Here is a 142,328-nt window from a genome sequence, read left to right as displayed (position 1 = left end):
CCTCTGGGAAAACAGTGCTCAGAGGCCACCTTTTAAGGTCAGGAGATGGATAAAGGCGAGTTTCCAACACCCCCAACTACAGGCAGGCCTAGCGGGATGGCGGCTACGTGCCGGATGCGGCAGCCCAGAGAGCAGGGCCGAGCCAAAACGCCACAACACAGGCCGCGCTAAGCAGAGGGAAACCGGCGGGGGAAGAGCCGCCGAGGTCGGAGCAGAAAGTCCACAAAGGCAGAGGAGGTCGTTACAGCCTCTTACCGGGCACGGGATCGCTACAAGGGACACGGGCATTTCACGAACCCCCTGAGTCAGGGCCTTCTCCGTGACCGCTGCTGCTCGGACCTGCTCTACCGCCCGACCTCGACGGGGTCGGAAAAGGCGAAGAACGCGCTTCTGCCGCCGGACCAGGCCTCCCTGCCTCAAAGAGCGCGCGGCGCCGGCCGGCAGCTCCCCGGGGCGGGGCGGGGCTGGGCTGGGCGGTGCGCTGTGCCGCGCCGCTGTAGTAGCCGCGGCAGGCTGCCGGCCACTCCCGCATTGTGCCCCGCTGCTGTTCGCAGCGGCCGGTGACGCCATTCTCCCCGTCAGGGCCGCGGCCGCCTTTGTTCCCTCTCTGCGGGCGAAAGAAAGAGCCCCGGCTTCCCGGGACAGCCGGGCCGTTGGTAAGGGTCTGTCTCTTTCTCTCGGCAGACTTTGCCGCTTCCGGAGAGGCGGGCGCGGGGCCGGCGATGGACGGCGAGGGGCCGGACGCCGCCCGCCGGGAGGCAGTGCTGGAGCGCCGGCGTTACTCGGACCGCCGGGCCGTGGCCCAGGAGCAGCTGGCGCAGTGAGTCCGCCCGGCGGCTGCCGGGCCTTCGGGGTGGGATTTGGGTTAAAAATCTTACCGCGGCCAGCTCCATGCTGCTAGCACCCGCCTGCGCCGCGGGGGCGGGAGGCAGGACAATACGGGGGGTTCTTCGGGGCTACCCCAGCTGAGGAGAGCCCGCTCTGGTGGAGCAGGCCTCCGCGGGCCCCGCCCGCCCGGCAGCCGTGCCTGGCGCTGTATGACTCGCTTCTCTTAAACCGTTGTTTCTGATCCTCCTCACTCAGTGGTCAGGCTGAAAACCTGTCACTTCTCCTCACACTCTGGTTCCTCCATAACTCTATTCTCCAGCTTCAGGAATGTCTTTTGCTGCCAGTGGCTATGTCTGTCCTAATAAATGAAACAAAAGTCTGTATTCTGGCACTGAGAGGAAGTGGCCCGTTTCCTTAAGGCAAAACTCTTTATTATTGCCTCTTCCCCCAGCCCAGAATCGTTCACACATCCAGCTAGCATGGGCTTATATTAAAGGAAAAAAAAATGATAGCTGATCTGACAAGAGAAAAAGATGCAGAGACTAATAGGTGGGTCTAGGGCTATGGTTTTCAGCGTTAAAGAGTCAAACTTAGAATTTAATTGTGACAAATGTTACTCTGAATTTTTATGTCAGCAAAATCAGAATTTTGTGATGCAAGCAATTTTTCTGTAATTAAAGAGGGGGGGAAGTAGAAAGTTTAAAAGAAATGTCTACCAGTTCCAGTAGTAATTGGTGCTGTTGGGGGTGGAAGTGGGACCGCTGGCTTTGGTAGGAGCAGTGCCCCAGATAATCTGAGCAGATATCCTGGTATGTTATGGTAGCTGATGTTCTCCCGCAGGCTAATGCAGGAGCATAAGGACAAAGCTTTTGAACAACTAACTGCACACATGAATGAGGCTTTTAGGATTGAAGATGATCGTCTTGCTAGAGGAGCTGCAGAGGTAGAAGATGAATACCAAATGAAAAACAGAGAGGGAAGCAAAAAAAAAAAAGGCTGCCATTGAATCTATTGCTGAACATAGAGCCGCTGTGGTAAGAAACCTAGCCTGTTCTTATTCCTCTTTCTGTCATATACTTGTACTTCTGAATTACCTTTTAGAAACACCATAGATTCTAGTATAGTCACCTTGAGTGAGACACATGCAGGTTTTCACTTAGCAGCTGTCTCTCATATTTACCATCTATAGTTTCAAAACTAACTCCTTAAGAAAGGTGCAAGCGGTACATGTGATGATCCTCTCAAATATTAGAGTTGGAAGGCTCAAGTTTGTAATTTGTGCAAACATTTTCCAGACTCTGCACCGCTTATTCCAACCAAGGGGCCTGGCCCAGATCACAGCTGGTGGCTCTGGCCGCCGTGCATCAGCATGCTTCATCAGGTCTGCTGCCATCCTTCCCGGGATCCTCTCTCCCTTTCCCGCTTCTGTTGGGCATGCATCTGCCAGGGCTGCTGAAAACCCCAGGCTTGGACACTGGCTTGCCACAATGACCATGCTTATCAGAGTGCTGACACAAGGCTGCTTCTGACGAAAGCTATGACTTCCAGCTTAGCAGGCTGTCCCCTTGGTTAACTTTTTTTGTGTATTTTGTAAAATACAGATGAAGATGAAGGTGGAAAAGGAGAGAGAGGAAAAAGCAGAGGATGAGAAGGATCGTAATCAGTGGATGATGGCAGATCATATCTGCTTGGAAATGGAAAAAGCCAAGAAACAAAGACAACGTGATGCAAACATGGAAGTACAAAGTACCAGCAAATGGTAAATAGAAGAAGTACCCTGTCAGCCCCTTCAGAAAGCAGCATGCATCTAAACACATAGTAATAGATCTGGGTGGGAGAGAGGAAGTTTGCTGTGGGTGTGATGTGTGTGTTTTGTTTGGTTTTTACCTGTATGCAGTGCAGGTGCTGCTGATGTTGGTGACCAGCCTCTTCTCAGAGCAGTGGAACAGAAGCCTCTTCCACGCTGACTTGGCTCATGCTGGTTGGAGAGGATTACCTGGGAGGGCTGGTAATGAGAAAGAGATCAACAATGACAGATCACATCCGGTACTGTGCCATTATGCCCCTTTGTTTTGTGTGGTTTTTTTTTTTTTTTCCCAACCATGCTGCTACTGCCCTCTTGTATCTTCTGGGCAGGTCACTAAAGAGCAGCAGCTAATGCTGAGGCTCGCTATTCAATGTACCTTTTTTGTTGGGGGTACAGCAGCAGAGAGAAGTCGGGAGGGATGATATTTGACAAGTATCAACATCACCTTAGATCTCCTGTAAGCTCATCCTCCCTAAGTTTTAAGGGTTATTTATGTTGTAAAAGAAATACTAAGCTTTGTTACTCCCTTTTCTCCATCAGGCTGAAAAGCAGGCAAAAAACCAGCAGGAAAAGCAAGCAGACTTTGACTACGATGCTCAGAGAGAAGCTGCTTTTCGTAAGGATCGAGCACTTCAGAGACAAAGGCAGTGACTAACTGAATCAGTGCCATTACTGGGTGTAATTTTTATTCTCCTCTCCAAGCATCCAAGGAGGGAGCAAGATGTGGGCTTCCTAACTAGAACAACTGCAGGACTGGTGGAGTGTATACCTATGCAGTATTTAAAAAAAAAAAATTGGGGGTGTGGAAGGGTGATTGATGTAACACCATCCATGTTCCTCCTGTCAAATGTACATGAGCCCCCAGCTTGCTCAGGGACTGAGCAAGTACTTGGTGTTGTGCAGGAGCATTACCTCAAAGCCCTGTCTGAGGGTAAGACCAAGAACGCTCCTCAGAGCCAGCACAGACCCAGGTGTTGTCTTGGTTGGTCAGTCCTGCTGTGGTGCGGGCTGCTGCACTGTACAGCTTTTTGTACAGCAGTACGTGGCTGGGTGGAGCCGACTGACTCTCTGTACCTGTGTCAGTGTGGTCCATTAGGGGTTGTTTGTGGAGTGAGGAAGTTGCTGCTGAGAACTTGACAGCCATGATGCATGTGTTTCTGAGGTTTTGCCTAGAGTAGCTCTAGCCTGGTATCAGGGCTGAATGCCTATTGCTGGTTGGAGCACATCTTCCTGTTTAAGTTTCATCCAAAAAAGTCTGGTTTGTGATTGCTCTGTAATGTGAACCAAAGCACAGTAAGTAGGAACAATCAAGAGACTTGTTTCAAAACCTCTATTCTGACCTAAACTAAAATGCTGATGTTGCTGCACTATCAACTAAAAGTCACACAGAATTCTCTCCAATTACCTTGGAGCAACTGATTTTGGAAATTACATTTTTTAAAAAAAGAATGAGACATGGCAATTAACTTGTGAAATTGTCTCTAAATACTTTTTCACTAATGAAGAATTTATTTCCCTTCTCTCTGAGCCAGTGCTCCTTTTACTACTTCAAGCTTTTTTCATCAAGCAGAAAGAATGGAAAATTTTAATAAAGCTTTTTGATCACAGAAGCTGGAGCCTTGAGAAGCAGCACTGACTACAGCAGAAGTGGTGCTGAAATCTGCAGAGCTTGATAATGCTCTAAATGCATCCCTAAGTGCATATTTGCACATACTTACTACTGTGGAATGGGTGAGTTGAATGGGTTTTAGTCTATCTCCACAGCAGCAAGAAGCAAGGTGGACTGCAGCCTCACTTCCTACTCAGCCTCAAGAAAGCCCCGTTCTGCAGATTATGTATGTTGTATTTGAAGTCTACAGCCTGCTTCTATGGGGCTTACACCCGTTTTACTTTGAACATCTACAGAAATACCAAACTCGTGTACCAGAAAACAACTCTTCCTTTCAGTATGCCTAGAGTGAAGTAGGAATCCTGTGTAATTTCAAAGCACATGGGCTAAATATGGATTTAGTTATTCAGCACGGAAAAATCCAGCATGAATCATGATGTCACTTTATTACATTGACTTCAAGATGCACATGCTTTGTGTGCTTGCTTTAAATGACTAACCCTAGTTAGTAATTCTCTATAAAACTAGGCAAAAAAACCTCAAGTGTTTTAAGAACATGAAGAAATACTTGAGGTTCTAAAATTTTCAGTGACACAAAGTATTTTGGTAACATTTTGTGGTCTTTTACAGTTGTGCTACATGGAAGGCTGCTTTGCAGGAAATAATACCGAATACTAAAAACACTTTTTGTTGGAGAAAACGGGAAGAAAAAACAGGGAATAGGGTAAGAGACAGCTCCTTGTGCCAATAGCAGCAGATGTAAGCTATTGAACAGACTGAGATGAGAAATAAACAGAGAAAGCTGGGCTTGTTTAGTCTGGCAATGAGGAGACTAACAAGTGATCTAACAGCCTACAGTTGCTTGAATGGTAGTTAGAAATACAGCACAAACTCTTCTCAGCAGAATCAGGTTTGTATCAGATATAACAAATTGTGACATGGGACATCAGGCTGAGTAGTCAGGAGAACCTGCTTCACCAGGAGCACTGTGTGATAACACTGAATCAGAATGGCCAGAGGTGGTGGAATTGCCACCTGTGAAGGTTTTAAAGATGTCCCATGTAAGGCAGGAGCTTGGTCTAGCTGACCACCTGAGGTCCTTTTCAGCTTCCCTTTAAAGATGGCAACAAAATACAGGGATGTCAGCTGTAGCTGATAAGGGAAATTGCTGGCCTGGAAGAATCTGCTAAGTGAGAGGTACCTCTATCATGGTTTAGCCCTAGCCAGCAACTAAGCACCAGGCAGCTGCTCACTCACTCCCCCTCCCACAGTGGGGCAGGGGAGAGAATTAGGAAAAAAAAACCTCGTGGGTTGAGATAAACACAATTTAATAGGACAGAAAGAAGGAAACAACAATGATAATACCAACAAAGGAATGTACAAGAACAAGTGATGCCCAATACAGCGATTGCTCACCACCCAGTGATCAACAGCCCGTCCCCGAGCAGTGATTTCCACCCCCCGGCCAACTCCAGTTTATGTACTGGGCATGACATTACATGGTAGGGAATATCTCTTTGGCCAGCCTGGGTCAGCTGTCCTGGCTATGTCCCCTCCCAGCTTCCCGTGCATCCCCACCTGCTCGCTGGCAGGCCAGCACAAGAAGCTGGACTGTCCTTGACTGCTCAGCAACAACCCAAAACATCAGCACATTATCAACAGTTTCTCATCCCAAATCCAAAACACAGTCTCACACTAGCTTCTATGAAGAAAACCAGCTCTATCCTGGCTGAAACCGGGACAGATAAAAACAGTTTAATAGGACAACGAAGAGGAAACAATGCTAACAATAATACTACTATTGATAAAGGAATATAAAAAAAACAAGTGCTGCACAGTGCAACAATTGTTCACCACACGGTGATCAATAGCCTGTCCCTAAGCAGCAATTCCCATCCCCTGACTAACTCCAGGTTCTATACTGAGCTCTATATTGAGCTGTTATATGGTAGGGAATGTCTCTTTGGCCTGTCTGGGTCAGCTGTCCTGGCTGTGCCCCCTCCCAGCTTCTTGTGCACCTCCCTGCTGGCAGAGTGGGGGAAGCTGAAAGTCTATAAGCACTACAACTACTTAACAAGAACCAAAACCATCAGCGTGTTATCAACATTATTCTTGTACCAAATCCAAAACAACACTGTATCAGCCATCAGGAAGAAAAACCAACTCCATCCCAGCTGAAACCAGGACAGTCTCTAATCTAATGCCTAGTGTCACTTCTTGTATTAGTTATTACCTGAAATTTTAATTAATAGCTAGCAAATCAGAATATACTTTGAGAAATAATTTGACTAGTAAACTTTAATTACTGACTTTACTCAAGAGAGCACCCTCTCAGCTGGCGTGCTGCTTCAGGAGGTTGTAGCAGATGAGAAACATAATAGGTATCAGCCTTATTAGAAGGCCAAGACCTTAGAAATGCAAGGCAACCCTCAGAGGGACTGAAACAGAGACCTTAAATCAAACTGCAATTTTTCCAAACCTTTCACCCAATTCTGGAAGTAGAGCAGCAACTGATGTTTGAACATGTGGGCCTCCAGGTTCTAACGTGCTACTCTCCCAAGAGTAACACAGCTGATACCTGTGTGCCTATGGTACCCACATAAGACGGTACTGTCGTCATGGATCTAATACAACTTCTACCTAGGAAATGGAAGAGAGCAGCTTTCTAAAATGCCTCATAGCCTAAGGGAATATGAGTTAATTCACTGTGCAGCCCTTCACTGTTAGGTAGTCTTCTGGGTTGGAGTGATTAGTTCTGTTCTTTTAACATTACAGTCCATGCTACTTTTGAGGAAGTTTGAAGAGGACACCTACCTAGAAACAAACTACCCCTGAACAGAAGAGCTGGCACCAAGGGGCTATTAAGAATGCACATTTTTCAAGTCCCAGTACAGACTGGCTGTATGCTCCTGGAAAAGAAGAGAAAAAAACTTTTTTAAGGCTCATGGAGTCATGTTAGGTCAAATAATTTGTTCTGTTTCAATAGCTAAATTCTTTCAGATGCATGTTACTAACTTAGGTCTTTCTGGTATCTTTTCAATGGAAGAGTGCTATAACTAGTCTGTAATCTTCCTCGTTCTGGCAGTTCATCCTTGTCTCTGATGCTGAATCTTCCTTCTTGCTCTGGCAGTGCATCTTTGAGAGAAGGAAAACTCACGAATTATAAATAGCTCCCCAAAAAAACCCCCAACAAACCAATAAACCCTCATCTCTGAAGGCTAAGACTTCAGAGGGAGTTGAGGTAAAGGCCAGAGGTGTGACAAGACCATATGAGCTATCTTCTTTGGAATTATCTTAAATTAATTCCTTTCTATTATAAATGAATGAAGTTGTGCCGTAGGCTTTGGTGAACTTTTAATGTGTGTAGTCATTCCCTTTACACTCCTGCATTGCTACCACTACAATTTAAGCTTCTTTTTGTTTTGGTGTATCATGGCTTTTGACATTAAGAACTAGACACAAAAGTGGATACATAAATGATTCAAACTTGCCCTCTAATCTGTTAAACCAATCTCTAGAAAGCAGTCTTAAAGCTTATACTTGTTCATAGCTGGTTGATACTGTCTTGCATAAACCAGTATGGCACTTTGTTTTTCTGTGGGTTTCCTCATCTCTGATACATTATCCAGAAAAATGCACAATTCTGTTGGGTGCTGAAGGGCTTGAACATCAGAACTGCAAGTCCAATATAATTCAACGTTGCATCCCTGTTAACATAATAGTAATTGCCCCCCTCAAATGAGTAACACTGTGTCTGACTCCTTTTCTATGGAAAGGAAGAACAGGCCAAAGTTAGAAAGCAGCAATGTGTACTGGAAGAAGCAAGCAACAGTTACCAAGCAGACCCGAGACTACCGAGGTAGTCAAAGGTACGAGACTACCGAGATCTGGGAAATACAAATCCAGTAACTGGTGCAGTGGCATAGTGGACAAGGGAGAAATGTCTGCTATCTTTGGTAAAGCTTAGAATTGCATTGCTGCTGTAGGACAAGTGTTTCTGCATTAGTTTCAATTACAACCTATCAATGCATATACAATTAATTGTACAGTAGTTACTAATTATACAGTAAGACTTAAACTCTGTTTCTTTCTTTTTCAGAAATACATCTGACAACTATATTAGGAAAAAGAAGCTAGCCAATGTCTCCCTACAAGTTTTATGTGCCTGTAAAACCTACTGGTGCCCAACAGCTGAAGCGAACTCTGGAGCAAGTTACAAGGCACGTGATTTGCCAGAACCTGCCTATACTCAACTTAAGATCAAGAAGCAAGTACCACAGCTACAGCCATAGCTTGCAACTGTATCTGTAACTACTCTAGTTTTATTATGGAACAAAGCAGTAGATTCACTTTCTAGGAAGTCAAGAGATAACAAGTAAACTATCCATTCATCTACTGTATGCCTCAAGTATTGCTGGGCCTCCAGGCTTAATTCAAACCTTATTGTTTTGGCCTAAAAAAATTCTTACTGAGCAAATAATAAAATCGTTTCAAAACATCTGCCTGTAACAGTAAGATCAACGTTAAGTGTACCTGTTATTTGTGGCCGTTTTCTACTTACTTTTATTTTGGATAATGCAGTGGAAGATAGGAATACTGTCTTGAGAAAGTTATGGCACTGTCCGAGTCTTTATGGGAAAGAGGTGTCTGCAGCAAGACTGTATGTATCTAGCACTCAGGTTTCTAAACTGTCTGGGGGGAGCAGGAAAAGCACTTTCCTGCTTTCTCCTAAGCACTGTGCTGCCAGCGCTGCTAGGCTGGGATACTGGTGTAGGTGACTTTTTGATCAAAACTTGTTCATTCACTCAGTTCTAAAGTGACTGTAAGCTGTGCTACCACTACATTTAAATTCACATCATCAAACAGGTAGTTCTTCTGTAACTGGTGAAAACTATTTTGCTTCTCAGACACACACACACAAAACAGACTGTTGTATTTGTGTAAGTACAAGATCAAAGTTTGCAACTAGCAAAAAAATCAGTGATAGGACACTAGATCAGCTTCATTACATGGCTGCATGTTTATGTATGTTACAATATATAGATAGTGAATAGACTGTCATTTGTCATTCTGTAGTAGAAACTAATTCCATCTATATCTCAACACTATCATCCAGTTTAGCATGGAATAAAAATCTGACTATTCACATCTTCAGTAAAAATGTATAGATGTTGGTTTAACTGAAGAAGTAGTGTCCTGACATCAAATCACCATACCTTGTAAATCTGTACAAACAGTACTACCACTTTAAAAGGCTGGAGATTTTGACACTTACAAGCTGGAGATTTTGAGACTTACAAGCACATCTACATACACAGGTTGCACCATATGACTTAGAGTAATATCCACTTCTAAATACAGAAGACGCTAAGTAATACTGCAAGCAGCACACATGGCAGACATATGGAATACACTAACAAATATGCAAAAAAGCATTTATTTCTGAGAAGTACTTTAATATACAAGTTGTACATTTCATATCAAGAACTCGTTCTCCCAGCTGACAACTGGATCATCTTCCCTGTTGGCAACTATGAACTACAAAATGTCCAAAAGATGTGGGGTTTCCAAATACTCTGCTAAATACTACATGCACAACACTGCCTGTAAAATTAACCACAATTCTTTTAGATGGTGAAAGGAACCAGTTACCATCTAGTCATAATTAATAGGCCTATCTTCCTTCCAATCCTTCCAACCATTCTTTTCATAAGCAGTTCTGGCTAAAGCCACACACTGACTACTTTTCATATACAGTTACAGGGGTATGTACAAATGTCTAACTTCCTGCCAAAACCAGCAAGTTTCCTCAAGTGCTTTGCATGTTGCAAAATTTCAATTCAAAGTCAGGGTGCTGCATTAGTTGAGTTTATTTAGTCCTTTTAATGTTGGTGTTAGAACTTTTTATGAATACAAATATAAGTTTAAAACCAATCATACCCCTATTTACCATTTTAAAATCTGAACTTACCCATGTTAACTGCCCTGCTGGTTTCATTTGAACAATGACTTTATGATTAAGGAAGCACACTAATTTAATTCTTTAATGAAAAGTATCTTTACCTTTATGCAGTTTTACTATTTAAACTCACTACTTTTATTATATTTTAGTACTGCTATGCCTTTTGTGAAATTTCATACTAAACTTATTTTGGTATGGGAATTTATTTGGTTTTTTGAAAGCAGATGAATATTACGTTTTGCTTTTATGCAACAAGTTTTCTTAGAACAGTGTTCCTAGCAACCTGAATTGTTCAAGGGTAAGAAATAAGAATTATACTAAAAGCACACATGCAACAAAATGGAAAGCTAAAGTTTTATGCTAGGCAACTGCAGAATTGTACCAAATTTAAATTTTGCAAAATGCAGAGTTCACAGACTTTTTGATACACGTTTTCTTGAATAATTTAATTAAATACTGCATTAGGAAAATTTCTACTTTCAGCAAAAGAAGGAGGTACATTTCTATCACACTGACTCTAGAAATGTGAAGATTAATTTTGTCACTGGTATCCTCTAGGTTAAGGTGATAAAGATTAACTCATGGCTGCTGCTAAGATTCTGCCTTTCCTCACAAAGTTGTTCTTGAGACAGGGAGAGAGAAAATATATAGGTGATTTAAAAAGGATGTCTTTGATAAAGCATAGTATGTATAGCTCTAGATTTTCTATTATAAGGAAAGTCCTAAAAGCAGGGATGTACGTTTTTGTCGATCAGACAAGCAATGAGTCTACTATGCCCCTAGAAAGTGTGTCGAAAAATACTTTATTTGCTTCAGTAAATCACAATAAATCAACAGTTCCAGGAAAGGCAGCTAAAGGACTGCTTCTTTTATGCTTACATTAATCTAAAATGCACTTGCCAGACTGACACTGTTACAAATTAGACATTGTTATAGGGGATCACTGCAAATTCTTCAGGGCATCTGACAAAGACCACTGCAAGAAAAGTCCGTAGTTTGCAATTTCAAGTAGGAAGTGAGAAGTTTGAGGTTGAAATTTCGACAACTGGATAGAACAAAGGGTTAAAATGTAACCATAGCTCGCGCTTTTTTTTTCCCTTCTTAAAAAAAAAAAGACAAACTCAAAGCAACAACTGAAACACTACGGCTGTGTCAAAGAACTAGCAGACAGCTACACATCTTTTACAGGCAATAGTGTCTACACAACCTTACATTATATTTGCCCACCCTCAGTAAGAATTTGTGCTTCTGAGTTGATGGCAGTACCCAGAAAACCCATCATCAAATAACAGTCTCCTCCCGATAATGTTTGGAAAGCTACTACCAATACTAAATTCAGCTTTCCATGGTGATACCATAGGCTGTATGGTATTAGTAAAATGTCAGTATCTATTGTCAATACAACAGAGAATGCATGTCTAACCTTTGGAAATTATTTCAAGCCCATATGTACACTTACATGTATGCTTACAAAGTTAGTCCAGTACTCCCTGCCCTCATTTTACCTTGAGTCTTGAGGTTCACAAATTCTCTGGAGTAAGGTCAGTTCTGGGGTACTGATAGAAAAAGCTGTCCTCTAACTCTACTACTTTTTTCCCCCCATTCACAAGGAAGGGCCACGAGCATTGTTTTGATTACTTCTGGTACACATAAGTATTGCTTTCAAATATGCTTCCAGTTCAGTTCTCTAAGCCAAAAGCCAATTCCTGTGACACAGCTGCCAAAGATGGCACTGAGCTACACCGTGACCACAGCACAAGGTGGTTACTGTGAGGCTGGGAACAGGAAAGCTCTGCCATCAAAGGAAGAAAGGGTTCCAGGACAGCAAGAGCAGTAGTTGGTGCCTCAAAAGGCAGCAACAGCTCACTGATGCTTGGGGACATTGTGCTGTCCATGGGACTGTACTTCAGTCCCACTGAATTTTTATCATCGCTCTCAATTTCCAGTTTGATAAAGAGAAGCACAAATCTGGCAAATCCTCCCTCTTAAAAGACTGTAATTGTGTTTCAGTTTAAACAAAGTGATTCACACTAAAACAATTTACCATCAAATACAGGCAAGGCATGCACTCATCAAAAGATCAAGTGTATCTCACCATTTGCAATTAAACGTAACCAACTTCTTACAAAGTACACTAAAAACAAGAAAACGAGCTTTGTGCCACCAACTTCGATGAATTTTAACGTGCTATGAAAGAATTAGAGCTTGTTTAATTTGTACAAATAATTTACTGAACTGTAACAAAGAAAAAAATCCATACGAAAGGGTATACAAGTTCATCTTTTGAAATAACTAGTTACACACAACTTCAAACGGCAATTGGATGTAATCTTCATTTTGCTATTTTAAATTAAAGACTTTGTCACATTTTTTAACAATTCCTATGGATTGCTTTATTGCTGACTGCTTGCATTTTTTCCCCCTCTTCTACAGCAGAGTCAATATAGTCAAGGGTTTTTTTGTTTGGTTGCATGCTTATGTGAGCTTCAGTGGTATTGGCAAGAATATTCTCAGTAGTGCAAACATACTTCTTCAGCAATAGTATGGTCATGTGTCAGCTCCATAAAAAAATAATAAATGAACATTGAGAACAGACATTTTTTGAGTAAGACTCTGAAGCACATGGCATGCATAGCACAGTATAAATGCACCAAGGAAGCCTTTGTCCAAACTGTCATACAATTCTCTTAAGCCTAACTTCCTAGCTTTTTCTTAACCACCGTCCCCCAAAATAGGACTACAACTTCTCCAGAGTCATACAGACTTCAGAATGGCTTCACACAAAACAGGTCCACTATGCAGACCTTCAGTTCACTCCTATACGCTCTCTTAAGTAACAGCTGTATCATCCACCCACATGTGGGCTTGGGAAACATTTTTGCATAAAATGACCACTACAATGCAAAATCATACTAAAACATGGGAGATAAAAGTTGATAGCCAAAGGAGTTCCACTAAGTGTTCTGCTAAAAAATAACAATACACACTTCTAGTTTTCTTCCCTTAACAAGGTTGCTTATGTTGTTCACAATCCTGTATTTTCCTTTCCTTTCAAGACGTAACTGTTTTCCTTTAGAATAACAACTGTGTGGATCGCAATGTCAAGCCAAGTTTCAACAATTCTACTAATCTGCTGTAGACACATACAGATCACAAAGTGGGTTGTGTAGCAAAAATGTTGACAAACTCATAACAAAGACAGTAAGAACATGTTATGTCATACACTCAAACTGCCAAAAAAAAAATCAACTACTAAAACATTGTTTTGCTTTGACACAGCTTTACATTAATGCTTGTCACTTCTCTTCAGGAATTTCAAGATTTGACAGCCTTTGGTGTGAATGGTTCAAAGGACCAAAATACATGTTGGGGTTTGAACCAAATCGATCGTCCTCTCAGCCCACTATGTTAAGTTACCACATACCAGCTGCTGTTTGGTGATCGCAGGTATGTGGGCGTTCCTGCAGCAACGCAGATGAAGGTGTGGTGGTGAGAAAGAAACAGGGTTGGGACCTAGAGGCTGGAGAGGAAAGCAGAAAAGGGAGGGTATTGGTTTGAGTATAACACACATGTAGAGGATGAGGAGGAATTTGCAGTGCAGTCTTTAGAATGAGGGGATGCAGGGAGGAAAGCAAATTTTTGCTTTAAAAAAAATTAAGAGCCTGTCAAAACATTATGTGGAATTCTGCTTCAACTAGTATTGGAGAACTGCAATAGTTTTCTCACAGAGTGCTAAGAAGTAGCAAGAGTAAAAAGGATTTCCTGGTTCCTTACTCTGACACCCACTGTGAATTCTGGTAATTGGTTTCATCTCTGTGCATCCATTAATTAGCAACTGAGGCAGGGCAGTCTGAAGCATCCAAGCTGAATTTTCTGCAGTAAGACAAACATGAAAGCATGGAACAGAAAAAGGAGGTTACAGGGGGAAAAAAAAAATTACACTGATGAGCACTTAATTTTTTAGGACAAAGAAATAACTCCCCAACACAGATAACTGCCTTACAGCATGAATGAATTCTACTGTTAGCAGTGACAGAAATACAAACAGTGAAGATCTATTTAAATTAATTCACTTTGTGAACTTAATTGAAAAAGCCAATGTAGTTTTCCTCTATAAATTAATTTCCTTAGGATTTATACCTACTGAAATACAGATGTAGCAACAGTGAAGCGATGGATACCTTGCAACATTCTCCTAGCTTTCAGATGACATCTAATACACTTGCAGCTTTCTTCTTCACACAAACAAGTTTCTTCACAGGCAGCCATTGTTCACACTAAACAAAGTTCACCAGGTAAAAAACAAATGCGGCATAGAAGTTACCTTTCTAGCTGCCAACAGACAAGAAGGATACATAAACCAATGAAATATTTCAAACACAGCACACTGTATTACACATATGATTTGTTTTTCATTTCAAGTTTATTAAAACTTTAGCAGTACAAATGATCCAGGTTTTAGATTATCAAAAGACCAAACTGAAGTCCACATCTTAAAAAAGGCGTTCCCCAAAATGTCTCTAAAACTCTGAGACAATGGAAACATTAAGTCCACAAACTCATCCATGCCTGTCGTCATCTGTTCCAGGACTTGTTTCATGATCAGACTTTTTATCCTTACTAGGGGCATGATCTCTTTCCTGACTCTTTGATTTTTGGTTTATTTCTTTTTCTGCTGAGGATCTGGTCTTTTCCTTTTCTTTACTGCTGCGTGAATAGGATTTTTTTGATTCTCTCTCTTTGCTACTTGGTCTCTTTTTTGAGTCTGGACTTCTATCCTGATCTCTACTAGACTTCTTATCTTTACTGGATTCAGGACTGCTACTTTCACGGCTTTTTGAACGCCTCTTCCTTTGGCTTTCAGTATCGTTCCTCTTATATGAACTTCTACTTTCTCTATTTGAATATCTCTCTCTGTTTCTGCTTTGACTTTCCTCCCTCTCTGAGCTCCTTGATTCTCTCCTCCTCCTATTTTCTCTTCCTCTGTATTTATCTGGTGTACCTCTCCTTTCTCTGCTTCTTGATCTTCCTCTTCTTCTTGTTTCTCTATCTCTATTCCTTGAATAGTCTTTACTCCTACTGCGATCTCTGTCTCTGCTTCTTGATCTTCCTCTCCTACCCCTATCACGGCTTTTGCTTCGATCCCTTGTTCTACTGCTGGAACTATGTTTTCCTCTAGCATGCTCACGCTCTTTGCTTCTTGACTTACGTTTCTCCCTGTCTTTACTCTTCCTATGATCTTGTTCATTACTTCTTGAGCCTGCCCTTTTACTTCTCTCCTTGCTCCTACTTCTGTCTTTATCTCTCCCTCTAGAATCATAGCGTTTTTCTTTTTCTCTACCTTTCTCATGGTCTCTCTCTTTGCTTCTTGACCTTATTCTCTTTTCATCATGCCTACTGTGCTTAGAGTCTCTTTCTTTACTTTTTGATTTCTCTCTGCTTTTACTATGGCTTCTAGATTTAGCTCTTTTCTTGGCCTTGCTTTTGTTATGCTTGTCATCTTTTTCAGAATTCCTTCTTGACTCCCTGTCTTTACTGCTGGATTTGTGATCTTTTTTCTTCTCTTTTTCCCCTCTTCGGCTTGGACTTTCAGAAACTTGTCTGTGGTCTGATATTTTTCTCTCTTTTCCTCTTCCTGGGCTTTTTTGATTATCTTTCTTGTTTTCATTTATTTCACTCCTTGGAGAGAGAAAGATACAATTTAAAAAGTATTTTTAACCCCCTCCACTCTGAAAAATTAAGTCAGAAGTGAGACAGCTTCACAACAGAAACTTAAATAACATTAGGTCATCTACCTTAACCACTATATATATTCACAGCAGCATGATTAAAATCAGACACAGTTAAATAATGGGATAACCAAATCAGTGCCCTGGTTTTTTGGAAGTAACTGTAATTGAAAATCTAAGATGACAGATATTATTTAATATATAAAAAAGTTTCAGTGCATGTACTCTGGAAAGAAATAATCTTACTTGTCCCCTTTTATCCATCTTTCTCCACTAGACACTCTCATTCTTTGAGCTCTTTGCATTTCTTGCCTCCAATGTGGAGGAGTTTCACTGCGTCGGAATCGATCTCTTGACCGGGATCTGGAAGGTGTCCGATAACGCTTGAAGTGAAAAAGAGAAAATTGGGTGTAAGTTTGAATTTCACATGCTGTGATAGCTAAGCAAGATGTTTACCCCTAGTGGTTGATTCTACACAGCACCTAACATGACAATTCACAAATACCAAGTTTACATTGACAAGTTATTAACTTGCTGAAAAATGTATTGGACATTCAGCTAAAGCAGGAATACAAATGTCTAATCAAATAATTATTTTTAAGGTAACTTCTATTTCAGGATTTTTGTACTCTGCTGAGAGGTGTTCTCCTGTTGCTTTTAATTAGCACAAATGCAACTCACTTTTCTAGCAATGAAAATTTTTCTTAGCTTTGACAAGCAACACAAAAACAGTATGTCACACTTTTTAAGGTTTTTATTAACAATTTGGGGGATAGAGACTTCAGTTGCTAAAAACATTTGCTACAAGTACTGCATAGCATATGGCTTCACAAAATTGGAAGAACTAACATGACAGCTCCCCCCTGCCGAAAAGGGGAGAAAGTCTTCCCCACATTCCTGGTACTCATGTTATACTGGTTCTGGTATTCGCTAGAATCCTTTCTGAGCTAATTCCATTCACTAATTCCATTCACTAATTCACAGAGTATTGCAGTAACACAAACACAGCATTTTCTGTTGTTCTTCCTCCCCTCCTTCAAACAAACTCAATATGCAAACAGGAAATTAACTTAATTTGCCTTGTTGTCTTCCTTCAAGCCCCAGTCCCCAAATCAAGTATGACGCACATAAATTCTGTTTTTTTTTTTAAAATCAACCATCCTAATGAAAATGGTTTGTAACACCAGCAGTAGGACTGTGCTACCACCTTATTTATTTTGGAGAACAGATTGTAAACATTTACCCTTGGTCCTCTTCCTTTTATTTTCCTTCCAGATCTGGTCACTAACAGCCTCCTCTGGTACGTTGACTGTGAATTCGACAGATTACTAAAAATAATTTTAAAACAGTGATATTGTTTATAACATCAAAGAAAGAAGGAAAGAGAAAATAAAATCAATTTTAAAACCTCTTCAGAAATTGAACTAGATGAAAAGGCACATTTTATTTTGTTATTATCAGTGCAGACAGTAACAACCACACAGTAAAAACTTCAGATTTTGTGACTACAAAAGATTTTACAAGATTTCCAGGTTTTTCCATTTTTGAAAGAAGAAGAAATTATAGATTCAGATTGGACAGTTCAAATAAATTCCAAATTAAACTGCAATGCATTTTACTTTCTTTTTCTTCAATCAGTGTTTTTAAATTTTTCATTCACTGAAACCATTTTCAAAGACGAAGCCTTTCTTCTGGGACAAAGACAACAGTTGCCATTTTTCATCCAGCAATGCTCACAATGTGCAACTGTTTAATAAGGAAAGGACTCACTTAACATTAGAGTCCTAAAACATTAACATGACCATACCACTGTCAGCGTGTAGTCAGACTCAAAACAGATTATTACCTTTCTCTTTCTTTCTCTCTGCTTTTCCTCTCTTTCTCTTTCTCATCTGCTTTAGGAGGACTTTTCCTCATCAGGAACCGGTTTTCAGGTATAGGAGGAATTTCTTCAGGACGGACAGTAGATAATGGCTGTGCTTCAGGGTTTTCATCTTCACTTTCACTGGATGAGCTTTATTTTTATATAAAAAAAATATTTACACTTCAAGTGAGATATTTGCATGAGGGAAGACCTTTCAATCTATTTAAATAATTCAGAAATTCTCTTAATTCAATACACAATGATACCACAGGAAACAGAGCTATTTCAGAAGCAGGTATTTTTTTCCCCTATATCTTTGCTCCAAAATGTGCAACTGCAGTAGATTTCTGACCAAGATTTCTTAATCTACAAATTCCAATGGTGCAACACTGAACATACATTTTCTCTCTATTTAGATACAGCTTTTTTTAAAGATTTATTTCCTTTTAAAATCACTATCAAGAGAGTAAAACTCAGATTTTACATTAGCGGATGTAACTGGCTACAAACTATTGTAATTCCAAGCAGCTGGTATAAACAAACTTGTGCAAAATGGGCTTACTTGCATAGAAACAATGTTTAGGCAGCATTGCCCTAAGTGAACATTTCTTGCTTAGAAAAACATGACTTGCACTCACACGACTTGTATTTCATGCTGAACTATAAGCAAAACTATTAGATTAGAAATAACATTTTCAGAAGCAAGAGTGCCTTTTGAGTTTTATTATTTTCCCAGGAAACAGCAAGACTGTTTACTTAACTTACAATGTTAAGTATGTTCATTTATTAATTTTGTTTAGTTTTGCTTTTATTCCTGCATACTACATTCTCTTAAGTGCCACCGCATATAATTTAAATGGAATTGTTCCGAAGAGAATTTAGGGAAACAAGCTATCACCACCCATTTCAAATGAAGCACTCCTGAAACTTTCAAGCCAAATATATATATGTCTTAGTCCATTCCTTCACTCCTTTACAAGCTGCAGCACGTATGCACATGGACACTGTCCTTTGCCATCATCAGAAAAATTTAAGCTTGTATATATGGAAACCGATTGTCTCCCAAACTTCAAAATACCTACTTTACTATTTACAGAATATTATTCTGTAGTTATAGGACAAGAAAATGGTGCTATATCAAGTACATGTAGCAAAACCAAAAAATCTCAAAACGGACCTTTTCTTGCTTTTCTTTCTCTTTTTCTTTTCTTTCTTATGTTTCTTGGAATTTTTCTTATGTTTCTTTTTTCGTTTTTTAGATTTCTCTTCTGAAGCACTCTCAGAATCCGATGATGAATCAGAAGATGATTCTGAATCACTTGAACTTTCCGAGTCACTGGATGAGGAAGATGACTTGTGTCTCTTCTTTTCTTCTTTCTTGGCTTTAAGTCAGAATAGCAAAGACACATTTTAACATGAAACACTTCTAAATAAAACTTAGAAAAATCAACATATTAAGTATCTGCCTGAGCTTCTTATAGTTGTGTCATGAGACTACTTAATCAAAATACTTAAGAACAAATTGAAATTTTGGAGAAAACACTGTTTCTCTTAAGTGCAGTAAAGGACATGTCTAGAAATACCTAAAAAATTCCCAGCATTTTATATTTACAAAGCTCTAAACTATCAAATTTACACTATCAAGAACTTGTAGAACTATGTAAGTTTTCAGATGATGTTTTATACAACATAAGCTACGTATGAATAATTATTTACAATTTCTTTAGTAAGTGTTTATGAAATAAAATTTCTTTGGCTTCAGGTTTAACCTGATGTCACATAAAATCTATTCAAATCGGAAACAAGAGAACTTTTGAAAATGAAAATAAGTGGTGTAGACTAAACTGATTACTCACTGAATTTAGCTCAGAGGGAAGATTCAAATAACCAACCTTCTCGCTAAGTGAAACCATGCTCAGGGAACAGTCCTAATCCACCAGCTCATCATGTGTTGTTTGTTGTTTGGGTTAGCTTTTTTTGGCTGGGTTTTTTTCGTTTTTAACAGAAAGATACAAATAACTTAATCTGGTATGAAAAGGAACCCTGCTAAAAAGCAGGCTAGTCCTTAATTACGTACTTCCTCATTCCTCATGTGGCTGCTGGAGCAGCCAGCCACATCAGCAACTTATTGGCAACTTGATATTAGTCTGACAAGAAATAATCCAAGAACAACCACACCTTTTTATGCCCTTTAACTTATCTGAGACCTACTTAAACTATTAGAAGTGATTTTGGAGTCACACTAATTTGAAAAAAAAAAAAAAATACATATATACACACACACTAAAAAAAAAAAAAACAACCTACGAAAACTTCACTAAAGGAAGTCTAGGCTTCCGAGTTATGACACTTAAGGTAAATCAGTTAAATGGTATGAATACTCTTCAAGTATGTTAGAAAATTTGTATCAGGCTTTCTAACAGAAAATCCAGAAAAGCGCAGTGGTTGTCTTCAGACTGCTGTAGTTGACTTCTCTAGTTAGCATCAAATATTATTTTATTTTTCCATTGCAAACTGCAAAGATAGCCCATCATTCACTACACAACATACTACAGCCACAGACAGAAGAAACAGAACCTTCACCATTAAGCTGAAGAAAAATATACCGAAAAACCCCCAAACTAATGTCCAAACAGCCTGTTTCCTCGTCACAGCAAACAATCCATATTTTAGGACAACACCTGTTAGGACCTTAGAATAGGCTTCAGATCAGAGACAGAAATAGATTTTAAAACTGTGTATGAATCCTAGCTGAAAGTATTAGCCTATTTAGCACAGCTTTTAATAGCTTGCTCTATCCAAAGAATTCATGGTTCACAGAGATATTATTTGACCTACATCAACATACAAGCAGTTTAAATGCAACCCCCTAACCCCTGCTCTTCTCCTCCACAAAATAGTTAAGTAAAAAGGGAAAACGTTAGGCTCCCAAGACAAGATTATGACTATGTACCCTGTCTGCATCTGAAAACTATTCAGACACAGAGAACACAATGTTTTCACATAGCAGAAAACATAAAGATGTCTCGTCAATAACCTAAGCTTTTTGTTTTCTATTAAAGAGAAATTCAGCTGTCTAGCCAAGCATTTCTTCTATTGGCTTCCACTTGTGCCCAATAAGATGATGCAATTTTTACTTAGCTGTTTTGTATCATTGTTATAAAATAATTAACACAAGTAATTAGAGAAACTCTTGTTTAAAAAAAAAAAGTAAAAATATGTTATAACAACTTTCCTATTAGATGATTTTTGTCCATGCTCTACAGAAAGTCCTCTTGGGTATTGCAATAACTCAAGTGCCAGACAATAAAAGATTTCAAGAACTTCAAAGAATTAGATTATTAACCAGCTTTTTACTTATGAACAGCCTTTATTTTGTATATACAGATGGGAAGAAAAATTCCATTTCAGAGTTCCCTGCTGGCAATCTGTCATCATACACCACACTTACAGGTGTCCAGAAAAAAAGCTCAAGTGGCAGCAGTACCAAATACTAAGAAGTATCTATTAACAGCTATTCAACTTCTAGCATGCAGTCATTTCAAAAATCAATTCTTTTAATTTTATATAAACAGATTAGCAATCTGAAGACAAAAAAAAAGGCGATACTCATGTAGAGAACTTGAGGCTGAGGAAACACTTATATGAAGAGCAGATCTGGTAACTGCCCTTCTGAAAATACAGGTGGCTATTTAATGGAGCAGTATATAAATTTTTAGAATTACCAATATTAGATTCTCCAACTGTTTAACAGGTACTACCGACTTGACTGACTCTTGAGAGTTAGCAGTAGGCATCTGTACACCAGTACAGATAGTAGATATCTTGAACCAGTACAGGTTAGGGGTTGACCTGCTGGAAAGCAGCTCCATGGAGAAAGACCCTGGAGTCCTGGTAGACAGTAAGTTCTCCATGGGACAGCAATGTGCCGTGGTGGCCAAGAGGGCCAATGGTATCCTGGGGTGCATTAAGAAGAGTGTGACCAGCAGGTTAAGAGAGGTTATCCTCCCCCTCTACTCTGCACTGGTGAGGCCTCATCTGGAGTATTGTGTCCAGTTCTGGGCTCCCCAGTTCAAGAGAGACAGGGAACTTTTGGAGAGAGTCCAACAGACGGCTACAAAGATGATTACGGGACTGGAACACCACTCGTATGAGGAAAGGCTGAGAGACCTGAGGCCGTTTAGTCTGGAGAAGAGAAGGCTGAGAGGGGACCTTATCAATGTCTATAAATATCTGAAGGGTGGCTGTCAGGAGGATGAAGCCAGTCTCTTTTCAGTAGTGCCCAGTGATAGGACGAGGGGCAATGGGTATTAAACTGCAGCACAGGAAGTTCCACCTCAACATGAGGAAAAACTTCTTTACTGTGAGGGTGACGGAGCACTGGAACAGGCCGCCCAGAGATGTTGTGGAGTCTCCTTCTTTGGAGACGTTCAAAACCGAACTGGATGCGTTGCTGTGCAACCTGCCCTAGGTGATCCTGCCTTGGCAGGGGGGTTGGACCAGATGATCTTCAGACGTCCCTTCCAACCCCTACCACTCTGTGGTTCTGTAACTGCAATCACATAAGCTCAGTGTGGAAATTCTCAAATTCAACACTAACTTGATCTCATTTTTGCAAAACTCCATGATGGGACGCAGAAGTTTTTCAAGGATGATCAAAATCACTAAAACTTACATAAAATTCCTTGCTAAACTGGTCAGAGAAGAGAATAAAAGTGAGTCCTGGGGATGAGTCTTAGCATAATACTTAGTGATGCATTATTTGTAATAATAAGCTAGTACTTCTCACTGACTTAATGAGGAAAAAAAAATTCTCATGTGGGCTAAAATGGTAAAAATCAGTCAGGACAGATCCACAGTTGCCCAAAACACACTTCCAGTTGCACTTCAGGCAACTTCTTTATGATAGATGATGTGCTGTGAGAACTTCATATTGCCTCTTGGAAATCAGACGTAACTGTGTATGCTTTAGAGTAGTAAAGTTAAGTGCAGATATATTATACCAACTGCAGAGAGAGACAGTTATGGGTTCCTAATGGAGAAGAGAGTCAGCATTTCTCAGAGAAGCAATAGTTAAACTCTCATTCATAGCATCAGCTCTTAATATGAACTTTTGTTTTGTATATAGTTATTGAACATAAAACAGTGAAATCTCAAATACATGAAGTTGTCATATTTTACTCCTGTCAACCCGTCTTTTCATCTACCATGTCTTGCCCAGAACACCTTCTGGCTGTAGACTGTGATGCATGGATGTTCTAGATCTATCAGCAGTCTTCAGTATTGTTTCAGTGTTTTCACAACAATATCCATAATGAAAACTAAAGGCAGTATTGTTCTTTATCTTCAGTGAAGTATTAGCTGGTAGCATTAGATCATCTATGTAAGCCAACATGTCTTTTGTAGCAATCCAGTATCCCACTGTCACATCTCCTATTCAGAATGCAGTGATAATATACAGTGGTGAAAGGTTTCTTCTTCACAGTGATGCAGAACACTTGCTTCCAAAAGAATTGGCTGAGATAAAAGATCTGGATGACAGCAAGCTAGCTGAGGCTTAATGCAGGCAACAGTGGATCAGATAAATGGTGCATAAAAATCTCAGCAGAAACAACTAAGCATGGCCTCCCTTTCTGTGGTCTTACTCTTTATGGATAATTTTTTCTCCTTCTAACATTGCTGAATCACCACAATGGTAGAGTGGATGAAATTTAATCCCATTGCACTAAATTGCATAAATTTTTCAGACTAGCATCACAGACAAGTCATACCTGTATGACTTCTACAGTGACTGTTTTCCTAGTGTTTTCTAGGTGTTTACTCACAAGCCTACACACAGGCTAAGAAAAGCCTGACAACCAACTGCAACACAACCTCTGTACTTCACAGATCATATTAGCCTTCTCATCATTTCTGGGTATAGTATAAACTAGCAAGTTGTCTCACCCCTTTAGGACAGCCTGCTGACTGGTATCAGCTGGTTCTGATCAAATGCTTTTAGAGCTTCTTGCACAATGCTTCCAGAAGACAGGTCTCATTATATTTTTTATTTCCCTTGTTGGTCCAGACCGAGATACCTTTTCTCAAACTTTTGCTCAAAATCCTTATTAAAGCACTATATTTAATGAAAAGTCTCTGTAATATTTTTACATCAGTTTTAGATTGTTTAAATATGTATAAATCTGCACAGTATAACAAGTACATATTTACAAAAGAAAACTGAACAGTTTCCAAATTAATTTCAATCAAAGGAGCCTGGTTTCATATAGGCCTGGTGACACCAAAACAAAAAGGGGAATCTCACCTGAACTCTAAATACCACAAACAGAAAAAGTATTAAAAAAGTTAATTTCCAAGTCCCAAGACACTTTCAAATGCTTCTTATCTATTCAACACTTTTGGTTTTGGCCCATTCAAAACAACAACTATACTGCACTATACTACTTTCTACCAGGCAAATCAAGATGTCTCCAAGCTCAATTTCAGAAATGTACGAATAAGGCATCAATAAACAGTTATTTCATGTATTTTGTCCCTCCTGCATCTGTTTAAAGTGTGTCAAAAACGACTGTGACAGTTTTAACTGCATTCTTGCAACAAGTTTATATATGCTATAGTTACTACTTTAAAATGAGTAAGTAATAGATAGAAATGGGGGTGAGTTAGTGAGCAACTGCCTCAAAAAACATAATGTGATTCTTAACATAGAGCAAATAACATCAATGGCAGGTGTATTTGGGAAATCATGTGGCAGGTAGGGAGTGAAATGACAGAAAGAAAAAAAAAAAAGGCAAAAACACACCAAAGAACACACCAAAAAGCCCAGAACTGTTTACACAGCAAAGACAGAATATTGGGCAGGAGGTTTTGGATATACTTTCTGGTGACACGTATCTCTGTCCAGCAGCAAATGCCATTTTGAATATTAAACCAACCTGGTGCTGGCCAATTACAGATCACAACAACAAATGAAACCAATCCCACAGCATGAAGGTCAGCGACAAAGCAACAGACTTCTATTTACAGTCCAACTGTTCCAGCTCAACTTCAGGATCAGGTTTCAACTTACGACCACATCTGAAACAGATAAATCACTTCCTACTCCATTCACTGTGACCTATAGTATTTGCCAAACTTCATGAATTATGTGACCACGCTGCATGGCACAGCCAAGCACTCGCTGCATCTCAGCTTGTTATGGACTGTAGGAAGTCTTACATTAGCCCCACGATATCAGACTCCTGGACTTGAAATAAAGAAATGACCTGGCCAGAAAGCAATCAGGCTCAGGAACAGAAGTCAGAACAGATGATCTCATCTTGTAATTCACAGCAGTGACACTCAAATAGTTACCTTATATCAAGTCCAATAACCTGTGTTGGACTACAGCAATCTCCAAAAAGAAGGTACCTCTAGTTAGGACATTTAGACAGGTATTTTCCCGCATCATTTTCTCCAATGTTTAATCACCCTGCTGTTCAGTGTGTCAGATTTTTTTTTTATTTTGCATGTGTCTTACTTCAATTATTTGCCATGGGTTCCTATTAGGTCTTTTACTGCTTGATTACAGACCCACTGTTTCTTACAGCGAAAATTATACACAGTAACTAAGTCCTCAGAGATACGCATTAGGGAACACAACCATACTTGATTCTTGTTGATCAGATGACATTGTTACTGCTAGGAGTCCTGTATCACAAATGCCTCTGGCCATAGATGTTTTTGTAGACAACCACACAACTCCAAGAGCAGAGGAAGGGGGAAAGAAAAAAAAAAAGCCATCTCCAGCTTTACTTTGAACTGTTCCAGCTAATGCCAAAACAGTTTATACCTAGTGGCCAGTTCACTAGGAAGAAAAAAAGTAATCTGGAACAGAAAAGTCTGAAACAACTGTTCATAGCAACCAGTTTGTGAAAAGGGGGCTAACAATGATGTGTAACAAACTTGCAGAAGAAATAAGCACTCTAAGCATTGAATGCGTAGGAAAAGAGGCAAGGGAGGAGACACAAATCAAAAGTCCAGGTAAGATGTGACTTACCAGAATCACCACTTTCTAAGACTGCTCTTATTCCATAGATATTTCATGATTCCTAAACATGTAACTTTTTACTCTGTATCAGTGCTTGATAATTTGTACTGATACTTTTTTTTTTTAAGAAATTGTACTCATAGAATGACCTAATTACAATATTGTTCTTTGATGAATTATGAAGGCAGACATAGTTTGCTTTAATTACAGAAAGCACACTTTTAGGAGCAGTGATTTTACAGGGACATCTAACATCAATGGAGATCATGAATCAAGCCTAGTACTGCTCTGTGCAAAATCCCCTAGAAATACACTTTTCATGAGAAATCTTCATTAGAGGCTCTTGTTAAAAACTCACCAATGCACAAAGCCATTTAATGTTTTCGTTTGGTTTTGAATCAGAATGTCAGCGTCTTACATTCTTGAAAACATCCCAGATATACCTTTGATTAACCAAAGTCATGATCTCAAACAATGCAGCCAGACTTGTTTGACTAGACCCTCTTCTGCAAAATTTTGTCAACTGGTGTCAAATACCCATTTGTCGTAAGAAAAACTGTGGAACAAGTAACATAATATTAATTTTCTTAAAGAATTATATTAGTTTAGCTAGTCCATAATGACCTTTCTAAATACTGGCTTAATACTCAGCTGTCTTCTCCACCCCCCCAGGATTTTCCCTGGAACTTTTAAGATTTTCTAAAAATAATACCATTTGGTCAGAGAGATTCTTCTTTTATAATTTAGCTTCACTCATTCATTTTCACTAACTCCTCCAGCTTTAAGGAATATAAAAAAAGAAAAAAAAACACAAAGGAAAAGATGACAAACACTCCACTTTTCTAGGTGATCATCCTCTCCAATCCCAGGTGAAAGCTTCTGCAATATTACAATTGTGATTGCTGTATCATTCAATTCACATAGTAAGTTAGCTCAGTCAAGTCATCATCCACTTATCCTTAAATAAACCCAATTCTTCTCTACAAAAGAGATAGATTTGCTTCCTTCATAAAGCACTTAATCTGGATATTTATCATGATACCCCAAAATCTGATGGCCTTTCCTCAGCTTTAACCTAAGAGAAAAACATTCATATTAAGCGCCTAACTTCTACTGTGATTCCTTCTGCAAGTGCCATCTTGGCCTCCCTGCTAAACCCAAGAAGTATCAGTTCTATTTTCATTCCATAAAGACTTGTTGAATTCCTTCCTTTACTTTGCCTACCAAACAAACTTATACAGTATTTTAGTTTAAGCCTCCCTTGCTATGATAATGTACTCTCCCACAGAAATTTGCCATTATACCTCCCTCACGGGCAACCTCCTTATTCCTTTGTCTTAACAACAAATTCTTACAAGCAGTCTCCTCCAGTAACTGCCTCATATTTCACAGTATCAGTTCCCTTTTGCCTCCCACAGTAATGTGCTACGAACAGTTGCACTGTTAGCTTACTCTCTGTTGATGATCTTCCATGACATTGCTCACTTCCCAGAAACTTCTCCTCCTATCTTGGACTCCCTGGCCTTCTCCGTATATTGACAGGTCCAAGGGCCTCTCCTGCTCCACTTGTCAGCTTTGGACTGCAGCTTGGCAAATTTCCTTCTGCTGATGTGATGGCAAACTGTTCCTCCTATCTCCACTGCCTCAGGTCAGCACAGCTCATCAGTGGTTCCACATTGTGCATTTAGCAAACAGTTCCAGCCATGTTATCATCTCCCACGGTAGCTGTGGATTTTCCTTTGCAGGTCCTACAGATATTTTCCAGTTCAATAGCAGGATTCTCCACTCACCAGGTTCTCCATCATGGTCTGTCAAGCAGCACCTTCATCAAGGTGGCTCTGCATTAGGGCCCACATCTCCCTGCACTCAGCTCTGCCTTCCACCTGTCCAATTCTGATGCCTAAAGCCTCTTGTTCTCCAAAAACTCCTACTCACCATTACCTAGTACTGTGCCTTATAGTCAGTTAAGTGGGCTATCCTATTGCCCTGACACCAATTTCCCTCTGTGGCACACCAGACCAGCTACAGGAAACAGAGTCTCCAGGATCCTAGCAGTACTAAGGCAAAGAGTTACAAGGACACAGACAAATGGGTAGGACCAGACAGTCAGATCTTTCCAAAAGCCTGTTCTCTTTTAGGACAAGTTAAAGGAAAAAAACATTTTGTATTTCTTTTATTCGCTCTTTTGATGACAGGTACTTTAAAGCCCTGCCCAATGGCTTTTATCAGACTTCAGTCCTTCAATTTCAAGTGTTCTGGAGTGCACTAAAAAGGGAGTGTGGCAAACCATGGGAGACATATATACACAGTGGGTGTCTCACCCACTAGCTTCACCCATTCTGTAGCTGTATTATTTTATTTTCTAATCTATGTCACCCATGTATTTTCTAACAGATGATACCATGCTCCTGAGTACTGTCCAGAAAAATAAAATTATGCCCTAACACACAGGGTGACTTATGAGTTAATCTAAGAAGTTCCAGAACCTTTGAGAAGTCAGGAGCCATAATGTAAGATTGCTTGGAATTCTGAGGTATTGAAGAGAGCACTTCAGACTCCAAAGTCATTCTGCTAGACATCACAACAGGTGAATACAGAACTGCATCAAAAGGGAGAGGAAAAACTAAGAAGCTCAGGTTTGAATGCCTGTATTTTCCATAGGCCAAAGAAGCAATTGTTCTTGTCTTGTGTTTCAACATCCTTGGTACAACCCTTCACAGTAGGTGTCAGCAAAAGGTGCCATGAATGAAAAAGCATGATGATCTCTGTCACAGTTCCTACCAAACATGTGTCCTGGATTTCCTCTAATAACATTATCCACAGTGACAGCAACATCTTAGATTGAGTCTTATTTTGTAAGGGAAGCAGAATCCAATCTCCAATACCATAATCAGCTCTGGAATGGCAGAGCAGGGAATCCCTTCCAGAAAGAAAGGCAGGTTCTGTCATGCTCCTGTTTAAGAATATAGTAACTAACTAAGTATATCTTCTAAAAGGCAATTCCAGGCTTTTCTACTCTAAGTGCCTGTTCTGAGGATTTACCTGAAAGAAACTTGAAATAAGTTCAATACCTGCAAAAAAAGCAGTAGTTATCAAATAAAGTCAGAGTGACATAAATCTTCTTAACATAGCACTGTACTTTCTATGGGACAAGTACTTGCCAGCTTTGGACTAAAATTTACCTAGTATAAGGAAATCCAAGACAGGAGAAGCTTTGAAGAAAGCATATATCACGTTTCTTTGACGTCTTCTGCATCAACACCTTTTAAATTTTTTAGAAGACAAACTGTCCTGCAGTGTTATTCACCTTTTCACCAATTGCCCCTCCATCCATCACAAATAAGTTTCTAAATATTTTTATAAGCAACCAATGGGGAAGAAAATGAGCAAAATTACCTCATAGTTTGCGTCTATGTAAATGTACAGTTCAACTTTACCTTTGGATTTTGGAATTAACTCTCCACAACTCAGTATGCGTACTTCAGCATATGGTTTACTAGATGCATCTGTTTTCTGGTTTTCTATTTCTCTCACAACTTCCTGACCTGAGATGACTTGTCCAAAAACAACATGATGTCTGAAGAATTTAAACAAAAGTAAGAATTCTTAGTACTTTATTTTCCCAAGTTCGTTCCCAAACAAACATAAGAAGATAAAAGATATTTACCCATCTAAGTGAGGCGTAGGTTTAGTAGTTCTGTTGTTTCCAGATTTCAATTTAAAGAAAAAAACAAAGTCAATATTAGTGGAAAGAAGTCAGCATTTGAAGCATGTCTTATACACATAAGGTAAAAGTTATTTTGAGTGAACTAATAAAAGTGAACAAAACCAATATATATTATTATAAGTTTGTGTGCAGTTAAAAGTATTTAATGTTTTATACTTTGAACTACCTATTCAATTCATTACCTTGACTATCACATTTTATTGAACAAACAAAAGTGCACATAAATTTTTAGACAGCATCCTCATATAGGATATAATAAGTATTGTATTTATTAAATTATACAAATACTACCAGGAACAGATATAAAAATTAAGACAAATGTCTCAGAGCAGGAAAACTGCAAATAACCTCTATACATTAGAAAATAATCAGAAATCAGGCAGTACAGTACTTACATAAAGAACTGTGAACCATTTGTATCTTTCCCTCGGTTGGCCATTGAAAGTAGAAATTCTTTGTTGTGCTTTACAGCAAAGCTTTCATCTAAAGAAAGTGTCTTCAGTTACTTTAAATATACCATATATGCTTAGATAAATGGTATAATCTAAGCACGCTCATCCTTACTACATAAATCTGCTAGTCACTTCAGCAAAAAGTTGTATTAAAAACAGATGCAAAATAATAGCAATTTTTGAAATATATTATTCCTTCCATTCTAAATAATGCCATTTAATAAGGAGAAATATGAATTAATGGTTTATAGCCTGAGAAAAAACTCAAAAATTGAGTATTTTTGTTCAAGATATTTGTTTCCTACCAACATTAGCAGAGACGCTCATCATTTCAAGTTGTTGCTCTTTCTATTCTGCACATACTGATTACTGTCTCTTTGGAGCAGAGTAAGTTTTTAGCTGTGCATTAACTATTAATAAACTCAATTTCAGGCAGTTTTGTTGTTTTATTATTTAATACATGTGGATATCCAGTTTGATAGCAATCCCAAACAGTTTCTGTTTGTCTGTCAGACGCACAGGCAAACTTAGCAAGCTGGTCATTAAGAAAGTAAGTTTAACTTCAATGAATCCTACTTCTGATAAGCAAATCATCACAGCCGTTCAAATCCCAATGAAACTGTGAAATGTAATCACTATTCTTCATTTAAGATATCTGTAAGAGATTATCCTATCTCCTTCCTTTCCCAAAACATCATAAAGGCTGTTGGGGCATCCAAACTCTTCAGACAGAAGAAGTTTGCTCAATATTGTTTAGATACAGCTTGCAGGAGCAAGCATTAACAAAGAAGAAAAGTACGCTATCTGTAAGGCTATGGTTTCACATCACACACTGCCACTGGCAGGGAAAGTGAAATGCCCACTCACTCTCCAGTCACCTGTTCAATTGCTTCCTGGCATAGCATCAAGTGTTAATCTAATCCTATGGTGAGTGAGCTGGTTAAGGGATCCACAAAAGCAAGAACTCCCACGAATTCAGTTTCATACTGTGGCTGAGTTGAACAGCCAGCTTGCAACTGCCAGAAGGCAGGTAGAGGTTTTGCTCCTTCTTCAATCTCCCCAACCATACATTTCCTTAAACCCAGCCATTTGTGTTGGTTGTGATGCTTGCGAAATTATTGAATTGGGTCCACTCATTAATACAGAAATAAATACATTTTTTTGCTGCAATAGTCTTTGGGCATTTTAGCAAGCTGAATCAGCTGAAAGTTTGATCTGAATGAGAGTCAGGGCAAGGTAAGACCTCCTCTCTCTTTTGGCAGTTGCAAACTGTTGATTCAGCTCAAGGTCTGACGTAAAATTTCAGCCTGGCCCTAATAAAATAGTGAATGATTCTTTTGAATACTAGCTGCAAGCTCAGACAAAAAACAATGTTAAAGTGGCAGGGAGAAGGGAGGAGAACAATCACTCCTGCCGGTAGCAGCTAGTCATCACATGGGTTTAGGTGTAATACAAAAACTGCTCCAAGAAACACAGATGCTCCACTACGTTCTGGACAAACGTAGGCTGAGAAACACACTGGAGTGCAGAAAAGGTGGTACTTCTGCAACACTGACTGAAAAAGAACCAAGACTGTGACAAAACTGATGGCCTCTTCATCATTCAGTCTTCTTCGGTTCAGGAAAACGGGGACTTATGCGTTCTTTTAAATAAAGATTTGCAAAGAAACCTGACTCCATTACGCCTTTCTCCTTTTCACTGTAAGAAAAGACAATCCCCAACTTTCAGCTAGCTGCTCAAGCCAAAACTGTATGCTTAAAAACAGTTATAAAAATGTAAGTCTGGTAAAATGGACAAATACAAAGGAGTTAATTTTCCATTTTTCATTAATTAAAAAGGTTCACATTTTAAAAGTAAAATAAAATAACCTAAACTGGACAGTCAAAGGCCTCTCAGACCAGACAAAAATCTTAACAAAAACAATTGAGTTCAGGTTTACAGAACAGAGACTACAGAATGTAAAGGTGATTGCTTATAGTAACACCAAAATAGAGTAGACTGATAAAACTCTTACCTTCAAAAAAGCCACCATAAATGGATTCTCCCCCCCTGCCATTTCCTTGGAAGAGGAAAAGTGACAGTTACAACTTAAATTAGTGATTAAGAGAATCACATTGTGTGTAAGGTCCTTCACAATATAAAATACTGATCCAACTGCATCCAAGTTACTGACATTATTCTTCAAAATAGGCAAAGAAGATCAAGATGCATCTTCATAGTCCCAGAGCAAACTCGGAAAACAAGTAAGTATTTTCCCATGTATTCTGCTATAGTCTCCCTTTTTTCTTTATTTCCCAGCAGCAGATATAATATTTTACTCTTACATTTAAACATTTCAATAGAAAGCACTTAGTACTCCGAGTACTGAGGTAATGGAGCAAAAGTGTGTGTGTGTGCATGCATGTGTATAAGTTCAGGTAAGTTTGTAAGTTTTAACGTGAAGGTTCTTACACAGAAAAAAAACAAAAAAGCAGCTGAATCACAGAATAATTAATATAAGTAAATGATGCAACACAGAACTCCTGCAATGTTCTATTACACAAGCATTAAAGTTTTCTTCAAAGATTCACATCATACCTTCACTGAAGTCACCTCCTTGGATCATAAAATCTTTCACAACCCTGTGAAACAGACAACTTTTGTAATGCAAAGGTTTTTGGGTGGATTTTCCTGTACCCTTTTCACCTAAAGGAGAAGAGGAGGAACAAACACGAAAATTACTCTCTGTACCTGTAGAATCTCCACTACAAAAAAGTGCTGTGCAAGCGCTTAATCATAATCATCTACTAAAGTCTGAAAAATTAGCTTGTGAATGTCCTGGTTTGGAGCTGGGATAGTTATTTTTCTTCCTGATAGCTGGTACAGTGCTGTGGTTTGGATTTGGGATGAAAATGATGTCGATAACATACTGATGTGTTTAGTTGTTGCTAAGCAGTCCCAAACCGCTCAGCTTCTCATGCTGGCCTGCCAGCTAGAAGGCAGGGGGTGCACGAAAAGCTGGGAGGGGACACAGCCAGGACAACTGACCTCAATGGGCCAAAGGGATATTCTGTACCAGACGACATCATGCTCAGTATACATATTGGGGGAGCTGGCTTGGGGATGCGCCACGGCTCAGGAACTAACTGGGCATCAGTCAGCAGTTGATGAACAACTGTGTCGTGCATCACTTGTTCTGTACACTCTTTTATTGTTACTACCTTTTTTCCCTGACCCATTAAACTGTCTTTATCTCAAGCCATGAGTCCTGCCTTTTTTCCGATTCTCTCCCACATCCTGCTGGGGCAGGGGAGGTGTGAGCGAATGGCTGTGTGGTTGTTTTAGCTACCTGCCAGGTTAAACCACGACAGTCAGGCAGACACATACCTGTAATACCAACAAGAAACTAGCATTTAAGAAAGCAGAGCAGAAACTACCTTCGGTCTCTACAGGTATACTGGAAGAACTCCTTACTGACATTAGTATACAACTCTGGTCTCTTCCATGTAGATTGACTGAAACTAAACAGCCAGCTCAGGTTTAAGGTAACTGGCATTGCTCAGAAGCATGCAAGAAACACTCAGATCTTCAGTTACAACATGGCAAGGTTAAGGTACCATAAAAGCTCATAATAAAAACAAAGAGGCAGGGGGAAGGAGAGGGAATCTCAATCCCTCCCCTGCTCATCATTACAACTGCCATTTTCCTCCCTTACGTCATCTCTGGTGCTCGAGACCTGTAAGCAGACTCTCTGCTTCAGCTACAACACTATCAACTCTCCCTGCTACCCTCAAACAGATAAGGTCTCTGCTGAGTTAGCAAGATGAATGGCTCATGGTGGGTCCTGTGAATAGCACAGCCAACCTCAAGGTAACAGTAAGATAATCAGTGGGAGCATGCTGGAAGGAAAAGGATCTCTTCCTCTCAGTGCTGGCAAATCATTAGACTGTGTCTTCCTATAATCTTACTCTGAGCTATTAAATCATCAGCTTTTGTCAAGGGCAGTTGCCTTTCAACTTATCTGTAACAGACTGGTGCCTCCATACGGATCTGACTAGCTAGAAAAATGCTTTTGATAGAAACTTGCATAAATGTGAAGCTGTATCTCTTCCACTAACTCGGGATGTGCCTAACATGGGTATGCCAGGGAAAAACAGAGCTGTTGATCCCTGTTTTAAGAAGATAGCATATACTTTTCAAAATTGCCTGAAAAAATGAGTAAGGTAAACAAATAAAAATTTTAATGAATTCACCGATGACCAGTATCATAAACACTCTGCCCATGTATTTTTCTCACTATTCTTAAATACATTAAAGCGGAAAAGTAGTTCAGCATCTGAATTTGATTTTGAATGTCATCAACTTAGTATGAACTTAGTAGTACTTGTTCCTGACCTGAAATGCTGTTGAAAGACTTCAAGTCAAAAATTTAAAGCAGTAGCAGAAAATAACACCTTTATGCAATAAATCTGACTTTTGGGCAATTGACAAGAGATCAAGAATGTCAGGGTCACATGATAACATACTAACAGCCATTAAAAAGAATCACTTTAAGGTTCAAATGTGTTAACAAATTTTGAGAATCTGATTTTGTGTCAGTAAACCTAATGCCAGATCAGATACCTGCATTCCTGCAGACATCATGAATGGTGCATTAAGTGTCCTAGCTAACTTGATCTGAATGTAATTATGCACCCACACCTGATTCAAATCATATTAGTATTGCTGAATGATTCAGTATCACAGCTACAGGGCCTTGACCTGAAAAACAACAGAGCTGGAAGGAAAGGAAGCAGAAAATCCTGAAGACAGAAAGCATGTATGCAATTTATGTAGTCACAAAATTATTCTTGTGATAATAAATTTAAGTTTTGCTAAACTGTCAGCATTTTCAACAAAATCATGCAGTCCACAGAACAATGATTCCATTTAGAAATGTCTCCAGGAGAGAATGTTCTCAGTATTTTGTTCAAGAAATAATGTGAATTTCAATCAGAGTGGAAGTCACCAGTCTCCATCAACAAAGAAAAATTTAAAAAAAAAAAACAACAAAAAAAAACCACCAAAAAAAAAAAAGAATACCAGCAATACCTTCCAAATACCTCAAAGTATCATAAGACTGAAGAGCAAGTCTGCACGACTGACCTCTTATTGGCTACCTTTCAAGACTGGATGATGTTATATAATGTGAACAGTAATATCTATGCTAGTAACAGAAAATCAGCTTACTGTGTCTGTTCTTAAAGTTGATTAGTATATACTCCCTGCAACACACTAAGCCAAAGCTACAACTGCTTTGATTCTACATCTGATATATATGAGAAATCAGCTAAATCTCTAGAGATACCAAGAACCAACATTTCACGTACTTATTTTTACGTGTAAGAAAGTCTCAGGAAAAATAACAGACATCAAACTAGCTAATGTGTTATTACATTAAAAATTATAAAGAAAATTAAAAATCTACAAACCTGTGCAAAGGCAGCGAAAATTCTCACATGTCTTTGGACACACATCTGAAAACAGTTCAAAGACAACTCTTCCAGCTAGAAAAAAAAAAGCCATCTTTATTATGAATATTATGAAGTTAACTAGCATTTGTATTATTTTGATGTATCTTAATGAATATCATGTTACTGAATGGATATTTTGATTTTCTTACCAGGTACATTGTTGATGGCTATGTCAAAAAAGCAACGAGGTCTCTGGACCTTTACTCCCATGGCTTCAAAAGTTTAAATACTGCAAGTAATAAAAATAAAATGTTTTTTCCTTTTGCGTAGCAAAACTACGTGTAAGTCAACATAGAAGATTTTATAAAGACAACAAAAACTGCAGAAAAGCAAACCTTTAAAAAACCCGAGCGCAAACATAAGTGTTTTTAAAGGTTCAGAAAACGCCAAGTATTTAGGTCATTTTCATGTTTTGTGGACCCAAATGAGTGATTTTATTAATGTTTGCTGCAACAGTATTAAATTTAAACTTGAGCACCGTACTTCAGATGAGGAAATACAACAAGAAAAGATACTGTAAGGTATGAGGATAATAAAGCTTGAAGTCATCTTGCTATTGAGATGATATAGGTAATCACCTAAGTTGTCTGCTCCTAGAATTTTACATCCTAGGTAAAAAAGTATCAGAGAGGAAAAAAAAGTAAAAAAATCAGCTTTGAGACCAAATTTGTCCAAGTGCCCTCAAACAACTTTTCGCAACTGCTTTTCAACTGTTTAAAAAGACTAATTTGCAATCACTGTTAGTCTCAGTGTCAGTGGCTGAGGAGGCTGCCATCTCCACATACCAACCCACCCCTCTGGTCAGGGTTACCAGCTTCAGATCAGGCCTGCTCTCCTCAGGAATACATCAGCTGCTGCAGTCCACAATGCAGTGCAGTTCATCTCAGTTACTATTAATTACCTGGGCCATGAACTACAGCTGCTCAAGAGAGAACATACTGCTTATCTACGAGCACAGAAAGGTGAGCAGCCCAGGACAGTGAACTTCTTCAACTGGTGTAGGTAAGTAACAATTGCGCAAGTCCAAGTACGCATACTTATGATGGTTACAACTCGAATAATGACCAACATACTGCCATGATAAGACTTAAGCATTCAATTTCTTAGGAATATATTTCCTGGATTCCTGTCACTGCAGTTATCAGGAACTGCTCCAGTTAGGATCCAAACCATCCTACGTGAAACAAAAATCAAAGATGTAGCTCTTCCACAATTACTAAGTGAAATGATTTGGGCTTTTTATTATTTCTCTTCCTTTTATGTTCTTATTTATGTTCCTCTCTTTTGAGTCACAATCCATGGAGGTATTTAAGACACGTAGACGCGGCGCTCAGGGATACAATTTAGTGGTGGACTTGGTAGTGTTGGGTTTGCACCCGGACTCGATGAACTCTTCAAGGATCAAGGACTCAAGGGTCTTTTCCAATCTAAATGATTCTATGATTCTTTATCGAGAATTTTAATGCAACTTTTCCCTTACCTTTGAGTATATATTGTATATACTCATGTATAGATATATGATGTATTGTGTATTTATTTTTGTGCAACAAGCAATATCTTAATCCTATTTGCAACTCCAGCCTTCCAACATTATGTATAATCATGATATTCTTTTCCTTTTCTGAAGCCCCATCCTCTTCGAATTACTTCAGAGAGGGTGAGAAAAATGACGGCAAAAGGATCTGAAAGACTGGAGTACCTTTTCCAGAATTTGGAATATAATCCATAAATTTTCAGTTTTAATTATTTTTTATTGACAGAAAGTACTATTCAAATCAAGCCAACATACTGCATGCATTTCTCCTGGAATTTCACTCATAGCTGTGCCACAGAACAGCCTCGAAAAATTCAATTGTCGCCATCTGTCACTCTCAGCTTAAGAACAAGAGGCTATAAGAAATCAAAAGACAGCAGTGTAATCACGTTAGTGTATATTCTACTTGTGCTCAGTTTCAGTCCTAACATTTTGCCAAGATTACACCGGAAAAATCACAGTAACAATGCAGGACTGATTTAAATTAAACATCACTCAGTAGTTTGTCATTCATGGGATTTTTAGCATGACAAGACTTTGCAAACATACAGAATCTCACTAGATACCCTCTTAGCTGTGTAACAAATACCTTAATTCACATAAGCCAGAGACTCATCAAAAGCAGCAGGCTTGCCTCAGTCTGCTTGCCCCTCTCCCTGAATTACCATTTCTCTTCTATTAGTACAGTAAGTTTTGTAGCCAGGCAGAGAAACAAATGGAGAAAACATCCGTACCTGAGAATTTTTATGTTGTCGGTCTAGCAGAAGACTGACCAGCTCACCATGCTGCTGCACAAACTCTGGGGCAGTGCAAGGAAGGTGGCAGCACGGGCAAGGGAAGGGAAATGAGGCAAGTGGGAGGGGACAGACTGCATTCAGAACTGAGGCCAGCCCGAAGGACAGCCATCAACTCATACTATCAGCAGCAGCATAGTCTGTACAGCTGCAGGGGGATATTATTTTTCTAGAAAACTTCTCACCACAAATGCTACAATAAATAGTTTGGTGGCAGAACTGACCATTTCAACTGAACTGAGACATCTAAGGACCAGCAGTACAACTGATCAATGGATTGTACCCAAACGTTGACATTTAGCTGTAGTGCTCGAGTGAGGAGGGATTTAACTCCTGCTTTACAAGGCAATTTACTTGAGAAATATAGAAGTATGCCTTAGCTATATAGAGTATTTTAGATAAAATAAACTTCTAAATATCAAACTATCTTAATATGTAACACAATTTATTTCAAACATTAATAATGACTAAAGCTAAATTGTAAAATACATGTCAATATACCTGTGTCAGTTAGTTTTTAACTCGGTTTTGTAGAGAACAGGGTGGGAGAGAGAAGAAAGAAATGAAGAATTCTATCTGAATTCCTATTCTCACCAACTTTTGCTCAATTTTTTTCTATCTCTGCATTGCCTTATGAACAGTGGAACAAATGACGTTTAGTCCATGTTCTAAATACTATCTCCAACGTCGCCTGCACTTTCCCTAAATTGTCCCATAATATCCCCTAAATACTGGCTGCACCTGGTTCTAAATGACAGTTTTGTCAACTGGTCACTATGAACACCCTGACTGGACAAACACCAGGCCAAGTAAATATACCTAATTCTCAAGCTGATGTTGCCTAGTAAACTCGGCTAAAATATCAGTGACATTTTTCCTACCTACCTACAAGTCATGTGAGCATTTCCTCTCCAATATACTTAAGTATCCTTTGCACAGTTATTACTTCAGACAGACCCTCTCCTGAAGTGTGACAGAGAAAACTACTGAGTTACAAATGATCCATAAACTATTAATTTCTATTCATGTAGTATTTAATACCAAACACAATCTTGTACATACCAATCATCTAAAACTTGCCTGTATTAAAAGAAAGTACATGGGGTATGAATGTTAAATACAGAACCAAAGAAAAACAATTTGAGCATACCAAGAATCAAGACAGAAAATTACAAGTAACGCTCAACAGTACTACATGTCTGGTAACAATAGGGCTTACATGGCTTGAATATTTTTCTCTTCAAATTTATTTTCAATTAGAATGTGGATACTTTTAACCCACAGTACTTTATATTTTTTAATTGTGAACTTGATGGAATTTTACTAGTGATGGGAATAGGACTGTAAAGTCAACCCAAGGATGCTTACTATACATACACATAAAAATGTGCTATGCAGAAGGGAAATCTTGAGAAGTCAGCTCACTTCTTCCTTCCAAAACTCTGTAAGAAAGGACAATGTAAGAACCGAAGTACTATCCTGAAATGTTCAGGCCATTCATCATTCTCAACTACCTCCTGTCTGAGAAGCCTCTTACTAAGCCTAAGAAGAAACTATGCCAAAAAACCCACCAAATAACCAAAACCACCACTTCAGTATACCTAACAAAAGAGGCCTGTTTGTCAATAAACACAAATATGCTCCAAGCTGAACTGTAATTCCCTTTTTGTATATAAAACAAATACAGCAGAAATACTTAGTCTTGTCAGAACAGCTGCATCCATAACCAATGCATCACCAGCTGTGTCCCTCAAGGTTCACATCCCTTCACACATCCATCAGCCTTATTATTTTGTTCAACTATTTGCAGAATTAAAGCTGGCCAATTCATGGACGGGCTGCAGACAGCTTTCTCCTTCAAAATGATCTGTGTCAATGGAAAAAGATAACCATCCCAAACTGTTCACAAGCACCTCTCAGCCAGATATTATCACTCAGATGTGTTGACATACTTAAAAATACATCTTGAAGAATTTTTTTTTCCCCAAAAAAATCACCTGTGCTAGCAAGGATCTGGCAATAATATTCTTTATATAAACTAGTTTCTTTTGACTGAAACAGGCTAGAAAGCACTCACAGATGCACTCCAACTGAACTACCAATGTGTCATGCATCTCACAAGAGCTGACAGCATGCAGCAATACAGTAGTATTTCTGACTTTTGGGGTAGAGGCACCTTTATTTGTAACTATGCTGAACAGATCACTGGACCACCTATTTATTTCTGCCCCTACACAGGGCAGAATAGATTTGGAGCACAGATGCATTTAGTAGGAAAAATAAATGTTGTGTCCTATTCCTTCACTTCTTTCTTTGTCATCATCAGCTCTCCCCTCTTTTTAATCTCTCCTTGACCTTGCCTTTGTATGTTTCCTTGCATCATTTACAATTATCTTCTGCATTGGTCTTCATTCAATGTCCAAATGAAGTGAACAATGAAGTGCATAAATTCCCATTCCTTGCATTTTGTTTCAGGCCATCTACAAATGCAGGAATATGAAACTACATTGATTTATACTGCAGATAGACATCTGGGATCTTCAGAAATATATTTTTAAGCAAAACCTTGAGTCCAGAAAATGCAAATACACAAAGTGAATACTGAACATAGATCACATTCACTAAGGCTGTGGTTCCAGTCACTTGAAGACAGTATAAATGTCAGCTGATACCAAAGCAGAGGGCTCATACATCCATATGTCTAGCTTTCATACAGGCGGCCACCCAGCTGCATAAAAACTACCCTCTCCTCCCCACTCCAAGAAAAGATTTGGCAGCAGCACCTATCAGCTTGAAGTGCTGGCGGAGCCATAGACTAAGAATGTTATAAGTTCGTTCCAGTATGGATTAAATTGAAAATGAAATCATGATTGTGAGATGGGAGACATGAAATTTTGTTCCTAATTCCATTCCTGTTCCAGAGTTTCCAGCTGTGTTACGATGACACTGAAGATATGAACAAAAAAAATCCAACCAGCCCAACCCTCCAATGTCCATCATTTCCTCACCATTTTCCCCAAACAGCAGCATCTTTTCCTCTGCGTTTCACCATCAAAAAACTCTGAATAGCAGCATTTCATTTAGGGTTAGGATACTGTCTTTGCAATCACGTGGACTTAAGACATGATTAACACAAGATAAAAACACATTTGCATTCTACACAGAACATCTATGAAATTTATGTAGGGAGACTTTCTACTCATCATCAGAAATCACATATTACAGGTTTTCAACCTGAATGTCCCTTCTAATGGTATTTAGAGAGAAAAAGCCAACCACAAAGACTTTGAATATTTCTGCAGGAAAAAAAGTGATTGACACCACTTTCCATCAGGCCTCCTTCTCTAGAATAATGTTACAAGTCTTTTTTTGACTATTGACATAGTATTTTTCCCCCCCTAAAAAAGAAATCAAATTAAGAGACACCTGGCAATATCAACCATAGTCTTCCATGGACATGAGGCAAAAGCCTGCCATCCTCTTTGGGAGATTCAAGAAAAATATCATCTTCACATAGGCCCTGACTAAATATGCAGTACATACTCCTAACACTACTGCACTGTATAGTTCATTTATATCACTTTCAGCATTATTTTTTTGCAATCATTAACATGAATTTAGTCGTCTTGAACTAAAGTATATAAGGAATACACATCCAGTTGTAACATTTCAGCTGGGAGAACATAACACTCAGCTGAGAAGGTAGGAATGTTCTCTTAAACTAATTAAACAGAAATACAGGTTCCTACTAGATTATGCCCTTTGTTTTATTTTCCTAGGACAGAGACACCTACAATGAAAGAGATGTTAAAATATCTAACCACACTCCTGTCAATAGCAAGTAAAAAGCTTTGCTGCCAAGCATTAGTCAAGATCTTCTATTATCTAATTTATGCAGAAAGTACTCCCCCCTCACGCTCAGCCCTCATTAAGATTTGGGAAAAAATACAGGCGTCTTCTCCTAGGTCTGTGCCCACATAAGTACCTTTGTTGGTGTTCACTGCTCTCTCAGAAGCAGCAGAGAAATGTGTCCATTTCAAGTCTACTATTTGTAAACAGAAACTGGATTAGCATAGGTCTGAAACTATTGATTTAGATTTTAAAACCTATAAAATGCTAAGAAAAAGCAAGTTTTAGCATTGTATGAAAGGGAAAAAGAAGCTTTTAAAGGGTCTGGCGTAATCTCCAAGTCATTTACGCATGAGGATCCCCAAACTAAATTTCAGAAGCAGAATTCGTCCTCTCCCATTATTGAAGATGAGAGTAAGGCAAGACCATGCAACAGTAGGAAACAGTTCTTAATACTGAGCCATATTTGCCAACCATAACCAAAAAAGGCTTGTTCTATTATCTTTTACTCTCATGTTCTCTTCCTGTCTCTACTACTTTAGCTCTAGATCCCTCCCCTGCCTCATCCCAGCCTCGCATCTAAACCTCAATCCATTAGAAGATGGCTAGATTTGCTCCCTGGCACTCACTGACTCTGCTTCCCAATGGAAGATGGCTCCTAAACACACATGGCATGGAGGAGTGAACTGGTAGTGGAGACACCATGCAGCAGCGAAATAAAATCCTCCATTGTAGTACGTATTCTTCACTCCAAATTCCCTCATAATCCACAGATTCTCTGAGATACTAAGGGGAAGAGAAAAAAAAAATCTTTTGATGACTGCTTAGCTAACTTTAAAAAAAAAAAGTTCCTGTTTCACAGAAGAGGACTGGAAAAATGGGAAGTCGTAATAAGAAATATATTCCCAAAGGGTGCTCTCAGATGATTATTGATGTCAGTATCCTTTATATGTTCCCCTTCAGATTCACTTCATATACAGGAAATTATACTTTTTCAAGCATCTTTATAAATAATTTTTAAAAACTGATAAATCAAGCTCTGTGAGTTTAGATAAACTGATGCTTCATAAATCATGTGGAATTTCCATATTTTTATCATGGTGGCATCTAAAAATCTGAGTCATGCTGGACCCCAATGCATTAATGAATGGGATAGCGAAACAAAATGGGGGAAAAAAGATAAAGAAAAAAAAACCTCAAAAAACCAACCAAAACTAAAAACATCAATCCCTGACCAAAGAACAGCCTCTTCTACAGGCAATAGAGAACAAAAACATGAAAAACAAAATATTGTCTCAGAAGAAAAGATACATCTTAGAAAACACTTGATGCAAAAGAAACGGTATCACGTTCCTCTTAAAACAGGTCTCAGATAATTACTAAAATACAATTAACTTAACTAGTCAAATATTAGGCAACTACTAGCAAAAATTACTTCTTATCATCATTATGGAAGATACTTTTCTAATTGTGAGTGAATTGTAAGGCAATGCTTAGATTACAATAGATATTTTGTCCACAGTTTCAATAGTTTTTCTCCTAAGCCTCTCTCCTTCAAAGCTTCCTCAATGACTCAAAGTACAATCATATATACACAGTACTTATAGCTTGTTCGTGGCTGCAAACAAATTGATCCTGAAACTCATTACTTATAAAAATCCCTGAAGTGCCTTAGGAAATCCTTGAAAGAGAGGCAGAGGATCCTCCTGCCAGCCGTGGTAGCTCCTGTAGGCTCCACTTCCCTTAGGAGAGGCCTGCAGAGGGGGAGGAGAACATGTGGCAGGCAGACAGCCCGGTTACTTCGCCTTCGAGGGGAGGAGGAAGGACTCATTCAAACTCCCGAGCAGGCACCGAGCAGCACTCGAGGCCGACTAGGCAGACCCGCAGCGGACAAGGCTGACCCGCGGCGTGCCCGGCCCGCTGTCTCGTTAGGCTGCGGAGAGGCAATACCCGGCCTCGCGGACCCTACCACCTGGCGCAATGTTCGCCAGGCCCCGTCCGCCACCTCACCTACGCCTCCTGCTCCCACCTGCCTCCGGGTCCCGCTCACAGCTTCTCACACCCCCCTTTTCCTCTCAGGGGCCACCCTCACCCGCGGTGCCTCGGCCGCCCCCCGAGAGAAGCGCTGGACGCCCCGGCCGGCACGCCCGCCCCTCGCACACGGGCCGCCAGGCCTTGCGAGGGGGCGTGTGTACGCGGGGAGCCGGCGCGGCCGACCGCGACTGCCCCATACCCGGCCCGAAGCGGCTGCCAAGCCGGGCCGGCGGAGGCCCGTCGGCAGGCCGGGGAAGGCCCGGGGCTCCCACCCCAGTCCGTGACCGAGGCTCAGGCCCCGCGGCGCTGCGACCTCCACCCCCGCGAACCCCCAGCGTCCAGGCCGCGGCCCTCGCTCGGCCGCATGGCAACCGGCGGCGCCCGGCTGCGGCGCCGGCACTCACCCCGCTCGCGGTCCGCGTCGCCCCGCGCTCCTCAGCGCCTCGCCGCCATGTTAGAGCTGGTGCGGCACAGACTGCGTCAGTGGAAGGAAAGGGCGGGAGGGGGCGACCCCGGGGGCGGCGCGGCGGAGGGCAGGTGGTGGGGCGCGGAGGTGGGAGAAGCTGCACCCCGGCCCGGGAAGAGGGAGGGAGGTCGTAGGCCGCGGTACAGCCCGGCCCGGCGGCGGAGAGGCGGCGGGGGCCGCTCGCAAGGAGCTGAAGCAGTTGGGGGAGGGGGGCGCCCGCCTCCTCGAGCTCGTCAGAGGCGCTCCGCCCCCTCCCGCCGCCCGCCCCGCCGCTCGCCCCGGCTCAGCCGCCTGAAGCGAGGTTGGGCGCTGCGCGGGAAGGCGCCGGTGTGGTTGGAGCGGCAGGAGGCCTCTGCCTTGCGTCTGCAGGTACACGAGTGCTTTCCAGCCAAACGTGTTGGTTGTTCCGGGGCTAGCGGTGGCATTCCCTGCTGGCGGGACACTGATGGGTGGCCCAGCAAAGAGCCCGGAAAATGGCCAAGGTATTGGTAAATGAAACGTCCAAAACAGTACTAGAAGGGCTTAGGGTTAGTCCAGCAGTACCTGACACATGTCATTAGGGGCTGTAAAAAACTAAAATGGGAACTTAGACCAACTGTATGCAGAATAGTTCCTGATAATCTGATCCCATATGTATTGCCATTCAAAGTTCATTTCAGTTTATCTTAAAAATAGGGACACAAAAGTTTATGACGATGCATAAAGCTGTGAGCACCTTCAAAATTAACTAAGGCTTACACAGAAGTATGTACCTCCAAAGGGTTTTAGTTCAGACCAGCAGGTATGGAGGTCAGTCAGCATACATAACAGGAGGTAATGGAAGTCCTGTGACTGGCTGTTGAGAAGCCTGTTGAAAGCAGGAAAACAAATTTTCTGAATTTCTGGGAAAAAAAATAAAAATTGAGAGATTGACCCCTCTCAAGTTCTGAAATCCTGAAGAAGCTGGTGACTGGACTTCAGTAAATAAACACTGGCTTCAGCACAGCATGCTTTGATAGTCTTGTTTGTTTCCCCTATGTGTCCAACTTAAAATTTAATGTAATTTTATCTAGCATTTTTAATTTGTTTTAGGCATTATTAACTGATTTCATCCAAATGTTCTTGACAAGTCAAAAGTAAAAAATTCAGCATCTTGTAAACGAAAAATCCATACGATTTGCAGAAGTCTCCTTCGTATGAACATGGAATAGTTTTCCACTGAAGTGGGAGATCAGTTGTCTTGGGAGTTATGTGAGTTTGCACAAGGCCTGATATTCTTGAAAGAGGTAAGTGCCACACTTTGAGATCACTTGACAGGGTTTGGGTCTCACTCTGTTACTTGCATGCCTGTGTAGACTGAAACTAAGGCTATCTGGATTTGCTAGCAGAAAGATACAGGAGCTGTTCCAGTTACAAATTTTACAGTTAGAAAAATTGTTACAAATCCAGTGTAAAAAATTTTATGTGCTGTTTTTCTAAAACACTACAGACCTATAACAAATAAAATAGGGGCTATTTTATTCGTTTGAGTTCCATATTTGTAAGCATCCCATATATGGTGTACACATATGATCAAAAAGTAAAAAACCTCCAACTGATATCTGCAAAACAGCTAGTCAAAATTGGTCACGGTAGCAGTCCTGGTTGTGATTTCAGACAGAATTTTAGAACAATCTGAGATTGTTGTCATTCTATCTAAATGTCTTTTTTATTATCAACAGTGGTGAGAAAGGGTCCAGAAAGATGACCTGGAGCTATATGTATACCACATAAACAATATACATGTTGCTTGATATTAGATTTGTGTTCCAGAACTCACACATTTTAAGTTTTTTTTTTTAAAGCATAAAAAATTATAATGTAAAATAAAGTAATGTTAATTCCAGTACAGTGAAGCCAAACTCTTGAACTTCACCTTTCCTGAACTTCAGTCACTTTGTGATTTTTCTAGGCAGGGAAGACTTGCTTTTCCCTCAGAATGTGTTATATAAAGTTGGTTTTATTAATATGACCTTTTAATTTCCTTTGGAAGGTCTAACTGGCTGGACTTTCCCCTTTCTCCCTACATTTCCTGACATCTCGGCTCATGGGAAAAGCTCTGACTTGGGGCATACGCACAGTGAGTGACAGTGCGGGGGCACATGGAGTGCTGAGGATAAACCACACGCTTGTTTTGAGCAAGCAGCGTCCATCTGCGGCTTGAACGCAGGAAAGGTCTTGTGAGAAAGTAGGCTGAGGGCTTCTCGGATTGTGTTCTGCAGGTGCACGGAGGTCTCAAACGTTGTGCAGGCGGCACGGATTCCTTTGTTTTCTGATTTCACCTTGCTGGCTGCTGGGCTTTGCCGTTTCAGGAGCCCTCGCCTAAGCCAGCGCTAGCAGAGGCCTCGCATCCCGCGCCCCGCCGGCGCACACGCGGGGCCGCAGGCCGGGGCCGCGACTTTGGCCTGCCGGCGGCTGGACACTGCCGCTCCGCAGGCAGCCCCGCGGGCCGCCCCGCGGAGGCCGCCGCCACCTCCCCGCCCGGCGTGAGGAGAGGGCGGGCTGCGGCACGGCGCCACCAGCGCCGCCCTCCCGCTGTACTGCGGCGGCGGCGGCTGCCGGTACGTGCGGGCGGGCTGAGGCAGCGGCCTAGGACCCGTCCCGCCACGGAGCGAAGCGGTTCCGGGGGGCCGGGCCCGGAGTTTCCTCCCGCCGAGCATGTCAGTGCCCTCTTCCAGCACGTATGCAGCCACCGTTAGGCTGAACGCGGCCGAGGGAGCGCAGAGCGGCCGCGGGGAACGAGGCTAACGCTGCGGTTTGTCCCTTGCGTGCGGGTGGGCGGCAGCGCGGCCCTGGCCTCCCCCTCTCCGCCCGCCGCTGCCTCGAGGCCTGTGTGGCGGCTCAGCCCCTTCCCCCGCTCCTTCTGAAGCGCTTCTGGGTCAAAATCTCGCCGCAGGAAAGGAGGGGGCCATCCGCAGGTCGCACCCGCTTTCCGCGGGTGACCCGGCAGCAGCGCGGCACGGAGGCGGCCCCGGCGGTACGGGGCCAAGGCAGGACGTGAGGTAGGCCGCTGCTGGTACCGCCTGAGAGAGATGTTGTACTGCCTATGGCATGGCTCACGAAAACTGACGTGTCTGGTAGGCAGGTGAAGAGCTCCCTACACAGCACAAGCAGCTCTCTTAACACTTGGTTACTTAAATCTTTAATAATTTTTATACTTGGGGGAGTGGCGAGGCGTCCACATTTTCTAGTTTGTGGAAGACTTCCTCGCTTACTGTAGTTTCTAATACAACCTTGAAAATGCTTGTTGTGTTTCAACTGATAGGAAATAATTTTAAAGAATTTCTTGTCCTTTTAGTGTATTTTTTTTTTTATGGTAAGTAGAATGCTTTAGAAATGGTTCTTTAAGTAGATACAAATCTCCTATTTTTAATCTATGTATTTGTAAGTTTTGAAACATCCAACGTTTCCTATTGATTTCCTTTTTATAGGATTTTAGAATTAATTGCAGTTTAAAATTGCATACACGTTTGTGGTAAATCACATGCATCTGCTAAATACCGTCCAGAAAGAAATATTTGGAAGCTTCCTGTGGGCTGTTTTCGATAGAGATTCTGGTTCCCAGTCATTAGGACAGGTGATGCAAGGTCCACTGCAGCATGAGAAGGGCAAAGGATTTGTTACCAGGGCTTACAGGGAAATTATTTCAGCCTGAAGTTTTTATATTCTCTTCAGGTATCTACTTCATCCTATCTTCTGGCAGCTTAGCTTGCCAGTACTGTGGGGAGTAAGCATGAATTGATATTGTAACTATTTTTTCTATTGGATGGACATACAAAAATATAGAACAGTAAGCAAGGCAAAAATTCACTAATAAAAAACCTTTGCATAATGTTCTATAAAACAGTACATGAAATCCTAAAAACAAGTTTAAATATATGAGTATTCTCTTAAAGGTATTTGTGTGATGCTGTCTTAGTTCTCTAAAACAGGATTAAGAAAAAAAACCCTGTTCGTTTGTAGCTAGGACTCTGGACACGGCCATAAAAAAAGGTGAAAAATTTGTGCTGGTTTTCAAGCTGTACTTTACCATCACATCATTAGAGGGGAAATGTGTTTTTTCTCTCTTTAAACTAGGTAGTTTGTATAGCTCAATAATTCCAATAACTCTGTATTGCGCATTATGCTTAGAAGGTGGTGGTGGAACAGTCAATCACTTCTGCTTTTGTTTGTTGCCACTGTATCTGATTTGCTCCATCTACATGCCAAAAGGGAACAGAAAAAGTATTTTTAATTAACTGGAAATCTTTGGGGTAAAAAATTGTCAAATGATCTGGTAAGTGTGGTTAATTTAGTACTTAAGACTTTGTGGAAGATTACTAGATTGTGATTTAACAGTGGCTCGACCAACCTTTGTTCTGTATTTAGCTTATTTAATACACATTGTAAAATCTCATAAGCAGTCCCAGCTACTTCTAAAAGGTCAGGGCTGTGTACTAAGAGGGAAGAGCTAAAAGTACGTCGTATGGAGATTACATGGAATAAATAATGACACACAACTTTTCTCAATGATAAAGTGGAATAAATTCTCTGTAAAGACAACTATTGTATGCAACAAATAGAAGCAATAGAAACAATCTCTGAAAAGGGACTATAAAGCAAATCATTATTATGAAAGGTACTTAGTACATAATATCTGGAAAATTTTTACCTTTTATTTTTGCATGCTTTCATTTTGCATAGGGAAGAAAACATTTCATATTATAACACATCATAAATTAAAATTACTTCATTTTAGCTTTCCTTGTATCTGCCCCAGTGTCAGCAACAGCAGGGTAGTACAGTATGTCATATGACTTTTTATTCACTGAAGTTGGGTGTGCAGACATCAAAAGAAATCCAGCTATATCCAATTTTGTGGAATGATTTTGGTATCTTACATAGACTGCTCAAATAAGTTGTTTTCTTTCCCAGTAGACCTAGTGCATGCTGCTGCCATCACCTTGATAATGTTGCACTGATGGAATCATGCCTACAGTTGAAAAGCATTCAAGTTTGCTGAAGGTATGTTGGTAATTTTTGTTGTTAATGATTATATCTCCTAAAGCAAGACTTCTAGACTTTTTCATGATCTCCGAGTTAAGGGAATTTGATGTGTCTTTTCTGGTGGTTTTTACCATGACGTTTACCACCATTGGTTAATATTCTGCAGCTTGGAACCAATTTCGTAGGTTGTAGAATACATAATTGTTAGCACTGCATACAAATCAGGGCATATATTAAGAAAATAAATCAATACTTACTGAATTTCAATAGATAAGGCTGTAGCTTCCACTGTAATTTGGGGAGTTAGGATGCTTTTCTTCTACGCAGTGGGTGATTTCAGCTGATGCGTTGTGACTGATCAGTATCCATTATTGCAACCTTCCTGACTAGAAGCCATATATGAAAATCTTCACATGTTTACAAGACATAGACCACATACTAAAGAGAGCAGAGCGGAAAGGAAACTGGGAGAGGCTCATAGACAGGGTACAGTAAATACCACTGTGGGATGGATGCACATATAGAGCCAGAGGAATCCGGTGATGCCAGCTCAGGAGCTCTTGCCCTGTTACTTCCTTTTACCACCGATAGTTGTATTTTCTGGCAGTTCCCAGACCCCAGTTTGGGATTATGGAGTGGCCTAGTAAGAGCAAGCCTCACTTGACTTAGTTGTGCAGCACTTACGTGTTAAAAAGCTCAGCTTTGCCTTCTCAGTAGTAGCACATGTGACTTTTAAAGGCAGGTTTCTAAATTTGAAAACTCACCAAGTGGACTAACTTTTCATAGTGCTTGTAAGCATGTCAGTGTTCATTGTTGGGAACTTCTCTGAGAAGAATCCAGGCGGTAGGTTCTTCTCAAGCTTACCTTACTCAGAACATTAAAAGGTAGAGACATTGATTTTTAGCTAGTAGTTATGACTGTACTTAATTGCTTTAATTCTATCTCATTACAGATACCTCAGAATTGAATTCTTAATACAGTGACCATACACGATGAAAGAAAAATGATCTTCTGTTTTTCAAATACTTGAGTTTGTTCTTTGTAACAACATAGTTTACTGTGAAAAGTGAAAGAAGAATCTTTTTGGACACTTTAAAGATAGCTGGTAGGCATAGCAAAATGCTTTGTTTGAGGCAGGTTTGCTTTTTTAGGCTGAGATGTTACCAAGCTCGGACTTTGAGCAGTGATCTGCTTTTGAGCCAGATAAATAGATGCACGCATGAAGATGAAGTGTTCAGCCTTGTTGGAAGGAACAAGGCCAGGCTTTCTGAAAAACATGTGGGAATTGCATTGAATATGCTGTGGCAATTGCAGAAGAAGAGGCCGCTTCTTTTAAGGACTAGTGACTATATCAGAAATCACTCCCAGTTTCTTACCCTTTGCATTTTAGCAGAAAACAAGGTGGAACACATGGAAGATGAGGCCATAGTGGACACCCTATATAGTATTCTGAGGTAAGCAGCATTATGTTGAATTCTGCGTCTATACATTTTGTAGTTGGTAATAAAAAGAGATGGAATTTTGACTACAAAGCCATCCTCTAAGGAGATTTGGAGAGTGGCCTGTTCCAGCTTCTGTACTCCTGACTGTGTGACACAGACAACTTAATGTCCTGTGCCGCAGTTTTGAGGTGCAGGCAGAACTGATCAGTTTTGCAGTCCCAGTAAATGGAGTTATGATTATTAATTTACAAATGTTTATAATCTGCTTGAATGGAGGGAGCAATAGAAGAGTAAAGCATTATGATAGTGAAAAGACATATGTCTTCCTTCTTTATAACTTTCAAAGCAAACTTGAAACTATTATGTCTTTCTTCTGAAGGCTTAATGTTGAAGACCACGATTCTTTAGCAGAAGTGCTTGTTACAGAAGCATGGAAAAGGTTAGACAGGCAAGTACTGTACCACTATGCTTTGTGAAAGATATAAGTTGAAAGTGTGATTTGCTTCACGTGAGGCTACAGAGTTCTCAAAGAGTATTTACAAGATGTTTTAAACATTATGTGAGTATTTTCAATGTCAGTTGTATTTTTGAAGTTGTATTTTTATACATATGGAGGCTTTGAGTTTTGATGGACTTTGGTACACTAATGCTTGAGAGTTTCAGATACGACAACAGCAGGGAGCGGCATAAAGATTTTGAAATATATTGTCTCTATTGTGTAGATTTATGTGTTTGAAGTAAATTGCAGGTTTTAATATTTACAGTTTTATCCTAGTGCTGCTGTCCAACTTGTAAATAGTTGTTAGAACCCTGCTCATCTCAGTTGTAGTGAAAACTTTTTGAATTAAGATATCAACATTTTCCCTTTGTGTGTTTCATTGTTGTTCGGTTTTGTTGGGTTGTTCTGATTATTTTTTGGGTATTGTAATTTTCATTCTTTAATCTCAGGTTAATGGCAGAAGCTAGTGTCAGTCTTGGCACCAGCGTTACAGAATTGTCTCGCCCAGCTTAACACCTGGGCCATCTTGACAAGTAAATAAGTTCAGTGTAGATTGAACATCAAATGACGTTCAGGTAATAAATTGCTCACATTCATTTTAGCTATTTCACACCATTGCTTGAGAATGTAATCTTTATGGATTTCATATTCTGGTTTGGTTAAATGAAGAACTTCTGTGTATTTTTTTTAGAGCTCCATATGCACAATATGCTTTAATATGAAATATCTAGGTTATTTGGCTAAATCCAAGGTATAACTATAGGTGACCAAATAGAAAATGCTTAGATATTTTGTTTCCTTTTGTAATTTGAATATAACCTTGTCTTTTATATACTTGTTGGAAGTTATTCACTAGAAATAAAACGTAAATATTCTGTCTGTCTTTCTTTGATGTCTTGACAGGCTTAGTTTGCCAGCTCTGTCTAAATTTGCACTGTGTTTATACAAGCAACGCAGACATTTCAGTCCCGTAATTGGCAAAGTAGCTCATATTGTGGACATGAAACTGGATTCTATACAGGATATAAGGTAACCGTCAGAGTGAAAATGAGGAGAAGCAATATATTTCAATTACTGGGCTGCCTTTGCTGAACACTTTCTGTTTTTCTCAGCTGGAGGTTGCTTTTCTTCAGTTTGGGGTTTGTGCTGAAGAGGTGATTTGTATTTGTGCATTGATTTTCGTAGACAGGTCTGCTTAGGTGAATGCATTTTCTCAATTATTTTGCAAAGAATTTTCTTATGACTAATTTAAACACTTAATTAAAACTAATGTTCTACTTGCAGTGGAAAAACAGCAGCTATTGCTTTATCCTGATTCTAAATTTTACATGGACTTTTTTGAGAATTTAGAGGCTATTGACTCTCCAGAAGATGTTTTTCTTCCTTGACATCGATAGTTTCTGTACTCTAACATGGATTTAGTTTACTATTGAGAATAGCAACAAGGAGTCATAAAGCAATGCTATTTTTATTTATCTTCATAGCATTTTGGGGTTTTTTTGTCAATTTGAATTAATCAATTCTCTTGCTGGTATGTCTAAGTGTATTACCCTCATACTAATATTCATTAAACGCTGGCCCTAGTCAAAGAAGTCCAAGATTCTTTTTCTTGCCTCTGTTCCCCCTGGGCCATTATAGAAAAGGCTGCTTTTCCTTTTTTCTACTTTACACAGCACCAGTAGTCCCAACTCTTACTTTTGCAGATGCAAGAAGCCTGCTTATGAAACGTATTGAATGGGACTGCATTTCTTATGGGGGGCCTTTAAGAAAGATGGGGACAGACTTTTTAGCAGGGCCTGTAGCAGTAGGACAGGGGGTAACTAAAAGAGGGGAGATTTAGACTAGATGTAGGGAAGCAATTTTTCACAAGGAGGGTGGTGAAACACTGGCACAGGTTGCCCAGAGAAGTGGCAGATGCCCCATCCCTGGAAACATTCACAGTCATGTTAGAGGAGGCTCTGAGCAACCTCCTCTAGTGGATGATGTCCCTGCTTATTGCAGGGGGGTTGGACTAGATGACCTTTAAAGGTCCCTTCCAACCCAAAGATTCTGTGATTCTTTACAGAAATTACTCTCCCTAGGGTGATAAGTTTTATTTCTTTAGGAAGGGATTATTTCTTTAGGAGTGACAATGACTCTTCTCCCCATTCTGTCACTTGAGAATTGTTTGGATTTCTTCAGTTTCCATTGAACATTAAAGATGTTTTTGCAAATTTGAATCAGCCAAGTCAGGGTGATTAGGCAAAGGCTTTTATCGCATACAACTTTGTAAGGGATGGTTGAAAAATCCCAATAATTTTAGAAGTTCACCGAGAGCAGAATTTTGACTTCAGTAGGAGAAATGGGTTTTGCTCAGCTGTTTTTTCTGCATTAGATTTAAAATTCCATATTACACAGGAGCCAGCAACACCCTGACTAACGTTCCTTTCTTTGCATAGTTTATTTAAGAAATCTAAAATTTGTTACTTACCATATTCAATGTGTAAGTGTAAAATCTTTTTAATTTTTTAGGATCTTGTCAATTTTGATGATCAGTATATCTGATGTTATCTCACAGAGTTTTCGAGATCGATTACTACACAAGGCTGAACAGCTCTTGGAAGAAAATGATGAAGTCCACTTCAACTATGCCAAAAGAATACTACAGTTTCTTCAAAATGTTAAACTGACATATCATCCATTGCTAGAAAAATGCAACAAGATTTTCCTTAAAAGTGCCTCCTGTCTTGATATACACAGTATTAGTCTTGTTTTTGGATTGTATGAGCAGCTGGGTTTTGACAATGCTGAATTCCGCTTAGTTGCTAAACAGCTGCTCTCTGAAACTATAGATGATTATTATGATCCTGAAACCTTTGCAAAATTATTTTGTACTCTTGGGCCTATGGCAGGATTCAAGGTAAGAGAAAGGTAAGTTTATTAACAATTATGTATTATTTATGATATATACATAGTCTTGCACAGAAATTAAGAATGTACCAGTGTTTGGAAGAATTTCTGAGCCTATCCATGAGCTGAGCATTAGGTTTCCTAGTTGTAACTTTGTAGCAATGTGTTATTTCATTATGGAAACACTGTCATAGCAGTTTCATAGAATCATAGAATGGTTTAGGTTAGAAGTGACCTTAAAGATCATCTAGTTCCAGCCCCCCTGCAGGGAAGGGCAGGGACATCTTCCACTAGACCGGGTTGCTCAGAGCCCCATCCACCCTAACCTTGAATGCTTCCAGGGAAGGGGCATCCACAACTTCCTGGGAAACCTCCTCCAGCGCCTCACCACCCACATGGTGAAGAATTTCTTCCCTTAATCTAAATCTACCCTCTTTCACTTTAAAGCCGTTACCCCTTGTCCTATTACTACATGCCCTTGTAAAAAGTCCCTCTCCAGCTTTCTTGTAGGTCCCCTTCAGGTATTGGAAGGCTGCTATAAGGTCTTCCTGGAGCTTTCTCGTGGCTGAATAACCCCAACTCTCTCACCCTGTTTTAATAGGAGAGGTGTTCCATCCCTGTGATCATCTTTGTGGCCCTCTTCTGGACTCGCTCCAACAGGTCCATGTCCTCCTTATGTTGGGGGGGCCCCAGAGCTGGACACAGTGCTGCAGGTGGGATCTCACCAGAGCAGAGTAGAGGGGCAGAATCACCTCCCTTGACCTGCTTGTTACGCTTCTTTTGACGCAGCCCAGGATATGGTTGGCTTTCTGGGCTGCAAGCATACATTGCCAGGTCATGTTGAGCTTCTCATCAAGCAACACCCGCAAGTCCTTCTCCCCAGGGCTGCTCTCAATCCATTCTTTGGCCGGCCTGTATTTGTGCTTGGGATTGCCCTGACCCATGTGCAGGACCTTGCATTTGGCCTTGCTGAACTTTATGAGGTTTGCACAGGCGCACCTCTGAAGCCTGTCCGGATCCCTCTGGATGGCATCACTTCCCTCCAGCATGTCGACCACATCACACAGCTTGGTGTCATCGTCAAACATACTGAGGGTGCACTCAGTCCCACTGTCCATGTCGCCAACAAAGGTGTTAAACACTGCTGGTCCCAATACCAACCCCTGAGGAATGCTACTTGCCACTGGTCTCCACTCGGACATCGAGCCGTTGATGGCAACTCTTTGAGAGTGACCATCCAGCCAATTCCTTATCCACCGTGTGGTCTGTCCGTCAAATCCATGTCTCCGATTTAGAGAAGAGGATGTTGTGCGGGACAGTGTCAAATGCTTTGCACATGTCCAGGTAGATGATGCCAGTTGCTCTTCCCTTATCCACCAATGCTCTAATCCTGTCGTAGAAAGCCACCAGATTTGTCAGGTATGATTTGCCCTTAGTGAAGCCATGTTTGTTTTAAAACAGTTGCATAGAAGGCTGGATCCAGTAATGAAGGGGTATGTGAATGCTGTTATGCAAGGCCATCTCGTAGCTCTGTCTCAGCCTTCCTTGCATAGTGGATGGTTAAAAAACTTTCTTTCTCCTCAGGAATATATGCAGTTGTATGTGTTACTTTTTCCTTTTTAAGACTGGCAGTAGCTGAAACAGCCTGAGTCTTGTTCTATCCCGGTTTGCTGTACATCCTCTTCAATATGAAAGGTTGTCAGCAGGGAACGCTTCAGCATTTATTTAGCAATTGGAGCATAGTATTGTGTGGCAGATTTTTCTCTGCCTGTTTTTCTTGTGCTACAAAGTCCTATTTGGGGGTAGTATTAGTCATGGGTCTCTCAAAGTCTGCAGTTTTAGGCAGAATTTGCTGCATTAATTACAATTAGTCATATTTTCAGACTTTTCTTAATGAACAATTGCCTCTATTCAGAGATCTGGTTATACTGCAAGCCTGTGTGGTTTTGCAATAGCTGACTTAGTACCAAAAGCTTTTCCTAGATTTCTTTAAAAATTTTATTTTGTGGTAAAAATCAGTGTGAGGCAGAAAAAGTCACTAGCTTTGTTTGCTCCAGAACCAGTTCAACACGTTTGATTCTGTTATCTGTAGCTTGCTGATTGATGGTGAATTGTTTAGTGTCTTAGAGTACCTTCCCTACTTCTTGTCTAAATTCAAAATTGATGGACTCGCTGGTTTCTAGTGTCAGAGTGATACGTGCTGATCTAACACACTCACATCTCTTTGTGCCATACAGATAACTGTTTAGAAGAATGGTCCACAGAACAAAGGTCTGTAGTTTGAGGGAATTTGTCTTCCTGTATTTCCCAAAGTACTCTATTAGTTCTTTCCTTCCTAGACAAAGAAAATGGCTGCAGTCTTTGCTGGAGATTTTAAACTGTGTTTCTTTGAAAAATCTATCTTTTCTTTTCCTCTTTAGGTTACTAGTAACTGCAGTGCACATGGTAGAAGAATTTAGCAGTCATCAAGTATTGCTAATACTGAAGACAATGCAGCAAATGAAATGCAGAAATTCTCATCTACTCAAAAAGTAATTTTTTTGATACTACTAAGAAGTTGTATTCTCTAGGTAAAACACTTCCATTTAGTATGGAAAACTATATAATATCCAGTAAGTTGGGAGTGGAAAGTGTGTCACTTGCACACAAATGCATGTACACTATACGTAATTAGTTATTACAGATTTTATCATGTCACAGCTTGACCCAGAAGTAATTGAGGCAATTTAGGAATTTCATAGAAGAGCATTTCAACCCTACCAAGTTAGTGTAATATAATTCTTGGCTTGTTTACAAATATGTGATCCTATTTGAGTAAACGTAGCCTCTAACAATTCCTGTAAACTGGTGAGACAAATGAGAATATACTAAGTTGCAGAGAATGTGTCCTATCTAGGAGATCCTTTTACTGATGTGAACTTCTTCAAAAGTTATTGTGCCCCACTTTGAACTATTAAGTCTTGTGTGTTTAAGAAGCTGGGCCAGATTTTCTGTGGCTGTAAACTGAACATCGTTTATAGGGAGAGGTAGTATCTTTCATACAGTGAAGGGAAAAGCAGTTGAGGTTTTGGGCACAGAAGACAGAGTGTCAGATATGTCACAGATGCACCAGAGTTAAATGCAGGTTGTGGGCAATGACTGTGGATTGAATGTAGTTGTATGAACCAAAAAAATCCTTGGAAGAAAAAGGACAAGTAGTACTGTGGAGCAGAGTGGCATTAAAGGGAAGACCCCTTTATGCTATGCAGGTGAATTTATGCTTTTTCGCCTTGAATCTCACTGTCTAAAGAAGGTCTTAAGGTATTATCTTTCCCTACAAACTAGCCCCCTCTTGCAGCTTTAGACCAACGTAGCTGTAGCAACCACTATGACCTTGTTAAGTGAGTACAGTGGTGCTGAAGCTGGTGATGCTGTTCTCGTTTATCCCATTCTTAGTCTACTCTAAATTTAACTGATTGTAAAATCTTCAGCAGAAATTACTAGAGTGAAGTAGCTGTTTTACTGTGATGAGGGCTTTAATTTTGCAATTCACTACGTGGAGAGGGGCTGCTGTGTCTTAGTGGAACACCGTCAAAACTGGGGTGGAGAGGAGTGCAGGTACATGCAACCCTCCACCTAGGTACTGTGCACCACAGGACACCCATTCTTCATGTGGGATGCTGTCTTTTGCAGTATCTTCTGTATTAGCATAATATCATGTCATCTTTTTCTCTTTGTATTCAGAATGGCTTCTATTCTGCACAAACACTTGGATAGCTATCATGTATTACAGTTGGTAAAGTTAACGCAGTACTTGGTGGTGTTGCGTTGCCACAATCTGGAGCTGTTTGCCAAACTAAAAATGTTACTATTTGGGTAAGTGTGTATTCTTGGAAATGTAGCTATTTAAGTATTAGAACAGTTGTCTACTTAATATTTTAAATAACAAGCTAAGATGTTAAATTGTTTCATTTTCCATAAAATATGAAGAAGAAACAAACTGTTAAAAGTATTGGATTCTATTAAACACATAAATCGGAGGATAGGGAGTGGATGTTGTCTTGACTCTTGACCCAATGGTACCTGCTAATAGATATGATATCTTTTAAATATAGAATTTTTTTTTTTCCCTTTACCCCTTGGCTGCTGCAATATAATGACATTGAACAGGAAATTTTGGTTGGTACTTTGTAGGAAGGGTAGGTATTAATGTGTTCTTCATGTTTGGAGGAACAAGTAATGAAAAATATACAGTAAGAATGCCATGGTTGGGACAAGTGAAAGCGTGAAGCAGAAGTACTCTTCTTTTGACTGAAGAACTGTCTAGTTAATTTTCAGGCTTGTACAGTTGCAACATAGAAAGGGAAACCATTTCTGGAATCGCAGGAGAAAGATCTGCTACTGTTGCTTCCGTTGCTAAGCCTCTAGAAGAATGCAGTGCCCTGGCTGTACAGGTTTTTTGTGGCTAACGCCTTCATGTTCCTCAGGCATCTCAGAACCTGGTGCTCTCCAGGACAGAATTCACAGAAATTATCCAGACCCAGAAACCCGCAGACTCCATTAACAAAGGTGGACCTTCTGCCCTTACTGAGGACTTTGGCATTTATCAGTAACACTTGAAGCCTCACCAGCTGACTGAGATGCTTCCTGTCTTCTTCCCTTTTTCAATTTTGAATAAATTAGAAGGAAGAAGTTAATCTCAATGAAGAACGATGGTAGTCACTAACTGTGTGAATTTCTACTATGTCATTAATAGTCTATTTATTTTATATTTGATGTGCAGCCTTTGACTGTTAAAATAGAATTTTTCATGCATGTAATTTATTTGCTTTTTTTAACATTTGCACTTTGTCAGTACTGATGGCCTGTTTTTATTTCTGTCTCTCTTCCAGTTTTCTAAAATCTAGTCTCATACCTGCTGATACTGCTGCAATAATTCGTGTTCTGGCCATGCTTCCTTCCTTTCAAGTGGAGGAAATCGTTATAAGCAAAGCAGCAGCAGTTCTGCCTCAATGCAGACTCCATCATTTGAATTGCATCGCTACAGCTGTTGTCAAATGGAATCATTATGACCAGTTGCACTGGCAAAACAGTTCTGAGCTATGTGTAAAGCTGCTGCAAAAACTAAATGACTGTGGATTTCAGAGGCTTCAGAAAGCCAACAGCTTAAATCTTCTGTTGGAAGAACTTACACATGTGAATGGAGAGTGGTTTGAAGAAGTCCTCAGTGAGGAAACTATGGCCATGTGTCAACGCTTGATAGACCAAATAACACGGGCAAATGTATTACAGTTGTCTTTTTTCCTCATAAAAACAAACCACCATTGTCCTTCATTGCTTGACAGAATAGCTTCTGTGACTGTTGAAAATATAGAAAAGGTATTACAGTTTTTCTATCTACTATGTAAGTTATTCAGTAAGAAAGGACAGGTTAGTAGTTAATATGTTTCAGAGCACAATCCACACAGTGTTTCTAAGAGTTTTATTCAGTGTACCTGATTTGGAGCTCATCTTTTTCTATGTTTACTGAAAGCTGTTTTGCTTCCATGTGTATTATTTTGCACTTGTCTTTAATATTGTTTAGTCAGTCAGTGTTAGGTCAACCATAATTCTTTGCATTCAGCTTTACAATTGACCATCTTAAATAATTTATTTTTTAACCTGTCTACAAATAGCCATATCATACAGTGTATATTTTTATGTTACTCATTCTTGTGGGGAGTTCCCCAACAGCCTGTCTTTTGGGGCAAAATTACTGTGTTTTCTTGCTATCTTTTAATTTTTTCCCTCAATCTGGCATTTACATAGATCTTTGATTTTATTCTATGACAGTTTAGTTTAAGAGCATTTAATGGGAAACCTTTTTAAAAGCTTCTTGAAGTCTAAGTATACGAAACACTTGCATAATCTGCATGAAATAGGTTTTAAGTTTTAGCCATAGCTGCTATGTTAATGATTTCTACATTTTATTTTTAAAATATTTTTCTTCAGGAAAAATTGACCAAAAAAAAATTTAGAAAATAGCTCACCTAGTCTTAAATCTCCCAGTTCTGAATGAATTATAAAACCTTTTTTTATTGTGAAGCAATATTAGTATATTTTGCAGTGGCTTAATTTAGGATGTCTTTTTTTTCCAGATCCACCCCTTTGAAATCTATTTTATTATCTTCCTTTTCTCTGCTCTGAATTATGACCCTCCTGCCAATGAAGAGTTCTTTGAAAGTTGTATCCGACATCTTACTTCTAACTTGAGTAAGTTCATTAGACAAAGATATTCTGACACCAAATAAGTATCATTGGAAGATATTATTTGTACTGAATAAAAATGGTAATAGAATGGCCTTTTTTTTAAGCAAAGAAAAAAGTATGTCTGTATGTTACTACTAAGTAGTCCCAAGTAACTAGCGATAGGACGAGAGGAAATGGCCTCAAGTTGTGCCAGGGGAGGTTTAGATTGGATGTTAGGAAAAATTTCTTTGCTGAGAGAGTGGTCAAGCATTGGAACAGGCTGCCCAGGGAAGTGGTGGAGTCACCGTCACTGGAGGTGTTCAAAAAACGTGTAGACATGGCACATCGGGACATGGTTTAGTGGGCATGGTGGTGTTGGTTGACAGTTGGGCTTGGTGATATTAAAGGTCCTTTCCAACTTTAATGATACTATGATTCTGTGGTCTCTTCTCCCTAGTAATACTCTGCCTACTGGTGTTAAACCATGACAAAGATTCAATATATGCGTCTGTTGGGTTTTCTAGCTTCATTTCACCCTTTAAAAATGATTGTTGATAAGGAACTAGCAAGGTATCTTGAGTGTAGTAAAAAAAAAGTGAAAATTCCGATTAATTTGCTGTGCTGTTATTGGATGGAATTGTTGTGGCATTCCCCAAGGAATCGTCATTTGGGGACAGGATATGTTTTGTGATTCATCACAAAGAAGTGGCTAAGTTGTAGAAGAAATGTGTAGAGACTTTTTTTTTTTTTTTTTGATTGATGATATAGCCTCACAGAACTGTGACAATGTGCTGGCTACTGAAATACTGTGGAGTGACCTTTTTTTAAGACTAACTAGTTTCCTCCTGTAACGACCTGGCAAGAGTTATCTTATGCCTTGGTGCATTTAGCAGAGGTAGTCCTTAATCTGCCTGTTTATTTACTACATTAAGAGAGAGAGCTGGGTATTTTGGGAAGGCGTCGCAAATTCTTTGAATTTTGTCATGTGTTAATATGAATTCCTGTTTGTTTTTTAAAGATTGTTTTGAAACTCACCACTTGGTGCTGCTTGGTCATGTTTTGGCGGTGGCTGGGTATTTTCCTCCAGTTCTGATAAAGAGGATATTTAATGTTTCTTTCCTAAGCAAACTGGATGCTCAACTTGAAGGTAAATATCTAGCTCTCTGTTATGTAGCATTTGGTATTGTGGACCTATATAGGACTTGAGAAGCAGAATTAGTCTTTAAACAATTTGGTTTTCTGGAAAGACCCCTCTATATAATTTGGTCATTATTTGAGTGCTAAAAGGGAAGTAATGAACAAAAATTTGTTTTAAAAGTGCAGACTTGTATCGCAGATGAGAGAAGTTCATTTAAAATAAATCTTACAGTAATTCTTCAATTTTATTAGAAATAAAATTACCTGAGTGTGATATTTACTACTAGAAATAGTCAGAAAGCTCAAGAAAGAATGTGGGATTCTTGTCTGCAAGAAAGGAGTCCCACCAGCCTCTTCTCTCTAAATACGAGACCATTTGTTTGGCTGTTTCCTTCCTCTGTACCTGTACATTGTTTGCTATTAATGTACTGTGGCCACTTAGTCTTCAACCACTTCCTTAAAAGATAAATGATGGAAGAAAGTTGAAATTGCTGCTTTCTTCTGTCTTTCTGTTCTTAATATTGAGCAAAACTGTTACTTTTCATTTTTTCTTCAGGAATTTTGAATTCTGCAGCATGAATTTTATAAATGCTGTAGCATACAGATATTTGCATCTCCAGTAAAGAATTCAGAGGTAGCCATTTAGTTCAATATGTTGGATTTCTCACATTTCAGATCACACCTTTTTGTTTTGTTTAACTCAGTCCTGCCTGATAGCCTAAAGCAGAGGGTCTGTTCGCACCTCATGAAATTGAACAGAGCAGTCTGTCTGGAATGTCCGGAGTTTAACATCCCTTGGTTTCATGAGCGCTACTGCCAACATGTCTTTCATAACAGTAAGTAATTTAGGAGAGGAAAAGCTGCCCTTATTACTAGTAATAGTCTTTTTTCAACAGTCTGCTAGACGCTTCTTCTAACACTGTCATGTTGACACTAGCACACAATAGGAGCTCAGAAAGACGCACCCTGCTATCTGCTGAGGGTGTGTTCTTGAAAAGCGCAGTTGCTTGGTAGTGCGACAGATAGCACAGCAGTTTTCCCCGTGAGAATTAATGTAATAGAGCAGGGATATTTCTACATCAGAAAAAAAATTTAAATACACAGAAACAGGGGCATGGAGGATGGAGAGGCAGGAAGAGGATCATTAGGATTGTCTGCTGGAGGAGATGGGTCACTTTGATCCCTGCTTCACTTACAAGACTGAACATTTGACTTAAATTTTTCAAGGTGAGCATTTTTGCTGCCTCCTTTTGAACTCACTGCTGTCATCTTTCTCAGAAGAACCAAGATCCATCAAGGATCAGAGGTGGAGAAGTAGGCTAGTGGTCAAGTGTAGCAGCTGAGATCTTTCAGAATAGTGACCAGTTCAGAAAATCCATCTGATGCAAACTCAAGATCTCCTCTACTAATTCTCATGGGGGAGATGTGCTTTGCTATCCATCAAACTCAGCTGCTTTATCTCTGAGACTGAAGATGTTTCTTGGAGGAAGGTATTAAAAATCTGCAGCAGAGAAGTGACAGATAGTGGGGTGTGCCTGTGGTAGATGCAAAATAAGCAAATACTTATGTAACTGTCTAAGCAGTTAAATAAGTTAACAATTAAAAGCAAACAAAATCCAACGGGTAAAACCTGAAACTAAAATGTCTATAGTATGTCAATAGGAAATATCCTGGGATGGAAAGTCTGGATTTGAAATTTATGCTTAACAGGCACCTGCCACTTTCCACCCAAAAGATTACTTATGATGGAGTAACACTAGGGATCTGTGGAAAAGCTTTAATTCAGTAGGCTGGCTGTCAAAAATGCAGTGCCACAAAGTGCTGTTTTCAAAATTTTGGCTGTGTAAGTTTTGATGTATGAATTATTTTGTCTCTGTAGGCAGTAGCCGAATAAATCCACTGCGACAGCACGTTCACAGAATGCTGACAGAGATCTTAGGAGGAAGCAATTATGCAAGAATATCTGTTCTCACACCATACTACTATGAAATAGGTGAGAAGTTAATCCTCTAAGGATTGTTATGGAGGCCGCCGGTATCACTTATTAGGAAGCCCCTGGGCATGTGGCCACAAGATACTGCAAAGAAGAAATTGCTGTATAAAATATAGTTTCTAAAAAGTTCTGTGTAATATAAATAATGTTGGATATCTCTAATTATGGTTATCAGTTTTTCTAGAAGTAAACACTGTACAGATCAAATTCTTTCGCTTTTTTTTTTCCTCAGTAAAGAAGTTTGTTGTGTTTTCTTACAGATTTCGAGTGCATTCTGGATGAAAATAAAAAGCCTCTTTCCTACATAGCTCAGAATGTACCTTTAGATGATGTGGAGGGAATACACTTGACACCTGACATGAAGGAAGTAGGGAGAAAGGCTCTGCCACCAGGAGCTCAGAGGTGAGTACATCAAATTCTTGCACATTAGCTCTTCCAAGCTTCTAAGTTTAGATCAAGTTTAGACCAGGTTGTTGATGCTTATGTCCTGCAGTTGCTGCAGCCCCTAGGCCATTTATTTTTTCTGTTCCTTTTTCCAAAGCTTTATGAGGTCTAGCCTTCCTAGGTGTGGTGGGTTGATTCCAGCCAGCAACTAAGCTCCCACCCAGTCACTCACTCACCTGCACTGTGATGAGGGAGAGAATCTGTAGGGCAAAAGCAAGGGGAAAAACCTCCTGGGTTGCAGTTAACACAGTTTAATAAGTGAAGAGAAGAAAGAAGAAAAAAAATAAACAAAAAGGGAAAACAACTCATGCAAATGCAGTCACTCACTACCAGCAGACTAATGCTGTTTTATTTGGAAGAACTCCACCTGTTTTATTGCTGAGCGTAATGTTACATGGTGTAGAAGATTGCTTTGGCCAGTTGAGGTTCCAGCTGTGTTCTCTCCCAACCTCTTGCCAGCGCCAGTCTATGCGCTGTGGGTGCAGAGTGAGAAATAGAGAAGGCCTTGATGCTGTGCAAGCACTCCTCAGCGATAGCCAAAATATTGGTGTGTTATCAATGTTGTTTTGGTCACAGATCCAAAACACAGCACCATACAGGCTGCTATGAAGAAAGGTAACTGTCCCAGCCAGTCCCTGTTCACAGGGCAGACAGGGCATTCTTGAAATGTGTTTCACGAGATTGGAATACTGTTTCCCTCCCACCTCTTCAAATGTAAGCCTTTAAAATGCTTGTTAGCTGTTTTTGCCATTTGAACAAAAACAGATGCAGGGAGGAAATGCTTTTTCTAAATCATGTGAAGTTCAAGTATCTCTAGATAAATATGAGGAAGATATTTTGTCTCGTTTCAGTGATTTAATTTTCTTTTTCTATGAATTGTCAGGTTTGTCCAGTAATAGTCTTGCTGCAGCTATCAATACTGAACTAGAAATACCACTTCTCACTATTCAGGTAGAACCTGAAAGTAAATGTACTTTGTTGTTGTTTGCAGAATTGCTTTGGAATTTCTTGATTCAAAAGCTTTTAGCAAAAATTCACATCACCTGAAAGGAGAAACTGCACTGAAAAAACGACACCTGGAAATGATGGGGTACCGGGTAGTTCAGGTGAGCAGTCAGCAATACTTTTAAGTCCTTTCTGAGTTGTACTGATAGTGCAGATTGATACATTTTCCTTGTAACAGATTTACAGATAATTTAATAGTTAAAAGCACCTACAGGATGAGAGCAATTTTTGTATTTAGGGGGAAAATTCCAAGCTGTTCTCCAGATGATATAAGGACTTCACAGAACTTGCACCTTCTCTGACAGTGGCTGCAGCAAAACTGTAGTCAAAAAGTCTCAGTCTTCCCTTACTGCTGGCAAACTAGCAATCTCAACATGGACCAAGTAAAGGAGGAAAAGTGAAACAAGTGTTTCAGTTCAATTCACTGAAGATTTCTATACTAGAACAAGATTGAGCATACCCTCCTTGAGTGATAGACAGCTACGGCAACTGCAAGATTGGATATGGATGCTGTCCGTCTGCTGCAGTGATAGTGCTGTGACAGGGAAGACTAGCGGCCAGAGATAATTCACAGCCACCAGCACAGAAACATTTGGATAATGGAGGCTCATGAATGCAGATTGTCTTGTATATATAATTACTCACCTACTCTAATTTTAGCTAGAATCCCTCTTCATGCTTTCCCCGCCCCCCTCCTCTAACAGGATAAACATCCTTTCTCATGTTGCCTTGACAGTAAATGTTATGCTACTGATAAACCATTCCAGTTTGATACATTAACATTATGAACTATATGACCTGGGATTTCTCTCGATTTGGGTTTCAAAAGGTGGGAGTTGGTGTAATGGAATTGTCATAGCCTGTATTGCGTGGGCATCTGCTTTACATCTCAGCAACTATGCTGCTTTTTGGAAGCAAACTGACTGTACTTACATGAAGAAGAATCTCACATTGAGAAACTAATCTTTTCAGTACTAGAATAAGCCTAGCTTTTAGAAGGACACAGGTGATAAAATATCTTGAAGTGGAGAACAACAGATACCAGAGAGCCTTTTCTTTGCCGTAGGATGGTATGTGGCTTACACCAGACAATGTTAATGCTAAGTTTGTATGATTCTGTTCTACAGATCCCTCACTTCGAATGGAATTCTATGGTTCTGTCAACAAAAGGTGAACAGCTAGAATATCTGAGAAAGCAACTATATGGAATACAGTGATGTCAGACATATAGTCAAAAGTATTTTTTATACAAACACTTCATGTACCATTAAACTTCTTGAAATCCTGGAATACTTACTTTCAAAAACCTCTTTATCTGTGAGTAAGCTGGACCAAGGCTTGCCATAGGGCATCAGATGTCAAGAAATTTAATCCTCGGTTTGTTAGGGATTGCAAAAGGCAGGTCACAGTGGGCCATGAAGATGTGATAAGGATGCTTAAGATCTCCCATTATCTGGAAGCTATTCTTTAAGTACCTGAGTCTGTGACAGTTTTGCCATGATTACATTGTTTTCTCCTACATAAAGCACAGAGACTTAGCCAGATATAAAACTGTCCAACGAAAAAGTTGGAAATAATCTTGACTGTGAGAGAGGAGGCAGCAGATCTACTGGAAACTATGTCTGTCCTCCAGCATGTGATAGAATGAGCAATAGGGATCAAACAGTATCTGTATTGTGAAACCAAGAAACTGAAATGCAAATTTACTAAGAATAGCACTGCTATTACAGCCATTCTGTTTCCATCTTCCAGAACAGAGATGATGTGGGTGACTGTCTGGGGTGGGTGTTGTGTGGTGAGGAACCTCCAGCTGCTTCTCCTACCCTGTGATGTGGCATGTGCAGAAGAAGTATGGGTTAAGCCTTCTGGAACACCTGCATGTACCTAAAAGGTAGACTAGCTCTAGAGGTCTGGCAGCCACACAGACCCTTGAAACACCTGTACTCCAGTGAAATGCAACTTGGAAGGAATACCTGAAAGATTTATACAAGATAAACATTATTTTCTCCTTATGTCAGACATAGGCACTTAGTAGCAACTGGATAATTAATGAAAATTATTACTATGGCATTATGCATTGGACTAGCCCTTGCTAATAGAAACAGCACAAAATTAGAGAAACCATCTAACCTGCCTGTTCTGTAAATAAGACAGTGTACAGAAGAGTAAAATTAGCCTGAAAATTGAAACCAGGAACCAAGACCAAGAAGAGTCTTCAGAGGGTGACAACGACCTTCATTACTGGTGGTGAAAAATATTGCTGCTTTATTTATCATGTTTCAAAACCATTTGCCAGTTACCAGGCTTCCCGTGATCACGCTCAGCCAAGGTTTGTGTAAGGAAGCACAAAGATACTGGGATGTAGAAGGAAAATGTGGAATAGCCAGGAGAATGTTCATTGTAGAGCACTAACTGTGCAGTGGTCATACTTCCACAAATCAGATTATTTTCAGAGGCAGCCATGTTGTGACTACAGCTGCCCTTACCTCATGACAACTGTTAGCTGTGGCCATCTTTTTCACACACACAACGTGTATATGTTTTCTTGCCTTTTTAGTAGAAGCAACAGACTTTTTTTTTACCACTTCCTTTGAAACTTGGCAGAGGTAAGCAACTGTATTTCTGAATTGACCATTATGCACGTGGCTGGCACTTTGTTTTTTACTACTCAGTAGTGGGAGGAAATATTTTTTTTTATTGACTGAATACAAATTAGGACACTAATGAAAAGCCAGGAAAAACCAACAACTGATCTAAACTGCAAGGTGCTTTACTCCTGAGGCAGCCCTCACATTTGTGGGATAACTGAAAAAACTAGTAGATGGTTATCTGCTTATGGTATCAAATAGACAAGGGCTCCAAGACATAGAAGATGAGTGCTTTGAGGAGATGTCATTGAAGGCACAGCACATAGAAAGACTATATCCACATTATATTTTGTATAAAATGGAAAAGACAATCATAAATATAGGTTAGGATCTCAGAAGGCAGGCTAGAAGTCAGGGCTCTTGCGTCACCCTGCCTCTGTACAGATGGCCTTCGAGTACCAACCTTAGAGCATAAGAAAGGTGGCAGTGGCTGTAGCTGAAGCGATCGTGTGTTTGAGCTGAAGCCTGCTTATCCAGCAGTTAGTCTGTGCCAAGCCAGCTATGTTCAAGTTACGTATGGATGAAGTTACGAGTATTCACACTGGCAAGAAGATTAAAACTTGCTGTGAGTGGATTCACAAAGGGCATCTAAGAAGAGTAAAATGTAAGAGTATTTCAGTCAAATGCGCTGCTTTTGATCCTTTGCAGTCATTCTTTTTAAATTAAATCAGCAAGTGTTAGAGCAGATGGGCTGGTGTATACCAGTGATTTAACTGGAGCCAATGAAAAGATGCTAAGAACAGCGGAAGATTTGGGTACTAAACGGGAAAGCAGAAAAGATGTCCCACAGGTTAAGTACCAGTGTACAGTAAGATACTGAAATGAGCTATGATGGCTGTGCCTTTGCTGTATGTTTACCTCTGTCCCCTAGGAAGGCCATGCAAGGGGTCATTTGGTAGTTGGAATTGCTATTCGCTTGGGTGCAGCAGGCTTCTTTTCCAGTTTTCCTGCTACATCAGTTGCAATTAAATTTAATTTATGACATCCTTGAGATTTATGACACCTTCTTTATTCAATGGAGAAGTCTTTTGAAGAGATACTCCATAAAAATGGTGGGCATGCCCTACATTAAGAAAGCTGAGTGCTCTGTTGTGGGCAAAGGCTGTACTAAGCAATCTGTGTCCTGTCAATATGATAGTGATAAGCTGATTACTAGAAGAGACTATCAAGTGATACTTTTATAGTTTTAAAAACAAAGTTTAATTGTTAAAAGTTTCAACATCAAAATGCATCAAATCTTTATTAGATGGAAAAGTCCTCTCTGCCGTAGGTATTTAGTGATGATCAGTTCTTCTAGGACTTTTTCATGAATGCTTGTCAATGGCCTCAGATCTCTGACAAAAGAGATTCCATAAAATACTTGCTTTGGAAATAAATATAAAAGCATAAAAAAGTGGAAAATCCTTGGTACCAGAAGCCTAAACATAGTAGGTGAAACAGTAGAGCTTTTAACCTTGTGAACTTCTCTTTCCTCACGTCTGGCTACTAGTAGAGTTTTGGCTGAGGTTGGCATTTCTTAGGCCACATAGTATTAGGCCACTTTTGTTTTCAATATGCACTTCAATTCCAGTCTAAATTATTTCTGGAAGGCTCTAACGAAAATATTTTCAAGATATGGCTGAAGAATGCAGGATTTACATACGTTGCTGAAGGGGGAAATCAGGCTGTACAAACAGCCAGTTAGAATAAAATTAGCTACCTACCAGTTGTATTTAATTTAACAATTAGTTCATGGGCATTGTTTGGAGCATAAGCCACCAATATCCTGGATTGTCTGAGTGTAAGGAAGTCTAGTTTTAATGGCAATTTCACAGAGTGAAAAATTGAGTTCTCTATGAAATCTTCATTTATTCTAATCAATGTTAATTAGAAGTCTTCAGGATTTTAAATGGCAAAAATTCAGTTGTTGTTGATTAGCTAGTAACTATGTTAAGACTTGGACAGACAGATGAACTGTTTAACAGTTAACAGTATAACTAGTATGCTGCTACAAAACTCTGTACAATCTGGGGACATTTTCATGCAACAAAACCAGAAGAGCCTATTGAAACTCCCTCACCATATCACATTTTCCAGCATTTTGTTTACAGTTTTGATAACTTGAAGAGGTTTAAGCGTGTAGCCAGGCAGGAGGCTCCAGTAGCATATCGGATCTCTTTCAGTATGCCAATCCATTCCTTCTTATCATCATCATACCTGCATTTAACAAAATAAGGTCAGAACATAGCTTCTTAAAATTTGAGTTGGATGCTTCATCGCACATACATGAAAAGGAGGATAGTCCATGTGTTGTGAAGGCTTGTAGCAACTGTGTCCTGAAGGATGCCACAAAAGGCTGCTTTTGTCCTCCAGAACAGAACAGAAAGATATTCTTGAGCTTGTGAGTTGTCCTTTTCCTGGTCCCTAAAGCTTGTTGCTGGCCTGTGTCATACTTTAATTACTCCTATGAAAGCTTCCTCCTTGTCTTAGGTATCTCTTCTGAATTCCTCCAGATCCTTCTTTGAGTTAAAACTCCTGAATTTATCTTACCAACTGAAGAGTCACAGCAGAAATGTAATGTTTCATCACTGCTACTGTGATTTAGATTAAAAAAATATCTAGGAGGTAGGGATTTCTGATTCTTGGAACAATTATTCATTTGACTATTAACACGTGAATGTGTACAAACCTCTGTGTATCCAGACTTTTCTGTGTAAGAATGTCATGAAACAGAGAATATTTATATAGCACCCTTCCAAGCTAAACCTGCCAAGAGATATGGCAACTTACTCTTTTAAAGAGTAAAAGAACCTGAAGATCATGACTCAGACTGTTCAAATTATTAGGAGGTAAATTCAAATTAGTCATTGGATCCAAATCTCATGTTTATTTGTTACTTTCTGCCAGACATTTCTATCTACCAACAAGTGCCTTACAGCCTGTCCTATGGTTCATTTCCAGAGTTAAACATAAAACTGATTTTACCCTCCAGTGTCTACAAACCTCAGTTTTTGATCTGGCTTTCTATGAGGAAAGTGTGATTAAAATTAAACTTACTTCCATATGTCAGTGACTTCATTGGGTGCAAATTCTTTAGATTCAAGCTGAATCATTGCAAAGCCTCCAATAGCATACAAAGCTCCACTTAAGGTGACTAAACTGATGGAACTTCTCTCTTGAGGAAATTCAGGCATAATCTCCCACCTAAAGATGAAAAGAAAAATCTGAGTTAAACACATGAGAAATATTCTAAACTGAATGCACTAAAATACACCTTTGGGTGATGTAAATTCAGGTCCCAAGGACAGCATTGGTGAATGGTTTAGTAAAAGGAAAAAATTCTGAGGTTTATCAGCAGTGAGTTTCAGTGTCTCTACCCCACAGGGACTTCTTGCAAGCCTTAGGTCACAGCATTACACCGTGATGACATCTCTTTCCAGAGACCACTTCTTACAGGTCACCTGGTCCCATCATCAGTAATATGCTTTATGCAAATGTATTGTTCCCCAGCTACTCTCATTTTTTCCCCTATAGTTTCCAAAATGCATTTTCATTTCAAGTGTCATTGACATAATAATTTGAGTTTAAAAAAATGTCACTGGAGTGCATTAGCATAATTTCAAATTTTCTGCCAATTCACACGTAAGAACATAACAGACCTCCCACTTCTGGATAATGTCAACATCAAAACTGCTAGGCTAATTTGTGTCTCACTTCTGTGACTTGACTGTAACAAAACAGAGTAAACCAAGACAAGAACCTGCAGATTTTCCAGACCACAAGCTGGACGTGTTTTTGAACAATGGAAGAGAAGAACTTTCCAAACATCACGGTCACAAAACAACCTTCACTTTCCTTTGCTTTCTGTAGAAGGTGTGAAGTCCAAAGTTCCCTCACAGAATTACTTTTTACACAATTCACAGTTTGTACTGCTAAATTTTATAAGCAAGTCTCTCTGTGATAGCATACATATAAGTTAAAGCTTTTGTTGGAGGTTGATGGCTGCAATGCTACCTGCCAGTGAAGGCAGCACAGCCAAATGTGTTTATATAGAGCAGAAGTGCTTATTAATAAAATAAAGGTCCATCCAGGACCACTTACACGTTTGAGCTATGATAATAAAGCTTTACTGGTATTATTTTAAATGAAAACACAGCAGCAGCACAGGACGTTCCACCTCAACATGAAGAAAAACTTTTTTACTGTGAGGGTGATGGAGCGCTGGAACAGGCTGCCCAGCGGGGTTGTAGAGTCTCCTCTGGAGACCTTCAAAACCTGACTGGATGCATTCCTGTGCAACCTGCCCTAGGTGATCCTGCCTTGGCAGGAGGGTTGGACCAGATGATCTTCAGAGGTGCCTTCCAACCCCTACCATTCAGTGATTCTGTGAAAGTTTGTAAGTAAGATGCTAGGAAAGAAAAGCAACAGAAGTAACAAAAAGAAAAAGAGTAGAAAGACACAGACACAGTGGGTATAAACTCTTGGAAACCCCTAAACATTTGGGGGTGTTAACTGCAAAAGATTCTGGCTGTAAGGAAGAACACTGACAAGTATCTGGACCAAATAAGTGAATTAATTCTAGGTATGACTTACTCTCTTTTGTCATTAGTTGTTGTTTTTTTTTTTTAATAGTGTTTTAGAGCATGCACTTAAAATTGAAAGTCTTCCTGGCGTTTTCATACTAAAGAAATAAGCAGAATTATCTGCCTGTCACTAACTGGTGGTAAACGGTATTTGCCGTGTCAAGGTAAGTGAACAGCAAGGCATCACCAGGCCACATACCCAAAGGACACTGTGTTCAGGCACCTGAAGTTCCTTGCTGGGGGTTGATGTTCAGTGCGACCACGGTTTCAACTAGATGGCACAGCCCTTTGCCCGTCTCTCCCACTTCTCCCCTATTTTGCCAGCACACCTGCTTATGTGACTGTTTTCACTACGCCGTGAAAGTAATCAGACTTAAAAACAAAGGTTAGAGGGTGGTCTATTTTTTGCTACATGAGCTCTGTGATCATGTTTGCAATGTAACTATGCTAGCATAGGAAATGTGTGTGGGGGTAGGAAAAATGGCCAGAGATACGGGCTCTTTAAGCTGCTGCTGCTGCTGTTGTTGATGAAGATGTGAATGTAGACCAAGGGTCTCAGTGGCAGTATACGCACCTGAAAACCTCTGTGACCTATCTCAGAGCTCCTAAAAGCCTGGATGATAAAACACTTGCTAATACATAGCTTGAATATTGCACTTACTTATTAGTGGTCAGATCGAAAGCTTCAACAGATGCGGTAAGGCCTTCTTCAGTGACACCACCTGCAATGACAATCTTGCCCTTATGGACAGCTGTGCCAAACATTGAGCGAGCCACTTTCATTGGAGCCAGGTCTCTCCAGTCTCCTTTCTTGGGATTGTATACAAACAGTCTATTAGTGCATTTCCTAGTGAGGAAAAAGGAAACCTGTGATCATTTCTAATGAACTTTTGGCTTGTTCCAAGTGACACCTAGTTGAGGTGGATTGTGTGGGTTTGTGTGTAACACCTCTTTCCTCTCCATGAGATCCTTTCTTGTATCTAATCTGTGAATCTTTGCATGGCTACAAAGGACTAATCACATCCATAGAACTCAATCAAATGTTAAATCCTGTTTACAGAGGGCAGCGATTTCACTGTACCTTACAGGAGAAAGACAATATCCTTTCCCAGCATATTCTATTCAGATGGGTTTGTGGAGGAATATATGACAAAGGTTATAAAAGAAAGATTATGCTGCTGTTTTGTCTGATTTGACAAGCTTAAATATCTCTATCTTAAATGTCCCCTAAACAAACACTGAAAAATTACCACCACGTGCTCAGTGTGAGTGAAAACTTTGATTTCCCCAATGTTATACCCATTAAGGTACAACAGGCATCACAGGTCAGAGAAATTCAAAAATGACACAGTAACTGTCATTTGGCACCTAAGTATTTCTATCTGGAAGGAAATAACACTTTCAGTGAGGGTTCTCATAGCTATCTGTTACTAATGTGTCTGCAACGTAAGTAAGAATTTGCCTTGGAAATAAGTATGGTCATTAAATAACTAGTTGAGATTACAATTTATATGTAATTTTACCCTATCACGAAAAAGATATCCTGTATGCCATAATGTGTGTTCCTCTGACAATTTGTTAGCAACCTTAATCCAGAGATGTAAAAAAAGGGAAACCCTGATTTCTGAATGTGAGGACATAGAATCCACAAAGGACCAATAAAATACTGTTATAAATTGTCATGAAAAGACTTAAAGACTCACTTATCATCAGTTTTTCCACCAAGACAATATATCAACCCATTGTTTGAGATAGTAGCATGGCCATATACTTTGATGGGTAGTTTTTTGATCTCGCCCCATTTCATTGCCCTGGAACAAGAAGAGTATCACCGTTAGGCTCTTTCAACAGACAATGAGCTATTTACATGTCCTCAGTGGGCATAATTAAATTTTAAACATACACAGGATCATAGCACAATACTGAATCTAGAGACTCCTCAGTGCGAAGGTCCTTGCCTGCAATTACATAGATCTTGTTGTCCGACTCTCCCAGCCCGAAGAGACACCTGGCTGACGGCAGTGGCGGAAGGGCAACCCACTCACCAGCGATGCTATCCAGCTGAAACAGCATCAGAACAGGAAGCGTTAGGAAAGGCAAATACTAAAAAGCCACAGAGTGAACACTGTTCCATGAAATCAATCTAATTGCACTCACTGTCTCTCAACAGCTCATCTGCTTGCCTGAACAACCTACCCCTCCCTCAGTGCAGCTAATAAATGATGACTTCTACCCACCGACTTCATGGTGCTGAGACCCAGCAGAGTCAATGCCATGCAGCTCTCTGCATCTGCTCATCCTCACTCCTCCTCACAGAGTTTCTTAGTCTCTTTCTTAAGCTCTTACTTCCTTGCTTAAAGATCCCTCACTGTCTGGGTTCCCCATCACGTTAGAAAGAACAAGTTGTTCCCCTTCCTGCCTGCAGGGAGCAGACACTCCTGCCGTTCCACACATGCACCGAGTCGGTTGTGCTCATTGCCGCAGTGAGAGATGCCAGACATCCTCACACCGTTCCTCTTACTGACCAGGAAATTTTACATGGCAAATGGCACAGATGTTTATTCTGCAATTCCTAGCGCAAAAGAGGTGGTGTTTCATCACAAATACCCTCAAAAGTTCCTGAGGCACAATGAATAAATACTTCACTCCTAAGCAAAAAAGGCATCAGTGCAGCGCTGTTGGCAATAACACTGATGTCATCCCTACTGAAGTACTCCCACGACTGTCTCAATTCACATCCAGTATGCTGAAAACACCTAAGAAGCAGCAGCAGCAGGAGGACAGAAGAAAAAACAAACAAGCAAGCCAAAACAGTATTTTCCTAGAACTGTGGCACTTAATAATTTTTGTTTTGATCTGAGAACTTAAAATTGAATCTGAATGCTCCCCAATATTCAAAAAGAACATTTTCTCTCTTCTATTGCATACAGATTTGCTTCACGATGTACAGGAAGGGAAGGTAAAATGTGAGTTTGCACGAGTGTAAAGGCATTTGATTGATAGAAAGTGAGGGAACATTCAGTCAAAATAGACAGATCTGGGTTTAGTGCAGTGACATCCTTTTTCCGGAAGCATGTTCCACAGTCAAGGTCTCCATGCTAAACCCAAATTTGAGAGGCCACTCCTATTGGACAGGAAGTTTTATTGCAACAGTGACATTTAGTTCATGGACATGGTTTGCTCCAGTAGCTGGATCTGGGTGGGATAATAATGAGAAGATGTGGCCATCACAGATCACAGCATGCTCAGTGCATCAGTCTTGAAGATGACATAATCTACTGTTGATAGGGCATAAACTAGTCATGCATTTTTGAGCCAGTGGCAGCTTTGTTTTCCCTGGGTTGCTAGCTACCAAATAAAATGGTAACAGGTGCCTCACTGGTGGCAAAAGGGAGATCAGTAAGTGCAAATCAGTTTTGCACCACGTTAACATTTTAGAGGGAACAACAGCCACATGGGTAATGCAGGTAAGTATTTTAACTACAGGCAGTAGCAGCAGCAAGCAAGCTTAAAGATGACCTGCAAGGGAGCAGGATTTCAGGAAGTGAATGTAGATATATCAAGTAGGCTTCTGAAAACTTCATAAATTTTTAATATCAGTCTTGAGGTTTAGTTTTTCAGAGGCCCCTTTCTAGTAGCCTGAGACTTTGACTATTCAGTTCTGGATTATGTATGTTTTGACATCAACATAGTATTTCTATTGGAAAAGTATTTCTGTAATAAGTTTTGCACTTCAGTGATTAGTGGTTTACACCTACATAGGGAAATGAAACAATGCTAATCCCTCTCTAGCAAATGAAGACTCCCCTCTCATAGATGTAACAAACGCCTGAAACAAGCTCTTTCATTGTCTGTGAAATTACAGTGAGCCATACAACTATAAACACTTAATATTTGCATTTTTAATATCTGAAGGCTTGAAATTTCTAGCATGGCTTATCACTCTGCTTTACTTCATACTGAAAAAGGGACTACTTTCACTCTTTTAGGCCAATGTGCCTAAAGATAGGACATGGCCGGCATCATAATTCATCATGGGATAGTTTAAATATCCCCCAAAGCAGGTAGTCAGGTAGCTAAAAACACAACAGAATTCATTTAGGGAGTAAGCATGCCAAATTGTATTTTTGCTAGTTTTCTGAAATATGCTGTGGAAGTTACAGTTTGTATTAATTGGCCTTATATTTATACAGATTTACAAAGATATAAAATTATCCTCTCGGTTAAAACATAGTATTTAGTCTACTGACATTGGCAGTTTGCCAAGAAAACAACCTTCCACCTCTAAACTAGGTATTTTAGAATGCCCTTAGGCTTTCAAATGTAGGCATGACAAAAGGACTTCAGGAATTTTAGTGACAAAAGTGGCATTTAAAATATGCAAATTACTGCTGTCTTAAAAATATTTCAGATGCAAAAAACAAAGACATCTCATTAGATCTAAAGCAGCTAAGCACCCAATGTTCATGGAAGTTAATAGAAATTCACAGAAGGTATTTTCAAAAATATTATTCGACTTAAATTTAGGCATCTGTACCATGAAAAATCTGGGCCTTAAGTGATGAAAGCCAGTGCCTAGATATAATATCCTAATAAACAATGAAAGCCAGTGCCTAGATATAATATACTAATCCTTTTAATCTTTCCTGAGATCTCACCAGGGGCTTGATCTTGAACAGGAAGATGCCAGTCCCTTGGTTTCATTTATCTTTCTGAGACAGGAATAGCTCTCTATATATTCTTCTCTCCAGTGATCGTACAGAGAGACTAGACAACTCATTTGCATACATAGACTCAAAGTACTTTTCAGTAACTCTTAAGCACCTATTATTGCACCAACAATTACAAAGTTTATACCTGGAAGAAGTATGACTGGAAAGGCTGATCCTTGTTCTCCTCTTCCACGTACAGTCCTCCAACAATGTAGACCTGGTTTTGTTTGGTGACTATACTGGAATGATTTCTGGGAATCTGTTCTGCCAGGGCTGCTAGGTAGCATTCATTTTCAAGAGGATCATAAGCTACTGCAGCAGTGTCATTAACCAGTAGAATTAGGTCTTTGACAAACATTCCGTGCCTGGGAAGGTCATTTAAGTAGCCAGGCAATAAATCTTCATCTCCTACATCACCATTCACCTCCCCTTTGTTTGACTTTTCCGTACTTTTGCTCGAGTCAGGCAGTTTTCCAGCAAAAGCATCCTTAATAATCTTTACTTTTTTCTGAAGGTCTGAGTTGCTTTTAATTATATCATCCTTCTCAACATGTTCTTTGAAATATTTTTCTGGCATAAGACGAAAACGTATGCAGTCAAAAATTTCCCCCAGGCTCTTTACTCTGTTCTCCTTGTCTGTTCGGACCCACCTCATTACAGCTTCAAATACCAGTTCTTCTTTCTCTACATTTAAGCTGTCAGGTGAAATAACTGAGATAAGTTCATGCGGGGCAAGCTGCATGAAGTCCTCTTCTTTGCAGATCTGCACAAAATGATCTGAGACAAAATCACGAGCAGAAAATGCAAGTCTTGGGCAATCAAGCAGAACACCTAATCTAAGGATGGCCAGACAGTTACCAACAGCAAGCCTCTTCTGAAGATAGGAGACGCACACAGTGAATACAGAAGGGATCTGAAAGCGACTGGCCAAAGCAAAAATGTCTTGCACATTAGAATCATTAAGATCAATAGTTGCTGAATAAAGGTATTTGACAATCATATCCAGGATGTTGGGGTCAACATTATCTAGAACTACCTCCTTCTTTTTCTCTTCATTTTGCTCAGTTAAGAAATACTCACGAAAATAAGGGCTACATGCCGACAGAATCAATCTGTGGCAAGGCAGGCTTCTGTCACCAGCTTTTAAAGAGCAATCTATGAACTTTTTCTCTTCGAGGAGTTCCTTGAGGCCATCCTGAAGAAGGGTGGATTGGTAAAGTCTGAGCTCTTCAGTGAGTTCCCTTTGGGAATCCATTTTGCAAATACTTGGGAAAGGGGAGGGAGCAGAAAGGTTTAGCTGTTGTCTGCACAAAGGTCTGTCTGTAAAAAAGGCAGACCAATGTGCTTTGCTCGGCCTGAAGCCTCAGCAACTTAATCTCGATAGCTAAATATAGGTACATGCTCTTACAGGTCGGAATTTAGGATGGATGGTTTGGAAAAAAAAAAGAGTTGCTCTCACAGCTGTCAGAGACTGAAAGAAGCAACTGTTGCTTTTAGTCACTATGGTCATGTTTTGCCATCATTCCCCACATTGAATCGATGAGATTATGTGCAATGTAAGAAATTACTTGACATGAGTAAGGACAGCAGAATCTGACCCTCAGTGAGACTGCTATGAGCGAGATTGCAAATATACCAAATATTCTGAAATAGAGATGTTACTAATCAAGTTGTCAGCTGCAATTACTGTTTACTTTGCTTGTTGCTTAATACATCTCATTGCTGTAGTCATAAAGATATTAAAAAAACTACAGAACTTCGCATCAATTATCTATGCTCTAAGATTATTTTTTAACATACCCATATCACATCTGCAATTTCTTCAGATATGGTAAGACTTTGAAATTAATTTTGAGTTTCTTCTTAATATCCATTCTATTGTATTTATTTGTAAACAAAATCCTACTGTTGAGACAAAAAAAATACATTATTTGGGTAAAGTTCTGCTTTCAAAAATAATTTAAAATGAGGTCTCCACCCTGCCCTTAATAAACACCATTCCTCATTTCAGATAATCTATAGACATTATCAATCCTTTTAAATTTGACTGTACTAGAAATGGTGTTAACTGCTGTTAAACTAAACTGAAAACAGTATATAGAAAAGGTAGAACAGAGAATGGAAAACATGTAATCCACTGTATTAACATTATTTAATAGATGTGTAATTTAAAAAAACAACAAAAAAAAATCTGAATCTAAAATAAAAAATCCCCATATCAGACAAGTAGTTTGAAAAATGAATGTGAATTTAGAAAAATCATGCATATGTTGAAGGTTTTACAATTTAGACTGTGAACATTTAGATTTTTGTTTATGGTGGGAATATAGACCCAAAACAAATTTGAAATTTTAAGTTGTTTAATGCACCTTGATGAAGGACTGTATTTTGCTCATACAGAGAATGCTTTTTAACCATGTGTTAAAATGTTCTTTGAATGTAATCAAAACAGGATCAAAGCACAACTATTTGAATGCAATGAACTATAACATTATCAAAGTTTATTGAAATCATGATTGCTCTTCAATATAGGTAGTATTTCATTAAAATATACACCTTGAAAGATTTTCTACAAACACCACAATTACGTTCACACCACAGTTACTTTACTACAACAGTCAGCTGCTAAAACAACAGCTGAGAGGAGAGCTCATTTGACTTTTTCCACTTATAGAAAATAGCACAGAGGTCTTATCTCACTAGAAAATTTAACAGCTGCATCTTCCTTTAAACAATAAATGACTCATTTCTCTCTAACACATAACATCATGAAGGTCTAATGAGTCAGACACAGAAGCTATTTGTGTGTGCACTTTTTTCTAGAACATTCCTTAAAAAAAGTGCTCTAGGAAAAAAAAAAAGAAAGAAAAAAAAAAGAAAGAAAAACCTGTATCAGGATATCTGGATTACAGCTAAGTTCCTGGAATGATATGTGCTGAACATTTAACAAAACTATGAGACATGAAAACTAGTATTTGGAACATTATTGCTTTTTGACAAAGTTATCAGTAACACAGCACTGTTGCAATGACACAGCCAATATGCCTAGATATAAAATGTTCTGTATATGATAATGTTTCTACATTGCACTACATTAAACAAGTTATGGAAATCTGATTTAGGTTTAATCATTATGGGAAAGTACATCACTGTGTATAAATACATGAATATTTTAAACTGAGCATCAAACTATATACCACACACTGTCCTATCACAAATGGTGGCCTCAGTGTACACAGGAAGAGGAGGCTTCCTCTTCTGACACACTTCCAAGTAAAATGGCAGGGGGTGGCTGTCCTGGCAGCCAGTCACAGGGAAGTATGTAAACACACAGCTCATTAAGTCATAAAAAAATTGGTGGCTACCTGTCACAAAAGGGTGGCTGAAACACCATGGTGGACCCTGTGTTATTAGAGGAAGAGGCTTCCTGCTCCGACAGCCTTCTGGGGGAAGCAGCATGGGGTGGCTGGGCCTGCCAATCAGATGCCTGAAAACACCTGCGCTACGAGCGTGTCAAAACCTGCAGTCAGCCAATCACAAAGCAGTATGAAAACACATGGGGGTATGACATTTTACATAATGGTAGCTAAAATAAAATGGCAGCCACCATGCATGTAGCAGGGAGGGACTTCCAGGTCCTTATAACCTGACGGGAAGGGGGGAGGAGGTCTGTCCTTACACCATGTGACCAGCGGAAGGCCAGGACTCCTGGAGCTTGTGGAACACGTGACTGCCTGCGGGGGGCGGGGCTTCCAGCAGCAGCTGGGGCCCCAGCCCTTCTTCTATTAGCTATTGGTTGTCCTCCCACTACTCACAGAAACAACGTAATAAATAAAAAGCCTTTACACATACAAAGGTTTTGAACAATCTTTCCTTTATGAGAGAACCTGAGGGCATATTAATTACTATTTGCCTGCTCTTTAGCTTTAGGATGTTCTTTCTCTGCTACTCTGGTATTTCTCAATTGTTTTCTATGGATCTCACAAGCCCGGTAAGAAGTGAGAGTCCTTCCTTGCTTAGGAAACAAACATGTACTGATCTAAATCAGGTCATTACTTCCCAGAGTCCCTCGAGTGTGAATCCGTCCTTTAGCTTCTCTATTGCAAGTCCTAGTTCTTCTGAAAAAACAGGCTCCCGATCATGTTGCTTTTTGAATGCAAGAGATATGAAAGAAAATAAAATAAAACATAAGGTACTTTTAAACTTGATTATTCCATTTTAACAACATGAATTTGACAGTATGAAAAAAGATGTTCTTACCTTGTTTTCATCAGCAAAGTAAGCCTGCAAAAGAAAGAAAATGAACTCACAACCTTGAGTAAAAAAATATAGTCTTAAAACAGATCTCCTAATAATTCCTTGGTGTCAAAACTGTATTTGGTAAGCTTTCGTCAACCAACCAGTCTGTATGGTGTTTATTTCTGTTTTACAAACAAGATCAAAGTTTTTTCTGTGTTGAAATAATTTACAAAAGGGTTCTAACAGGAGTTGGTGATTATGGTATTTTTCATTAAATACCAGTCTTCAAATTTTCCATCATAATAAACAAAGATTTTTAAATGGTAAAATTTTCATATTACATTTGTTACACTGACAAATACTTTATATTTATACAGAATAAAATGTTAAGATGAAAGCAAACTGACAGCACCCTAGTATTTTTTGCCTCACATGCAGCAGCATTTGTTATTCAATTTTTAAAAAATACTTAAAATGTGTAAGTAATACCAAAAGTCAGTTAACATTATACTCAATCTAAGAAATAAACACAGAGTAACTATACAATTAGCTAAATTATTCTACTCTCAGACAGAGATCTGGGAAAGAAATACAATCTTTCCCATTCTGCATGTGGGAAAATTAAGACTCAAATTCCTCAGAACTCGAGATCTCTGAAAATATCCAAAGCTCTAGAAGTCTCTGGACCAGCAGGCTCTAGATTTCACATTTACCAAAAAATCCTGATCTTGCTTCAGCTGCCCCTATGGACTGGCAAGGGGCAGCAAAGAAAGGGTTTTCCTGCTCAGCTGGATCTCAAGCTATACAAGACCCTACAGAACAGCATCACAGTCACCAATATTCCATGACGCTTGACGTGGAGACAGTCCTGGGGTCCTGCATAAGCCTGTCTCCTATAGCAACCACCTTCTAGTCATTGACAGCTTCCAGTTTTTGTTTTAGAATGTACAACGCACAGTTATTTAATCCAGGTGACAAAAGCACCACTAAAGCAAACAGAATCTGCCTTTAAGAAAAAGGTCTTCAACTACGTTGAAGATGGAATAAAACGGCAGAAATGAAATGAAAAAAAGGCAAAAAGTGAGGAAAAAAGAGGGAAAGGAACATGTTAAGACTTTATCTGCATCAATAAATGACAACAAAAGGAAAGAGGGTGGAAATAAGATTGGTGTTAGTACTGGTAGTTTACCAAATTCCAGAGGAGAATTATGAAAACATGTCAATTGTCAATGGGTCAAGGCTAGCACTTGAAAACGTGTGCAGTCTCCCTATGCAGTCCATCATGCAGTAAGATCTTAGTGAGTTGCACAGTAAATGTGGAAATTCCTAGAAGAAAGGTCATGAAACTCCTGGGCAACATCCATTTAGAAGTAAATTTTCCTGAAATACTGGGAAATTGATACTAATACAGTTTTCCAAATTAGTATTGTCAGAAGTGCAACGGTTGCCAGGAGTGACTCAAAATTATTGCTCCATTTCTAAATATCTTTCAAGTTTGAATCTTAGATGAATGTTGAGAGTATATTGTCATTTATTAATCTGCTCCAAAAGAATGAAGACTTGTTTTAATATAATGTATTTGATTGTATTATACTCCTGGTTTTCAAACTCTTCCTGATCTTAATGTGTTGAGAAACTACATAGAACTACTACTTTAAACATCTACTACTATTTATTTTGAATAATAATTTGCTCTGAAGTTAAAAGTCCATACACAGAATAAATTCCTGTAGTAATCAGGATTTTGAATAACAGGCTGTAGGTGTGTTTTAAATATAGAAAGTTCGGTTGTAGCTTATCTTTTATAGAGGATTACAGTTGTACATTGCTTACAAATGAACAACCAAACAAGAATTATTTTATTTTTTAGATGTCTGTGGAGCATCTTACCACAAAAGCATCTGTATGTTCATCAGATTCGATTTCCACATCATCTTGAACTTGCTCCACTGTTAGGTCTTCAAGAGGTTGAGGCTGCAAATTAAAACACTGAAGTAAGTAACTCCATATATCTATTATCTTTAATGTATTTTTATTACAGCTATTAACACAATATTGTATCTAAATTAAAGTAAATGAGTGGAGTACCTTTTCTTCCATTTCATAATCCACTCCAAATATAGGGTTAACTGAATAAACCCTGTGAAGTGAATTAATTTCTTTCACTGCCTCCTGTAGTTTCTCCACAGGGTCTATTTTAAAACCAAGTACATATCCTCCACTCTATATAACAGAGAAAAAAAAAAGAAGATATATTTATTAGTGCTGCTTATTATTTAAACAACTTTTTCCCCTTGGTGGAGATTTGTAGTTTAATGATAGCAAGTTTCAGTTTGCTGATAAAACGTTACCTGTATTTTGGTATTATCTTATTTTCATTCTGCCACTTAAACCACGGGTGAGATAAAACCAATGACTGTTCCTCTATGAGGTCAATAAGCTTTTAAGTGTTAGACCATTATATAAATGGGGAACAAACTTCTTACACAGAAAAATGAAAGCAAACAAGGGTGGGAGAAAGTCAGAAATAATACTCATGATTTATTCCTAGCTACTCAGCAAATGCTTAGATCAAGAAATCTGTTAGATCTTGATGTTGTTATTAAAGAAGCTCTCAGATACAGTCAATAAAGTTATCTGAACTTAAAAAAAAAAAAAATCACCATTAAAAACATTTCTCATTAAGGTCAAATGGAAGAAAAATAATTTTGTCTCTTACAGCAAAACATATACACAAGTGAAAAATATTTAAAATAATGGTCTTAATTAATTATAGAAGTAATTAGATCCCAAAGATAATCTGTCATAACACAGTTTTTAACAGTTGTTTTACTTCATTTTAACTAGTCATGCTGGCCTATTGTTTCTTCGCTTAGAGAAACCATAACTCACCATAGCCACACTGACTTTAACATACAGACATTTTAAGCAGTGCAAAGAGGACTTTTTTAAAAAGTTGTGTTCAAAAGGCCGCAGAGAAGGAACACTCTACGTACCTTAAAAGTAGCCCTGTAACATTTCAGAATTAGAGAACTATTACATATAAAAATGTAACCAATGAAAAAAGGCTTTTAAAGCTTCTTACCTGCTGAGAACTCTCTATCACAAGTGCCAACCCAAACTTTGAGTCTCTTATTTTTATTGAACGCTAATGGCAAAGAGATAAAAAATGTTTGTTAAAAATTTTGGAATTACTTGATAAAAATTTGCTTTATCTATTTTTAATTTTTTTTTTCTTTACACTGTACTAATTATTACTAATTACATACTAACAATTACTGGTTCTGGAAGCTTGGCTACCAGCATTCCCTCCCATTTATCATTACAAAACTGAACCAGGGAAGCCTCAGGGAAAAATGTTTTTATCAGAAGTGGTAACAGCGGTAATAGTTCATTTCTGAACATCAGGTTCACAGATTATTAATCTCACTGTAGGTAGGTGGCATGAAGCATCACAGTAAATAAGTTTGAAAATTAGAAATACAAGCCATTTTCAACATCTGTACCTGCCCATGAAAGCCACTAATTGATCTGGACAGAAAAAAAAAATCTACCCTGTGGTTGATGCTGGTAAGACTAAATTCATCGCTGACTGTGGGACATGAAATACCTATTTGGGTGATCTGCCAGTGTTAACTGAAGACTTGAACTTATGCCATTTCATTTTGAAAATGGCTGTTTTAAGATACTTACAATTTGTAGATATGGTATGCTGACATTAAAGCTGTCATTCATATTTGCATGCCAAACTATTCTCACATTAGTAACAAAAAACGTTCCCAAATTTCCCTATTAAAGAAAAGGTGTGTTAGAACTGCTATGAAGTATAGAACCTTTCCAAACATGATGATTACTGCTACCCATTTAAACACAAGCAGGATACAGCTTCATATGTAATCAATAAAAGCCTGATTCTTTCCCACCAAAACCAGTCAAAATGCTTCTACTGACGGCAAGGCAGCAAGATCCAATCTTTAAAGGATACAGTACCCGAGTGGTGAAAATAGCTGGGAGTACCTATTACTGCAGCAAAGCCGGATCAAATCACAGCATAGCAGACCTCATGGGAGTACATGAAGCATCTGAGAGTGTTCTTAACTGTACAGATCTGGAATTAGTCTATAGCGTAGGTATAATGGCATGTGGGTTAAACTTAGGCAATTGTGGAGATGTGTGCCAAGGGAATGTAGAGGAAAGAACTTTTTAGCCTGTCAGGGTGGATCATATTTCCTTCTCAACTAAAATTGCACAGACAGAAATAACAGCTCCCATTTTGTTTCATGGCTCCAGGAAATACTTGCAACTGATGCCCTGTAAAATAATATATATGTTTTTTATTTTTTCCTTAAAGTCTTTATTTTTTCATGTTTTAAGCCACAGATTCCTACTCCAATATTTTCAATTTCCAGTAACCAAAAGACAGTATAGTCTAGCACTATAGTCAAAGCTGCATATTCAGCAGAGCACTTTGGAAACAGCATGATTGTCTTTCAGGATGATACAGAGCTTTAGACTCATAAATACCTCATTTTAACAGGAGCTGTATATCTAGTTTCTTGCATATTAGCCGAGTCATGTAGACTTCAGGTTGCCAAAAAGAGACTTTGTTGTACTGAGTAGAAAATACATGGGATCAGCTTTTCCACATGCATCAGCTGATGAACTGAATTAAGGGTAATTCTTCTGAGGTTACAAAATTATAGTAGTACAACTGCTAGATGAAAGCCAAAACATTTTAACTTTGCTGTAGTCAACGTAGTCTCATTTTTCACTTTACCTGGTCACTTGATAAATTCCAAACTCCATTGATTTTATCATATATTTGTTCTTGTGGTAATAATCTCAGTTGCTTGTTTTGAATCAATGCACTTCTCAGCTTCAGATCACGATACATTTTAGAAGTTTCATAAGCTCTGCAAAAAAACCCCAGACCCAAACCCAAACATGTTACCATTTCATTTTTTCTATTATCTTTACTGTTTGTTTTAGCACCAATATGAAATGTTGTATATTTTCAACTTTTCTTATCACCACATTGCACAAAAATGAGAGCACTATCATCAACGTAAACCATTACAGTTCAACTTTCCCTAATGAAATTATTTTTAACCTTAAGAAGGTTTTTCTGATATCTGTTTTGATGTTCTGTATTGTTCACGTGTATACTATTTCTTTCTTTTCCTTAAGATAGTCATCTCCCAGCCTCTATTGCAAAGCATAAGTCTTCTTGGTCCCATGTTATACATAGCATGGACGTCAAGAACCTTTTATTTTTCAGTGCCGGTTAAGTCACAAACATACAATATACGTATGTCAGTATTCCATTAGCTCTCAAATAGAAACCTGTGGTAATGTATTATGCACACATTCATTCAGATGACTTTTCTTTAGGCGGGAAATAGCCACAATTTGTAGTCAGAGTTCTGACCAGGATTTAACTCTTCATTTCCATTACATAGACCAAAATTATAGATAGAATATGCACACTGAAATTAGCTCTTCTGTACTTCTATTTGTTCAGATAGTTTATACACACAAGGTGTATAAACTGTGATCAATGACTGGTATTAATACATATTAATTTTCACTATGCACAGTTATCTCGTAGAATTTGTGATCATTCTCTCCCTTCCTTCCAGAGATTGTGTTCTCCTCTTTTGTGAAAGTTTTCTGAATGTTAAAAATGGTCAGTTATATACTTGGTCCATCAGCAGTACTGATCCCACATATTTGACTCACTGAATTTTGTAAATGAACAAACACTATTTCAGGTATGCTACCTGTGTACAGCGATAACTGAAGTGAAGAGTCTGGGACTCCCAGGGACAACATTGGTAAATATGAACTCAAACCGTGTATTGTTACACTTAGTCAATATATACAGAGCTTCTGTCTGCCCTCGTAATTTCTGTAAGGAAAAAATGAAATTGAACATATTGACAATATAGTAGCTTAACTGCACAGGCAATAAATAATTTTGACATATTTTCTGAATTCTTGTTCTAAATAGTGTATCTGAAGGTATAATCCTGATTCTACCACTGATCTACCACTGTCTTTAACTGAACTGTTCTTCGGAGAAACTAGCAGTAGAACTAATGCTGCCTGCCTGCTATACATTTACATTATCATGACTGAAACAGTAATTTTGGCTTTGTTACTATGTGGCTGCCTGGGGAACCTATATAATCTCTCTGCTAGTTCTTTGCTGGAAGCCAAACAAATGGCTTCACAGCTGCACGTAATTCATGCTATGTATTTGAGAGCTTTCTCGCACAAAATTAGTGCCTCTCTAGACCTTTGCTAAATTTAGACACAATGAGCCAACATGTGCTTGACTTACCTATAGGGGAGAAGAATCACTAAACAGTGTGATTACATGAGTTTTACTGCCTTAGAAAACTGACTAAAAACACACTCCTATAGAAATGTAAAACTCTCAACTTTCAAAACTAAACTTCCCTTACTAGTCTATTACTGTGCTTGCAAGTAAACTTTCAGATTCTTGTTGATACAGTGCAATTAAGTATAAACAATAAATTACAGCTTCTTTTATTATTTTTAAAAGTTTTTTTTGAAACTTACTGAGTTGGCAGTTCTTGTAGTTATATTTATAATGCAGTTGTAACCAACAGCTAAAAGTTAGGGGAGGAAAAAAAACACAAAAGAGTTTTGAGAACAAGAAAAAGTAACAGTCAAAATTACAAAGTACAATATTGAATTTTGTAGCATAGCTTTGGGTGCTATTTGTGACAGTACACATTGCGGCTAATGGTCTGGGCCCTCATCACAAAAATCAAAGACTAATTCAAGCTGGAAAGGACCTTGGGAGGTTGTCTCGTCCCTTCTCAAAGCAGGACCAACTCCATCTGGCTGGTCAGGGTACTGTCCCATTGAGTTTTGAATATTTCCAAAGAAGGAGATTCCACAACCACTCTGGGAGCCTGTTCCACTGTTTGACTGCCATCATTGTGAATATTTTTCTCCTAATACCTAATGAGAATTTCCCTTGTTTCGGCGTTTGACTGTTGCCTCAAGGAGTTCTGTTTCATCATGATGTTGCCTGTGAAGTTTACCCTTATAAATAAAACTTTCTACATCAATATAATACTCTGTAGAAGAAGAGCTAAGGAGATGACAAATTAAAAAAGCAGCAAAATGGAAAGTATAAGTGGAGAAGAAACAAAAAGAGGAGGAGGAAAAACCAGTTATAAATTTCACTTTGCCTCTTCTACAGTAGTACTCTGATACAAAATAAAAACAGAAACAATCCCAGCCGTCCTTCCTAAAACAGACAGATGCACTAAAATGGTGCATCTGCAGAAAAGCAAGCAGGCAGAGTACATAAGTTTATATACATTACGAACAGAATACAGATTTTCAATCTTGATTGGCTATTGGGAACTGAGCACTGGAAATAATCTGGCTGCAAAGTAAATGCATCCTGCCCCTGTTTCAGTAAATTAAATTAAATATGAGTAAACCTGCTAGCTACTCATACAGTTAAAATTAGAAGCTTATTCAGAGTTTACAATAGTAGACTTGGAAAGGCAGGTACGTGTGGGGAAAACTGTAGAACAGTACAGAATGCTAATAAACAGGTGGCAACAAGAGGTACAAGTAAAGCAAGGTGTGAAGAAACTTGAACTTTTGCTTCTTTCTAGAAAAACGAATGAATCCCACATAGGCAAAATGAAAAATATGTCTGAAGTACTCTTCAACTTCTGTTCTGAGAAATTAAAATTGAATTGTAATATTTTGCTATGAACTATTGTAACAGTTCCTATATTACAAATAGATTAATTAGTTACAGTTTATTTCAGACTTTACAGAGCAACAGAATTACACTTTACTATTCTGCAGTGTAATCAATACTACTGTGAAAGAACAGTGTGCCATCACAAAGGAGACACAAAATTTGCAGTCGTTTAACAGGAGATGATACTTACAGAGATTGACTCTGGGCAATGACAATGAGCGCCAAATAATCCGCAAATTTGTCACAAGCAGTCTACCTGGAAATAAAGAGTATAGAAATTTTTAATCTGAATAACTTCCATGAAATTAGATGCTCCATTCTGTGGTACATATTTACCTCTAATTTTGAAACACGAGAATATTCCTTCCCCTTGATAAGAAAAAGAAGAAAAACACAGGACAACTCAGCAGAAAAATCACTAAGCACTTTTTTTTTGAATGCTAGGAGAGAAAATCCAGAAAGGAACAAATGAAACAACTTCTAATACATACCAGCATTCCTCAAAACCAAACCAAGAACAGTTACTGATTTCACATCTACCTGCCTATGTTAAAAATGCAGAGACACAATCAGTGCAGAACTGCTCTGGGAAGGAGAAGGGGAAGGCAGTGAGTTAACTATCGCAGCTGTCTTCATGAATAACCTCACCCCTTTATGTCACATGCAAATTTCTTCGATTCTGTACCCTGTACAGCAGCACATCAATCCCCGAGAAGGGCCTTCTCAGCATGCTGGCAGCTTTAAGCCCTTGCACACTATATATATTCCTTACTGATTCAGTTTAAACGAGGTTAGTAAAACATTAAACAGGATTACATAAAAAGATCACCACAATTTTTATAAATGGATTATTCTTACAAGACTTTTAATTCTAAACAAATTCTGAGACAAGATTATCACCTTCCTATAACTTTGAACACGAGAGCCTATTTGAAAGTACTCCAAGGGGAGACAGATCTGTGAAACTGGCAGGATCTATTTTCTGCAACAGACCAGCGATACAGAGTTCAATGGCAACCAGACAGGGCCTTCATGAAACTACAGAGGTTATATATTAGAAAGTTTACAATTTCCCTGAGTATGCAGTTACCTCTATCTCCATTGTTTCCTTTGGTATCTTCAACAGACTCTAAGCAGTCTATAAGAACCTCTCCAGGTCTCATTTTCATTTGCCTAAAAGAAAAATAAATAAATAAATAAAATTACCTAATGAAAAATAGATTAGATTTATCCTCCAAAAGAAGACCATTTCTATTTCCCCACTTCACTTTCCTTTCTCCTTCTTTTGCTTAGTGCATCATACAATGAAAAATCCACAAATCAACATTATATAGCTGAAATTGTTATCACTACATCCAGCATATGGCAAATATTAATAACTTTTTTATTAAATTATAGCAGTAGATAAATAATTATGTAGCAAGTGTGACCAAGCAATCTATACCCCAAAATAGGGAGAAAGTGTGTGAAAATGGGAGCGAAAAGAGAAAAAGTCATATTCACATCATTTTTAATGCATAGTTTGTTGTCTCTTGCTGTACTTTTAGGTCATAAAGAGTGGAGCTAGACTCAGGAAAGAATAGATGCCAGCAACGGAAATATCAGATGCATACCAACACATGAAATGCTCTGCTAAACTTTCCAAAAACAGTATGGTTTGGTTTTGGGTTTTTTTGGGGGGCGGATGCTTTTTGGGTTGTTTGTTTTGTATTTTGCTTGATTTAACTGGTCTAACCACTTAATTACATTAACAACAGATGTTGTGTGAAATTTTGTTTTGTTTAATTGTGTTGTGTAAAGCAGCCAAAGCTCTTCAGTGTATTGGCATGACAGAAACAAAATGCATTATCAGGAAGGGAATTCCATGAGATACTACTAGAGATCAGGATCAAGACCACGAGATGTAGACTCAACAATACATCACCAGAACAGCACAAAAGATAATAGACAGGAGATAGCAAGAATAGTAACACTAGCATTAAAGAAAATATGGAAGGAGGCTCTGTCCACATAACAATTCTACAAGAAAATAAGACAGAACTGCTTAAATATCCGAAGTACAATTTCCCATTTCTAAAATTAGTGCAGGCATCATGTCTGAAGGACAAGGGGTGTTCTCAGTAGGGTCAGCTGAGTACGAGGTAGATGAAGCATGATTGTACACTTTCAGCCTCCACCCCCAAAATCATCACCAACCAGCTGCTAATTTGTAGCTTCATATTACAAAAGCCGTGCAGGGTTTTGGCACAGAAACCAGAGCAGGAGTTTTATGTCTCAGATAAGGCTGACAGCTCACCAGAGGTCAAGGCACACAGGAGTGAGCGGATGTACATGACAACCCTTCAGCTCTGGCCCCTCAGACGCTGCACAGCCACCACCCGTTACCATGTCGTCAGTGGCGGGTACTGTTCCCTCAGACACACACGAAGCTTTTTTTTCTTCTCAGCACCGGTAACACTACAGGCGGTGGGAGAACACCTTTCCCTCAGTCGTCCAGTATGCAACCTTCCCCCCCCTTTTTCTTTTCTAGATTAGAAACTGTGACTAGACCCCACCTACCAAAAGCTGCCCCTGCCAGCCCGCCTCACTCCCAACGGCCTTTTCCCGCCCTACCAGCAAAGCACGCTCCCGCCCCGCGCCCTGTCACGTGACGAGACCCCCCCGCCACGCAGGGAAGGCGCCCAGCATGCACCGCGCCAATAATGGCGGCCGCGCCCAGCCTACTGAGAGTCAGCGCTCAGGCTACTGTCAGACGCCGGACGGGTCTGAAAGCCTTGCTGTAAGGGGAGGGCAGGGCAACGACACTCACTGCGGGGAGATGTCGAAGCGGACATCTCTGTCCTCCCACAGCACGTCCAAGACCGCGCTCATGGCTGCCGACCGCAGTGCGCCGCTGCCTCCGGCGAGTCCGCGCGCCGCCGTGGCAACGGGGGTGGTGTCTCGCGCTCCCGCAGCGGTCGGGATTGGCTGCGACGCTGCACGTGGGGGGGCCGCCCGCTCTCCCGCCTCTCCTGGCCCCGCCCTGGGCTCGGCTGAGGCAGGGGCGGCGGGTGGCGTCGTCCGAGCCGTGACCGTCGTGGTGGCGTAGTTGTACAGCCTCGGTAACGCCAACGGCCTGGCGTTTGTGACCGTTTTGTGAAAGAGGGTGGAGTGGTCCGAGTCGTTGAAACCTGTGGTAGTTGCAGCTTTTTCTCGTGTCTTAGTTTCATCCGGCACAAGGTAACACCTGTGCTGCCCTGGACGATCATGAAACCAAACCCCTGTACAGTTGGTAAACCTAAAACCTGTGAAACCCTTGCTTACTCGCTAAATTACAGCTGTAAGTCCTGTGGTTTTTGTTCTTGTGTTGTGGTGTTTTCTATGCTGGATGGGATGCATCATATTTTTAATTTGGAATAACTTGAAAATTGTATCTAGCCAAATTTTAATTTCAATACAACCTTCAAATAAAAAATACTCTAGATAAGTATGAATCATAGGAAGAAACTTGTCCTTTGACAGCTCTTTCCCTCGGGCTGGTCCCTGAAGTGGTGACGAGCCCATTGCCACCCACCTGAAGTTGATACAAACTCAATGAAGTGAAAAGACATTGTTGGTGTCAGAGCTGCCTCTCTCTCTCTCCCCTCCCTTGCCTCCCTTCCCTCTTTCCCTCCCCTCTCTCCCTTCCTACTCCTCTTCCTCCCTCTTGCACTGGCGGATCTGGCTGTGGCCCTGGTGGGAGTGCAGCTGGGGGCTCTTGAAGTAGGAAGGGTAGTGGCTGCTTGGCTTGAGGCAAAATTCCATTTTTTTGTTGATATACTGAATTTACCGTTCGTTTGGGGGAAAAAACCTCACAAACCCAACCAAAAATTACCATCGTTTTTCATCTGCAGGAGTGCCTAATCTGGGATGTTCAGCCTTGTTAAGGTCTGTGGCAGAAACTCAGTTACATCATCAGGAGCACATTTAACAGTAAGTGTAATTTAGAGATGAGAAAAGTTTTTAGTCCTGTAAAGGTACTATTATCCATTCTCTGTCCTGGCAGTAAAACCAGAAATGTTTTATTAGAAACAAGCTTTTAAGTATACAAGTCAAGTAAAGGAAATATATCATATACAGGCAGACATAAATGTAAAAAGCAATATGGCAGTTATGGACAATAAAAGAATAAACTATGCTCCATTTACATTTAAAAATTAGACTTGGCTTTCAGAAGCAAAACACATGTCAAGAATCACTTTAGACATGAACTAACCTAATTTAGTGATGCCAGCTATTGGTAGGGTCATTCTGTGGTTGCTGAGCTACCTCCCTGTCTTGTGACCTGCAGAGTGTGTAGGCCACAAGTTAATGCATTTTTGGTATTTATCTTGTAACCCCCGAGTAGTAGTACTCTGCATGTAATTTCGAAATTAATATTTTATGCTTGAAATATTAAAATATTATTTGTGGGAACACTTTTGCTCAAAAAAAGTTGTCTCCACTGCAGAATCCATGCCAAATCTCAGACTTCTGTAACAGAAAGAAAAGAAATTACATAATTTTAATGACCAAAGATTGCTTTCCAGAGCCATATAAATAATTTAAAGTGGGGTATACTTAGTGGTTGCGTACTGGTAGTATTTAAAGATCTAGATGGAGAAGGGCAATTGCTATGGACAATGCTATACTGGTCTGACTATACCTTAGTAAAAAGGAAATTTTGTACTCTTGTTATTTTGTTGCATAAGGACTACATCATACAATATATGCAAAAAGAATTGAAGTGAGATTGTATAGGTAGACTTTTTTAAATTAGTGAGCATATGACTTTTGTTAACATTGACATATGACATAATAAGCATATGACATAATGTTAATATTCTTTAAATTAGTGGGTTTGGTTTTACATAGCATGCTGGATACTTGATAATGAACCCAAACAATCAATAGCTTCAACTTGCTTGTTATTAACGTAGAGATAAATTCCTACCTCCAGAAAAAAGTACACAAGCCTCTCTACATTCTTCTTCACTCTCAAAGCGGTTTGCATTTCCATTGCAGCCACCATACCAAAACTGAGCACAAGCATTGGCTTGTTTATCATAATACCATTTTATGATATAAATGCGGCATGGCCCTTGATCCAGCCTTAACTTGCATCGGAGGTCCAGGATACTTTCTAAAAAAAAAAAAAAAAAAAAAAAACCAGAAACAATTCAGTTTGTAAAAGTCAATTGTATCGCATAGCTTTTAACTTTTAAACTCTGATTTTTATTTTGTTTTTTCTGCTAATGTTATACAACAGTTTAAGATTCACTTTCGCTTCTAAAAATGTTAGTATTGAAGGCACATTAAAAGTGTATCTTAGTAGGTCAGGTAAACTGTTCCTTTACTGGCATGGTTCTAGTAACTCCAGAAATAATAGTATTATGGCTCCACATACAAGAAGAGCAAACAATACGAATCTGATAATTTTGAAATCTAATTATCAGCAACCAGTCTTGTGAGCAACCCAAAATTGTAAGCCGAAGAGCTGTAAGCTAGTTGCATCTGATATTGTCAAACCACAAGTATGACCATCATCCTTCTGCAGTACCTTGCTTCAGTACATTAGTTCTCTTTGTGGTGTGGGAAAGCGGCATTAGAATAGTGAGAAGAATGTAAAACTTTAGTCTTTCTTTTGTAAGATGTTTGTACTACTTATGTAATACACTGGTAGTAATTATGTACATACTACTTAAGTTTGAATGTGAAGCTTGTTCGTCTAATGATTCCTATAGATATGCATTACAGGACTGTGACATATTAAACTAGTCTCACTCATTTCAATAATAGTATGAGATAGAAAATACTTTTCCTTCAAGTTTAATGTTGTGACATCAATATTCTGGTTTTGGTATCTTGACACTTTAGGGGGAAAAAAAAGAAAGTTACTGCCAGAGACAGAATAACCGTCATGGCCATGTTCCCAGGAAACATGGGAACGTGTTTCTATTGCTCTCTTCTGTTGCTCCCATCATAATATACTATTCTTGGAATTCCAAAGTGTGAATTCCCCCAAATGAGGAATGGAATACCATGTGGACATTTCATATGAAAAGAATCCATCCTGTGACCACTCAGCTAATTGCTATACTTTCCTTCAAATGACTAAACACCATTTTTTCCTCTTTCTTCTCTGAAGGAGAAATCTATGTTTTCTGTCCAATTCTGAAATCATTATCTTCTCTGTCTTTAATGAAGCCTCCCATCTCCATAGACTGACCCTTCTTGGCTGAAGAATTATGTCCTCACTGGCCCACCTCAGCTAGCACTATGTTCTCTTTTTGACACCGTTTATGAGCTGTGTCTCAGGTTATAACCAACTTGCTTCTGCTCTTAAGTGGAGCAGTGGGATTTGGTATTTGGGAAGACAAGAACTGGTGAACAGGCTGGACAAGAACTGCAACTAGATCTGTTATAAAATCCTGAAATGGATTCTCTTCCACAGCATGGACTCATGAAATCTTCAGAGTGGAGCAAAATTACTCTGATTTTAAAGCCTTATGAAAAGTGAGTGTCAGGATAAGAGGGAACAAAATGAAAAACTAGTTATGATCTATAACCTGTCCTTTTTGTGAGCCCTGCTGTTGAAAGAGATGATGTCATCACTTTATCTGATGATGATGATGGTTTAGATGGCAATAATGGTACCACAGCTGCAGATGAAAAAGAAACAGAATGAGACACTGATTTTTGATCAGCCAAAAATAACTAGAAGATGAAGAAAAGAATTATGATAAAAATACCTGTAGTGTCCACTGTTAGCAAGGATGACTGTTCTTCTTCGTGTTCCTCTTCATAGGCTTCATATACTCCCACAGGAGGTACTTTGGTCTGAAATAAGCATTTGATTTTCTTTGCTTTTCAAATATTGTGAAGTGTCTCAAAATGAAAAAGCCCTTCATCATGTAGAGGTTTTCTAATGTTTTTTCCTCCCCATTTACCCTGACTTCAGTGTGAAGAATCAGGATTTTTAACCTCATCTGATTGGTCTACCAGGAGGGTTTTCAATCCTAGACTTGGGATATTTTTTTTTTAGTTGACCTTTACTAAATTTTAAACTTAAAAATGTAGACTACAATTGAGTTTAATTACTATTCTTAGACTTAATTATTACAGTGTAATTGCATTTTAATAATGTTACATTTCACACTGTGGCACAAATATTACTGTATTAAACACAGAAATAATAATCCTTGTAACAGTATCAGTAAATTACAGCCATTAGATAACTGCCTGCATGCAAAATCAGAACTGTTACTCGGAACAACCAGCTCCGAGCACAGCAAGTTAAAGGAGCTATTACGGTACCTGTCCTGTAGAAAAGAAGGGGGAAAGTTAGATACTACATCAGGCAACAGAGAAGGAAATATATAAAAAACTTCTGCTCATTAAAGCCTGCTGAATTTTGATACCGGAGCTAATGGTTGAGGAAGATCACCAAGACTCAGATGAGTTTCTACTGTAGATACTCTAGGTGTCTGTGCTGAAAGTGATTGTCTATTAACATTGTTGTTCTGAAGTATGTAATGTAAAGAACTTGAAGATACTGAATGGAGAGATGGTCCACTTATGCTTGCACCATTTCCATTACGATTGTATATTAAGGTACCATGTTCATCTTCACAAAATTGGTTGACTAATTTGGACTCCAGAGCTGTTAAAAAAAAAAAGTAAAAAACTCATCATACTGAGAAATTAAAAATATTTTTTGAATTTGGATTATTTATACACATAAATAATACACATGTAATCCAGTACTCCTTTGGATTATCTGCATGCATCTAAGAAGATTATTCCAGGCTCTCTGGACTGTGGTTTCTATTTGTCACAAATTTGCCAGCCCATAAGTCCTCTACATGGTACAAAATACAAGGAACTCACCTAAAAGTGTTCACCTGATCTTAGTACCAGCTACTAGTTGGTAGTGGGAAGATAACTGCTTGTTATGTGAATAACCCAGTGAAAATGGGTTATTTCCTAATAGAAGTGAATAAATAGAATTTATGCCAGTGGGTTAGATTCTGGTTTCCCATCTGGTAGATTTATGGTGGCTGAGCACTTACTTAGCTTAGAAAGCTAGTTAAAACAGCTGTTTTCCTACACTAGGTGACATCTCCCGTTGTCATGATGTATTGCCCTGTACCATGACTCCTTAAAAGAAGGGAATCTGTATCTCTATGTTCCTGTTTCTTTGCACCTTGTAACTAACCCTGATCAGCATCAAAACATGATTTCCGCAAAGATGGTACTTCCGGCCCCGCCCCGTGTTCTAAGAAGCATCGGATACAATGTGGAATAAAACTGCAATGAACGCACCTGGAAGAGTATTAAAGTCATCGATGAGATACATATGTTCTCTGTCTGGATCTGAAGCAATCAGATTTAGTTCACGCACAAACTCAACCTGTGTTGGATCCGAAGTATTTACAATTCCTATTGCATACATTTCGATGTTTGCTGCATGAGCCTCTCGAACGGCAATATCTAGTTTTACAGCTTCTCTTTTGTCTGCTTGGCCATCTGTTAGCACAATAGCTACTTTCCGCACTCCTGTTCGAGCACCAAAAAATCCTTCCTGGGTTGCTTTACGGATAGCTGTTCCTGTGTAAGTGCCTTCTCCCATGTATTGCATTTTTCTAATTGCTTGCTTAACATCCTGTTGAGTTGTATACTTGTTGAGACCAAATTCTAGCCGAACTTCTAAACTGTATAACACAAGGCCAATTCTGGTAGCATTTCTGCCTACCGTTACTCTGTCTACTAAAGCAGTTACAAAGTCTTTGATAATCTCAAAATTTTCTGGTCCCACGCTCTCAGAGCTGTCAATCACAAATACAAGCTCCATAGGAATTTCCTTACATTTAATACCACAACCTGCAAAGGAAAAAAAAACCCCAAAAACAATAGATCATGATGACTTTACTTTTGGAATGGAGAAGAATGTAGATGTAATGACGAAAAAAACAATATCTGAAATTAAAGGATTCCTGAGTACTTACCACATATCTCTCTAATTAATTTAATTATATCTTCTCTCTGGATACAAAAAAATTAAATATAAAAATATTTTACAATTTGCCTCTTGACAACACAGTAACACCTCTATCTAAAACAATTAACTACTGTTATTGTAAAGAATGTTTTGTGATTATTTGGTTCTCATTAAAATTTGATGTCAAAACCCATTCATATCTTAGCATCTGAATAATATGGATATCCCTTTAAAATGTATTGGGAGTGGAGAAATAGACCGAGCTTCAGGAATTATGTTGCTTGTAGCGAGCTGGCATATTACAGAGAGTGCCAACACAGAATGGAATTGGGATTTGTGAAACCTAGTGTACCTGGCCTACTGTATTACCCACTTTCAGCAGCAAAAAAAGAGCTGCTGCCTTCAGACCTGTCTGTTCAGAGAAGTGATGGCTTCCATGACATGCAAACAAAGCATTTCTCATTACTAGAGCAATCATTTGTTATATTTTTTTGAAGTGCATGACAGGACTCATTTGGCACTGAGTTAGTCTTTCAAATAAATACAACCTTTTGCTACTGCTGCTTGGCTTCCACCATAAACTTCAGTAGTATTTATATACTCACTGACATATTTAATTCAATTGGGTCTAGTGCATTTCAGGCTTAGCAGAAGTAAAATTAAGTCTGTAGTATGATAGACTGTGACCAGTTTGAAGATCTTTGCTCTTAGACTCTTAAATACTTTTAAAAAAACCTTCCTGCAGCAGGTACACACCTGGCACATCCAACACTAACTGCAGAAGAACACGTAGCAGAAAAATATGTCAAATCACCAGGAACTTGGAATTCCATTTCAGCATAAAGTAGATGAGAAAAAGTCAGAAACCTTTGCATGGTTTCTTTCTATATTATTACTGAGACCACTTCTAGTCAGAGAGCTCTTTCCAGAAAAATTAACACAAGGATACACTTCATCTGATAGTATCTTGCATTTTGTTTATTTCTTGCCTTATTGGGATTTAAATAATGGAATTTGCTTACTGTTAGGCCTTGCTCTCCCTTTGGTCCAGTTTTGCCCTGTAACAGTGATTGTTAATTAAGCTACTGCAATTAGTTAGTAACATTGTAATTCAGAATATGACTTCGTCAATACCGTTATTAGAATAATATTTGGCCAACAAGAACTTTGGCTAGAAAAAGTAGTGTTCTTGTGATGTTACCTTGTGCATGCAGTATCTACAACCTCCTAAGATGGTGAGCATTTTATGGGAACTGGATGACCTCGTCTCCCACTGGATCACTGATTGTCAGTTTACATTAGAAGGGGAGAATCTGTGCAAAGCTTTCCTGGTCAACAATGTTGTGTTTGTTTCCTTTCTCAAGAGACTGTACACCTGCCTGACACAGTGGAATAGGACCAGTGTCAGGGCAAGAACGGCAATGGTGTTTATGTATCGCTACTTAATAGCATGCAAATGTAAGAATAGAAGGGCACCACATTTTTCTTTCCAGCTTTTGGGGACCTGCCCATCAGCATTAGTTACCATTTTGCCTCCCTTTATCAGCTTTGAGGGAAAGTCTGAACTGCAGTTACTTGGTAGCCATAGAATAGAATTGCATAGTTTTGTCTTAAATCATGGCAATTGTCTTTTACTGCCTTAAGAAAGAAATCATATCTGTAGGAGGTGTGGTATTCAGCATGGAAATGTCTTCTATATGCTTTTAAAGGTTTTCATAGTTTCATTTTCTTAAGTATTTCAGATTATGTGTGGTTAAATAGCAAGAAGAATACACAACCCAGCTTTATTTTTAAGCAGTTTAAGAAAACAGACATGATAAACCTGAGTTACTCACAGGTTCTCCAGATAAACCAGGGTCACCCACATCACCTTTTTCTCCTTTTCTCCCCTTTTCACCTGTAGCTCCTCGATCTCCCTTTAAAACCATGTTGGTAAGCAGACATAAAATGTAAGTCAGCTTTTATTACACTTTTCACATTTCTCTGCAGCTGCCTTTGTTGAATTCACCTTCAGCTTCTGACAGAGTTAGAAATCTTTGTTAAAGATCATTTAAGTCAATTGGTATTTGTGAATTTTGAGAATAACTTGTATGGGCTAAGCATTTTTATGGGAAAAAATAGCTGAAGCAGTTTGAACAATGAACCATCTCAAACAAGCATATGTAAACAGAGGGGTTTCATGGGATAATGCATGATGGAAATTATTATCTGTGCCTGAGAAGTAGGGAAATTGAGAAGAAAGGCAAGGATGTAGTTGAAATGAATAATGGGAGTATCACTCTCAGAAATCTTTTAGCCCAGAAAAGATGTTTGGAATAGCAAACAGATGAATTAGTGCCACCTGGTTTGATTTTTTGTAGGCTATGGGACTTTGCACAGCCTTTCTGAGCGAATGTGATGACATCCAAAAACTGATTTCAATCAACATTTCTCTTTTTCTTAACATTGATGTAGTCTCTAGATTTTGCATAGTGGGTGGGTAAGAGAAAGGCAGTGATATTAGATCTAATATCTCTGTTTCTTCTAATTGCAGTAAAAGATAAGGCTCTTATGATATTAAAATAAGCAACACTGAAAGAGATGCTGCTATAAAATATTAAAACAACCACATGAATGGCTGGGTTTTTCTCAAATCCCCATTTTCTTTTCACAGAATTCACATGCCTTCAATGAGAGCTGACTGTAATGAGCATTTTCAGTATGTTGGCTTTGGTCCTACTAGGACATTATCTCTGATTTAGATATCATACCTTCTGTCCCAAAAGCCCTTCTCCAGGGGGCCCTCGTGGTCCTGGCATTCCTTGAATTCCTTGTTCCCCCTAATGATAATCGAGGTAGTGATATTAACCCTTTGTAATCACTCATCATGCAATAATTTTAAATATTCGAACAGAATTTCAAACTGCATTTTAACAAGTGTCTTGAGGCACTTGAGAAAATGTAGTAGCTAGCTTATATTTCTCAGTATGTCTACTGTAAAGATACATAATATCGAAAAACCTCATGATCATTATTGGTTCTGATTCTTCTGTGTTCTCTTTCCATCCCATTTTATTCCTTCTCATTCCCCCTTTCTTATTTCTGTCTTTTGAGTCTGTCTCATGTGATCTATGCTTTGGGTAAAAGTGCATATCACAGGGAAAAATTAATATTACACATAGATTCAGGATGGACACCCTTTCTCTATCATAGGTGGTAGTTCATATAACTACTTCAGACTGTGTCCTGGGCATGAGAACTGTGGAAGAGGGAATGGTATTTTTCATTTTTTAAGGCTGTCTTTCACCAATAAAAGATGCCCTTGCTTCCTCCTCCCTCAATACACACACCCTTGGGCTTGTTGTTTACAGCAGTAGTCAGAACATACTTTGTAGGTATTACCCTACTACCCTTCTCATTTTCTAGCCTGAGGCTTTCCTCATAAGAAACAATGTGAAATCTCCTTAAGACTGTGATGGTCAGGCTGACCACTCAACACAGGTTAAATATTGAAGACACTGAGTCTTTTTACCTTAATTCCTTGAATACCTTCACCAGGAGGTCCCAGAGAGCCAGGTGGTCCTGGGCGTCCTATGGTTCCCTAGAGAGAAACCCTGCATACGTTAAAAACAATATTCATAATAAAAATGCACATTGAACTGTTAGAGCAATTTCCTGTCCATCCTCTACCAAATTGATGTCCTTTTTATAAGTAGTGAGGATAAGATTGCTCTATCTGACAAAGACTCTTTTTATCCTTTATTATATTATTAAAATCCAGTTTATACTTCAAAGTAGGCAGTCAGGGCTTAATCGTTACTGAACATGAATCACCTTGCTGATAGAGATATACACTGAATTGAAGGATGGATTGTATTGGTGGGACATTGGAGACTGAATCAAGATTTAAGAGAGGATTATTGTTATTGTGTTATTTTTCAACACCATTAAGCTTACACAGTAAGACCTATAGACACACATACTAACGTAGCATTGCAAATAAACACTTGTTGCTAATTTATAAGCTAGTTTTTAAAAGAACTCTAGAGAAAATGTTTCTGTTCCATATGTTATTCATAGGAAGCAGTCAAAACCCACATAGTACAATATTAATTTTATACCTATATTGCTATTCCAGTATTGCTGCATGAAATTCTCAGTTTCCACATTTGTAAGGATCCTGTGCACATGCCAGTCCTTGGGACTAGGACTGGCTGGCAAAGTGTTTCACCACTGCTCAGCTGTGGACCTAGCCTTCATGCCAACATGAACTGAATCTCTGAGACCAATAAGCCACACTGTGCACATAATGCATTATTTGTTGCAAAATCTTTGCATTTGACCTTGTTCAGTGCATTTACATTTACATTCTAAAACAGTTCTTTTGTATTAATAGACTTCTAAAGCTGAGCTATAGGAGCACAGGAGTTTCCAAATTGGGAGGTTTCATAGTGAAAATTGCTTTTTATAGTGACAACGATTTCCAGGCGTTTGTCATGGTGCATATGGTAATTACATAAAATAATACTTTTTGCAGGGATTGGTCATCATATTGGTCATTAGATGATTATTGATTTACTTTATACAGTAAAAAAGAGGAACTAATTCTATAAGAACTCAACAGTATACCTTTAGCTCTAACAGTAGTATAGGCAAGACATGGTAAGTGCTTGCAGGCCATTAATTCTGACCAATGCTAGGTCTGAAGAAATTTTTGCTACTCAGTTACAGCTAATGTCTGCAGGAGCTAGATGTTTTGTCACTGATCTGCCCTGCAAGATTATCACTTTATAATTTATTTGTAATAGGAAGAAGGCCATGGTTTATGGCTAGTCACCAGAAACATTTTTTATTTTCTGCAAAATAAAGACACTGTATTCCTTAGTTAACATATTTTTCAATTAGTTGTTTCTAGTGAAGAGTGAAGACAGAAAACATGTAGATGTGTATGCATGATCACTAATTTTTATACTACACCTTTTTAATTTCTTTTTTAGAAAATAGACAATGGGACACATAATTGTTTAAATGCCTTACTTTTGGTCCTGGCAGGCCTTCTCCTGGGGGACCTGGGAGACCAACTGGTCCTCTACTACCTGGATCACCCTGAAAGTCGATACTTTAAAAAATAAGTAGTGAATACCAAAGTTTAATTTATGTCTAGAATTCCCAGCATCTGTTGTACTCAAATGGGACAAAGAGAGGAGAATTACTGAACAACAGAGTGCAAGTTTAAACAATGCTAACCCAGGAATACTGCAGGCAGGACAAGAAAGTTACTGGGGGTAAACAGTGGGTAGTAGCCTGAACATATTCAAGACACGTACAGTCAATTTTACAATAGTTATACAGGATTACAATTCCCATATCATAAAATGAACTCCAGGTTCCCCAAAACAAAAAAAATATTTTTACTTGCTGCCTGTCAGTTGAATCAGACAATATGTTCATACTGGCACTGTTCTAGCTTTTTTTCTATCAGTGCCTTCAGACAGCTAGGGGTTTGAGGTGAGTGGAAAAAAGATGTACATCCTTTTAAGAGACATTAAGCATATTTAAATAGCTGTAGTCAATCCTTCAATTGCCTGTACAATTGCAGTAATCCTGCAATCAGCATGAGGATTAGTTCTGAAGTGAAGCTTGAAGATCTCCTATGGGATCTACATTTTACATACTGACAAGTAAGTTAAAGCTGGATTAAAAAGGTATTCTGACTGTGACCTATGGATAGGAAATATATCTGCATGAAGTAGAGTACACACACACATTTACTGTTCTAGAAGCTAAGGACTGTACCTTAGGTCCTGGTAGTCCAACTCCATCTGGGCCTTGTTCACCAGGAATCCCAGGAAGGCCTGGCAAGCCCTGAAATTGTATGCACAGACAGAATATTAATTTAATTTATGGCTATATTGACTACATGCTTTTGCTAACATTAACATGGTAGTATCTTGAATATATTGTCTCTTAGAAGGATCACTGTGGTCTACAGTTGGTTAAATTCTACTCTGATAAGCCAGAAGTGATGTCAGTGACATTTGCATGTGTGTTGCATGTCATGCAGGAGGCTTGCACGTGTCTGAAAAACAGGATTTTGATCCAGAGAGGCAGGTGCAGAAGCAGATCTGCATGAGATTGCACAAAAATATCAGGAAGTGTTATAAATCAAACTCCAATTTCCATTTTGACATTCATTAATTTTTATTCCTCAATGTGGCAATTGCATGCACTTTTACTGTTGTCTTTAGCACAGATAAATGCTGGTATGTCACCAAATTCCCTGACTCTAGCCAGCAGTCTTCCTGCGACTTCCTCACTGCACAGGCACGTAACTGCCAGGGCTGGTGGTGCATACTGCTGAGCAGACTAGCTACATGAGGCCAGTGCCGCGTGCCTGTGCCAGGAAAGGAGAGGAAGGAGCATTTTCTCTTTCTATCGTTTTTGCAGGGATTGGTTATATCTACCAGTAAAGACCTCTGTGAAGGGCTGTAAAGTAGATCAACCACTTCTTTGCCACACCTTCAACAACCTGATGAACGGAACTGAGGACAGTTTGCTCTTCTGGCTCTTCTGGGACAGTAGTTGCTTTTTTAGTGGTTCTGGAGGATAGTGTTGCCCTGAGTTCACACCCATGTATATGGCCACAGCTGCTTAGCTGGGCTATATTCTCCTGTTTGGGAATAAATTTTATATGGTTGGGCAGAAGGCAGTAGCCTGCATCAAGATATTGAGGGAGCCAATTGAAACATCAGTGATACTACAGAAAAACAAAAGCCCCACTTGGAATATGCTACACTGTGTAATCAGGAGGAGTGGAGGACGTGGAAGTTCTTGGACGATTTTGGAAGGAGATTTCTTTTTCCTTTGATGCTGAAATGCATTTCCAGTTGAGGAGTGTTTTTAGGCTTTTAGACCAGCAAATCGTTCCTAGCATGTCAGCCATGGAGGCTAATCACTTTGGTGTAGCACTTATTTGTTCCCAATTCACATTAAAAAAATTGTTTTTAAACTTACAGGTGGGCCGGGATAACCATCTCCTTTTGGCCCAAAGGGCCCGGGGGGTCCTGGAAGACCTCGGTCACCCTGATGAAGGCAGGAAAAACAGCTGAAGTGAATGCCAATACAACTACTAGAAGGAAATTTTCCATGGAAGTGAAACTTCTTTGGCAAATATACTGTAAGTTGATTTTATCTGTCTATCTGCTGATGTATTTTACTACATGAATGATTATTGTAGGTTATCAATCCTGGACTAAAACTGGGATATTTAGTAGTGCTGAGGAGTTACAGGACCTTTCACTTCTAAGTCACTAATTTGAATCTTTTTCAAGAGCTCTGTCATCATTTGTAGCCTACCTAAAAGAAGGAATGACTTCAGTCGCATTCCTCTTTTTTTATCATGATTACTATTATTCCAGCTTTGGAGGAACGAGCCCAAATTGACAGACAGCCAGAAGTCTAGCATGGGAACTGAATTACTCAGTAGCTACTTTATGTAATTCTTATCAGTAGCTACTTCATGTAATTCTTATCATTGAAGATAGATAAACTGCTGCAGAGCATCAGGAGAACTCTGCATAGCTTCTCCATGTGTGGTATGTTTGTGTGGTGAGACAAAGGATGTAGAGCAGGGGACAACAGTGATTTGTGTGGCCAATTTAAAAATGTTGTTTTCTACCACAAGGTTCCTGTCAGCTTTACCAGGGAAACTAAGAGGACTTTAACCCTCCCAGCCATACTGGATGGTGCAGTGAGTTTTTCAGAGTTAAAACTGGATGGATGATCAAGATTGTGTTTGTCCCTGTAGCTACCCAAAATATGGGTACGCGTAACAGTGGCAAGGAAAGGCCCACACAAAAATAACTTTAAAAAATGAGACTGTAAAAGGGTTTACCCTGTACAGCTTAGTGCAGATGTGTGTCTGAGAATGAAGCAACAGCAAAACCACTGATGCTGACAAAGACAGCAAAAAGTGAAGAACCGAGTCACAGAAACATGCAGTGTCACCCAACTGAAAGAGCTTTGGGGGCTCAAGGCTAAGGGAGAGAGACTTGCAACTCTGCAACAAGGACCTGCTTCTTGTTATTTGATTCCTGTTGGTTTCCCAGAAATAGGACAACATGCAGTTCTCTGAATTAACTGGACTGTACCAGAAAAATATGTGATTCCATCGTTGTCATATCTTCCTGATGAAAGTAAATTTAAGGATCTTGAAAACCACTAACGGATCAAAAAGGGATAGAGATTGTTACATGTTTCTCATGCTTCTGTTACTGTGTTAGATTCACTCAAAGAACGAGGGATAAGGGCTATACTCAAAAGTACCGTCAAATTCACTAAATAAAAAAAAGGCGGGGGGGCGCAGAATCAGTTATTTTGAGAAACACAGGTTTTTAAGTCCCAAGTTTCTTGGTGTTCAGAGAAAATCAGCACTGGAATGAAGAGCGGCTTACAAAAGTTCAATCTAGGTAACACTGAGGCAATACTAGAGAAGTGCTAGAGAGAAGTCCTTAGAGATTACCTACTTGTTCATGCTCTTCCACTACTTAAGGCATCTCTTCTCACATTGTCAGTTTGGCCTATGTCCTGAGATCTTTTTGAAGTATGTGAGTTATCCTGTGTCAAAATTAGGAATGAGGCAAAGGAGCCTGGCTGAGAAAAATTAACTGTGCTTGACAGCTAGGCTGTTGTAAGCGCGTAAATCAGGTGTTCTCTCTGTATTCACTCTCATCAATTAAATACAGTTGTTTTTCTCCTGGTTCTCTGCCATGTGAAAGCTTATGGTTCATGGAGTCTGGAAGATTGACCATCCATGGTTTTCTGGCTCTGCAAATCCTTATGCTCTGCCAGTGTTGTACAACACACATGTTAAGTACTGTGGAATACCTGGCCATCCTAGATGATTTGCTGTTGCTTCACTGAAATCCTGCCTTATTTTACAGTTCTATCAGAAATCAGTTTACCAATTTAGGAGCTACCTTTGCCCCAGGAAGCCCAAAACCTGGTTCTCCAATTGGTCCAGCAAGACCAGGTAACCCAATGTCACCCTGCAATGAAGAAAATATATACTCTAGTTATGTATTTTATTAAATACCAATCACAGACTGTGTTTTTGGATTTCTGTTATACAAATTTATATATATCAAATGTAATAGCTAATTTTATTTATTGCTATAGTAAGTATTAAACATCAAAAGCAGAAGAAAGAAAAGGATTTTGGTATCCAAGATTATCCAAAACGAAGAAATGAACATAGGTAGGCCACACCTCAAGCTGGCATACAGATAATACAGGGCATGGTGGTAACTAGACTGGATACAATCCATAACTCTGTTCATAGGAAAGAAGAAGTTTTAGTTGACCTCATAAGGCTGAAATTATTTACACGAATAATAGCATGGCCTACTTCATATTTTTCACCCTGTGTTTATAAGCACTAGGAGCTGGAGTGTGGATGCTACCTTTGGTCCAGGCACAGCTCTTCCAGGAGGGCCTGGCATTCCAAGACGTCCTGGCGCACCAGGCTCTCCCTGCAGTTGAAGGAAGGAGAGCAAAAACAATGGATTTTTCTGAAAGTCAGCATAAGCATCTCATAGAGAAAACATTTATGCAACGATTTATAATATTCCTGAAAATTCTATTAGAAGTTCTAATATTCTATTCTATGTGGAGTGAAATTTAACTATTTGAAGAACTGATAACAAGCATAGTTCTGATTTCTCAATGGAAATGAGATTCTTCTCAGTCACTGAACAAATATATGTTATTAGAAATCTCTTTCTTAGTGTACTCGAGACTTGGTCCAGCACATCCAGTACTCACAGCTTCCTGCCTAGCTGTGTAGGTATACTGAAAACATGTATATTTTTCTGTTAAAGTCGCTTTTTAAAAATAGTCCTTTCAGTGTACTTTTTAACCTCTTTTTATTTTTCCTCTTGTGTGTATAAGTGGCAAAAAACTTAATAAGAAAGTGGAGGAGAAACCTGGAGTAGCCCTTCTCTCACTTTCAGTGAGTACTGAGTATTTGAATAGAAACTCCAAACCCATAAAAGAATATGAGCCAGCAGGGAAGCAGTATGATAAATGCAAAGTTTTTAAAAAAAATGAAAAAAATGCTTCTAGATGTTTATAGGTATCATGCTGTTTCTTGCTAAGAGAAACCTTAACTGAATTTTTTTGTTTTTAACTATTTTTTAAGAAGCAAGTTCATTCCAGGACAGTTGTTTCTGAGATCTAGAACAAAGCACAGATTTGAGGGGGTTATTTTACACACATAATGTGGTAATAATCCTACTTTAGCTCCAGCAGGTCCAGGCACTCCTGTTGGTCCTGTTAATCCACGTATTCCTCTCTGACCTTGATCTCCCTACAAAAATGGAGAAGACATGTCACACCTACCAAATAATATTTAAGAATGTATTAACTGAAATGAATTGTAAATATCAGTGAAAGATAGTGAAGTTCTATCTTGTAGCTGGTGCACATGAGCCGTTCCAATTGCCTTCATTGGCAAGTCAGTTAATTCTGCTCAGTAATTATCCAGTTTTGGATTTGTACTGTAGATTTCATCTGAAAGTAAATTAATTGACTTACCAGTGAATACTGTGGAAAAAAAGAACCAAAAGCAGTCTTAAAGATTGTATCCTTGCAGCTGAAAAATCAAGTTAAGTAATTACATGAAAAAGTTATTATCTGAGAGAAGTAATCCAAACAGGAAAAGGTAGTTCACTCAGAGGAACTTTTTTTAATTCAAAGGGCCAATCAATTGATCACGATGTCCTCTCTGATTGACCAGGCAGAAGAAGCTAAGAGTAGGTAGTGTAAAGTTTGTAAAGGGATAACTGCTATTTAAGCATATTATTAGGCTGTAATAATTACAACAAAAATGAAACAGCTATGAGTCCAGAATAATTCTGAAAAAGTTCCAATACAGTAATTAATTTTTTTGCTGCATCATGCCATCTGCACATATTCCCTACCAAAGGAATCTGAAAACAGGTGGGTGCCGTGATATTCCTTCCTACACTGTTTTTTAGCCTTTCCATCATTTAGCAATTGTGATACTTCGTATCTTTATTTCTCTTCTATTGTGACATTTAATCTCTGTATGTCTTGTCCAATGTCTTGGATAACTATTCCAGCAATTTCCAGTGTCTTAATTTCACAGGATACAGATGCCGATATGAGAAACTGGAATTACTTCTCCGTCTGTGAATCAGTACAGAAGACCAGTAACAGGAGCCAGAACCTAAAAGATCAACCTAATTATTCCTACTAAGAGAAGTAGTATTCCCAGTTATCTCTTTGTGAACTTCTTGGACCAGATACTACCACATGTACTGGAAATTGTAAGCCACTAAACTGTTGTGCTGTCATTTAAAAAAAAATTATGAAAAAGATGTCCTGGGTGGTCTTTTATTAACTTTGTTATTTAAAAAGTTGTTGCTTTAGGCTGAGGCTGAAATAAACTCTGCAGTTAACCACCTCTAGAAGCACTCATTAATCTATTCCTTGAGGTATACTTTTTCATTGCTTATAATAGACCAAAAAAGAGAAGAGTTTGACAAACTTATTCCTGGAACATTACAATTTTGAATGTCATCTTTAGTAACAAATTCTCACCTTTTCACCCTGTATTCCAATCCCTGGAGCACCTTCAGGACCTCTAAGACCAGGTAACCCTGGTTCACCCTGGAATAGAAAAATCGAAGCAGCATTTCAGAGTACTGCATAGACATGGTGCAAGATCAACTCTGTGTTCACTTGAACAAGCTCATTAAAGTCATAGACCTTTTAGAGTCAATGGCAAAACTCCCACTGATGTCAGTGGGCCCAGGATTTTCTTCCCATATTCAGAAGCAACCATTGTAGAACTCTTGGTGGAATGCATGAAGTAGCATATTCCCTTTGTGATGGCTGAACACTCTGAGTATATAATCTTCAAATATACGGCGTTTCTGATCCTAGGAAATTACCATGATCGGAAGGCTACAAAAGGTTGCCTTGAGCCATTTTAGTGGTGCCCCTTCTGAGTTGTAGGGCATTTGCTGGATTAAAAAAAGCCAGCAACTGCAAACAAGATAAGACAACCCTTCACACACACCCTCCCCAAAAAAGAAAAAATTTCCTAAAAAAGTATGTTTGAAAGAGAATTTTTTTCACTGAAAAATGTGCTACTTTTCCCCTTGTCCATGAACAGTCTCTCTTCTAGGTTTGGCTATTAGCACTGGGAGAAGAGGAGGAATGCTTGGTGGGAAGCAGCTAGACTGCAGACAGAGATGAACCAACCTTTTGTCCAGGGTCTCCATCTTCTCCTGGAAGACCAGGCAGACCTGCCAGTCCTGAAGGTCCTGGCTCACCCTGACATGAATAAAAAGTAAGTCCTTCTATTAGATGCAGACTTGGTACTATTCTTTCTCTGAATCAAGGAAATCTATTTTAAAAGTTTACTAAACTGTATATATATTTATAGCAAACATTTATGCATATGAACCCAAATCATGCCATTTTTTTCTAAAGACAACTCTCGTGTCTGGAACTATCCTACCATCTGATTGTTTGACTTGTGCATTTTATCTGTGGAATTAATACTATTAGCAATTAATGCTCTATCTCATTCTTAAAAAATAATGCCATCATTTCATTAAGTGGCAGCATTTGAAGTAAATACCAGATAGAGCTGACTTTGACATGATGATTGACATCTTGCTGGTGAATATCAGTGCAAATCTATTAATGGCAGTGGAATTGTCATCAGCCTACTTATGGAAGGTTCAGGAGCCTGACCTGGTTTTAGATGAAATGGGATCATTTGGGGTCAAATGAGTTCATTCAGCATTACCATATTTTATGAAATTAAAGAAAGAAATTGAACAATTTCTTTTCTTTTCCAACCCCTGTCCCAAATCTCTAACAAACAAGAGCAAAACCAGGACAGGTCTGTGCCTTTCCACTATCACAAAAGTACTTTTTCATCTATTCCTATATTTTGGAATATAGTGACCTCCTTGGTCACTTTGACACTAAGATAATCTGGTTACAGCTTCCTCTCCTCTAAGCAAGTGTGCTTTCTGTCTAGTACCACAGCCTGTTTCCTGTATGAAGGTGTGAGGATGTAGCTCCTGCTCTGTTTACATCCTATCCTGTGTGAAAAGGGAAGGAGCAGCACAATAACCACTGTTCAGTGCTTTTTTTCATGAGCTCTGGCTATAGCTTTGCTTACGCTGGGGACTGCGAGTTTTAGCAACTGCTTAATACTCTGGATGGTTTTCTGGACAGAGCTATAGGTGAGCTGTATGCAACACTGACTTGAGCATGGGCCAGGCATGTGGAAATTTTCAGACACAATACATCTTACTACTTTTGTACAGAACTGATGTATTTAAAATGTTCCCATTTTACCTCCAGAAGAGGTTATTGAAAGTTCGTGTTAAAAATTTTAAAGACTAAGAATCTAGATTTTATTTCTAAACCTATTTTTAAGCACCTACAGAAAGGATACTCAGGAAACACAAATTTCAAATGGGAATAAATAAATAAATTAAATAATTCCTATATTAACAATGTACCTTAGAACCAGGTTCTCCAATACCTCTTTCTCCTGGCACTCCAGTCTCTCCTGGCAAGCCTTGTTCACCCTTAAGTAGAAATTTTTTTTTAACAGCGTTATCATGGAAAAATAGCATATTCTTGCTTGCTTATGCTTATAGAAAGATTAGTGTGATATTGTCTTTAGTATGATATGTTAAACCCTTGGTCACAAAGACTGGGAATCTGCAGCATGTTTTGAGCTGGCACCAAAAAGTTGTTAGTGGAAATGATTAATGCTGTAAATCTATAATTATATGTCCCTGTGAATGTTTCCTGCCAAAGTAACTGATATTTCAGGAGCATATCTGACATCCACAGGCAATTCAGCCTTCTCTTTCTTTTTACCAGTGGTAAAGCATATCCCTGCACAATCACTTAAAATGGAAAAGGTGATCTGTGATGCTGCAAAATACTTTACCTGGCATGGACCCTTGACCCACTTACACCTCTAGTTCCTTTATACTATGCTTTAATAGCCTTCAGTCATTCAGAACTTTATCTGTCACTTCTTTCAGAAAATCTTTAAATCTGCATTCCAAACACTTCAACTCTTTCATTAATTGTTCTGTATACTGCAAATCAGTCAAGGCTAAATTATTCTGACAGTTTTCCTTCAGCAAAGGTAATCTTCATTGTACCTTGGGCCATTCTTAACTACTAGATACAGTAAATACACAAAGTCAAGTGAGACAACAGGCAGCAGAATTAACAAGGAAGACAGCTAATCTGTAAGGTATATATGTATTTTTCTGAAATGGAAACAGTACACTGAGGATAAAAGATGATGTTGAAATTTTTGTGTACTTCTGTGTTAATTGTAACTACTTTTTGGAATTGATTTACTGCACCTGCATCTGACATGATGAAACTGCAAGTTCAAGGCAGACAACCCTTTCTATGGAAATGTATCAAAGTGCAGTTCACTGTTCTGTGAAAGTTCTGTGGTGAGCCAAGCCAAATCCTAAACAGATAGTTATGGCATTGGTTTATCAAGGCTTTTCAGCTGAGTAGGATCTGCTGTAAAGTTTAATAATATTAATAAAGAAAATAATTTCCTGAAGCTATGTCAATAGTTAGATTGGTGTTCAGCACTTTAGCAAGCATAAGGATAGAGACAGACCATTTTTAAATCAGGAAACATAACAGCAAAAACAGCACAGTAGCTTTTAATTCAGAAAATTCACTAACCTTTGGTCCAGGTAGTCCCTGTCCTGGTAGCCCTCTAGAGCCAGGTGGTCCTTTTGGGCCCTCCACTCCCTGAAAAGATTAGTTAAGTAATTATTAAAAATAAAATATTCTCTGTTACATTTAAGTGTGGAGTGAGGGAGAAATGAAAACTGCACCTTCTCTCCTTGAATTCCAATTCCGGGTAATCCAATTGGCCCAGGTAAACCAGGAGGACCGAATTCACCCTGGCAGACAAAGTACAATCACTTAGTTGTGTAAAGATACCGAAACAGTCTGGGACAGCTCCCGTGCTAGTACATGTTGACTTAACCTCTCTTGAAGTCAGTGAAGCTGTGGATCTGACCTTTTATCTTTCACATATGCATTTATTCCCGGCTAGTTCAGTTGCAAACAACTGCTAGTCTCTTTTTCCCTTTCTAAGCTTTTTGTAATATTTCCTATTTTAATATGAAGAAACGTTAGAATAGATTGGGAGAGTCCCTAAAATAAATGTCCCATAAGTGTCCCTACAAAATGCCTTATTATCCAGGGCCTATTGTTGGTTCCTTGCGTCATTACACCTTTTGCAGTGAATATCAGCCCTGTATTATGTAGATTTATTGGCACTTTGTTAATCCCCTGGTGCATTTACTACTCACCTTTTCACCTTTTATGCTGATGCCTGGAAATCCACGAGGACCTTTTGGTCCATCAAAACCACGTTCTCCCTACATGAAAAAATAGTATGTTGTTAACTGTAGAAACACACAGCTGTTCCCTCTGAAGTAACTAGAGACACTGTTTGCTCTGTCATCATGAAAACCAAAACAAGAAGAACCAGAAAGTGACTCCTGGATCTGTTTTCCAGGATACCAAAGAGGTCATCTTTTCAAATGAGCTTGCTCTGCAGTTTGAAATTGCTGATGAAAGAGCTGAACAAGCTTCTTTTTATCTTTCTGCCCACCTCCATTGCTTAAGGTCCTGTGCTGCTTCTCCTCAAACTGATAGCAAAACCACAACTGATTTAAATGTCAGCAGGGCTGAGTAATGAGACTAACTGAAAGCTGAATTCTGCTTATTTGTCTCATGGGTTAATCTCATTAAAGCGTGGCAGGCAGGAACTGACTCTCACGAAGAATTTTGCCAGAATAAAGACCAGGCTATATTGTTGTTGAAGTCTATTTATAAATGTAATTGTCTTTGTAAGTGTTTATTTACAAAACAGTGTTCTTGGGGAAAATGCAGGTTACTAATAAGGACACAAATATTGTGCTTTCTTGTACTTTTGTCAATAAAACATGTAGAGACAGATTGTTAGCTTGTGCAAATTTTCACAGAATCACCCAAGGCAATAAAGTTATGCCCCAGACAGGTCTGTTCTCTCCCTAGTAACCAATTCCATCATTTTAACTTGGACTGAAATACATTATGTGGATTTCTGTTTAAAATAATATTCTTTACTCCTGATGCTTTAGAACACCTGCCTTCATTTTCCTTTTTACTGAACTGTGAGCTTGTAGTAAAAATGTTCTGAAGAAAGCAACTGTAAAGTTTGCTTTAGATTAACAAATCACCTGTTTGCGTTTAAAACCAGAGAGCTGACATACTTGGTAGCCATAAATAGGATTAGAGATATGTATAGGCTCTGTTGATACATGCTTGGCTTCAGGTCAGACTTGGCAGTAAAAAGTAGTACATTTTTTATGGCATCAACAGTTCCAATAATGCTGGCAGAATTCCACTTTGATTATTTTATTCTGCCTATCTCAATTGCTCAGTAGTTTTGGTTAGATTATGCATTCTTCTGTATTTGTTCCCACTGTGCATTGTTGCTGTGCTTTACTTATTAGTTGTAGTGTTTCTTCCCACATGAATTGGTATTTTAGTGGCAATGGAGCTATTTCCAAATGCATTTTCTTCAACTTGTTTTTTCATTTGTTTTCATGCATGAGATCTGCTAAGCAAATATAAGCCATCAACAATGAGATTAGATAATTTATTTAATTAAACATAAAATATATCCTGGATGTTTGTAGATATTATGTTGCTAGCAGCAGTCAAATTTAAACCTAGCTGACTGCAGGACTGTGCTAAGCAAAAATCCTAAGATTTTTAGTAAAGGGACAGTTGGGGCCTGCATCTGTGAAACAATTTTTTATTTTTTTCCCAACCAAAATTGCCTTGGTGCATGCATAAAAATGAGTGAACCATTTAGTTAGTTATTTAGCTCATGTACAAGCTGTGTCACTTTGTTATTTTAACCAAAGGTCAAAGTGATAACTCAGCCTGGGAGCTGGTTTTCAGTGGGCAGCAAAAGGAGCCAGCAGTGGATCTAGTGAGTCCATCCATGTAGGTGCAACTACTACTGTTATTACTTTGCACTGTATCTAAAAATTAGTAACAGCAGCTTCCTTTACCCACAAACTAAACTCACACTTCTGCTAAAATGCATAAGCCAGTGGCTGAGGTATTTAAGAAGCTTAGAAGCCTGCCTTAGTGACAGCAAAGATCTCTGTATATAAGGATTTAGAAAAAAGCAACAACAAGAAGATACATTTTTCATCTAGGAATCACTTTTATAATATTTTATTTAAAGTCAGATGCTTGAGGCTGTTTTAAAATTATATCTAGAATTCTTTCCAGGCTTAGATCCCACAAATCAAGTGTCAGGTGAATTAAATATCATCTTTATGGGCCCCAAAGGCAAGCTATGCCTAGAAGTCCTGTTTGGACCAACTGAATTCTGTGAAAATATATAGGGTTAATTGATGCCAAATTTTAATATTAATTTACAAGCTACTTTCTCAGATTCCCTTGTCTGCTGTGGACTTGTTTTGGCATGCACTCATTTAATGGTGCTGCTCTGGTCTTAAAACCCTTAGACTGCTGTACCTTTGCTCCTGGAAGCCCTTCTCCTGGTGAACCTCTTTCTCCTTGAACACCTTGTGGTCCTTGAGGTCCCTGTTGACATAAGTTTAAAATGGCCTATAATATATATTAATCACTCAAATCAACAGCAGCATGTTCCATGTCATTGTTGGTTTTAAGCACGTCTTTAAATGTTGGTGTAGTTACAACCTGTTAAAAATAATACGGTAATCTGATATTCACAGTGAATAAATGATGAGTGTTCTGGCCTGCAGCAATAACAAGGCAGACAGTTTTACTTTTCTGGTTACTTATGAATCACAGGTTATGTAGCTGAAATTCCTATTCCTTACGCTTTTGAAATCTTCGCTCCCTAAACTTTAGTTTGGTTTACAAATTGTTACTAATCCTTATTAATGTGTCAGTATGATCATGAGAGACAGGGAGAACCAGATTAAAGACCATGCAGAGTAGTACTGAAGAAGATCTAGCTGTAGTGAGGTTTGAATGTAACTGGTAAAGAGAATAATAGCATGCCCTTCTCTTTTTGAAAGCAGATCTGATAGGGGCACAAGGGGCAAGTAAACCAACTAAAACCTTTCATTAAATGCAAGTCCAAAACCTGTGCATATGGAGCCTGCTTCATAGTGTTTTCCTGCATCTGTTTTTTTTTTCCCTCTGATTCATTCCTTGAGATTACACACACATCACAGAATGCTGGTAGATTTGGCTCTGCATAGCCTAAATACACTTCTGCCTCTTCTGTATAGAGCTTTAGAATTATGCCTAGTTCTTAGATAATTACAGTGCATTCAGCCATAAAAAGAAAACTCTTTTGAAGCAAATACGCTTTAAAGTAAATTAAAGAAACACCTTTAGTATATTTTTAAAAATCAGAATCTCTTGTTATACTAGTACAGCTGTTGTGGCTAACAAAGATGTGCATCACAGGCATCTCTTCCCCATAAAGTGGCTCTTTTCTCTATGCTGTTATTGAAGAGACCCACGTTGACTGAGACTGTCACCACTGGTCTTATTAGTAAATGCTCTTTTCTTTGGACTCATCAACAAGAACTTACTCCTCTCCAGTAGTGTATTTTCAAGCAGGTTTGAGATCAGACAGTTCAGTTAGTTACCAAACCATCTTTCTGTTTTTCATAGGAGCATCTCTTTTGAAATGGTTATTACAAATCTTCCCTTGTCAATGGGGAAAAACTACTTGTGACAAAACTGGACAAAATTTCCCTCATGATTGCATTAGGGATCTTTCATCCAGGTGATGAGAAATTAATTTGAATCTGCTGTATTGTAAATAGCTCAGTAAAAGTTGCTGTCTGACACTTTGAAACAAAATGACCATAAAATTGGTGTACTGATTTTCTGAATTACCACAAAAAGGTTGAGTTTACAACTACCGGGAGGAGGAAGGGAAGGAAAAGAAGGAAAAGACTGCAGAGCCAAACCTTCTATAAATTATGAAATTTTTTTTTTTTTTTTAATTTCTCTCTCTATTAATCTCCAGTAAAGGTATTACTGGTCAAATTGTTATCTGGGACCACTTATGCAATCTGAATGTCTTTATGGAGGTTGTTTAGGTATGACTCTTTCTAATGTTACAGTGGTTGAAATGGAGTCTCTCCCTCAAAGCCATGCTGATGTTAATGTTGTAATGATACTGAAAAGCAGTCAACTTCAAAGTTACCACATGTGGATTTGAATCTATCAGCAGACAGATTAATTTAAATATTTATGTGGTTGTTATTTTTTCATAGCTGTTTTGGAGACTAAGATAATTAGAGAAGTTAAGGAATTGGAAACATTTCCAGTTTATTGAGGGAAATGAAAGTCAGACAACATAGTATGTATGAGAGTAAGAACTAGTGGAAGAAGAAAAGAAATGGTATCATATAACACACATATATCTCTCTTAGCAGGGAAGCACTGAGAATTTTTCCTTTCTGTCCTGCTTCCCTGTCACCAAATTAAAAATGGACATACCAGAAGTCCTGGCTCACCAACTCCAGGTGGGCCAACAGGGCCTGGTCTTCCTGTCGAACCGGTGTCACCCTTCAAACAAAGATATATTTTGAAAATGCCTGATTTAGGTATTTGTATGGGTGCAGCATATAACAACTCATCACACATTCTGTGCTTGAAATACTTGATGTAGGAAAATACAGGAATGGCAGAGAAAATCTGAGTGTCCTTACAGCATGCAAGGCCCAACAGACATCGAACTGGTGCAATTTCACAGCATTAGGGGACAGCCTCAATTCTGCATTTGAGGGAAGACAATGTTGAATCTAAACGGTTAATTATTCACATCATATTCCTAGTACATTGTGTATCAGTTTTTGTCCTTTTCCAAGAAGTCAGTGTTTCTATGGTAGTGTTTCTGTATTCTTTATGCCAGTCATCCAAACCAACAAGCCTGTTTTTCACAGGATAATTTTTGTTTAAGACTATGTATGCATTTTTACTCATCCCTACACTGCTTGGATTGACTTGTGTCAAGCGTAAGAACTACTGTAAAAAAGTTGTTTGAAGTACATACTTAAAATTTGCTTTTTTTTTTCCTTAAGCAGTTTTGATCAACATACAAAATACCTTTTCAGTACCATAAAAACAGCATTTGGGGGCTTGAAGTTTCTCATGTACCAGCAAGTATATTATCTCAGCTGTCTTGGTCTTCACTCTTATCCCACAGTACATGTAATATAGAAGAGATGCTTGTACCTTTGGGCCTGGCAGTCCTATTCCAGTCTCTCCAGGCAAGCCGGGTGGCCCAGGGAGACCTCTTTCACCCTTTTCAAAGAATAAAAAAAGAAACAATTCTGCTTATAGATTGGCATCTAGGGAAATCAGTTTAACTCAGTTTGTCGAAAAAGAACAAATTTTGAAGTTCTTTTTTCGTATATCCTGAATTTCAACCCATTGGAATTGTCTTACACAGTACTTCATCTGTTCACGCTTTCAGTGCTTCAAAATTCCCTTTATTATATTTCCTATACGAAGTGATACCTGATTAAAAAAAAGGCAAATGTTTTGTCTCGTGGAATATGAGAGTTTTGACACTCAACTGCTCTATGCCTCACTGCTGGCCAGGAGGTGCTCTAAATATGGTGCAAAGGAGCTGCTTCTTGCAGTGAAGCACTGGGTGATTTCTGTGGCCCACCTTCAAAGGCCCCATTGCAAGACTGTCTTGAATTGCACTAATTCTCCTGATGTTCAGATATCTTTTGCTGCGCATCAGTAAACAGCGGGACTACTAATTTTGAGCTACAGAATTCTTCTTGGCAATATTCAGTTTCAAGAGAAGAGTTTGTTTGAGATTCCAAACAGAATTCCTGCTTGGCACTTAGGGAAAAAAACAGTTTTAAATTGAAAACTGAAGAAATGCAACACTACATTGCTGCTAAGTAATATTCTGTGATATTACTGCCATATTTTAACTATTTATGAGAAAAGACTGGAGTGTGATTTGGGCCTGAATCCAATACAAAGACCAAATGAATACCTTTCTTAGGAACCATTTAGAATACAAAAAGTATATGATTTGCTACAAATGTCACATTAAACTGCATCGCCTACAAGAAGGGTATGGGGTGTAAGGATAGAAGCACTATTGTTCTGAGGCTGTATTAACATCTTTTAACATTAAAAAAGAGAAGAAATAATGCAGTTCTTGCCTTTGATCCTTGCAAGCCTTCAGGCCCTTGATCTCCAGATTGTCCTTGTGGACCCTATTAAAACAAGAGTAGTTTTAATGAGATTTTTCAAGCTTTCAGATCATGGCAGTTTGAAAAACAATCTCTAATTTGCTGTAGTCTGCATGAAAATATGAGTTACAAACATTTCAGAACGGAAGCTTTGCTTTTTGATGGATGTATAGATTCAGCTACTCAACTCAGTTGGAACTGGGTCTGGTAATCAGGGGAGAGAATTTGGCTCTCCCTTTATTTGAATATAATTAAAGGTAACCTATAGTCAGGATTTACTGAAACATCTATGATGGGCTAAGCTTTTTGGCCTTCAGTCCAAGAGTATTGGGAGGAAAAGAGACTAAAGTGTTTCCATGTACTTCTGTGAGATAATGAAATAGTTAGGACACTGAATGGGTCATTAATGATTTTGGTTTTTTATGTAACTGTATTTTCTGTGGTCTTTGAGACTGAATGAATTATAAGGATGATTTATTTGTTTAGAATGCTCCTCCAAATTCTTGTTAATTTTGCTGTTTAAGAAGATAGATTTTGGTTGCCTTGAACTCAGTGACTCAAAGATTCTGTGATGGTTGTGGTATGATATTATTTCAGAGCTTTGAATCCCAGGGAACCAGGTATTGTTTTTATAGCTTCTTTCTTTTCTTTTTTTTTTTTTTTTTTTTTTTTACCTGTAGCCCTCTTGTTCCTCTGGGGCCTACTGGACCTTCAGGACCCTGAAAGGCAAGTGAAAAAAAGGATGCCTGTATGTGTATTTATATTTGGTCAAACCCACTTTTAGGTAACTCTTTACTAATGTATCTTGTTTAGATATCTTTACATTAACATTTAAAAAAATCAAGAGAAGTTAAGCAGCTAGCAAGTATTAAATAAATATTTTTAAATGGACTGTGGGAATCAAAATACAGAGTAAGAATGAACAGACTTAATTATCAAGGACCAGTAATAGAGGATTAAACTCTGTTTCATTTAAAATATTCACAGCAATTATACACTAAATCTTGAAGATCAGTGTTAGAAACCTTGATTTCATTTTCACCTCTCATTCGGTTTATTTACTACTTCAAACATTCTGCCTTCGTTATTGTTATAAACAGGCTTAGGCTTGGGCCTTAAGAGGAATCACATGAAAATATAGAAGGAGCTGAGAAAGTTACTGAAACGGTATCCTTGTTCACTTCATTTTTTTTAAATTGTCAGTCGTTAATTTCCCTCAGCCTTAGAATTAATGTTTGCCCTAAATCTATGACCATGGTTGTTATTCAGGGAATTGTAGTTCTTTGGTATTTCAACTGTGTTTCCTGAAAGCATAACAACTTTGCGACTACTCACTCTGTCTCCTTTTGTCCCTGGGATTCCACATTCACCTCTTTCACCCTGGAAAGGAACAGGAATAAATATTTATGAGGTATATTGAGCATATCATCCCCATTCTTTGGGTGCTTTAGTTGAAAACCTAAATGTTATTATTTTCATGACATACTATAGCAATTGTGCTGTAAGTTCACTGAGGAAGGGACACAGGTTCTATTAGAGCTTGTGCAGCAGCTGGTAAGATGATGTTATTATTCAGTATAGTATTCATAAGAAATATGGCACTATGCATAATAAATAATAATTCATCAAATACATACATGTAAGCAGAAGCTTTGACTAAAACTATTACCTTCTCTCCTTTGTATCCAGATCTCCCCTGGAAAAATTAAAAAGCAAAGCAGGTTGTGAGGATATATAACCCAAATGTAAGTATGTGCATATTGGTGCTATTAACATTCTACTCTCTCTAGAAAAACAGCATTTCTAATTATAATGAACAATTAGGTAGAAAAGGTGATCTCTGATAAACATGGCGATATGACTCTAAATGCTACACCTACTGGTCATGATACATGTTGTTGTATGTGTGAACAAATCTTACGAAAGTGTCATTTTAGACTGGGATTTTAATGATGTAAAAGCAGATCAACTAGAGTTCATATTTCCATCTTAAGTGAGAAACATGTTAAAATAAGAAAACAAGAAAAAAAGTCACTAGTTAAAAAGGATGTACCGAATCAGTAAGAAAATACAAAGTAGAGTCATTAATATGTGAATGAATTCAGAGTGAAGCACTAACAGGCTGGTCCTACAGTTATTTCTTATATGTATTTCATTCAACTTTTTCATTGCTATTACACACAGGATCCTTTATTTGCCAAATGAAAAATTTAAACTTAAATCTTAGATTATCATGTCAGAGCTTTTCACACTTTTTAGGAGGGACTATGTATTATTAGAGAGTATTTTCTAGATCACTCTTATAAGAAGGAATTATTCCCTTTCTTTAAGCAATGATAATGTTTTCAGTTCCTCTAGTGTTAATGAATCATTAGCTGGTAAACCAGAACTGAAATTTGCTATTATAATTTAAAAAAAAGAAAAAAGAAATGTGGTGCTTTGCCTTGAAGTGGCACTGCTCACTGGAGAAGAAGGGGAAGTACACCTTTTTTTTACCTCTATTCCATCTCGTCCTGGGATTCCATTAAGACCTGGCTCCCCCTATAAATAGTCCAACATCAAGATCAGTGAAATCAGGAAAAAACAGTATTGTCCTGATTAACTGGGTACATATCTCTATGTAATACAGGAAGCATACCAGCTCCCTCTTTTACACTCTGATGATTTTGTATGTTAGATATAAGATACTAATTTGTAAAGAATCTTAGTCTTTACGACAGCAGAAGGGGGTAGAAGAAGTTTAAGAAATTCACATGTGGAAAATATATGGGCACTATTAGGGTAGTCTTTCCATATTAATGAAGTACCAAATCTTTCTCCTAAATCTGAAAAATCACATCACCTTTGCTCCTTTCAGGCCTGGAGCTCCATCATCCCCAGTGCGACCCTTTTTGCCCTGAAAACAAGAAAATAAAATGTTATAATATATGTTAGTCAAATAATTTTATTTTACAATATATACACTGGGAGCTTTTTTATATTTAGGATATTTGCTTCCTATAGATTTATTTTTAAACACCTCTGCATTTACCATAACCTTGAAATTGACTTTCTGGGAGCAGCAGGACCAACTCAATAGGCAGCTATTTTTCTCTTTTTCTCTTTGTTGTAAACAAAAATTGTTCAGGTCTCCTCTGAAGAAAAGAGGTGATGGGATTTTTTTGTAGCTACCCATCTTGCCAAGTGGGTATTTTGTTTTCTTTTGAACTCTTTGAGGTGCACGCTTTTAAGAGTTACTTGCACTCTCCAAGTAAAGGCATTGAATAATAACCCAAACAAACCCACTGTTTGCACAGGACAGGTTGCATTTTTAATTAAAGTGTGCCGTACTGTGCAGGATAAGACCAGTGCGTATTGCTGTTTATGTATGTATATAGGATGTTCAGGTCAAAAGGATGAGGATGGGCAGATGTCTAGGGTTCTGTTTTAAACTCTGACACTGTCCCTCCACCTTGAGCAAGGACTGTAAGTTACTGTGGTGCTTTAGTTTAATGTTAGGGATACAACATCATTTGAAACATCAGCCCTGCAGTTTAGATCACCAAACCTTGTATGAAGCAATCCCCTAGATTTGCTTAAGAGTTCTAGTTGTGAGACAATTCTGAAAGAAGTCTATTTTACCCTCTTTAAAAATCTCTTGTCTCAGTTGTTCCTCATGCTTCAGCCTCCTGCGCTCTCTTGCTTTCAGAGAGCTTTTCAGATATTAATGTTTGATTTGGGGCTACTTAGATCCATCTGGTCTGGTTGTCTGATTGTAACAGGTGAATTATTGTTCCACACAGGAAAGTGGCTCCTTCCTGCTTTTTAAACTGCTGTGGCTAAAGGGAGAGCGTCACCACACCACACTGTTCTTTTTTCGGAGGAAGTGTCTCATGGCATTCTCAGATGTCTCTGTGCATTTCCTACTGGTGTGACATTTCCATGCAATGTAACTCTGGAGGACTGTGTATCACACCTCAAACTTTTGTTGTCTCAGGATTTGGGTTCAAATAATTTCCTAAAAATATCCCAACAATGAAATAAATCTTGATTTCTACTGTTTATCAGTTATTTGAGAAATGACAACTACTTACAGCAGGGCCGGGAAGGCCTCTTTCCCCCTTCTCACAGTTACATGTGGCAGCCTGGGGACACTTTGAATGAAAATAGTTCAAATCAGCACATTTTAATAGAAAAAATAGAAAACACATGAATATTGTTTTTAAGTTACTCTATGGCTAGTCTGAGGGCACTAGTAATGACCAGAAGTCAGTTATATTTACATGTTTTACAGAAATCTCTTAAATGTCAGTTTACCACTCATCAGGAATGTTGCCTCCTATACTCCATCCAAAAATCCGTATCATTCTTACTCCTAAAATCTCAATCTTCTTGATAATAGCTTTATCTCCAAACCAATACAGCGTTATTGGTATGCTGTGTCTGTGATCGTAGATTTGTTCTGATTACTAGTCACTGTAGAGATAGCCAAGACTGGGGGATGAAAACATCTTACATCCTTTTGCCACTTAATTCCACTGTATGTAGGACAGCTCATAGTTTAGCTCTAGCTTGATCTATAAACAAAAGATGTTACGGATGTCTATTTTTATCTAGTTAATGCAATTCATTATAAAAGTTTCTAATCTTTCTTTTTCTGTCATCTGTACCATCATGTACCCCCGTCAGAGATCTTTATGGTATGTACTTATGTGATTTTTAGGAGCTTTTTTAAACTTACATAATTACATTACACAATGCAGAATTAATAGAGATAGTAGGGTTATTTTTGGAGGAGGAATAAGGAATGTTGTTTATTTTTGGTTTTATTATTTATTAAACCTCCACTGAGGTTGGAGATGTCTAGAAGTGAAGGGTTTAAACATAATTCTTACCTGAATATCCCATTTAGTAACAATATGTTTTCCAAGGGTAACATTGAATGTCTTTCTACTTCAAGATTTATTTTGACAGAGAAAAATGAACATGCCAGTGGAAATGAGTGAAAAACAAAATGCTTCAAGTTTTGCAAACACTCATAATACTTAGCAGTTTCCTTGTGCTGCTCATCAGAACAGTCTTTGCCTGAGATGACTGTACCTTAAGTAGGACTAACATCTTTAAAAGGAAAGCTGACTTTATTCCCCTCAAAATGACAGCCAGACCTACCAATGCCTGTAGTCAGGGTGACGCATTGTGGACAAACTGGAAAAGTGCAATGGTGGAGCTTTGTTAAAGTTCCTTTGCTTTTTTAAACTTTATTACATAGGAAGAGCATTAAGGGCTAGAACTGCACCACATTCAGCTCTGTGTCAAGTTTTCTTATCCACCGAGTCTGTTGAATCACGTGCTGAGACGTTTCAGAAAATTCTTGCTAACCTGAATACTCACACATTGCTCTTTCTCAACTTTGAAAATAAGGAGGTAAAGTAGATGACATTAAGATAGCAAATTAAAGCTCTGTCCGGCAAATACAAAAGCATGTTTTACTTGAAGGCAATCCCATTAGACTCAATAATTAACCAACTTCCTGAGCTATCAGTTTTCTTGAATTATGTTTCCATATAATTGTAAATATATATAGTAAGCAGTAGTTCTGTACCAGAAAAAAAAATACTTACCTCTTCCTCAGACAGATCTTTCTGTAAAGACAGATATTCGAAACAACATTAGAAACTTAAAGTCATAATCCAGCTCTACAGGAGGGACACTGAAAGATGTTAAAATAAATTGTTTCAGCAGCTAGCTAACTATGTAATTAATATATTAACGAACATTAATTAAACTTTAATTTCTGAGAAACATTCTAGCAATCTCTCCATTCTAAAAAATAGTTTATATAATTTCAATTGCTATCATAGATTGTTGACTGCACAAATCACTGACTCTCCTTGTCCAGCCATAATTTTCTAACATTACAATGGTAAACAGGCCTAAACCAACATAGTTAACTAGATAGATGGGAACAATGCACCTGGAAACTACATTGTTCTCAAGTGCTGAATAGCAGCACCCCTCTATTTGGAGTGAATGATACATACTCTATACTTGAGAAAATCAGAAGCTCTTCTGTGCATACTGTTAGGCACACACAAAATGAGAACAGTAAGAACACTTCAGAAAAGATTTGGCTTTGGCAATGATCACATGAAGATCTCATCATCGAATTAGCTCTGTTATTTTTTAGAAGATGTCTACAGCTGGAACACCCACATAAAATGCATTTCTCTCACTTTTCACAACTGATGTAATCTCTTGAGAGGACACGGATGTGTTGATGAGCAGCAATGCAATAGACATCTCAAAAATTCACATGTATGCACATATAATTATGATAAAGCCATTATTTAAACCAGATAGCAGCTATGTTCTCAAAAGAAGGCACCAGAGGATGGCTGCCTGTTTGGAACAGGTGAAATAAAGTAGGTTTAGGCACTTGAGAGGTGGTTGCTGTGATACAGAGAGCAATGGTAATACCAGAGAAGATGGGAAGGGTGATATGCAGGGAAACCAATACAAAGTGGCAGGCTGTCAAAGTGAAGGACAGACAGACAGGAAGACCAGCTTGTGTACATGCTCTAGGTCTGTATGAGCTCCCTTAGGTGTCAGTTTCACTGCAGAAGTCTCCTGGTTGTTATTCATATTTCTATTTTATATCTCTGTGCATGCTCAAATCAGGACTTCATCCACAGCTTGTGTCACCAGATTTGTAGGCTAGAGGATGGCTCTATTCTCCATACTTGGCAGGCAACGTTTTTTATAAATTAAGTTCATATGCAGAAAAGAGGCACCTAAGCAAAAGTTCAAGCTCAATTTACACATTTCCTCTTGATTATGTGGTTGGTTTTCCACGGAAATTTAAAGATGTCTATGGCCAAGTTCAGATTTTATCTAAATTGACAGATGTCCATTAAGGTCTGTAAATTTATTTTCACTTCTGCAAGAGCTGCATCTCTTTTGGTACAAAGGGCAATGTCACATTCCTACAGAAGAAAGTATTAGGATGTAAAAAATTGGGGTTTTTTTTTAAGAAAGGAGGAAATTTTTTAAAATACCTTTCTTAGGAGGAAAAACAGAGATAAAAATAACTTCACAACAGGTCCCTTTAAGTCTAATGCAGTTTCCATCTCCAGATCTTTTGGCTGGAAAGATCTGAATTGTGGGGAGAGAAAAGAAACCTGTACTTGGGCACAGTGGTCTTATTAATAAAAGTGGGCCGCTTAAACATATAAAAAGTAAAGGTTTCTTCAATAGCATAAGCGTTTCAAAATACTGGAAATAAGACCATTTTTTACATATGTTCCTATAAATATTTCAAATCCTTTCTCACACATACCATTTCTTTGAGAACTTTCTCCACAGTTTCTTTCTCCTGGAGGTTGAAAACAAACCTGGATGCTGGGACGCTGGCCAGGAGCCGGAGCTTGGCAGCATTGCTAACCTCCTCAGCCACTCTGGTCATTCCCATTGTGAAAAATACAATTCCCTGGTGTTTAGCATCAGCTGTAGCTGCAAAAATATCTGGGTTTCTTGGATGGTCCACTCCATCGGTGAAGAGTATGGCTACTTTCACGCTACCCGGAGTCCCTTCAGTCATGTAGAGTTGTGTGAGGTTAGTTATAGCATAAGTTGTGTAGGTGCCATGACCTATGTAGGTGATGGGAGCAATGTGGGACTTGAATGCTTCAGGACCTTTCCAGTCATGGAAAGTTTGCTCCATGAAAACAGTGCTGCTGTACTGAAGTAAGGCCATCCTCCAGCTAAGGGTATGTCCAGAACTAAGCTGCAGACTTTTCATTCTGTCTACTGTTTCCAGTACAAATTTTTTCTGCTGTTCATGATTATAGTCCTTAGCACTTTCAGAGCTGTCCAGTAAAAAAGCAATTTCCAGAATGCAGTCTTCATCTAGAATAAATAGGTAGGTAGGTGAGTGGAGTGATTTCATACAAAATCTCATTCTACCCTTACCATTACATGTATTTCAGGCTTCAAAAGTGGGAGTGCAATTATAGAAATTTTTGAAAACATCTGTGGTCACAAGTGTGAGACCCTCATCAAGATAGAGCATAAAGAGGCTGAGGAATTTGCTCCAGAACAGATGGCCCAAGGAATACGAAACTGAAGGTGAGGGAATGTCATGTATTATGAAATGACAAATGTTGTAATGGTTTTATACATTCATTCTGTCCTCTTGCCTGGTATTTCACTGAATATCCTACCAGGATGAGTACTGAGGAGGTGGAATTCATCTACAATAAAATGAGTCTTACTGAAGAAGACACGACAGTGTGATTTGACAGAGCTAGATTTTGTCCCTGGTACTGACACTCACATCTAGTAACACAAAAGTTTCCAAAAGCAGGATCTGCAGAGTATTAATTTTCTGAACTACGATGATATTACTTCTATAAAAATACAGTTGTATGGGCTATTATTCTTGTAGTGACAGTAGCAGACTATCAGCCATACCATAAAAAAGACTAGAAGTAATCTCATTTTCTGAAATACACAAAAGGGGAGGGAAAAGACGTGAGTAAAAAGATAAAAGTGCAAAGATAAGGCAAGTGAAAATGTAGGATGAGGCAATATCTTAGAGGGCAAGTTAGCCATATAGTTCACAATCTGGATAAATGACTCGGGGAAAAAACCACACCTGTTTTAAAATAACAACATTCACCTTGATCACTTGGGCTGGGATATCTTTCTACAGTATTTGACAGAATGTGTTTAGGTTTTGGTCTTCTCAATCCATATCTTTTTTCTTCCCCTAGATTTTCTGCTAAAAACTCATGGTGTTCAAGTATCCACAAAAGCCACCAGAATCTGAAGAACATAATTTGTTTGGTTTCTGTTTCCTAAACAACACAAATAATAATACAGCAGTAAAGCAGTGTGAGGACAATAAAACATTATTCAATTTTGCTTCCACAGGTTGCTTAGCAGGCTGTATTTTAAAATATAGTCCCTAAAAATGAGCTGGTTTCCCCCCACCCCAAGATTTTGTCCAAAATACATAATAAATAATAAACAGACACATACTGGAGTGATTTTCAAATATAGTGCATATAGTTCTAGTACATGACAAACTGGAGACAGACATTTTACAAACATACTTCAGTTCTCTCTTACTGCCTGGTAGTGTTTGTAACAACCAGCACTTCTCAGAAACCTTAACCTTGGCTGTACCCATGTGGATGCAGTGTGAATCCCAAGTGTAATTCACAGGTGTGTTTTTTTTAAATCTGCTTTTTCCAGAGCTGGCATGGAGAGAAGGAGGTACAGAGGCAGACCTGAGGTTTTCCCTGTTCCCTTTACTTAAGAACTGAGGGTCATGCATACTTTTCCTTGCTGTCACAGCCCCCCCGTCCTCTGCAGTCCTACAGAGGAACAGCCATGGACTGAGGGTGCTGTCCAGGCATGAATATACCTGCTGTGAAACCCTGGGGACACTTGGGCCCAGAGTGCTGACCCCAAGCTGGACAGCTACTTATTGACAGGACTTTTTCCTTCTGCAGGGACTGGAGCTGTTTGTCCTGGGCTCACAAGCGCACCTGGAGCTCACAGGCTGCTCAAAGACTGACAAGTCAGTCCTGCCCCGCTTGGGTTTCATTGTCATGTCCCTGCAAGCTCTCCCCAGGTAGGCACAATGCATAGCAAAAGGGCAGCTCAATGGCAAGTATGAACCTGCCAGGACTGAGCATCTCACAGAAGTCCCTAACACAGCCATGTCTGCAGGGTTTCTCAGCTTCTGCTAGTTTAGGGCAGGATTTCTGGTGCCCACAGACACAGAGAGGACAGGGGGTCCTTACCTTGACGCTCCTAAGCAAAAGTCTCTGCAGAGATGCAGAATGCTTCCATGGGCTTGCTGTCAGCTATGTTGTCCTCCTTGTGCTGGATGCTCTGTGAGGAAAGGAGGGAGAAGTTGGTCTGCAAACTCCTGTAAGAATTGGTGTCATATGTCAGGAGGGGCCGGCAGACAGAGGCAAGGAGAAAGGGGAAGAACAGCGATCCTGGCTCCCCCTTCTTGGCATCCACCCACTCCTCTCCTCCTCCCCAAGCTGTGTACATGCGTCCTAGGTTTAGTCTCCCATAGCCATTTCAACTCATAAATCCTCATCCATACTTGCACATGTATGGAAGAGGACTGTTCTCACCCCAACACACTTCCCTACACACCAGCCCAGTTGTGTTCAACTCTCTTCTCCTGTCACTACCACATACCTTTCACACCCATACTTCTGCACATCTGTCATGCTTTAGCAAGGCAGCTTTTGGTACTGGGCATCATACTTTCAACATCATGATAGCAGTCCATGTCTGTAGGATCCCTTTCAGACCTAAATGAATCTCCTCATAATGAGGGATTCCTGTTACTGCTGCAGTAGAAAGATATTTACTGTCCCATGGACTGGGCCAACTGAAATTTCAGTTGCTGGCGAGATTGTCCAGCATGAGGAGGTCAAAAAGGACCAGTCTGAAAGCCGTACAGTTTCTCCAGGCTTGTCTGTCACATCTATGCTTTCAAAGACTGTAATAGAGAACAAGGACCGACACACAGTATGATGCCCTCAAAACCTAAGCTAGGTGGCTGTGGATCCTGAAGGCTATCTCTTTTAGCAGTGATTGCAGCTTGTCACCTAATTCTTCAAATATCCTCAGAAAGCTTTTGTATTACAAATGATCATATTAAACAAGTACCTCTTTTACACAGAAATATATATCTTTTTTTCTGTGGACCCATCATTTTCCACCTACATGCACACAAAGAGGACCCAATGCTAGCTGCCATCCTCCTTTTAACCTTAAAACTCCACCAGGTCAGCCCACTTATGACAGTCACAGCCAAGGAGGGTGAGGGGACTGTGGAGAAAGGATACAGCTTTGGCTCCAAATTAAATAGGCAGGAGGGACTGGTAGGACAATGCAGCTGGATGCTGAAGTCATTTGCTATGGTTCTAACACTGTTTTATAGTTTCCATTTTTACCAGTAATTAGTGCTAAACTGGTGAACTAGGATGGCTGAAGTGCAACTCTGTGTATTGTATGGCTGCTCATCCTTACCTAGGCTGAAACTAACTCAGATACAGCTATTTGTGCTACAGTTACAGCTAAGAAAGAATCTTCTTTAAAGGTTGGAAAGAACTGTTGTTTATTTCTCTTCAGCCACTTTTATTTTTCCATGCTTACACTGACATTTAGATTTTGATTAAGGCAAAAAATGAAAAGGCAATTTTTTGCCCTTTAGGGAACACAAATAATATGGTGTTTAACTGAAATAGACATAATAAATCTCACATAGCCGCTAAATCTTACTAAGAAAAAATCTGATTCTAGCAAGAAAAAGCATGTCAACTATAACACGTGTCATAGTTGTGTGCCTCCCATAAGTAAAACATTGTCATTCTTTCATTTTCACTGCTAATTCTTACCTTAAAACATAGCTGGCAAATAATTTCTTAATTAACTAACTATTCTACTTGTATGTTTAGTAGCAAGTTCTTGACTTCAGGATATTTCCTTTTATTAATGAATGATGTTTACCCTCAGGACAAATTTTTCTTTTTTCTTTATTTTTTTTTTTTTTTTGGCCAGGTGCAACTTTAAAAGCTTAGTGGGGCCTCTACATTTTTATAGCTTTTTGCGTGGGATGCATGGTATTATTCTGTCCAGAATTCCAGGTATGTGACATACCATACAGTACACTTCTAGACTTGCAGTCTTCTGAAGTTGTGATGTTCTCAATACCTGCACAATTCTTACAGTGACAGTTTATCAAAACCTAAATGATATCATTGTAAAATGTGTATGCACTGATGCATCTGAGATAAGTCTTAAAAATAAAATTAACAGCAAGCTTTCTTGCCTCATTTACAACAAACTTTTCCAAGTGTTTATTTAACATTTTAATGGCATTACACTCTATGTATTCTTTAAATAGAATGTGTCCTAAAAGCTATGATATGCTGTCATTTAAATGTTATAAATTTACAGCTAGAATTGAGGGTTTTTTTGTAAAGAAATGAAGTTTCATATTTTATTAAGGAATCTAGACATTGGATGCTTCAGCACACAATTTATTACATTTCTATTCACCTACTATTGAAACATATTTATGTATCTTTGACATCTCTGGGAGATTAAACTACTGACTTGCATACTTAGTTGACTAAGTTAGGCCCAGCTACCCCAGCTCACATATGGTTCCAACATGACAGTAGTTGGCATTAAGATGGGTAATCTTTGCAGGAGTCAAAGACTGAAATTAATATAAAGGCTATGTTACAATTGTACCAACTGAAGCTGAGGTCACAAATATTGCTGTATATCCAGATCTTTGGATTTTTTCCACCACTGTTTGAAATCCAGGGGTTCTCAGCTGTTTGATTGCAGTATTCCAATCTGAGAAATGAGGCCTAACATTGCTTTCAAAGAATAAAGGGGTATATGAGGGCTATTGAAAACCACAGATAAATAGGCTATACTCAAGTAAAGGAAATTCCTTATCATCTTAGAACAATGAGGAGAGATATCATGAAGAAAGATACGCTCTTTCTGCAAGTGAGTCACTATAACTTTCCAATGGGCAGAAGTAGCAGCAAGCCTGACTGTTCCAAATTTCTTTCCTAGTGCTCTCTTCTTTGTGTGTCTCTCCTCTCTGTCTGTGGGTACCTTTCTCACAGCCTGGTCTGGCTCAACTGTGACCACTTCATCCATTGGTTAGCAAAATTCAGGACATTATTGAGAAGCCTTGAGTAATTTCTGTTAAGCTGGATTAACTAATGTCTTCTAGCATGATACCATGCCATTAGAATGTGACAGAGCCTGCCTAGTCCTTCTTCAGCTGTCCAACAAGCCTGTGGCAGGACTAGAGATTGAGTAATCATGAGCCAGCATAGATGGCAAAGTACCATCTGAATGTTTCTGTATGCTAAAGGAATACTCAGTCACCAGGGAGGCCAGTTTTTGGAAGCAGCATGAAGCAGATGGAACATGCTTGTGATTTTCCTCTGCTCTGATGGTAACTTTTTTGACCTAAAGAGCCTGACATGATGCTTCTGAAATGTGTTTCTATTTTTTTTGCCACCTCAATGTGAATAATGCACATATCTTGTCTGCTGTGAACTGTTAAAAATATACACATTTCTCACAGTCTTCTAGTGTTTCATGGCCTCAAGATAGTCTTGACCATTTAACCTGACTGCATCATGCTGTAATGGTATTTCAAGAGTATTTATTTCATTATACTGTACATGTCAGTACATGACCAAAGTGCCCAGAAGAAACAAAAAACTACCTGACTTGAACTTGTAAAATAATGAAAGCATACATTTTACAATATTTTGAATCCTGATATTAAAGACTAATGTTATAAAAAATGTGGTTTACAGTCCTGTAAGTTGTATCACATGTGTGAATTTTAGGAAAACCAGTTTGAAAGTTCAAATACTCAAAGTAATTGAACAAGAAAATTTAAAAAATCAAAACTTAACTTCACTGAAGATTGTATCTGAGGAAGGATAAAATACAAACCTGTATTTTACCTTTTGAGTGCAAAATGTGTTTTAGTGGATTTGACAGCTCAGGATTCAGGCTGAATAGCCAGCTAAGTATGGTAAGTCTTGACAAATTGACTTCTATTTGCCAGCTGTTGTGGCTGCAGTTAAAAAAAAAAAAAAAAGTGGATCTATGTTCTCTGACAAAACCTGATTGTTCTATCTGAAAAATGATGTCTTAATGGCACAGCCTTATAAAAACCTATAATGAAATCTTGATGTATGCAAAGGTAGTGGCAGAACTATTGATTTGAGTGAGGACAGGATTTTGTCTTTGCGTTTTGGTACAAATCTTGAGCGTGTAGTCTGAAAGAGCTGATCAAAGCAAATCACCTTTATTGTGTTTTCATCTAAACTCACTGTTACAGAAGATGCTGTAAGCAAGGCCTTTGATGGCAAAGAGTTACTCGTCGTGTAACTCCCAAAAGATTTTCATGATTCTTTGGGACTGGAGTGGTAAATATGGCGTTCTCTTTTGCAACTGGTATGAATCTGGCTCTCCATTTCCTCTGTTTTTAATATTGCTGTTCTGCAAAATTTTTCAGGAGGTGCAGCGAGAAAACTTAAGCTCTAATGAGGCATAAAGGGAGGAGGCTGTCTTCAGTACTTTCCCCTTTTATCTCTATACAATACAGCCAAAAGCTCACTCTGAGAATTTTGGTGGTAAGTAAATATTCATAATCTGTCTGTATGTAATATCAATATATTAACTTTTGTTTTGTTTTGAAGATCTTTGCTTATTTCTACTTTTATTCTAATATTTTTTCTTTCATTCTTAATTACCCTCACTAAGAGAATTTTCCACCTTACAGCCTAAGTAAACACATCATGAGCAACAGTTATTTTCAAATAATTCAGCCTAACAAGAGAATTAAAGCATATAAATAAAACAGTACAGATAGATTTTTAACATACTAAATATTTGACTGAGCATTTGATAATATTGAACATTTAACTAGATCAAGAATACTCTTAAAATGAAAACTAAACCAAATCTTAAAGGTTTGATTTGCTACATTGGTGCCAATGAAATTGTACTTAGACAAATAATTATTTTGAATTTGTTGTTGCATTTCAGTTACTTCTTATTGTAAAGTATACTTTGCGCAACTATTTTCTTCCACCTGCCTGATTTTCAACAGCGTGATCACTGTAATTAGCAATACAAAACTCTTTTACACTATTCCTTTTTAAATACAGCAATTACGTTTTTCGGGAGTGGAAGCTCATGTATTGTGATGGAATTGCAGTAAAAAGCAGATGCTTTAATCTCACCTGGCACATTTAGTGAAGATACTGTCTAATAAATGGAAAAGGAATTACTCTGCTGGAAATATATTTAGCAGGTTAAAGCATGTTGCTGTATGTAGTACACAGTACTTTGCAAATGAAAATTATAGAGATTTGGCAGAAAAAGTCAAGTTCCATACAGTTCTAAAGTTGTAATCTTTTTAATATTGGGAATAGATTTTGTCTTTCAGAGAGGTGACTGTAGTGTTATAAAAAGACAAACATTTATCTTACAATCATTGTTGTCAGTATAACTCTAAACTTAAACAAATGTCAGAATTTGCATCTTTTGACCTATGGATTTTTTAAAGCATTTGTAAAAGTAAGCATTAGACCCTGAGCTCATGGCAGTGATTGTGCTAGTAAGCTAGCTCTCAGAGCCCTTCATGCACCAATGAGCCTTAATCGTCCTGACCAGCCTCACCTGATACCCTCACCCCTGCCCATGGGTCTGGGGCTCTACTTCAGCTCAGCCTGAGGCCACCAGTCCTGGTCCTAGCTGTGTTGTGGGATGTTGGTCACTGGCTCTAGCACAGCCCTGTCCGGACATGCCGAGCTGGGCCTGACCTGTGGCTGATGTCCCATCCCACATGGTCCTCAGAGAGGTGCCTGATACCCCAGGCTGGGGCTGCCCCCAGCCTGCCCAGCTCCCTTGCTGGGGGCAGTGGGATAGGCCTGGGGTGGGAGGCCCTGCTTGGCTGTCCCGTTGGGGAGCTCCTGTGCCCCTGTCCCTGGGGATGCAGCTGCCCATTGCTGCTTCTGGCAGAGCTGGTGCCATTATTTACAGCTTGGCATAAACACTGAACACTGGTGGGCATTCATAGCTCTTCACAAAACCCTCGGTGAACCCTGTGTGAAACTTCATCCCTACTGCACAGCATTTGCTTGTGGCTAAATGCTGCGCTGCTGGAGCTGGGGGTCGGTCTTCACTCATCATGTAGCAAAACTCTACCTCATTCAGAGGCTTTAAAAAAGGTATGTTTAAACATATGTTTGTAAATGAAAACTTGTAGAATGTAAACAGCATAGAGTTGCTTCTGTGGAGCAATGTTAGGAGGAGCTCTGATCTATTAATCCATTTTATATGGTGTTTGAACAGCGCTTTAGGTGCGTGTGTAGCAGCTTTTATAGATACGTTTTTACATGTAGGTACACGTTAGTTGCAGAAAGAGTCTGTGTTATGGCTTGGTGAGTTAAGAGCTTAATGAAATGCAATTATTATTGAATGGTATTGCACAGATATCTGACAGCAGTAAGCACTGTTTAATCCTGTCTATTCTTAAGTAGTAGAGGCATTATAGAAGGTGGTTAAGATGCTTGGGGATAAAATGAAACTTGGTAAAAGCTAAATTGCGTTAGATCTCGCAAGAAAAGGGAGTAGCTGGGATGGAGTTCAGGACTTGCCCTACACGACTTTACCGACGGGCTAAAGGCAGCCATGAGGGTCACGTACGGGAGGTGGTGCCACGCGAGGCGCTGGCTCGGCGGCGACCGAAGCAGTGCATGCCGGGAAGCGTAGTTTCCAGCCCTGCGGGGCGGGAGGGTGGTGGCCTCTCCCGCCGGCTCCGTGCTGGCGGGCCCCAGAGGCGCTTCAGCGGCTGTGGCTGCTGGATCGGCCACTGCAGCGCTCCCCAAGAGGAAACCTCCAAAATTTTTAAAAGCAGAGTCTGATTGCCTGTTGCCGCTAAGCTGATACATTAGAGCTGAAACTGCTGCAGCACCTCTGCATGCATGTAACTCCTCTTCGGAGGGCACGCAGCTTGGTTTTTCTCAGCAGCTGCTGTAAAGGCCTCCTGACTTTGGGAGGCAGAAGGTTAGTACCTGAGAGGTATGTTTTCCCAGGAGTGGAGACAATAGTGTGAGGGATAAAGTGGCTAGTGGCTTTCTGCAGTGGAGACTCGGTTCCTTCTGCAAAGTTGACTTACTAAATTGCTTAAGCATCTTACATAGCTGTAAAATCCTCTGCAGGAGTGAAGGAATTCTGTACAGGAATTACAGACTCCCTCAGCTTCATGCTACAGAATAGTCTGTAGGGTGAAGCTGAGGGAAGAAGGCTGTATTTTTAAATGCTTAAATATTAACAAAAATGTAACACGTTTAATGCTAGTATAACATGGATTTTTGTAGTGAAGGAAAGTATTGGTTCCTTTAGAATAGGCTTATCGAAGGACATTAATAATTCTCTATGAACATCTACCTATCAAAATGTATTATGTTGTAATCCTTTGTATCTAGCCTAGCAAAAATCCAAGTAGACGTTTATTTCTGGCTCTGAGGATTGCTACAGAAACTAAGCTATTAATGATGATGGGGTTTGTTTCAACAATATTTTTATTTCAGTAAAAAAAATTTTAATTTTTATTGGTTAGGTTTGCAGCTATCCATGCTGAAACTCCTGAATTCAAAGATATGTTTTAAGCTAGTTGTGGGCTTGTTAGCTCCATATGCCAGAGAAGAAAAAGATTGGTAAGGCTCTTTCTTAAAATGGACTGATGTATCCTCTTTCTTTAACAATGCGTAAAAACATACAAATGTTAGTTTAAGTGAAATTTTAAATGGGATGGCATGGCTTTACAAGCACTTAAGTCAAATGTTAAATAACGTATGCAAACACAACTTGAAGTTACACCTCCATCTTCCTTCTCATTATTAAAAAGACAAGATACCAAGAAATCTGAAGGTTAGCATGACTTTAGATACTCTAATTGCCACATGAACCATATTATTGTCAACTGTATTCAGAATAATATTTACTTAACTCCAAAGCCTTACTTCATAGTGAAACTTAGCTGCTTTACCTTTGAAGTGTAGAGGTAGGGAAAAAAATCCAATACTTTTTTTCCAAGTACTTTCTCAGTTGTTCTTTGTGCAAATGATTGGAGCATCACTCTTAAGGGAGTGTTTCTTCCCTCAATTCAGGCTATGGAGGCCTTGTTAGATACCAAGAGGGGACAGTAAGGTGTTCCCTGTCTCCAGAGCTATCCAGAAATTGGTACGAGAGCAGTTCCAAGGTGCCTTGAAAATCTCAATGGGTTGTGTGCTTATGGGAGATGAGGCTACTGAATAAAAATGGTCTAGGGGTTCAAAATTATTTGGGTTGTCTTTACATGTAATCGCTGAATGAATGTGGGACAGTGCTAAGAACTTTACAGCTGTGTATGTTACTCCCAGAACAGAGAGAACAAACACAATACCTTTGAGAAAACCTGTTTTATTGACCTCATAGTTACGTGTCCTTGCACTTTTTGAGGTATATGTGCTTTTGGCTCATATCATCTCTCCTGTAGGTTATCGGCCACTGCTGGCTACAGACATGGACCCAGTGCAGGAAAGAATAGCTATTCCACAAAAGGGATCTTTATGTCTTTACAGGTATTAGTACATTAGCTCTAACTCAGTTTACATAGAGTAAAAGTGAATGTCACATTTTGCAGTAGCTATAGATTGCATGAACACTGAACTGTAGACTCCAGTCTTCTGTGACTGCTAGTATTTTGTAGATCTGCATGCCAGGTGTTTTTCTACGCCTTTTAAGGAGCAATAGAAGAAATTTCTGACAAAAAGTGCAGGTACTCTGTATGACTTTTTTCTAAGTGGTTTGTGTGTCAGCAGGTGATATGATTGACCTGCCTGCAGATATTATTTGAATGCATAAGATGCTACCACAGTAGCTATCCTGTGCTATTGCTGAACTGGGTATATTTTCAGCAATAGCTCTTCTGGATTCTGCACCACAAATCATGTACCCTGATACTATAGGCTCAGAATACCATGATATGGCTTGTGCTATAAAGAAAATCATCCTGGTAGCCTGTTTGTGCCCTTGCTGCTTTCTCCTATTACTATTCAAGTGGGAAGCTGAAATACCTCAGATGAAGCAACTGGCACTTCATGATTGGCATCATGTGCAGCATTCATATTCCATCTAAAATGATTTTGAGAGAGGATTTAATTTGCATCATCTCCTCCAAATAGGATTATAAGTCATGTCAAGGTATTATTACTATTCATGGAATGGATATACCATCTGAGGAAGACGAGCTGTAACTTAGACTCAAAATTCAGAGACTTTTTTGTTTCAGACTTTTCATGGTATTGACGTTTTCACTGCTTGTGATGGAAAACCTAGTGCCTCTGAAAGAAATTATTCTCAGGTGTTTTAGCTGGTAAAACAGTAACATCAATACCACAAAGTTGTGTTTTACCAGGTAAAATGTGATTTTCCTGGATTGATGCTACTCCCATCTTTTAGTGGAGAACCTCGTTCTGTTAGACTGGTATGTGCTGCTTTGAGAATTGAATGCATTCGCTAAACTGCTGATAGTGAAATAATAACCACTTATCATGGTAGTCTAGTGACATTTGCGTCATTCTGCCATATTTTGTTGACCATATTGAAGGGTCATGCTGCTAAGCATTTACCAAAGATTGGACATACGATAAAGAAGGCACTTGTTGCTAGTATCACAAAACTCCGCTATATCATCTTTGTATAAGCTGAAACCTTAATTCTATGTAGTTACACCTGTCAAGGCATCATGCATGGACAAAAGCATAACAGCTGGTGTCTTTGAGGGAGAATAAATTAAGCCTTTTTATTTTGAAGTATCTCACAAACAAGTACATGACTGACTGACCTATCTCTGTTAGATTTAATGATACTCCCCCAATCAAAATAAATGAAGCGAGAGATATAGAAAGTAGACTAATTTTTTTTCCATGTATGATGATCATTTTGCATGTTTTCTCTATTCCACAAAAAATAACTTCCCTTGGTGTTAGATTGAAGTTCAGTAGCCAAAACCTGTATATTGATACTGCATCAAGTGAAATCAGTCACTAATTAATCACTAATGCTTGAATCTAATACCATGCTTACAGTTTGTAATCCTTGTGAAAAGGATTATGTGGAAATACAGAAAATAGATGTCCATTTCTGAAGTAGTTAACCTACCATAGTGCTTTAACATCAAAACATCTTTCTCCTCTGCTTCTGATATTATCATCTATTAACTATAATGAGTAGAGAGGTGGGATTAGATTCTCTACACTTTCAAAGCCTGGTGTATTCTAAACTTGTTAAATGCCTGTGCATAGTGCTACAAAACATCTGACTTGTTAGAGGCTCTTAAGGAAATAAGTAAGTTTATAATGAATTTTCATATAATTTTTCGGCTGATTTGTTTTTATTTTATTTATGCTATAGAACAAATGAAGCTTTTCAAGTGGTTTTCAGAAGAGAAGGCAAAAGTTCTGGAGTAGAACCTCACTGTGGAATCTCAGTTGTTAAAAATCAGGTTGGCATAAAAAAAGATGTGGCCACTGGGTGTCAGTCTTGACTCAAGTACAATCGTTTTGTGGGCATTGCTGACTGCAGCGGTTTACTTTGAGATGACTGGTAGAGCAAGGCTATTAATACTAGTACTACGACTAACATCTTTTTTTAAAACTTCGGGAAATTGATCTGTCATGTAGGAGTAACAGTGCTATGACTATAGCCACTTTGCTTCAAAAAGAGACTGTGGTGGTTTTGTAGTTTTTTTGTTGAATGGTCTGTTCAGGCATTGTGCTTTACTTATGGATCAGAAAGATGTAGATTGGGAATAGCTGAGCTTCCTCCTCCCTGACCTGTGAAATGCTATCATAAATAACTGCTGAGCAAGCACTGGCCTGTAGTGGAGCGTGGGCTATGGAGAGAAAAAGGGGGCGGGTAAGATCTTTTGTATGAATAGTATTGCCTGCTGGAATGACTGAGATACAGGCTTTGTTAGTTAACCTAGCCTGCTTAGTATTACTGCCCTTTGCATGCACTTTTCCTTTATATAAGAATTTAGTACTTTTTAATCTCTGTGACAGACCTTCAGCCTTCTCTTCTGAAAACCTCTTGAAAAGCTTCAGTTGTTCTGCAATGCAGAAAATAAAGTGTTTTTTTAAAGATAACATTTCTACACTGTTTTTCCAAAGGTATTCTTAGTTGAGCTTTGTATATTGCATATACAATAAATGTCTAAGGCTATATTACATTTCCTTATGTTGTCCATATCTCCATCTGACAGACAGGGGGATAAAAAAATTACTTGGAGAACATGAAATAGTAGTAAATGAGTTTTGCCAAGGTCTGTTTGTGAATGGGGATCAGACCACTAGTGATTCAGCTGAAATTAAAATGCTGATTCAAAATATTCTGTAATGTTTTCATGGTTAAAATTAATTCTGTTTTGGATTGTCTCAGAGTATGAAGACTTTCAGAAAAGTATAATTAAATTGAAGGAAATGTGTAAAGTTATAATACTAGTTAAGCAAAATAAATTGCAGAAGCTTTCCAAAATGAGCAAATTACAAACTCATCTTTCCTGTCCTTTTGGAGATCCAAAGGTAGCCTAACAGTCTGCTCCTTCCCCCACTTCTTTTAATTACCTGCATTTATTGCTTATGTTTTCCGGAAGTTTTTTTTTCCTGATGAAACTGCTTCTCAAGAGTGAGACAGTACTACTGACAAAGCTGGCATAACTGGGAAGGAATGTTATCACAGTCAAAGCTAAGAAGCTTTTTAGTAATGGATTTCTTGAGACTGTATGTTGAACTGAGATAACTTCAAATACATGCTAGCTGAATATTAGAATGTCAAAGTACCTTCTGTGAGCAGGATCCTGAAGCATCTTCATTGCGCCTTTTATGTTCTAACTAGGCAGGTTTTTATGTGAACATGTCAGCTGCAGATATATATCTTACAAATTGGTGGCTTTTTTTCTGGAGCATCTTTAACTGATTTGCTTTGGTTTGTAGAGGATCAGAGATGCTGGGGCGCTGTGGAACACAAGTGCCCAAAATATGGTTTCAAAACTCACTTCCATGAATTATATAATGACAACTACCACATGCCTGTAGAGGTTGCCGAGTTCTGGGATGATGCTTCTAAGCTGTAACTGGGACGTGAGAGAAGATGGATGATGCAGTAGTACCTTTTTTTTCCCTGCATGCTCATGAAGCCTGAACTAGGCAAAGCAGGAACCACTTATACTTGGAGTGCCTGTTGCTTGTAGTGTGGTGCAAGGCAGTGGATCTTAGACCTTCTTGCCTCTGTGGCTTGAGAACCTCTTGGGAACTCTGGTCTGGAGTAGAACTTCTTAACCCACTCTAATATAAAGTTCTAGTGGAAAGATTTTAAAATAATTTTTAAAAAAGTGAAGTTGACTGAACTAGAAGTGGTTGCTCCTGATTCTGATCATTGTATATTCTAAAGCATGCAGTGGCATAGTTAAGACAGTTACTCTGCCAAATGCAAGCAAGAGGAATTTGCAGAGTTTACAAGGATTTTGATGTAAGATTCTTTTGAGTATTGTGTGTTTCTTTCCTAACATCTTCACTGTGTCAGGTATTTGGTCCATCTCAGCCCTGTTGGTAATGGTTACTATCAAGAGGAAGATAAAGTCAAGAAGGAAGAAGTCCTTTGTCAAAGAATGAGACGTTAAGTGTACTGAATGCATTACTATTTTATTTGCTTTTAGAAGTCATTCATGCCATAGGCCTTCCTGAGTAGATCCTCGCAGATCGTGTCTGTTTCCCAGGTCTGCTAAATGTCACCACCGAGATCAGGAAAAATTTCTCCTCCTCCCCTTAAACCTCTTTAGCCAGAGGCAGCTAAAGTAAAGAGCACTTCAAAAGCACTTCAAAGGCCAAGCATGGCTTTTTTTTTTTTTTTTTTTTTTTGCTTGGCATTGCAGTGGCATTAGATGGTAGCCCTAATTTTGCTGTCATAGTTAAATGTTATGACTATGCCTGGTTCTATTCATATTTGTGCATATCAGGAACATCTCTTGTAAAGATGCTGGAATTGCAGTAGGTTAAAATTGGGTTTGTAGAAATGGGATCATTCCCCATACATGATAAGAACTCCAAGGCAGAAAAGGCATGTGACTCAACATCCCTTATCTTCAGCTGTAACTCCTTTCAGGAGTGCTTAGATAAGATTAAAGGAACCAGGCTTCCTTCTAACCATCTCCCACTTTTTTACCTGAAGAAATTTCTGAGGAAAGCAGCAGACTCTAGCTGCAGAATTTGAGTCAGCTTCTAGCATGTCACAGTGCAGATTTAAATTCCAGGAAAATGGTGTTCATTTCTGCAAGTGTGCATGTGAAACAGCTCTTTTGTTGTTGCAATTGATGAGAGAGAAGATTCTGTTGACTCTTTTTTGTCAGTCATTCTTGGTGGAAAATTGTGTAAACCAAATACTGAAAGAACCACAGACTAAATTCTGAGAGGGTTCTGCCAGGCAGTTTAAATAAATTGAAACTAAATTCAAGAAACTATTGGAATTGCAAAGTTAAGTAGTCTGAAAATGTAAACGCTACTGTTGGCCCACAAAACTTTACCTCTGAACCCCCTCACCAATATTTTTTTTTTTTTAATCTTAAGGAAACAAGTGGCAGTAGCAAAGATCTCTGCTTTGTTTGGCAGATAAGGGAATGC

The 142,328-nt window shown here is 38.9% G+C and overlaps 6 protein-coding genes across 6 annotated transcripts in view; 2 read left to right on the top strand and 4 right to left on the bottom strand.

Annotated features, from left to right (window-relative positions):
- The window catches only part of CFAP210 (cilia and flagella associated protein 210), a gene marked incomplete at its 5' end in the record, with an annotated part of 7,370 nt that extends 3,923 nt beyond the window's left edge, over positions 1-3,447 (top strand). Inside the window, 5 exons of the mRNA XM_082001192.1 lie at positions 685-820; positions 1,801-1,862; positions 2,430-2,574; positions 2,726-2,874; positions 3,176-3,447. Coding sequence (XP_081857318.1) covers positions 685-820; positions 1,801-1,862; positions 2,430-2,574; positions 2,726-2,874; positions 3,176-3,286 — 603 coding nt within the window. The 3' untranslated portion in view covers positions 3,287-3,447. The remainder of the gene's footprint in view (positions 1-684; positions 821-1,800; positions 1,863-2,429; positions 2,575-2,725; positions 2,875-3,175) is intronic.
- An 11,306-nt stretch (positions 3,448-14,753) lies between these two features.
- On the bottom strand, positions 14,754-35,636 carry PPIG (peptidylprolyl isomerase G). The gene is made up of 11 exons (XM_082001843.1): positions 35,458-35,636; positions 32,585-32,692; positions 32,022-32,066; positions 29,951-30,038; positions 29,496-29,525; positions 29,266-29,405; positions 18,977-19,181; positions 17,782-17,949; positions 17,179-17,263; positions 16,182-16,318; positions 14,754-15,885 (listed from the first exon to the last, which is right to left on the bottom strand). The coding sequence occupies exons 1-11, from the start codon at positions 35,582-35,584 to the stop codon at positions 14,766-14,768; spliced, it is 2,253 nt and encodes a 750-aa protein (XP_081857969.1). The 5' UTR covers positions 35,585-35,636; the 3' UTR covers positions 14,754-14,765.
- A 14,663-nt stretch (positions 35,637-50,299) lies between these two features.
- FASTKD1 (FAST kinase domains 1) lies at positions 50,300-66,013 on the top strand (the record flags this gene model as incomplete). Its single annotated transcript, XM_082001346.1, has 14 exons — positions 50,300-50,634; positions 51,002-51,079; positions 52,025-52,150; positions 53,633-54,031; positions 56,431-56,541; positions 57,734-57,865; positions 58,882-59,368; positions 60,127-60,241; positions 61,236-61,364; positions 62,059-62,190; positions 63,234-63,347; positions 63,608-63,749; positions 64,783-64,897; positions 65,924-66,013. 14 exons carry the CDS (start codon positions 50,300-50,302, stop codon positions 66,011-66,013), a joined length of 2,505 nt encoding a protein of 834 aa, XP_081857472.1.
- A 3,515-nt stretch (positions 66,014-69,528) lies between these two features.
- KLHL41 (kelch like family member 41) lies at positions 69,529-77,973 on the bottom strand (the record flags this gene model as incomplete). The annotated part of the gene is made up of 6 exons (XM_082001293.1): positions 69,529-69,640; positions 70,481-70,627; positions 72,668-72,853; positions 73,710-73,817; positions 73,910-74,067; positions 76,864-77,973. The coding sequence occupies 6 exons, from the start codon at positions 77,971-77,973 to the stop codon at positions 69,529-69,531; spliced, it is 1,821 nt and encodes a 606-aa protein (XP_081857419.1).
- A 2,789-nt stretch (positions 77,974-80,762) lies between these two features.
- Positions 80,763-91,587, bottom strand: BBS5 (Bardet-Biedl syndrome 5; the record flags this gene model as incomplete). Its single annotated transcript, XM_082001772.1, has 12 exons — positions 80,763-80,864; positions 80,979-81,002; positions 82,848-82,931; positions 83,046-83,180; positions 84,043-84,105; positions 84,651-84,746; positions 85,735-85,870; positions 86,738-86,865; positions 87,543-87,592; positions 88,907-88,972; positions 89,807-89,889; positions 91,526-91,587. 12 exons carry the CDS (start codon positions 91,585-91,587, stop codon positions 80,763-80,765), a joined length of 1,029 nt encoding a protein of 342 aa, XP_081857898.1.
- Positions 91,588-93,559: 1,972 nt separating this feature from the next.
- On the bottom strand, positions 93,560-127,850 carry LOC309406152 (uncharacterized protein; the record flags this gene model as incomplete). Its single annotated transcript, XM_082001191.1, has 35 exons — positions 93,560-93,856; positions 95,283-95,375; positions 95,466-95,553; positions 96,135-96,376; positions 97,039-97,596; positions 97,722-97,758; positions 98,737-98,772; positions 99,550-99,630; positions 100,465-100,533; positions 101,226-101,294; positions 102,731-102,799; positions 103,490-103,558; positions 104,708-104,776; positions 106,672-106,740; positions 107,155-107,223; positions 107,988-108,059; positions 109,316-109,384; positions 109,982-110,053; positions 111,262-111,330; positions 112,472-112,540; positions 112,627-112,695; positions 113,110-113,178; positions 115,343-115,411; positions 117,317-117,385; positions 118,055-118,123; positions 119,008-119,061; positions 119,712-119,756; positions 120,373-120,417; positions 120,707-120,733; positions 121,534-121,578; positions 121,880-121,933; positions 123,111-123,170; positions 124,638-124,658; positions 126,353-126,921; positions 127,694-127,850. 35 exons carry the CDS (start codon positions 127,848-127,850, stop codon positions 93,645-93,647), a joined length of 3,603 nt encoding a protein of 1,200 aa, XP_081857317.1. The 3' UTR covers positions 93,560-93,644.
- Between the last annotated feature and the right edge of the window lie 14,478 nt (positions 127,851-142,328).

Source organism: Phaethon aethereus (genome assembly GCF_964289735.1).
Source record: "Phaethon aethereus genome assembly, chromosome: 6".
In the NCBI taxonomy this organism is placed as follows: domain Eukaryota; kingdom Metazoa; phylum Chordata; class Aves; order Phaethontiformes; family Phaethontidae; genus Phaethon; species Phaethon aethereus.
The sequence above is the reverse complement of the archived record's forward strand: the minus strand, read 5'-3'. Positions and strand labels throughout refer to the sequence as shown.

Bases quoted from the DNA above. Each gene is read 5' to 3' on its own strand.
- PPIG (XM_082001843.1), bottom strand. From the start codon at position 35,584: ATGCTAGTTAACTTCATAATATTCATAATAAAGATGGCTTTTTTTTTT. The intron at 19,182-29,265 runs GTAAAGTTGAAC...TCTGACTTAAAG, and splicing joins GTTAATTCCAAAATCCAAAG to CCAAGAAAGAAGAAAAGAAG. The intron at 17,950-18,976 runs GTCCGTTTTGAG...ATAAAAATAAAG, and splicing joins AGAAAGAAAAGCAAGAAAAG to CTCATCCAGTGAAAGTGAAG.